Source organism: Scleropages formosus, chromosome 17, assembly GCF_900964775.1.
Source record: "Scleropages formosus chromosome 17, fSclFor1.1, whole genome shotgun sequence".
Classification (NCBI taxonomy): Eukaryota; Metazoa; Chordata; class Actinopteri; order Osteoglossiformes; family Osteoglossidae; genus Scleropages; species Scleropages formosus.
The window spans coordinates 20,530,632-20,674,810 of record NC_041822.1 but is presented as its reverse complement, the minus strand read 5'-3'; the positions used below and the strand labels follow the sequence as shown (position 1 = coordinate 20,674,810).

General features: G+C 41.9%; 3 protein-coding genes across 5 annotated transcripts; all 3 read left to right on the top strand.

The window, feature by feature from the left end:
- Positions 1–54,402: 54,402 nt before the first annotated feature.
- Positions 54,403–102,356, top strand: LOC108938122 (tenascin-like). Its single transcript, XM_018758468.2, has 23 exons — positions 54,403–54,745; positions 69,563–70,131; positions 70,407–71,720; positions 73,123–73,386; positions 73,983–74,098; positions 75,806–75,959; positions 77,730–77,999; positions 78,829–79,014; positions 80,509–80,598; positions 81,305–81,568; positions 86,914–87,189; positions 92,260–92,532; positions 93,760–93,882; positions 94,740–94,883; positions 95,326–95,445; positions 95,675–95,818; positions 96,953–97,083; positions 97,262–97,394; positions 97,563–97,714; positions 98,264–98,360; positions 98,730–98,891; positions 99,034–99,197; positions 100,129–102,356. Exons 2-23 carry the CDS (start codon positions 69,657–69,659, stop codon positions 100,237–100,239), a joined length of 5,163 nt encoding a protein of 1,720 aa, XP_018613984.2. The 5' UTR covers positions 54,403–54,745; positions 69,563–69,656; the 3' UTR covers positions 100,240–102,356.
- Positions 102,357–103,924: 1,568 nt separating this feature from the next.
- b3galt8 (beta-1,3-galactosyltransferase 8) lies at positions 103,925–105,240 on the top strand. The gene has a single exon (XM_018758348.2). It carries the CDS (start codon positions 104,061–104,063, stop codon positions 105,045–105,047), a length of 987 nt encoding a protein of 328 aa, XP_018613864.2. The 5' UTR covers positions 103,925–104,060; the 3' UTR covers positions 105,048–105,240.
- Positions 105,241–110,634: 5,394 nt separating this feature from the next.
- LOC108938031 (dual specificity testis-specific protein kinase 2-like) lies at positions 110,635–138,989 on the top strand. 3 transcript variants are annotated; one of them, XM_018758297.1, is made up of 10 exons: positions 110,635–110,802; positions 112,078–112,185; positions 123,405–123,598; positions 126,620–126,741; positions 131,230–131,278; positions 131,466–131,615; positions 134,973–135,146; positions 135,642–135,725; positions 137,298–137,384; positions 138,085–138,989. In XM_018758297.1, exons 2-10 carry the CDS (start codon positions 112,155–112,157, stop codon positions 138,184–138,186), a joined length of 993 nt encoding a protein of 330 aa, XP_018613813.1. In that variant the 5' UTR covers positions 110,635–110,802; positions 112,078–112,154; the 3' UTR covers positions 138,187–138,989. The 3 variants fall into 3 exon arrangements, with proteins under 3 accessions (XP_018613813.1, XP_018613814.1, XP_018613815.1); XM_018758298.1 differs by lacking the exon at positions 112,078–112,185; XM_018758299.1 differs by lacking the exons at positions 110,635–110,802; positions 112,078–112,185 and adding an exon at positions 116,553–116,608.
- Positions 138,990–144,179: the final 5,190 nt, after the last annotated feature.

Sequence of the window (144,179 nt, the reverse complement as noted above, 5' to 3'; positions counted from 1 at the left end):
CAGTGTTTTTCTGTCAATTCCATAAAACAATTCCTTTACAAGCACTTTCAAATGCAAACTGATGCTTCCTTTAGATTCCAATTTATTGGAAAGACAGTCAGCTAAGAAACAGAAGGTACCATAGTGGGTAGTGTTCAACCACTGGGGGGACTTGCGGGGAATATAATGGGGTGACCACATTGATTAGTGTGAGAGAAAGAGAGCTTTGGGGCTGCTAAGCAGGCTGGGAAGGCTGGATTATTTATTTATTATGTTCAGTGTAGTGTAGATTAGTTTCTTGTGTGGGTACATGTTGTCTTCTAATTCTGTATATGTATTTTATCATTCACCTATCCCACTAAAACATCAATAGGGGAGATGTTGTAAAAAGGGAAATGCCCAAAAACGGTAGGTAAGGTGTATGGTAACACCCTGGGAACAGGCCAGGGGACCACTTGTCTTGAGCAGCGAATGTAAGTTTCCTTTTAATTATTTATTATCTATGGTTTTAAGCCTTGGGGTATGTTTTTAATGTTTTAAAGGTTCTGCCATGTGGTCTTTATATTAGTTGGTCTTATTGATTTTATTGTTTTCTTTTAAATTTTATTATTGGCATGGCAGTTTTAGGATTAATTTTATTTATTGAATAAAGATTTAAAGTACCGGAAATGATAAATGGAGAAATATATTCCTGTTGAGTTAATGTGTGGAACCAGACACCTTTGTGGGCTGGTGATCCATTCTGATCCGTAATAGGGAGATGAAAAAAAAAAAAAGAAAGGTCATTGAGGAAAAGGGGTCCTCTGACCGAGAGCATCATTTTCCTGCGTTCCGATAAACATTTGTAATGAACGCTGCCTGTGCATCCTTCTTCGCCCTGTCTGAACCCATAGCCCTGTGCACAATACTTCTCCTGAATTGATCTTTTAGAAACTACCCAGCTATATACATGAGAAAATATAAGAAGCTTTGTATGCAAAGCTGAAAAAGTAAGACCGTAAGCAACGGATGACCTTGAACATTTACCGCACTGAATTGCAACGCTAAGAACAACGTTCATCAATAGTGGCCAGATTTCTACCAAAGTCTCGAAGTAGCAGTGTTACAGCAGGGGTCAAATTTGCATGAATTAGTTGGAAAAGGAGAACAGTGAAGCAAATTGCTGAAGGGAATATTCTTTTTTTGTTTCCAAAGAGCCATTTCCTGGAATGTGTCAGATTAGCTATGCCCACCAAGGCAGGCGTATATTGTTTGAGGCAGGCAATTCCAGCACCTCTACACTTTCAAGACATTTGTCAGCTTATTGACTACTATTATTTAACACCTGTTCTTGTGCTGCTTCTCCACTAATTGCTATTCAGCAAAAAAGCACTGCTTCAGGTAGAATTTCTGTTCAACAGACAGTGCAACTGGGCGCCATAAAGATGTAGAGGCTTCCAGAAAAGTACTGAACAGGATCATTTTGTGTCTGCAGAGCTGCCAGAACTTTACAAGCTTTTGCTAGTGCTGCTGAGAATGTAGAAAAGAGAAAAATCTACAGATGGAATACTCATTGGCCAGCTTGACCTCACCCTCTTTCCTCTACCTTAACATGGGCTCCCTCAGCGCTATCCTTTTAGCTGTTTTCTCGACTGAATCCTTTCATTGATATGTTGAGCACGAATCCGTTTCTCCAAAACGCGTAAACATGACACATTTCATTTAAAAAAAAAAAAAAAAAAAAAAAAATTACACCTTTCATGAGTGATAATCTGGTCAATATTTTATGGATGTTTACCAGCGATGCTTTTTAGAGGGTAATTGGAAAATACAATACTTCTTCTGGTGACTGATACTGATGGAACAATTGAGTCATTGATAACTAATTGATGGTAATTTCATCCATAGAAGTGAAAGATATCCGCTTCTTCAAAAGTGCCACACAGCCATGTGTCGGAAACTGTTTGAAAATCGAATGTCGGGTTGCCGAGATGCTCATGAAACCATCCAGCCGCTAAAAGCATTCGCACAATTTGAACATGTACAAGGGTCAGTGACAGGAGGTGAAATCCACATTATTGTGTTCTTGTAGTAAATAATGTAAACTAAATGGGTGCAACAAGGTCACACGCACAATGCAGCCTTAATCTCAATAGGTAAAATGGTGCACATATGTAAGGCACTAGCTGCATCATCTTAGACACAGCTGCCTTTAGTAATGTATTCACATATTCATGGAATGATGTAGAGTGGCATTTAAATGAACACAATGGGTGAGCAATTGAATTACCTGAGACCCTTTCATTATGCTGGGACAATGACAGGTCAACAAAGCTGTAAATATCAGCGCTCTAAAATCTCATTCCAGCCAGCAAAACCACCACCGTTTATGCCCTTCGCAGGCAGTCTGTGTCGTTTTTCTCAATTTTTTTTTTTCCCCTGCCGTTTTTTTAATCACACTTAATCATTTCAGGGGTCCCACAGGCCGCAGATAAACACGTTAATCCCTATGTAGCAGATCTCATTAATTTTACATGAGTTTCAAAAGTGAATCTCATTCAAAGCAGCTGCTGTTGGTTTTGTCCTCACGCATTGCTACTGTGTCGGAAAAAGGAGGGCCCGACGTTGTGAGCGTGTTTCCTTCCGAGGGCCCGTTATCTGGCATTATCAGGGACGGTCGTCTTAATCTACCGCTAGGCAGGAGCAAATATTGCCACAGCGTGACTAGCGGCCGTTCTGACAAAGCCAAGAGCATCGGATTGCCAAGACGCTTCCTTCTCCGTTTCCTGCTACCTCTCAACCTCTAACAGCACTCTGTATCTCGCGTTACCTTGGCAACCAAATATTTAATCCTATGTTATGGGGGGGGAGGGGGGGGGAGGACAGCAGCGGCCCTCTGTTGAGGCCACTTTATGAGTTTTGGATGGGCACAGTTAAAGAGAGATGCAAATGCGTGGCCTTTGCAGTCCGCAGAGAAGAAGGAGCTCCTGGCTGGAGCCCAAGCTCTGCTTATTCAGATAACACACCGTCCTACTAGCTCACCAGTAGACTGCTATTAGTGTGAGGGGTTCAGGGGAATGGGCAGCTGGAGGTGGGGGTAATCTTTTAGAGGACACTACATGCCACATTTTCACTGAAAGTCTTGGCGGTATCCTCCCGATTCTAAAGGATGCTGTTAGTATTTGTCTGTTGCTTAGCTGGCAAATTTTTTGCAAAGCAAATATTAACTTCAATCATCCATATAGCTGAAGACTTCTGGAGTGACCAGAACATTCAGACCCTCCTGGGGCTTAAAGAAGGAATCTTCATATTGCCAGCCTGCTTCTCCAACCTCAGTGCTATCCTTGTTAATCATCTTGCTGTAGAAGCAGATGATTGGAGATCATGTCACCACCGTTCTGGTCTGCCATGCCCACCGCTTCTTCAAGTGATAAGGGTCAGGTGCGGCCAAAGTTTAAACAAACCATCACTGGAGGGTAAACTTAATCTCTCTGTGGAGCTCCAACTAGTGTTGATGCAGGTGCTGCCCCAAACTCCTGTTTCGTGTTTTTTTTTTTTTTTTTTTTTTTTGCACTCGTTGCTTTGTTTTTTCCGAAATCTTGCCTAATGCCACTCTATACCTTCTCACGTCTGATGATTCCTCATACATGGATGCACAGCATTTAATGTTTGAGGCCATTTGCTATTCTCACAAGACGTTTCTTGTCCTTTCCATACGGCCAGCACAAATGATTAATTTTTTAGTCATTTGTTCTGAAACAAATTCGGCTGGAACAACTCTTTTTTTTTTTCCCAATTAAAATAAGGCCTTCTATTTATTTTGGATGGACTGATATGAAATGAGTTGCACAGGGAGGTGAGCAGTGTTTGGTTGTGTAGTACAGCGCGTTTCCTCATTGCCTTAAAATCTTAGGTACTTAACGGTTTTTTGTTGAGCCACAGTTTGTGTGGAGGGACATAAATTATGTAACCCCTTGATTAAGCCACTTTTGAGCATAGCTTCCCCCTAAAATGGGGGGCTGGAGGCCGATTACTTGCCTGAACATGTTTGCCATCTGCTGTGACAGATTGAGCAATGCCGGCATCCAAGCCGACATACCTGAATGGAATCCTAAACAGCTCCGCATCCAGCCACTTGCAGCAGGGGTGACGATCTCTCCAAAATAAATTTCCTCCCATGACACCCCTTTGCCCAAATCCTCCTCCCCCCCCATGCTGTTGTAGTGCTGATAGAGGAGGTAGAAATCTCATAAAACAGATTTCCACCTTTTTCGATCTCCCACTTCTAGATTTAAAGGAGAACTTTTGCAGTCTTCAGAGTAAAAGAAAGTTTGTTGTTCAATATACATCACTCACAGATGGGGTGACAACATATCAGCTTTGTTCATTAAGTATTTTTTTCTCTGAAAATAATTTTTATGGTTTATACCAAAAACATCCAAACCTCCAGCCATTTATGATACATTCTGAGGGTTATTGTATATTTCATTATTGTTGTACAATTATAACCTTTCTATGTGCAGATTGTAATTTTTAATTATTTTTATAAATTGGACTGTCCTGATGTAATGCAAGTATGTCCTGTGTGCTAGAATAATGTATAAGAAGTCATCTGTGAATTACATGCAGTAAGTTTGCTTACTATGGTAATCACAGTTCCCAAAAAACAGATAAATTAACGGATGCCTATTGGTTATCACTTTTTTGGTTTGATTCTTTGCCAACAACCTTTTATAACCTATCATACATTTAAATTTATATTTTTTTCTGGAACAATGCATAAGCTAAGTCATTATTTGGGGCTATTGCAGCAGGCCCCCTCCTGAGATTTAAACCAGTAAACATCAGGTTATTATTTCATATCTTTAATCAGTACACCACCTATTTCCCTATGCGGTCATTTTTGTCTATGATATTAAAATGAGGCCCACATTTCCAAGACAGGAACACTGCCATATGAGTCGATGTTCCAGCTGCAGTGCGGATAGTCCATTTCCCAAACTCAGGATGACAACCTCAGGCAAAATCTGCGGTCTTCAAACATCAGCAAGCCACAGGTGACTACTCATTATCTCCTGTAGAAAAGCAGGTGCACCTTGTTTGTCCAGTGCCAGAAATAACACCACCTATCAACTCCATGACACAGAAATAGTATATTTTTGATTATATGACCAACATACTGCTGTTTCAATATAATTATACCATGTTACAGATATAAAATAAATAAAAGCTTTCCATACGTTACAATACGTAGCAATGCATTTAAAGATTTCCTCCAGTCCTTCTCGCGTTGTTCTGTTTCGGCGTGTCATGGTATTTCAGAATATATTGTAAAATATGTGAAAGTTGCATGGCTGTCTGTTTCTCAGAATGCAGACTTTTCGTCTCTACAGTTCAGTCCGGATGAAAGTTATGTGCCAGATAAATAAATGAGATGTCTCTAGAGGTGGCAGATCTGCTAGGCCATATGCTGGAGATGTACTGAGGTTCTGCACTTATGTATCACCGTGCAGGCTTTTGTTTGTCTTATCAGGCACAAGAAAGATTTTTCCCTTGCCGGGGATATGTCTCAGGGCACATTCATAGCATGCGGTATAACTTAGTTGCAGCTTGTCATTTTCCGCCCTTGTTAGGGGAACAAAGAACCAGCTGGTCCTGAGAAGTTTTGGGACACCCTGTCATAGGTGAGAACACTCAAATTGTTGATGAAGGTGGCTTGTCTGGAGAAGGAACGTTATGGAAATGCTGCAGGGCATGGTCAGGGGTTTCAAAAATCTATTGAGCTGGGGGGGGCGCTTGTCGAACCTAAGCAAAAGGGTTTGCAATGAAAACACATACACACACGTTTGCTGAAACCGCTTGTCTCATTCAGGGTTGCGGGGAGCCGGAGCCTAACCCAGCAACACAGGGCGTAAGGCTGGAGGGGGAGGGGACACACCCAGGACGGGACACCAATCCATCACAAGGCACCCCAAGCGAGACTCGAACCCCAGACCAGCCAGCGAGCAGAACCCAGCCAAGCCTGCTGCAGCACCATGCCCCCATGTAATGAAAGCATCCATCCGTTATTAATAACTTCTTCAGTGAAGAGTCATGGTGGTTCATAGCCTTTTCTGAAAGCATAGGCCGTGAGGCAGGGTATAGCCTAGACTGGACACCAGTTCATCACAGGGAAGTCACATTCCCACAAATACACACTCTTTGAACTATTTAGAATCAGCATTTCACATGAAGGATGTATTTAGACTGTCGGAGGAAATCAGAGGAGATGATACAAACTCTACTCAGTCTGAATCACATTTGAACCCATATTCAAACCCAAAGCCTGGGAAATGTGAGGCACCGGCGTTACTCCCTTTACCAATGTATGGCAAAACAAGTAAGGCTATATTTAATATTAAAGCTAAAGAAAGCGTCTACATTACTATTCATTTTTAAGGTTACACTAACTCAACTTAGCGAGGGTCAAACTACCCAGTGTCCTTTATGGGAACCAAGAGGGATACAGGGGAATAGAATTGAATTGAAAGCAAGAGGTGTCTACATGAAATTTATATTTTAAACTGAGGGATAAGAAATCCTAAAACAATTTTTTCCAGACTGATTGATGTAGTATCAAGCACTTCAAAATTCTATTGCTGAAAATCACCTTATTTTCCCACGCATAACTCCAGACAGGGGGTGAAGGATGAGCTTCTCATTTTAATGACACCTATCGTCAGGAGGTCTTTTCTCTCCGCCTCAAGCTGCAGGGACTGGATTGCACAGGTGTCGCTCGGTGCTCGAGGTGATAATGTGAGCCCTCGTCGATGACTCCAAACAGATGGCCCGTGAAACGCTCTGAAGGTTCGAGCTCTGCAAACATGCCTCGCGCACAAGACATCTCCCCTTAAATAAGCGTAATGACACACTAACAGAGTTAAGGCCCTCGCTACCTGACATGGATTTTGATGGCTGATTTGTGTGGCCCTTGGTGTCCTTCAACAATGATCTACTATTTGCTTTAACTTTTAATAGTTTTTTTTATCAGATTTTTATTTTTTTAATTTTGATTTATTTCAAGAAATATTTAAGAACTTATTGAAAATCAGTAATGGAAACAAACAATGAAGACAGGCCAAAAATAAGAAAAAACCTTGAAGCCTCATCAAGGATAAATGGATGAAAAGCAAGTGTTTAGCCATCCATTACAAATGCATATTTAAAGTATTCAATATTGGGTTGAATGGAGTACTATGCTAATACTGGGAGCCGGTGTAGTTGTGGATTCTGAGATCTTTCCTGTGATGCTAAATTATTGATCAGAGTGATTGCAGGGTGTGTGTCCTGAATTGAGCTGACAGCTTGTCAGGAAATGCTGGGATATAATCTGCAGACTGTGGCAGGGTGGTGTGAGCTCATCGGTGGGGATCTGGCATGTTTCTGCTCCGTGACCTTTTCTGTCCTTACAGCGATGGCGGCGGGGAGAGCCGGGGTCGGACTCTGTGATGGGTGAAGGACCTCACAAGCACAGGGACCACAGGCTGGTTGGTTGGCTGTGGTTTCTCGAATCCCGGCATCCCGAGGGTTGCCCTGTAACCCCTTTGGTCTATTCTGGGTGCGGTTGAGGATTCTCGTGAATAATGACAGCTGAAAAGGGAATGCTGGCCCAGAATAGGGGGTTGCCCTACACTCAGCAGAGACACCTACCCCCACCAGCTGATGGAAAGCTCTTCTTCAACCTTGCATGTGGCAGCACTGGCGAGGTTAGCTTGTGGACAGGAAAGATACGACTTTTTGCTTTTTGGAAGAACATGAAGGGGAGCATACCAGGGTTAAATCCCAGACCATGTGCAATTTCTGTTTGGTGCCATTCATGCAACACACCCAGATGGTCCTGTAGCAATTTCTGTCTTTGTGTTGTCAATGCACTTGTGTACCGTGACAATTTTCTCCAAAGTGACTTCCAACGAACTCTATGCAGTGTTGTCAGCCCACACCTTATTCACCGCGGTGACTTACGCTGATAGATACACTGCTTACACTGGGTCACGTATCCATACACACTCTCTCTGTCAAACACGCTATGGGGAACCTGAACAGTATGTCTTTGGACAGTGGGCGGAAACCCACGCAGTTGTTACTGTATTTGATTATTACAGTATAAAATTTAGAAAGAAAGTGAAATGGTGACATGGGTGTGTTTCGGCCACAGGTCTTCATCAGTGTGTGCACACATTAGTAAAACACGTAAGCGGAATGCAAAGAATGAGTTACTGAAATGCTTTGGCAAAAGCAATTCACTGCAGATGTTTGCAGGACAAGGACAAATCTGGTCATAACACCAAGTGAAAGCAGACATCCTTGTAAATAAATCAGATGAAGAAATAAAGCAGATGAGTCAGGAGTGAGTCATGAATTTAAAATCCTGTCATCAATTTGAATAGAATTGTCATTGAAAAGCATGACTCTTATTTGCACTAAAGCTTCTGAATGTCCATGGAGAGAAATTATGCCAGGAAAAATCTGAATATTCTTCTTAATCATAATAATACAAGGTGATTTTCCTTGTTAAATAGTTAAAATTACTGATTGCTAACAAAATTAACCCCATTGTTTCGAGAGCAAACAACTGCATAGAACCATCGAAGGGCCAGTTTTTGCTAAACTTGCTTATATTTCTGCTGTCCAAGCAATTTTAAGGTGACAATAGCAGGTCTCCATCACTCTGTATTAATTTCAACAAGATTCTCAAAAACAATTACATATTCCAATTACCTGACTATTTTCTCCAAAGCAACGCATCATGTTAAGCAACCAGTTACAGTATTTTTACCCATTTTTACAGCTGGGTAATTTACTGGAATGATGTAGGGTAAGTAAGTTTCTCAAGAGTACTGGAGAGTTGAACCTGCAACCTTTGCATTCAAACGCAGCAGCTTTAACAAACTCTTAACATGATGCTACTGCCTTCCTCTGAAAGAACACAAATTCCAGCTTTATCTGATATTAGATGTAGTTTCTTTCTTTCTCCTAGTATGTAATTTATGCATCTTCATAATCAGCCAGATAAGTTAATGGTGCATATTAACAAATTACCCTCTAGTGAGTGTAACATCTACTTTCTACTGTTGTGAAATACGTATGCTCTTTTCAATGAAGCTATTTCCTAATTTTAAAGTTACTTAAGGTGAGTTAAGAGACAATGAGGGTTATTTTCAGAGTTATTTGTGAGTTACCCCCCTACTTGCAATCACCCCCCCCCCCCAACCGCCCTCACTACTGTTTGGTATTCTGGATTACATTGCATTACCTCTCCATGGATATCCACTTCATGAATTTATTGTTCCGTTGCCTGCGTAGCCATGGAGACCAAAACCCCATACGGTGTTCGGACACCAGCCGCATACTGGAGCCTTCCCATAAAGGACACTGGGTAGTTTGACCCTCGCTAAGTTGAGTTACTGTAACCTTTGACCCATTTAATCCTTACTGATGCCAAAATCTTTTTTTCCCCTTTTCTTCTTTCTTTTTGGATTCAGTGTTTGGTACCTTACTTAGTTAACGGGTACACAAAGAGTCGAGTTAATTGCGTGTCCATCAAGCGAGATGACGGGCCTCCATTGTTTTAAACTTTTAAGAAATGCCTTTAAACCAAAACGGTTTTTATTCAATGACATAAATCAGTTGCAAACTGCCTTAATTGCCGTCTCTGGCCACGGAGAAGAAAACCAATGACTAGACCTTTCAACAATATCCCACTGCCCACGGCTATGGATAGCTCACAAAAGTAAAGCGGTTGCCATGGCAACGCTAATTGACACTATAGGAGAGGTCCTTTGTCAGTACGCCGTCAAAAGATCCCCTTATAAACTCGGGAAGACAGTTTTGTGGAAAAGTGATTCATTTACACGAAGGTTTCCTCAAACCTGCGGACAGCAGCTTTCACTAAATACGAGTGCGATCAAACGTAAAAATGAATTCATGAATTTTACATCGGGCTTCATGAGGTAGAAATTATAATTACCAGCATTACATTTAACGGAGCAGTTAATGACTAATTATTAATTCAGAAACCTATAATTTATCTATGGACAAATAAAAGTTATAACCTCTCAGTCTGCCATAAACAAAGGAAAACGTAGTTTACACCAGTATAAGAAGAAATATTTACTGCAGTCAAATAATTACTGCAGTTCTACCGCAGTTCACTAGTGGCATGTTAATGCGAGACAAAATAGGATCTTTATGTGTAAGGGTTACAATTAGTCCTGTTTTAATAATTCTGTTATTACTTTCTGGTAATTTAACAAATTAATTAAAGTATGAAAAATCACATTATTTAGTTAATATGATTTTTTGTTATTGAAATGCAATCTTCAAAATGTCAATTTGACATATTGAATAATCAGTCTTTAAAAAACCGAAAACACTGAAACCACAGTTAATAACATATTCGTGCATAACATGCGTACCTCTCCGTATAGCCTTGTGTTCATTTATTTCAGGAGCCCAAGGACAGGCAGTTAATGAAGATGGATGGATGGATGGATGGATTGATGGATTGATTTAAAATCAATATATTGATTTTTAAATTTCCTGTCCTACACAGAAATTCTGACAGATGATTAAGTTTCATGTTTTATTTCAGTTGAGATTGGGTTGGAGGGGGTCAGTGAGTGATACTGCTGTGCTGTGATTTACGGCTGAAATGTTTATCACTTAAACGAGCAAATATTGGTTTCCATATGACCATGTTTCAACGAGGAGCAGGGGTTGTTGGAGGGTGGGTTTGGAGACTTTGGGTTGCGGGGGTCTCTGCCGGTGCTCGCTGACTCTTCAACAGAAATGAAATTTGGCAAAGATTCAGATTTTAATACTTAATGAGCTTAACATAAATATGTGGGGAGGTGGGCTGAGATTGGCTGAGGAAACCCTGAGATGGTGACTGACTCTTGGGTTGCCAAAGATAACAGGCAGCGCATTGCCTCCAGGGGGGCTGCTGTGACAAGAAAGGGGGGATGGGCTGGTTCAATTGGGAGAAGGCATTTGAAAGTGTGCGATGCTAAATGGCCTGTGGGTAGCGCTCTGTGAATGGCAAAAGTCAGGGTCTTCAGGTTAGATGATGGTGTCGTACTGCATCATCTGTGCTGCATTTGCAGATGTTCCCAAATCTGCATGGTCTCCCATCTTCAGCCAGATTTTGGCTATTCTCTGTTTCGTTAAACAGGCTGAGCAAACACACAAGAGATTGTCTTTCTAACTTCTTCTTTGCTATGTTTCTTCAACGACCCAACCAAGGTTTTGTGGAGTGATACATGGTATGTGCCATCTCACCAGTACCACACTTGGTGAGAACGCAAAATAAATGTAATGTAAGCAAGTTTAGTTTCATAATTCTTTCAAAGGGATGCCGCATACAAAAATGGTCTCACATGGTGTCTGTTTCAAAAAGGCTGGGTTTTTGTAGGAAAGACAGTGCAAGGGAATTTGAATGATGGGTAAAATAACCTCTTAAGCAGTTTTTGTAACTTAAAACCTTTAGGAATAGTATTGCTGAGACCACCTCCTGCAAGTACATAAATATTTTACATCTCAACAGTAAATTAGTATAAAAAGCCTCAATGAATTCACAGCTCACAATGGACTCCCATATGCCATCCTTTAAATTAATTCATTCACCTAAATATTTCACTGAAATCTTACACACAGGTGAGCAGCTTACCTGCAAAATCTGAAATATGGAAATATCTGCTGTTCATATCAACCTTAAACTGTTTTATCATCAGTGGCTCACAATATTTCTGGTCTCCATGGTCCTTGATGAGCAAGAATTATAACTGCAAGCTCCAGTAAACCAATGAAACATACTGAGTCAATAAGGCTTATTGTGTAATAATGAACAACCATTAAGCCTTTTGATGCCTTGTAAGGGTTATTTTATGCTTCCGCTTATTCTTTGCAGAAGAATATCACTCGCAAACAAAAAAAATTGAACTGACATTGATGCTTTCTTTTCTAAGTTTTTATCTCAAAGACAACAAAGAGAAAGGATTATAACTTTTTATTACTAAGTGCAGGGTTTTAAAGAAGACAATTTTTCTATGTAGAGAATAAAGTGGTGTCATATCCTTCAAACCAAGTAAGGTGAAACAAAATGGCACAAAAGCATTTTTAAATGAGTTCTCGCCAGTTTTGCAATTTGTTCTGTCTGTGGCACAGCCTACCTCTTTTATAGCCAGTGGATCAAATGAAGCAGACTGATGGACAACTAAGCACCAGCTTCTAAGAGAAATGAAGTGGACTTCTTGTTCAGGCTAGCATCCAAGGTAACTTGATACCAGCAAAGCAGTGACACGGTAGAAAAGGGTTTAAAGCCAAAAAGAAGGCAACGGAGTAGCTTGTGTTGGTAAAAGATATACTATATAGCTGTGGTATCCACTGGTATTCAATGCACAACATGACTCAACTTGGATTGGTCTGCAGGGCAAAGTTCATAGACTCGGTTGACTTCCACCCTATTTGTTGACAGTTTAAGTCTTAGAAGCAGCCTCTACTTGGGTCTAACACAGTATTGAATCTCAGCTTCAAAAGGTATGCAGCTTTGTTATTGCTTAGTATACCTAAATCACTTTATATAAAACCATTTTCTTAGCAAGTAATATATTGTAGTGCAGACAGTGCTACAATGATGGATTTTAAAACAAAGAATGCACACTGACTGAAATCATGGAAGCTTTTTCTGCTGAAATGAACCTTTGAAACTAATTTTATGACACTCTGCTCAAACAACTGCCGCCTTTTGAGTCTTCCTCTGTACCTATGATTTGTTTTCTGAAAAACAAAGTAATTGCACTCGTGGGGGCTTTTTTGTTTTAGCCTTTGGAGGAAACAAATAAATGGATACTGAGAATATGGACAATTGAGATTCTGGTCAGATCAAGTGTGACACTTATTAAACTCCTCCAAAGAATCGATATCTGTCCATCACCAGAGAAATTTCCTATTGTTGAATGTTTGCTGGACAGAACCTTATAATCTGAGGATGTGTAATACACTAGACCTTTCAGTAGCAGTTGTCAGAAGGCTACCTGGCAATAATGACACCAGGGTCTCTCAAAAAATCTAGAAGTGGCTGGCAGAACTCACTGTTTTCAGTGATCTTACATTAAAAGCCTCTTTCTTGAGACAAAAAATGAAACCTCATTTCAAACAGTGCTAGTCAACCAGGGCAACTCGGCATTTGTGAATATAATGGAACACAAGTGCACACACTTCCAGTCTCGATAGACAGACGTTGTCGAGTAATGTCAAAGATCCTGTCCATTTGATAAATCTAAGGGGGATTGTCTCTTTTGAGGGTTCCTTTTCAGTTATAGCTCATTGAAGGACAAGGAGCCACAAGTCTGGGCATGTGTGGCACAAAGCAGTCTTTCTACACTGCCATTATGCTCATCTCTCTGTGCTGAATTCAACAGATCGTCCAGGGAATAAACTGCCTCTGTTGACCAGTCCTGGCACCCCTTTAGAAGGAAGAGGAAAGGGAATAATTGAAAGGCGGGGGGGGGTATACTGTGCAGTTGATAAACAGGATTACAAATGTTGGAGTTCAGCAGGTATCATATGAGCAATGAGTGACAAAAAACCAAAGTCAGGTGAAGGCCAGATGGACAGACTGGAATGGGCACCTCTGCAGTCTTCTTTTGTGTCCAATTAACAATTTGTTCATCATCATTGCTTATTCTTCAGACCTGATGAATGTCAGCACATGATTTCTGTACTCCCTCAACTTTGGTTGGTAGCTTTCAGCCTGCAGCTTTAGGAAAGCCCCTATTTCTGTCTGAGATGGGAGGCATTCGGCTTGGGCGTCCAGAGCCAGAAGGAGGGTTTCTCTTTCAGCTTCTTTAGAAACCTTTGGACAAAAGGTACAAAAAGCGATTATTCTGACAACCACCAAAATCTATGCGAGGAGAGAAAGACTTGGCATCATGGCCTGAAGAGTTGCTGCCTCTTCTTGGGTGAGCAGGAAGTACTATTCCTTGATGACACAAAGACCACTAAGATTTAACCAACTACTGATGCTCACTTGGACACAGCAATTAACTTTGGACTTTTTTTTGAGGTGAAGCCTTGGAACCAAATCAGTTTGTGCAAGTGATAGGCAGGTTTCAAGTTCTTGTAAGGTCCAGCCTCAAATTAACTTCCAAGGCATAATGGTCAAGACAGATGATAGACAGAATGATTCTTATGCTACTGTGTAGTCAAGTCACCAGCAAATCTTCACGTCTCTGTTAACATCAAACTTTTCTGATAAAGTGAATGTTTACATTTAAAGACCACCATTATAAAGCAACTAAAATGAGCTTCCCAAAATATGACTTTAGGTGGCAGAATTAGTTATTCTTAAACTTCATGTAAACCAAAGGATTTGATTCTCCAGAACACATGGAAGTTGGGTTAGACCTTGAGGGTTTGAGGGAAGGAAGAGGAGGCTTTGCCTATTAAGCCTCATGTCTACCTGATAAATCGAATTATCTCAGTGATAACAGAATTTTAAAAGTTCTTCATCTTGAAAGTGCAACTGACATTAACTGAAAGACCAGTCGCACTTTATAATATTTGAGACAAGTCTGAAGTCACCGAATTTGCAGCATGAGCTGCACTTGAGTACAACTCAAACTATAGAACTTCATTATACTTGTTGGGTGATGTACCATTCCACAGAATCTGGTGGGTTTGAGGATAAGATTGCTTTGAGGAACACTCTGCGGTCGGATTTAGAAACCCAGACATTTATGAGAGGTGGAGGGATGTGTGAAAAAGTAATAATTACAACCCCAGTTTGAGGTGTTAAGACTGACAGCTCCTTGAAGAACATCGGAGAGCAGCCAGAGCCTGGGTGAGAAGAAATGCCTTTTCAGGGTGTTAATTGGGTCCGTCGAGGTCATTGGAATCGTAGGGCTTTCAATGTGCAGAAGGTGGCGGCTAGCTTGAACGTCACTTATTCTCCAACCTGAGTGTGTCTTCCTCCGGGAACGAGCCATTGATGTAAATGGCTGAACAATGTTATCTGGAAGTCAGAGCAGTTCTGGTATCTGTACGTCGACACTTCTTTGGCCTTGGTCTCTGCCTCCCTTAAGCCACCTCCTGATTTTTCAACAAAGCAGTCATCCCAATATACCATTAGTGGCACTGGTACCAGCCAAAGGGTGGAGCAGGGATGTAACTTCCAAAGTCTGTTGGCTCTGGTGGCCATGAAAAGATTTTCTGGGATATGGATATGTGTCCCTGCTGTCGTTTCAAAGAGCCTGTGGTTTCCTTGGCCTGGACTTGCCGAGGTTTTCAAGTGGCGAGGCCACTCTTTCAAATGGGCTGCACATTCTTACAGGAGAACCTGGGGGTATTAAGGTTATACATCAAACACTTGGGCTCTATTGTGCTTTTAAGTGAACTCAGTCTGTCCTCCATTTCTCTGGATTTTAATTGCACCCATATAAAAGCCCTTCAAAAGCTATAAGAACGTTTATAACTGGACCTTATTTATCTGTGAAGCCAGTATTTTTGCCACTGCAGGATTTGTCCTCACAGTGTAAGACTGAAAATTTTTAAACAAAATAAATGGCTGAGTGATTTATTTTAATGTATCAATTAAATAGCACAGTAGTAGTGACTTCCTTCCTTCCTTCCTTCCTTTATCAATGCCCACATGTATAATGTAATGTTGCTGTTGTCCATAGTCCATCACACAGCCCTACAACTTTCCTTCACATATTTTATTTACTAGATAGGTGCTGATGTCAGTCAGTAATACAAAATGACAAAACGCTAAAATGAATAGAAAAGCATGTATTATATGATCCGTTATGTAGGTTTTTGTTTGTTCCATATTCATCCAGATTATTTTATGATTTTGAAAATTGCAAATATTTAATTAAAGAAGGATTCTGAAGTCTGAAGAAGTCTGTGCAACCACTGCAGACAGGTTGAAAGCAGCATTTCAGAAAAAAATAAACATAAAAGCACACCAGGTGGACAAAATCTACACTCCGATGAAACAGTTCTGTAAAATTTTAAATAAATCCGCCTGCTTAATCCATGGATAACGTCGTCATTAGATGATGGTGAAAATGGAAAAAACAATGGAAAAATGTGTCTGACAGATTGCGGGTAACGGGTATTCTGTGATTCCAATCAATTTCATGTTGCAGGGTGGCAAACTGCAGAGAAAGGTGAAATTATCTGTGGAAAATGTGTGCCCTGTAGATAAGGGCAGAGGATCCAGGGCTACACACTGAGCACACAAACTGCAAACTCTACAGACGGTATGTGTACAGGGGTGTCAGAGACCAAAGGGGGACCCATTTGACTCTACATGTCTAAAACATCATATATATATATATATATATATGGTATGTATATATATGTAACTGTATACGGTTACATATTTGCAGACTGTAAGACAAAGTAATATAATAATAAAAGCAATACAGTAGAAGTACTTGTGTGTGTTCATGAATTTGATCTTTAAATGACTACTGTACAGTAATAATTACGTATTTTGTCATGTAATTTTACACTTATGTATGGAGCAGGCGGTATATGTCAAATCCATTCCCCTGCAAAGGACCTGGGTGTGAATCTCCACTCCTACTGTAGCACCCTTCATCAAGGTACTTGCCCTGACTTTATATGGGTAAAAAAAAAGAGTAATCAGTGTATAAAATGGGAAAACAGTGTAAGAAGCTTATTACACAAATCTGAAATCCTAGGTTGCTTTGGGAGAAGGAGCTAGCAAAATGAATAAAAAAATAAGAATTAAATATGTCTTTTATTTCAGACCTCTTCTGTGAAACACTTTCTGAAATCCTGGAAACCAAGTCGTGCAACAACTTCAAGAACAGCAAACAAAAAAGGTTCTTTCCTCAAATCACATCAGTCACACCATCTGCTTCTTCACTGTAGTACTCTCAGGAAATAAATCACACTTAAGTGCCACTTCACTGCGCTAAATCATGCAAAGTAGTTTTCTTGTAAACCATATGCGGTTTGACTACTGATAATTGTGTTTTTGTTTGGTAACTAACTTGTGAGAATGAAGGGAAACACATTCAGATGTGGTCCTGCAAGGATCTCGATCAGAGGACTCCAGTTTAATGAGGGACAGAAGTGGCTAAGGAAATGTAGAGCAACCACATAACAGGCAAACATACCATAGTACTGAATCAATATGACCAGGTACAGTATATTTTAATAAGTCACTTGCAATTTATCCCCATTATGTGAGAATTGACAACAATAGTTAATACTTATTGTAGGTAGGTTTTGAGAAAACGGTCTGCAAAATGAATAAATGTTAAAAAAAAAAAAAAAATAATAATTTTAATCTGTTTGCAGTGGGATACAGCTACTATTCACATGGAAAATAATTTTTGGACAAGTCTGTGTTTCGGTGGCCTGTTGATGTGCACTTGCAGATGCCTAAGGCAGCGTAATCTTGATTTCCATGTCTTCATAGCTCCGTCTAAGCAATTTCTTCCCATTCTGCTATCTCTCCCCGAGGAAATATCTTGGGAATAAATGATATGGTATGGAGTGAAATGTGTCCATGGCCTTTGGGAAGTTTCCCTTTGACTGTGTGGTGTCTCGAAACTGTTTGACCTGAAAACCCTTGACGTTGGCATTTCAGTAAAATGTAACAGATGCCATGACTATCGCCAAGACTAAAAAACTTACGAAATGCGGTGTTGACTTGCTGTGCGCTTCGTACCAGATCCCACGTGAGCCCTGCTGTAAATCTATAGCACTGCTTCTGAGCTCACCCGAGGAAACAAGTGGCCCCAAGGGAAATCCGGACTGTCACTCCAATCACACCTGGGGGGAATGGGAAATGTTCACTGTGGCTCGATTATAGCATGTGACTGAAAAATAGCAGGGTAGACCCTAGAGGGCTATGTTGTCGGTGTTAGCAGCAATCCTTCGCAGAACTGCGGATGCCTTAAACGTTGTGTAATTGTAATTGTAAAGCCTTTGTGGCGCCAACATGTATGACTGTGATCCTGCTCATGGTTAGGTAGCACATGACTGTCATGTGGGACAGACAAGCCAGCCATTCATTCACGTTTTCTTCCAAATATGGTGAAGAAAAAAATGTTTTGGCGGAATTGAGGGAGGGAGCAGTCATTGGAAGGAGTGGGAGGCAGAGGATGATATTTCATGGTTTACAATTCACTGCAGACAGCAAAGCTCATATAAATTTCTTCACTATGCAGCCAATTGTTTGGAGTGGAAATAATTGAGTCCCCATGGAGTGGTTGGGAAGGGGCTGAAAAAAAGACAATGAGACAACACTGAAAACCATTTCGATCCATGTTAGATATTGTGTTCAATAAAGTCGACTGGAGTTCAGCCTCTGTTAGTTAGATGATGCTTCTAGTCAACCCAGATCACTAATTGCAGGTTAAAACCACAATAAAAACCCAAGAAGGGTGACGATATGAAAAAATACAAAAGGCCATCATTGTCTTCCAGCAGTACCATACTTCCAACCTCGTTTAACCAATTATTTATTTGATAGATCACTTCCAAATATACCAATATGGGTGTCCAGCCATGTCCTTCAAGGACTGAAGTTTATATGGGTCATCGCTATGGCTTCTTGACCCCAATAAAGTTGGACTGTGTGGATTAATGTATGAGCTACAGGAAAAGCCCTTGTATTATTTAAAAAGTACAGGGTAAAAGTGAAGGTACTCAATGAGAAGTGCTGGTACTGCATACCGCTGAGTCCTGACCCAATTCAAACGGTGGTGTGGACAGAAAATAACATTGCTTGGTCTTTTTTGCTGACTGAGTTGTCTTTTAGACATCTGCTGTTTTTTTTCTTATGTTCAAAAGCCAGGTGGTGTTGCTTTTTATGAGCAAGATGAATCATTTGAAAGTTGGAAAATCACATAAACCCACAGGCGGCGTAGCTGTCAGTGGAATGATTGGACATCATTGCTTTGAGTGATGCTTCACCTTTGTCCAAGTAGGTCCAGATCAGAGCTTCGAGAGCTGGGATTTGCCTACGGAGCAGGATTCTAAAGAGCAGTACAATGTTTAATCATTGCATTTTCTGCCATGGTTCCAAATCACAAACACAGCAGCATCAGCAGATCTCCGTACTGGTGGTCAAGGGTGGGCTTGGATTGAGTTGTACATGTTTGGTCTACCTGCTCAGCCAATGCTTTACCCAGAGTAATTTACACCTCATAGTTCATCCATTTGTTCAGCAGAATTTTTACTGAAGGAATTTAAGCAAACAACCTCAGGGTACAATAGTTTGGTTACTCCTGGGATTTAAACCTGGATTAGTATTGGTTTTAGTGTTGCCGAGCAGATCTGAGCTTCACTGCACCACAGAAAATATATGTGACAGACAGGGTGGGCCTCGTGTCCATGTTTGTGTACATGTGTGAAGCTCCTGGCAGATGTTACAGGCACCACTCTTCTAACATGTTAGCGGATAGATTGAGCAGCAGTCTCATTTCCACTTTCCTTTTGGGTACTTATGCCTCCATGTCACCTAGTTCTTTTTGTGCAAGTGCTGCGATCGGGGAGTAAATCGTGTGTCGGTGACAAATGCATCGAAGACGTCTCCAAGGGATTAAACTTATTGTCACACCTTCTTACCTTGTTTGTCAAAAATCTGCCGTCCTTAATGAATTAATGAAGCCTGCCTTTTCATTCCTATGTGTCCACAGCATCAACACCTCCCAGGAGCAAAGACAAGGGTTTGATTAGGTCCCTTAGCTTAAACATTGGATCTGAAGATCACTGAGGCTGATCTTATTTCAGGGGATTGTGCCGTTCGAGAGTGTTGAGGACACAGTATCTGTAGTAGCTGAGCCGGAGGTGTCGCACAAGCCCCGTTATTTTGAGCTTGCCGATGCAGGGCAATCATGCAATGCAGGCCTGAATCATCCTCATGTTTATCCATCCAAAAGCTACAGAGATCTAGAGTGGCCACAGCTGCCACATTTCTGTGCAACAACACAGACATCCGCTCTCCCGTTAGTTCCCGTGGTGGGTCTTTTCAGGGGTTTGGAGAGGATGCGGTTTTGTTCTCTTGCTCGCACACGGTTGCGCCGAAGAAGCATCCACAAAGTCGTATCGATCGGCGGCTTCGTATTTGGTGCACAGGGATGCTGGAGGATTTAAGGCCATGTAAGCGCCAGTGATGAGGGGCTAGCAGGCTGACTTGGGACCAGCGTGTGTAGCTGTCAGACAAGAGCCCCTCAGACTTTGATTCATCCCCCGTGAATTTCCATCAGCCACTTTCAGTGCTGCTGCTTTTATCGTAGGGTATGGAGGAAACTGCACCTCGTAGTAAAAGCACGTACTGAAGGACCTCACGGAAAGTACAGCATAGACAGGTGACACGCTGGCACTGTAATAAATGAAAATTGCAATCATCAAAGAGGTACTTGCTCCATGTCAGGAGACAAAGCTTTGGGTTTCGGGCTTCGTTCACTGGCACGGTATTTCCTCTCAAAGTCTAAGGATGCACTGAGTGGTTGAATAAACTTTTCCCTTTATAATTTCTGTTTGTTGTTTTTTTTAAGATGCTGAGTCATTTTTTAAAACTGTTTATATTGGCTATACCTAATTTTTCATTTGTTTGTTTTTATCCCCTCCTGCAAACCATTCACCAACCGCACAAACATCAAAGCACAAGAAGAATTTAAAAATGGGCTAAATTAATAAACACAAATGAAGCAATGAAGGTGTTTCTCCTGGGTTTTATTTAATTTGAACCCATGTGTCTAAAGGGTATTAGCAATAATAAGATTATACATAATTCCAATTTAATACTCCTCTTAAAGCTCAGATATGAAGCATTCCAGTTTCATAAGCTAACATTTGGCTGCTTTTAAAATTGCCTTGAAATTTAATGTGAAATTCCACCCATACATTTTTAGAAAATAAATCAGCTTGAAGGCATTGCATTTGTCACACGTTTTTCTTAGATCAGAAGGTAAGTGTGAATATCCATAAACAGCCATATATACACCGCACATAAGTCTATGACTTTGGGGCAGTATTGAAATTGTCTCTTCTTATTCTTCTTCTCCTCATCATTATTATTATTATATGTCAGCTGGACCTCATGTGGTTCCTCCAGTCAATTTCCACTCATTGTTCCATAACTTCCTCTGTTGGGTATCTAGAGTTTCTGCATAACACACATCTGTTTACCCCAAAACATTAGTTCTGACACTTCAAACACACTTAAAATGCAATGCACACAAAATTGCTTGCAGTGGATAATGTAAATACCACCACATGAAAGGGGATTTACTCAACAGAATCTTCCTTTGCATTGCACAAACACACCTGCGATTTCTCAACACTGCTGACACAAGATGCTGCTCGCCCTTTTGGAGACACTGAAATATAAAAATGATGGATAGTCGTTTGAAGTGACTATGCTTTGCCTTGTTATGAGAAGTTTTAAAGACTGGGCCAGAGCAGAAAGAACAGGATTTAAGGACATGGACTTGATACCATTAGGTTGTCAGTTCAGTTCAGTTCACCAAACCACAGCTGCGGAGCTGCTGCTTTTCAGCCAGGTGTGGTTCCTTCAAGGGCAACCGTGGTACTCTGTTGGACCATGAATGGATTTTACACTGAAAACTAGAGTAGAGTAAGATCAGTGGTTTGAGCTTCAGTCATTGCTCATAGAGCTCGCTGCCAGACTGCTTGGAAGGAAAGTCCTCACCTGAACTAATGGAGGCTGAAAACCATCAAAAACAGTGTGCTGGGTAGGAGAGAGAGCAAATAGATGTTTCAGTCCTGCTACCCTTGTTTTATCCCAGTATCATCTGTCTTTTCTTTATATGCTTGGTGCTCTCCTTGTATTCAGTTTACATAACCATTCCTACTTGGGTTAAAGAAATGATTGCAGTTTTTTGTTGTGTTTTGTGATCCAATGAATGAACAATCCCTCGTTCCAAGATGTTTCTTGAATTGGGCTATTCTTTCCAGTATTAACCCAGCACGGGATAACATTAACACATCTTACTGTGTAGTATTTAATGAGAAGAGCATTCTCTAACTCATACTAACCCTCTGGGGCTGCTTATTTTCCTATTATTTCTAGAGCATTCCTTATCTTAGTACGTAAGAAAGTCGGTCTGCAGTGTAGATATTGCGCTTATTATTTTCATAAAAGCCATGCGAGACCATGTGGATTCTGAACGTTTATTGTTTTTATGGTCCTGCCGGGTACACCTCTGAAGGTCAGCTCTCCTTTGAAAGGTTTCTAATGTTTCTTCTCTTTATGGTGCTTGGAGACGTTTATCGCTCCATTAGCAGAGAGTGCCACTTTCTCACATTTTCAGCAGCGTTGCAAAGAAGGAATTGATCGCGTGGATGTCAGATGAAACGGGCAAGAGTGAACATGAAATGGACAAAAAGTGCATTTCCTGTGTTTGAGAGCAGTTTTTCCTCCATTTTTTTTTTGACAGTCAACATTTTCTCATACATGTCAATGACATTTGCCCTGAAACACTCAGGCTGCTGACCTCAGCTAAATAAAATGATGAATTAAGAGCTCTGCTGGGAAGTTAACACTGATGCAACATACAAGGAGTATTATCCCCAACATCTGTTCCCATAAACACAACTCATTTCCTAGAATTTCAGTTTTTCAAGATGTATTTTTAAAGTGCATCTCATCTATGGTTGTGCCCGGTGGGCGTATATTCACGACTCGTCTGGGATGTGTTGACCATCTTGTCCTGCTGTGATTGTACTGTAATCGGTGCAGAAAAAATAAAGGAGTAAAACATCTTTCAAGGTGTTGAGAACAAACCCTGCAAATCAAACAAATGCATTGACTGAAAAATGAAACCGAATTCTCAAGTCAAATGCTAATCAAAGCTCAGAATACAGATAGAGATGACAATTTATGATTGGCAAAATAGATCATGTTTCAGACTCTGCAAAGTAGCACTTGGAACAAGACTAACACATGATGGTCTGTAGTTAAAATGTGAACCTATGGTAACGTACTGCACTCTGAGTTCGGATGAGGCAAAGAAGAATGCACAGGTAGCATTCATTACAAATATTTATTGGAACACCGGCACCCAGGAGATGATGCTTTCAGTCTAAGAACCCCTTTTCCTCAAGGACCTTTACCTCAAGCCAGCCTTCCCAGCTTGTTTAGCCCCCCTCAGGCTTTTTTCTCTTTCTTGCTCGCAAACACAGTCACCCCCTTATATTCCCCATAAGCCCCCCTAGCGGTTGAACACTTTATTCGCATCTTACCCACAATCCAACTATTTACAATAGACCCATTTTCCCGCCCAAACTCTCGGTAACTCAGGTTGTTACACTATTAAACTTTATCAAGCTATAATAACTGCAAAGAGCATAGCTAACAAGAAAACAACATAAAAACCACAATTGTATCATTGTAAAATGAAAGTATAAGAGCTCAGTACTATATTGTATGCAGTAGAGTACTGGGACAGCCAGTAATGTAGTGGTTAGAGTTGCTCCCTTTGGACCCATAGGTCACAGATTCAATTCCCACCTCTGGCTGTAGTACCCTTGAGAAAGGTATTTACCCTAAATTGCTCCAGTACAAAAAAAAGAAAAATTGCCCAGCTGTTTAAACTGGTAAATAATTGTAATCTCAACGCTGTAAGTCACTCTGAAGAAAAGTGTCAGGTAAATTAATAAATGTACAGTAGAAAAAGGTTGAGTAACACGATTGAAGTGAGGTCATGGGTGCAGGTGAGACCCCACCTGGCACTGTCTCAATTGTTTGAGGCAATATTTCTTATTGTGTCGAGTTAAGTGGTGGGAACATTATTCTACACATTGCTTGAAGCATGTAGAAAGAGATCTTTCTTCTACATCATTTTTATGTTCAGAGACACTATGAGTTGAATGGAACAAATTAATTTCAAATTGCAACTTCTACATCGCCTTTCACATCACAGCCCCAACTTCTCCATGTTTCAGCTGACATGTAGAAGAGTGTTCCCTCATCCTTAAGGCTGTGTATATTTTTTTTGGATTATTTCAGATCTAGTGGGTACATTGGGTTTTGATCAAACCATTCGGAAGGGTCTTCACTGCGGGCAAAAATACATTTTTCGACCAGAGACAAATCCGAATGCCCTTCAAACATTTCACATGGCTTGACGTTCCTGGTTCTAAACTTATATGGAGAACCTTTAACTCTTGTATGTACTTTTGAAAATGAATATTTATTCATCCCTGTCCTCAGTGATGCCTGTGACTGTATATGAATATTACAGTGCACATAATCAGATGGGAAATTGCACATACTGTCAGCTGCCGTTTGTTTTAGGAAATCCTGGCTGCCTCTACTACAGTTGAATCTCATTTAAGGTTTGCATTCTGCAAAGCATAATGGTCTTCACAGCATGTCAGAATTTTTCAGATTTTCTGCTGGAGTTTTTGTTCTCTTTTTGAAAGTTAGCGTTACAGTGAGAGGTCATGGATTTTACTTTCAGTAGCTCTGTGGGCTGTTATTTGTGAATACCAGTACCGACACACAGGACAAAGAAAGCTGAGAGCCACCCCCCGCCCCCCCCCAACCACCACCACCAATACACACACAACCACATCCACTAAAGATTTCATGAGGTCAAGGTAAGACAAGATTTTAATCAGCAGCATCTTCACCAACTTTCCAGACAATGTTACAGACCCAGATACATATTTAATCGAACCATTATTGTCAAACTATTCAATATATCTAATTCTATATTCTACATTTTAATTGGGATGGTGAAAATGAATCCCTTAGAGGATCTGATTCTAAGTTAATGAAGATGTGTTTTTAGAATTTCAAATACACAGCAAATATGTGTAATGCATTAACATTTAGGGTAAAAATTTCACATATACAGTAAAATTTTTCAAATTTCATCCCAGCAACAGAACTGAAGCTATATCTCCAGCTGCTTGTTTGGTGTAAATTTTCTACCCAAAATATCTGATCCTGAGAGAAATGTTGGCTGTGGAACTATACGCTTTGTCTCATGAGCGATGAAAATGGATTTGTGTTGTACAAAAGCAAGGTCCTTTGAGTCTATGGTCTGTAATGAGTGCAGGCAAAAGTGATTCATTTTTGTGCTGTTATGGCAACCGTTGCAGGACTGAAAAAAGTGGTCTGCGGCTCAAGTGAAATATTTTAGGGGTCACCATGTACCAAGTGCAGAGATGATTCTGCTGGGTTCTTATCTGCATTTAATAATACATTCACAAAATTTAGGCTGAATTTATGTGCTTCTTTTTTTTTTACGATCAATTATTTACTATTTTCCCTAGATCCAGAAATTACTGTATTGCAGGGATTTAAACTAATATAAAAGACCACTGTGTTTTGAATAAGAAACATACTTTGGGGCTTATATGGGGTTTTATAATTTATGTGTTTGTGGTGTATTTATGAAGTGATGTGTTCCATTTCTAAAGTAAACTGCACATCACTGTAAGTTCTAAAAGTATAAGAGAAGGTTTGGATTTATTGGTTCTTTATGCTCACCTGCTGTTATACGTTTTAAGTACTATTTTAAGTACTAACTGGACGTGTCAGTTTTTATGAAAATAATGTTCAGCTTTCCAAGAGTTTTGGTGTCTTATCAGGTTTTCCAAAATGGCCTGATGTTCTCCTTATGCTTAAGTACAAGAAAAAAATGGGCATGCTTTAATAAGACATGTTGAATTTCTCATCGCTTCAACTGTCAGTCAATCCTGCTATTGATGGAATTACATTGTGCCGTGGATTGACACTATAGCCAAAAACAGCTGGATAGAAACGTGACATATGTGCTGTTGAGCCTCTGTTCCTCCGGAGGCATGCTGAAATTTTCCTTTTTAATTTCCAAGGGGAATAAAGACTGTGGTGTTATATGAATGGATGACCTTCTAGAATAATCCTTCTGGTCACTTTGTTCATATCGGTCCAAAGCTTAGCCGGTTCACTATCGATTGACAGTAAGATAATACAACAGGCCTCATCTTTCCATCTCCTTCCTTTGACAGTGGGCAAAGTATATTTGGAATTTAGTGGATAAATAATATTGTTAAGGTAACCTTGGGCGAGCATCAGCTGCATAGATTTCAACAGGTGCTGGAATGTTGCGTTTATGGTGAATTATTTTCTATTCTGTTTTAAAACTGAGTTGAATGAACAGGTTTGAACTTCATGCTTTGGCGACATATTAACCTGTGTCTAGATATCAGTTGGCAAACAATTCCTGTTTTCCAGGACAGGAGGTAAAGTTTTACTGTTCAAGGCCTTCGGGGAACTGGCATCTACCTCACCTGTGGGTTGGGTGTGAAGTCCATAGCAGGTAGTACCATTTCATTATTGTTATACTCTGTTTTGCAGTTTGAAGCACTTTAAAGCTATGGACAATTACTGTCTGTATCAATTTTTTTTTTTTTTAAATTGAAAGAAAGGTATTTATGAAGCAGGTAAAATCCTCCTTCAATTTATTCAAGGAGAATTATCAGTTTTATTCCACGATGTGAAGGAAATGGCATGAAACCTTGGTTTTTTTTTTTAACTGGAAAACTTTAAGAGCCTAATTAAAGACCATAATTTTTTCCCCCTTTTTATCAGAAAAATCATAATTTGTATGAATAAGAAAAAAAAAATCCTATTAATTTCTACCATTAAAACAATAGTGTTAGAACCCACCGATATAATTAATGGTTTTCTTTTCTTACTTTGTACTATTTGGTAGCCGGAGTTTTTGTAGCCATTATATTTTCTGAAGACTTATACGTATGTATTGAAAGATGCTGGAATAAGGAGCCCACTGTTACTATAGTAACTTTTCAGGAGCTAGTTCTGTGATTAAAGGGTGCCGTTCCGGGCCTATGCTTTCTGTCACCGGGACAGATTTCCAGCGTCTCGCAGACACATCGGACCCTGAGGTCAAGGGAACTCACGCAGCGAGGTGCGCGGGGAGGGCTGAAGGATAAGTGCTCTCGCAGCGCATGCTGCTCAAAGGCACCATTGTTCTCCTGCATCTCAAGAAAGAGCGGCAGATGTAGGAACACACAGATACCATCGCATATTCGTTTCTCGAGAACGGCTGTGTGTGGTTAACCCAGCGTGATCTTTCTCGGGAGCGGAAGTCTGACTCGAGACGGCGGTCCTTAGGGGCCAGGTATGGAGGAGCCAATTAACACAGAGATGTATGACATATCAGCAGTTATGAGGCTGTGGATTTTAATATTTTCATGTTTGTTCCCACTGCCTGTGATATTAAAAGAGCAGGGTAAGCAAATATACTGTATCTGCTTAGCTGTGTCTTTTAATGATATTATGCCGCAGAAAAGATGTATATATTTTCCCCAGATAATCCTGTCTTGCTGTTCCCCAGCAATCTGCGCTCTCTGGCGATGTAATACAAATAATATCTGGCGGAGGCAATTGCTAAATGGCTCGCAATTTATCTCGGTTCCACTTTAGAGTTTTAATTAAAGGATGCTTTGGGGACTCGGCGATACGCTGAATTTAATTAATGGCTCATTTCATGTCACTGAGCCGCTCCATTCTGCATCCGTCCCCCCGTCGATGTCTTGGATCTGGGTTCGAAAGCTGGTTGGGAGGGGGAGGGGAAAATAAGGGCCACAACTGAGGAGCACTGTGCATTTTTTCCCCCCAGCGAATGTGGCGGAGACATTCAGAGAATTACAAGAAATTATTCTTAAAGAATGGTGATTGAATTTCAAAGGGGTGCATACTGGACCCATCCCATCATAAAGGATGACAGTTACATTCGTCTTTGTAATGCACTAGCCGTTAGAAATCACCATGCTTTATTAAACCAGTAGCTCAAAACAAGTAATTTGAGAACAAAAAATTATAAAGGAATAAAAAAACTACAAATACGAGCTGATGGGCTTAAATAAAAAAAATTGCAATTACTTATTCCATCTTAAATGTAGCTTTTTTAAATAAAAAAAATTAATATACTAGGTGACTCAAATTGTACTCTTATTTAAAATATTTATTTATCAAAATTTAATATTTCAACATTTTTTCACCATTTCATTTTTTTTTTTTTTTTTGAGGACAATAACATCTCCTTTAAAGCCAGAGTGGATAAAATGAAAGCACTGGTTTTTCTATCAATGGATTTTAAACGCTGTCAATTATTTATTTTTTTTTTTTAACAGGGCGTATCATATGCTCAATTCTTTCTTCAAGTTATTTGTTTTGAACTGTTAATGCAGTGTATCTTAATCTTTCCTTGTTCAATACACATTTGGTGCCCATATGAATCATTCCTTTTTGAATGCATCAACTGAACCGTGAACCTGCGCTCGACCTGTCACACCTGAGACATGGACCCAACAGAATGCTGGTTCTGTAAAGAAGGTAAAGAAGCACCATTTTTAACCCCTGTCATGAGAACACTGGGGGAAGTGTGTGCTTTTCTTGCACCAACCCCCCCAGAACGCATATACAACACACACACACACACACACACACACCCTACCAGCAGACAGTACCTTCCGCCTTCTGAAATACCACTAGGCTTTACAGATGTGAAGCAGCTGTGAAAGAGTCTGTCGGTACTGGAGTGGGGGGATAAACACCGGATGTCTGCTTATCTGGAGCGTCTGATACCCTCAGATGGAGTTCTGATGGTCTTGTAGAACTATACTATTAAAGGGCATGAAGGACTGATGTTGCTTGGGGCTACGCCCCTAACCTGGTCAAGGCGATTCTGCACACCTGAACCTTCTGGTGAAAGAAAAATTGCTGCCATTATTAGCCATCATTACCGGACGCCTTGGTCCAAGGAAACTCGCAAAGTGACAGTTTAATGCTAAGTCGTGTACCATGATTTATCCATTTCTACAGCTGTGTAATTTTTTTAATGTGTCAGTTCTGGGTAAGTGCCTTGATCAAATGTGCTACAGCAGGAGTGTGGATTTGAACTCAGGATTTTGAGATATATCCACTATGCCACCTGATGCTCTTTATGTTACAAAGAGATGTTTCATGAAAAACAGACCCTCTTGCCAAAGTGCAGCTGTCAATCCATATCCCTAGCTGTAATCAATATTATTGACAACACCCTCCAAGATCATTCATACATTTAATATTTGGCATAAATCTCGGGGGTGTCATTCTTCATTCCTGCATATTTTTGTTGTCGTTGGTCGTCCCTCATCTGGTCAATGCAATCATGCAATGAAGCTCCACACAAAATGCAATGGAATTTATCTTGTGCTTTTCTCCTGAGTCAGTCAGTGTTATGTTCAGTGAGTTACCCATTTAAACAGCAGGGTATTTTTACTGAATCAGTTCAGGGTACATAACTTGCAGAAGCATACTACAGCAGGTGGTGGGATTCAAACCTAGAACACATGGCAGTGACTCTAAACAACAGTACGCTACCCGCTATCTTAAAATATATATTATGTGTTTATGTATTTCTTGTTATTTATTAAACATGAAAATCATAATTTTAATTTGGATTTATTGTAATCAGATATAATAAATATAGAGTAGATATATATCATAATCACATAATAATTTAGATTATTCTTTTAGTTATTTTAACTTATACCTATTATAAGATTAAGGAGTATCATCATCAAAAAGGATTTATTCAAATATTTATTTTAAACCTTAATGTTCAGCAGAGGGGCATTAATAAAGATGCGGCTGTGTGAGCCACTTTTGGTGTCTATATTCCATTTCTTCCCATCTCTCTCCCTAAAGCACTGAGTCGCTATATAACCTCTAAGGGACTCATTTTTACTGCCCTAATTGACTGAAAAAGCCTGTATAGTTGCCTTTCAATGACCGTGTTAAAATCAAATTTGATAGCTGGGACCGTGAAATTCCAGCGCAAATCATATCTCTTCTCCTTCCAAGGCAGCACTTTTATGAGGCCATGATGGTCTACTGTGATAAAACCGGGTCTGTGTTTCATTCAAATGGTAATCCGTCTGACTAGACAGCTTGACAGCCTTGTAACGTGTGGCTGTGTTCTACCTGCTGGGACTGCGGTACAGCACTGTTTCCTCACACCTGCATCTGGGAAGATTGCCTTCTTAAACAATTTAAAAAAAAAAAAACAACATTAAATAGCATTAATTAGAGGAGTGGGTAGTGGAGCAGCTAGAGATTTTGCTTTATAGTCTGGTTTGAATCCCCCTGTGACTAAGGTACTTACCTTCAATTGATAGTATAATACCCCGCTTTCTACAGTCAATGAGTAAATAATGGTAACTTCTTGTTGTGAAATCTAGAATAAGTTGCCTTGTCCAAAGATATCAGAGAGTAGAAAAATTTTTAAATTTATTTTTGCGTGGGAGACAGAGTGCCTTGCAATAGACAGACACTTCCGGAGTACATTGTTTCTTTGAACTGAGAGAACGTTTTTGGGGGAAAAAAAACCAAACAAAAAAAACATTGTTGGACTTTTTCCCCCCCAGATGTTTCCTTTAAAAAAAAAAAAAAAGAATTATAGTCAGCTTAAGAATTTAAATGTGCACCTAATTATAAGAATATTGCCAAATAATTTTATGCAAAGCAGAGTTAAACGGGATAAATATGGTGAGAATAATGCAATAATGGACATCTGTGCAGAAAGTAGATATTTTTTGAAACCATGACATATGTCTGGAATCTTCATTATGGAATTTTCTTGAATGATTTAAGACTTTATAATGAAACAGTAGAGAATTACTCTACTCTGTACTTTCTTCAACAGACCTGTAGTTATGTGCTCCTGATGCACGGTGTCATAGGAGACCTTGTACTCTTACAAAAATGAACTTGTGGACATGCTATTATTCTCCATTAAATCTTCAGCAGCCACTCATCTGCATGATGTTCTCACCCTATAGAGGTCTGCCGTGCAGGATTATTCCTGTTTTTACTGTAGGATGTGTTTCCATGGAAACAAACTGGGGGTTTTCACAAAGGTGCTGACATTGTAAGGATAAAATATGGCCAATTTTTGTACTACAAAGGGTTTGGATGAGATAGATAGGCATTTTCTGTCATAATGTTTAAAAGGGTTCAGTTGGGGAAGATTTTCCACAGCTCTACTCAGTACATTGCTTCATGCTTACAGTGGTGAAGTCATACATCCAAAACTGGTGAAGACTAACCATCTATTGGAATTTAACATAATTAAATTCCATTTTTTAAATTTCTAAATTTTTAATAATTGATTTTATGACACAAAACTTATTTCATCAGCTGTTTGATTCTTGGTTTTTTAGTTCTTGATACTTTGTGTCAGTTCAGAAAAATTTCCCTTACACAAATCAGAAAAAAGCACATTTTCAAAAAAGTATCATACCATAGAATGTACGAAGGAAAGTTACCCAGTTATCAAAATCGACTTCCAGTTTTTCAGGCCTCTTTTTTTCAGTCTTGGAGTTCTTCAAGCCACCAGCAATGTCTGCCTTCATTCCATTAAAAAACATTAAGAAGAGGAAAAACTGTGTGTAAAGAGTGTGATGTCCTCTCCGGGGGCCGAATCTCTGGAGAGAAGGCAGATGAATAAAATGCTGTAAAGGGGTTGTCACATACTGGGCATCAGTTAACCCCATATTGTCATTGCATGTCTATGAGGTCACCAGGGGCAGGTTATGGTGACCAGGCGTGACGACCCAGACATGCAGTCATGTAATCCACAATGGACATCCCATTATTTTCCACTGCGATAAATGGGAAGAGTGGCTACCAGCCTGAAACTAAATTAAATAAATTCATAAGGCAGCTATAAAATGTCCGCTCAAGATGGATTGTTAAAAGTAGTTTTTTCAATGAAACATTATGTGGTTTAAAGATCTCAATGTGCGAACTGTTGAATAGCTTTTTTTTCCATCCGTATCAAAGACAGATGTTCTGTTACCATTGTACAGATGCTACTCAACTTAAGATGGTTTGACTTATGATTTTTCAGCTCTACAAATGTGAGCTGGTGATAGACATTTGGTAGAAACTGTACTTCAAATTTTGAATTTTGATTTTTCCCAGAGCAAGCGATTTGTAGTGCGATACTCTCTTACAATGCTGGGCAGTGGCAGGGATCCGCATCTCCCAGTCTGTCACGCAGAGGTGTGTATTAGGTGTATTAAATGCATTTTCAACCTATGATATCTTCGACTTATGATGGGTTTTGCGAAACGTAACCCTATCGTAAGTTGGGGACTACATGTACTCAGACTTCAGGCCTAGGCCTTAATTTTAGAGCTCATCTAGCTGTCCACATCATTGAGAATTGTCTAGTTTTATTTTGACTCTCGCTGACCACATAAAGAGTCCTTCCAGATTTTTTTGTCCTCCACCTTGGTTTTGAAAGGGATGTGTACATCATTACGGTGATCAGGTTCAACCATCTGATTGCTGGTCATCCTCCTCTTCTTTTCTATCCAACTTGTCTTTACATCTCATGGCGTGTCCAAAGTATGACAATTTTTTGTGGTTCTGGTGAGAATTCTGCCTGAGTTTGATTAATGGTCCATGTATTTGACCAAATGAAGGCAGACATCATCACCGCAAATATATATCACCAGTCAGAATCCCCAGATTGTCTGTCTTCGTAACAAGGGTGTGTTTTATCACAGCAGCAAGACGCAGAACACTTGAGTAGTGAAAAAAATGGGTGCGGATTGCCTCTATTAAAAACCTCCCAAAGTACAGAATAATTTATTTTTCAGTTACACCTCCCCTCATAAACAATCATTATTCTCATATCAAATTAGCTAAATGCAGCTATATATCTATCTACACATCTTCACAGAAGGCTATTGGTCTAATTACTGACTACTCGGAATCTCTAAAATAAACAAAGAGATACAGTATTCATATAAAGACAGACAAACTAAGAGAACGATACAGCCCATGGAAATGATTAATTATTCATAGTAATGAATAATTATCACTGCACAACTTATCAGCAAAGAGTAAGGTAAAATATGCATCACAGGTATATGAGAGAATCTGTAGAAAAAGTGAGAAGATATCGAAGCAGAAGTCTGGTAACAGTCTGGTGGATGATTTACATACCGATGTTAAGGAAGAGTGATGACAGTGGTTAAGAAAAAGATATAAATAATACCAATTCATTTTTTTGCTGTTATGTGTGGTTTGTAGCTATGTACTGTATGATAGGAATTGACCTTTAAAACTATGAACATGACAGTATCAGGCAAAAATTCTGTTCAGCAGACAATTTTTCTTTGCATCCATATACATCCATCTTAATTGGCTTTCATAAAGATTTTTTTTTTTGCACTGAGCATATCAATAAAACACGCATCGCCACATCCAATCAGGTCCAGCCTTTCAGCATGCTGCCTGAGACTCATATTATACTTTGAGAAAAGTGCTGTTGGTAAATAGTATCCCTTGAAAGGTAAAGTGAGGGGCTTACACAGGAGATACATTATCCAGCCATATTGCCATATGTTTCAGACGTTTCTAAATTAAACCTACTCGGTTTAATGGGAGAGCTGACAGTGTAGAAACCAGAGCTGCTGCCTTTGGATCCAAACGTTGCCGATTTGAATCTTGCCTATTGCTCTAATACCCTTGAGCAAGATGCTTACACTTAATTGCTCCAATAAAATTACCCAACTGTATAAATGGGTAAATAGCTGCAGGCAGCTTTACATTGGGAGTTGCTTTGGAAAAAAGCACCAGCTAAAGGAATAAATGTAATGGAGAAATCCTATTTTGATGCGTGCAGATTACATCATATGGAAACTGTTTTCCCTACTGGCTAAGAAGGATCAGTGGTTGATTTACAACCCATGCCTTCCTCCTTACACTGCTCTGAGCTATTAACCAGTGTTTGATGGACACAAAGTAAAGGGATACTGGAGACAGTTCATGGTGGACAGCACTGGGGGTACTGTGTGTTACTGGGTTCTCAACTCCCCTTCACTCGTGCTTTCACTTGACACATGTGGCAGCAATCAGACTTGTGGAGGAAATACCCACTGCCATAACCAGGATATGTTGGGTTCTCACCTCATGCTTGAGCCCAAACCATGCCCACCCCCTAGATTTTTGGCCCCATCTCAGTTGGAGATGAGGACCAGGTGTAGCTAAGAAAACCCAAAGTAGCTGGGGGTGGGTTGACAAGTAAAGACTGAATCGTAGTGCTACAAGGGGCTAAGTGTTTTTGGTGTTGCAGCTCAAAGTTCCTTTTTTGTGTTCAAGTTGCTGTTGCTGCACTTACACCAGCTCTCTCCTCAGATCAGAGACACATAGGTGTGTCACAGCCATGTTGAAGAACTGGGACAAAAAGTGGCTTTTAACTCAAGTTTCAAGAAACCACAACTAAGTGCACCTCAAAGTTCACACCATGGTCTGTCAACAGTTGTTTTCAGGAGCACTATCACTTGAAAACCAACGAGAAGGAGAACATTCTGTGCAACACTGAGGTTCACTGAGGTTCCACCAGAGTTTTCCAAGGGTTCCCTCATGTTTCCTTCAAGGTTCACGCAACCCCTTCTGCTACATGAGGCCCCTACTAGTTAAACTGCCCAAGGCCAAGTACATGCAAGATCAGCTAAAGAGCAGATGAGTAACAGATGTGTTCTTCACCTCCGATTCCATATAAATGTTCACAAGAGATATATGAGCTGGACCTGTTAAAGGTGAACAACTTGACTTACTGTTATAATTATACCATTTCTTTTCTGAATTCCCTCTATTATGGGATTTTCAGATTGTAACTTTCTAAGAACTGTTGTGTTCTATTGCACAGGCTAGCTATATTTTAACAGAATTGCTCGACTGTGCAAATTCAATGTACTGTAAAAGTTAAAGAGCAATTTGTTAAATCATAATATCTTAATGAACAGTGCATGATGGTTTTTAGCTCTGAGGTGAAATGAGAAATCGACAGAGGGGTCTTATGCTTTATGTATGTGTATTATAATTACGTTCAAGGCAGCTGTACGTTTTCTGCAACCAGAAGTCAAATAATTATCTTACAGAGAAGAAATAATTAGATCAATTAATAATAACACAAATAAACATACATTTGTGTTTTGGCACTTCTCAACACCGGTGTTTGTGTATGAGACGGCAGAGCGGTCTGTGCCTTTTTGAACACACTGTGGCAAAGGGAAACCGGTGTCCTTAGTCACCGTGTCATCTGCTGCGCTGTTACGGTGCAAGGATTTTACTTCCTCTAGCTTATCGTGGATTTTCACAATAAACGTGCTTATTTTGTTTGGAGAAAATTAACATCTTATATGTCAACTTAGCTACAGCAAGACCTCAAAGTCCAGGACCAGCTGGGCACAGATGCTCCTTTTTTCTGTAATTTTATGGTTTGTTCACCCAATACGCGATTAATTAATGTCAGTGAATCTGTGGAGGATTGTAGGAGGAAGAGATCTCTGTTTAAAATATGCTTTCACTATGTCTACCTTCAATAGTTCAGCTTTTATAGAAATATCACTTTTAACTTTTTAAAATACAGGGAATATTTAATCAATTTCAATTTTCTCACCCATTTCATTTTTATGATTTAATCTGTATTAAATTTTTCATGGAACATTTTATTTAACATTTTTAAAAAATAATAATCAAAAGGTGAATGCGTTACCCAGGTCATTTCAATGTAGCATCTTGCGAAAGAGCCGATGCGTAACGATAGGCAGATGGACACAGCACTCGTTTTTCTAATGCAGCATTTAGTTGAAAGTCCCCCTCCGCAGGACCACCGCTTTCATGTTAGAAACTGAATTTTTGACATAACGTCGTGATGCCGGCAAGCGACCCATCCACATAAAAACGTAAGGAGATGCAGTGGTTGTACTTCAAAGAGTCAAAATTTCTCTACCAAAGCCCCCAGACATTAGTATGGAAACATTTGATTAATGTTTCCTCATTAAAGTAGCAGATGTGTTGCTTGCCAGATGAACCTATGAGAGTTTGTTGCTGAATATTTAACGAAAAACGGGGAAAATGTTGGCTCTTTTCGTCATGCCTCAGAAAACATTTTTGAATCTGATGCATGAAAGAAATATAAGACCTTTTCATTTTTAAATTCTACAGGTTTGGCTTGTATTGGATGTGCTGTACCTTTAATGCAATATGCTAATAGAGGGTCCCTTGTGGCTAACAAGATGTTCTTAGTTGTTTATAATGTCTTTGAAGATTTTTCTTCCGTAGCTGAGACTCATTTTAACATATTTTTGATGAGTTTGAAGAAGTCCTCCAGCCTACAGATGAGTCTGTGGATTGACTAATGGTTTGTAACCTAGCTGTCCTTGAAGCTACACCACTGAGGGAGGCTTTGCTTCCCTCGGTATTTTTGTGTGGATTTACTGTTGCCCATAGAAACGGTTAAACATAATTCATCAGCATCCCCTGTCTCTTCTCCTTGCTGAGTTTTAGGAATCTTACTGTACCAGCAGGCTGAGTAACCTAGAGTATTCTGGGGTAGTGCCGGATATGCAGCAGGGGAGAGGTGGAAAGAAGGTCACCGACCTTGTGTTCTCTATAACCGTCTAACCCTTGGGCCTCAACGGACCAATAAACCCTGTCTGCCATGGTGATAACAGCACAGTAAAGTTGTTCTTTAGTAATTATGGCAGAGAAGAACTACATTGGGGTGAGAGGTGCATGAAGGTTGAGGTCAAAGAGCAATCAACTAAAAGCCACAAGTTTCAAAACACGTATTCCAGAACTCCTCCTCATTTTATCCTACATTCAAAATATACAACAAGAGGCTTGGTGTCAACAAAATTTACAACAAAATGATAAATCATTCATTCCAAGGGTCTCTTGACATTTACACCCCATATGCGGTATTAAAAAAACATAATTAGCCCTCCATTATTCATTCTGTTACTAATTATATGTACACTTAAACTCAAACCAACTGCACTCAAATACTACAACACAAGTTGGAATGTTGAACCTTCACCAGTTTTTCTGTTTTTTTTTTGTCATCATTATTATTTTTATTGATCTCTTCACGGGCAGAAGTCTTCTCTGGAATAAAATACAGGCCACTGGAGCGATAAGTACAGAGTGGGGTACAATCTATGAAGAAGAGCTGCTATCATCTATGGATTTTTTGACAAACTGCAATCTGATATATAGCTCTGCATGCTAATAGCAATGAAAATGATGGCTTTTTAAATCTGTTTTGCACCTTCAAATTGGTGTATATTAGGGTAAGGGTTACTAACATCAGGTACGCCTAAAGCTGATTTTAAAGAGTCCCATTGCAGGTCTCTTACATGTTGCTCCTAATATATAATGCTTTGGAGCAGTAAATTCAACTGTTAATGTTTAATTAAGATACAAATTTAAGATATGTGCCCTTGATGGCATAATTGAATCTTTAGAATCTGTGTTGGGTGATCTCTGATACAAGTTGCTGACATAAAAACAACATCAGTCCTTGATGTGCAACATATGTGCCTTAAAGCAAAAAGGACGTACAACAACCAACCCATTAATCTTATATAATTTTCGAGTGCTGATGTTTGGTCGTAACGTCTAACAACGACCCCTTGATGTGAAGTACGGAAACATTAGCTGGCCGTGCTGCCACAAGGCACCATATGTGTTTTTTTAGGTCTCAGTCAGTGTTTAGGTGTCTAGCAGTGAATGTATTTTGTTTACTAAACTTTCCGTTTGTGATTCCCTTCAAATTGTTTTTTGCTTAAAATTTCAAGCTGAACATGTAATTGTTTAAGTGGTGCTGAAAAGAAAAAGCAAAAGACAAAACATTTAGAAATGACAATGAAAATAACAGTGCAGCACAAAAACAAAAGTGCAATACTGTTCTCTATTTAGATTATTATTATTCTAACAAAGAATCTGTGACATCCTACAAAAAATAAGCCCTACTATACAGCATAGAATTCACTTGTTAATTGTTTATATATATCTTGATTTACATAAAATATTATATGTAATATATATAATACACATATAATACAGGGATTTGCGACTTACGATAAGTCAACTTAAGATGACGTTGTTGGAATGGAACTCCATAATAAGCAGAAGACTACCTGTACATGAATTTCAGAGAGGCAGCAAAAGTCATAGGTTCTCAGATTGCTGCAGGTGTTCCTGTTCTTCACTTTGCTCCAGGCGAAAAAGGAACTGACCTCAGTGATTTGCCCTGATGAGGCAGAGAATTAGCAGCAATTCGCCAGAAAACAAGCGATCAATTCAGTCCAACTGGAGGAACAATTTGAATATGCAAATTTTTAATTTGTGCACTGGCAAAATGAATTTGACAGGTCAAGGGATCTTTTCGGAGACTTGTTTACATTACGTCTGCGTTTGTGCCTTTGCCTTCGCAGTTAGAGCCCGGGGGCCCCGCCGAATCACCAGATATGATTCATGGGCCTCAGCGGGAGTCTCGCTCATACTCTGAGGAGTGTCCCTGCACTGGACTAAATAGGCTCATTCATGGCTGGAGTTTGGCTCTGAAAGAGACCTACAATATGCCAGCAAAACAGAAACCTGGGGCTTCGCTCCAGTTTCAATAGCCGAAAGCCTGGAACGCCATAGCTTCTTGGCAGGCGTGAGAATGGCCTGTAGCGGCTGGCCCTCCGCTCAAGTCCCGTGGCTGTGTGTGTCGATGTGTCTGATAACAAGCACTGTTTTGCATTCAGTGGGGTGATCCATTCTGGAGAGATGAAGCCTACACAGCATAGAACCAAGAGCAGAACGAACAGTAGAGTGATCCAGGTCCAACAGCACTTCCATGCACAGCAGTCGATATCAAGTTTTACCTCTTTCTTCACTTCATTGCCACTGGAGCAAATTGCTTTATAATGATATCGATGTGGAGATTTTTAACGATACGCTGGTTTCTAAACGTCTAAACAGAACCAGGGTCATTTAAAAAAACTGCTTTGTCTATGAACTCCAAATTTCTTTTACCCTGAAGTCGCAATCAGATCTTTGTAGTACCTTGATTTCTTTGCGGGTTCAATTCTGTAAAAACCTCAGCTAAATCTGTTATAAATAATAAATTATCTGCAAGACTTCGTTTCATTTTTTTAAATCAACTATAAACAACATTGAAATTACTCTATTTTAATACGGATGGTTGATAAATTAACTCAAAAAGCCTGAGCGCTGTTTGCAGCTTCAGGTGCCGCAGTCCATTGCCATTATGGCACTCAGACCCGATCTTGTACTGTACTCCGAGGGCGCGCAAGTACTATATTTCATCGAGTTAACAGTACCTTTTGAAGACGCAATGGAGGATGCCTTTGAGAGGAAGAAGTTGAAGTACACTGACTTGGCTGCTGAGATGAGAGAGTGAGGCTGGCAGTGCTTAATTAGACCGGTGGGGGTGGGTGCAAGAGGGTTTGTTGCAAAATCAACCACGCCACTGTTGTTGGACTTCGGTTTTAGGGGTCGGGCGTTAAAGGCAGCAAAAAATTTGTCTGAGGCAGCAGAAAGATCTAGCCAGTGGTTGTGGCTCAGGAGGCATTCTTGGGGGAAGCAGACCTAAGCTTGTGGGTATTCGCTTCTGCAGATGTTGAATGTTAGATCTTGTTGTCATCTCCATGCGTTTATGTTGTGGGTTGGATGTGTACTAGTTGGAGGGTGGTCTACGGGTGGTTGGAATAGAAGGCTTTTGGCGGATTGAGTCACCGGGACTGCACCATGAGCGTGGAGGGCGGGGGGGTTGCCAGATCTCACAGTTGACCCTTCTAGAGGCGTCGTGGGCTGAATTCGATGAAACACCAACGAAGGAAGGTGCCCTCCTGACAACCCCAGCAAAGTGCTCACGGTGATCCCCGGTGAGGAGGGTAGTGTCCATGGCTAATATGTGCTGGTCTGCAGGGGGATGGAGATATTCTGGAGAGGTGTGGGTGGTATGGATAGCCAGTTAAAATCAAATAAGATGGTTGGCGGATTGAGGTAGTTGGTATAGGTACTGAGACGGAAATTAGAACTGTTGGCATGGTTTGTTTGTGTCCAGCCGCCATAGCACAAGGGTTTTAACATCTTACCCTGTGTATTATTGTATGTCAGCGTTCACTTGTCTTTATTACACAAACAAAATATAAAAATACAAATTTACTTTTTTTTATAGATTAGGTTCTGTAAAAGTCTCAGAGCTATCACATAAAAAAAACTTCGATTTTTTTAAAACTTCTTCAAACTTTCAACCTCAACGAAATTGAAACTAATATTAAAATAACCGAAAATAATAATAAGTTGTCTTGAAAAACTTCGGTTTAACCTCGCTTGTTGATCTTACTCGTCCGACAGACTTTGTACACCCAGAAACACCAGGCGCAAGCTTTAAACATTGTGGAAAGGAGCTGAATTAAGGTGGTTCCGTATTGTTTTGGTGCATTTCACTTCCAGCTAGCAATTAGGCACAGAAACACAACAGACAGAAATTTTAGAAGATAGATAAGCGTAGGAAATGCACTTAAAAAATACGAAAAATGTTAATATCTTCAAAATTCACATTACATTTATCTCACACTTTTCTTTAAAGCACATTACAGCATTAAGCTACCTTCAACACACACTGGCTGAAGCTGCTTGTCCTAAGTGGGGTTGCAACGAGCCGGAGTCGAACCCAGCAACACAGGGCATAAGGCCGGAGGGGATACACCTCAAGCACCCCAAGCAGGACTCGAACCCTGGACCCGCCAGAGAGTCGGACCCGGCTAAACCCGCTACACCACCGCATCCCCAGAAGCTTATTTATACAGGTGGGTAATTTGACTAGAAGAGCTTAGAATGTCTAAGGGTACTGCAGGGTTAGGTGACATTCAAATCAGCAACCTCTGGATCCAAAGGAAGCAGCATGAAGCACTACGCTGCCCCAGTAAGTTTCTACCTGGGCTATCTGTAACACAAAAAGCCAGTTTCTAGCTAAATTTAACGTTGGGCAGGGTGTTGCAGTGAGCAGCATGTGGTTGATGAGAACTTCGAAGTGTGACTAAAAGGTTGTAGACAAGGAAGCGCCATCCCATCGAACCCTTTGAAACACTAAACAGCACTAACTGAGGGTTTTTTTTTTTTTTTATATATGTTTCAAATTTATTTGGCACCTTTCCCGATATTTTGCTTTGGAGAAACTAACAGATTTATAGAAACCACAGCATGCTCCTTCTACCTTCCGCACATTCGGTAGATAGATTTAGGGTATAGCTGTTTGTGATGTGGAGTCAGGTGATGGGACTGAAATTCTCGGGTTCAGTTTTGGCTCATCTGAGTTGGGTCTCTCTTCTCATTGGAACTCTCTTCTCAATAAAACAAACTTTGGAGTCAACTGGCAGACCTAGGTATGCTCCACGGTAGCTCACTGGCGACAGTATGGCTCCCTCGATGCCTGTTTGGCAGTGGACCTGGTGGCACTGATGATCGGAAGCAAAAATGTCCAAGGTTTAGGATGGGGGGCAGTCTCTGGGGAAAGCGGAGGCTTTAAAAAGAGGAGTTGACAGAGCTTGCTGGGAGTTCCCATGTGTCAGTTGTCCTCTATTTTGGCGCCCTGCTGGATTACTGACATGAGGAAATGAAGCGGGGAGGGGGGGGGCTGTTACACATGAAGGGATGCTCCAGTGAAGGGCAAGGAGGGGGATGGGGTGCCAGCCAAGGTGGGGGTGGCTGGAAGCGACACAAAGAGAGGGCTTTTCAAGGAAAGGAAAGATCATGCAGGAAGCACAGTAGAGGCTGACTTGGAACAGATGACACGTGACATTTCATTTCAGGTGCATCTCAGCATGTTTTCCAGGGTGCGATCTCGGGCAGCTGGCAGCAGAGAAATGCATGGCTCACAGCTGCCTCTTCGGGGTCCAAGAAGTGATCTATCTGGTGTGCAGAGGTGGTAGTTGCAACCACATTGCGCAAATGGAGCGTCTTATTGAAAATGGGTTCATCAAGGCTTCATCCCATTCTTGAGCGAACCCTTGAAACTTGGATGCAGCTGTCACTCCAGCACCTGATGAAATGTGATCCTCAGAGCATTATTGTATTCGTAAATCTAGCCGATTGTTATGTTTATTAGTTAATTTGAAAAAACTGACCTACGGTGTTATGCTTCTTATAATTAATATTCCTGGGTAATTATTACTGTATCAAATTTAAGTCTTAAGGAGTGGCAACTGGAGAAAATTCTTGTCTGCAGGTTCAGTGCGGAGGCTTTTAAGGATGAATTTTGAGCATATCTGAAATATTGCACTCTGTGAATGTATGAGTACATCCTAAGCATAAGGACCATCAGGAGCAAAACTATGAGAACTACGTCCCCCCGAAATCCGGATCTTTCCCAGACTTTTCAGCTGTCCTTGCACGTTCTCCAAGTGTCATCTGCATTCATTTGAAGCTGAGCCGAAGACGAGACTGAGCAGGGTCTGCGCAGGTGCGTCCTGGACACGAGTCTGCGTCCCCCGTGGGAGGAGGTGTCTGTCCACAGCTCCTCTCTTCTGGCCCCTCATCCCACACGCCCTCGTAAATCACCGCAGGGTTTTAATACCGAGCGCTCCCTCTTCTGTGCCGCAGGCCGTGACCTCCACTAAGCCCATTTGTTCCCCATCGAACCCCTGTCCCCGTACTTTTTGTGTTTCCCCTTTGCCCTCCCATTCATGCCCCCCCTCCATGACAGGAGGAGGGGGTGTCAGTGCCGCACTGAGAACCAAGGGAGGAAACAGGACGACAAAAGCTGGTTTTTCTCCATGGGGTTTAAAGGAGATCTCCGTATTGGCAGCTTTCCCCTGGCCGCTCGACTCCACATCGGAGCTGTGACCGCTGAGCGCTTGACAAAGGCGATCTGTCTTCGGCTCATTATTGAAGCCCATCCATTAGTCGTTGAGCCATTTTCTCTCCTAAGCCTTATTTGTATAGTGACCAATCATACCCTTGTATGGGCGGGGCTTCGGTGATGTGAGTGGAATGGTTCATCACAGCCTTGTGCCAAACTGATCAACTGCGACCTATAAATTATTTACAATATGAGTGCTTTTTAAAATAGGATTTAATGCCCACTCCTCCAGCTATCCCCCTCATAACAGATGGCATCATAAAGAATATTTTCCAACAGATTCATATCATTCCGTCATATTTATTAGAACTGTTTCTTATCTGGTTTGCTTCTTCTAAAGCACATTCAATTATTTGCTTTACTTTCTGTTTGTATCGGGCGGGGGACTCACGGTGTTAAATCCTGGTTTGCAGACAGGAAGACTAAACAAATCCGGACCAAGCAATCTTTGCAAGAGACAATGTTGTGAAATCCGCCATTAATAAATCATTTTTCTAGCCTTCAAGGTGACTGCAGAGCCTGCCTTGATTTAATACAAACACCTCTACAAATAAGCTGCCTTTCATTATTAATAACAGCTTGCAGGGTTGTGGCGATCCGGAGCCTATCCCAGAAGCAAAGGGTGCAGCCTGGATGGGACACCAGTCAATCAGAGGGCAATTTCAAATACACACACACACAAAGGGAAATTTAGAGTCACCAGCCCATGGAAAACACACAGCTTTATTCTGTGGGACGAAGCCCATGTGAGCACAGGGAGGACATGTGAACTCCACTCAAACTTCAATGAACTGAAACCCCCATTGAAACCCGCAGAGCTGTGAGACACCACTGCTACCCGCTGTGCCATTGTGCCGCCCTTTGACAGGCTGGCAAATTATGAGTATTATTTCTCAGAAGCTGAACGTTATCACCAAAATCTAATGTGTTTGCACTTGTTCACTTCTGCCGTGCTGCTTATTTCCTTGTTTGCTTCAGTTATGTTTTTTTTTTTTTTCTCCAGCCCCTTTTTTGTCCATTCAGTTATAAGATCCGGCCCAGTGGAGCGTGCTCTCGCTGGTGTAGCAATTTTTTTTTTAATGGTGTATGATTACATAGTTCCAAAGTAACAGGCATATATTGGATTTTTAAAAGAGATGTTTAGAAGGAGAAGCACTGCAATAGCTTTTCCCGTGCATTATTTATGGTTGAGGCAGATGTTAACTGGTTCCTGGAGAAGGTCTGTAGCGAGGGATCATGTGCAACGATCTGCTCCCACATCTCTTGAGTTTGCACAGCTCTGTCGGTGGTGTTCCTGACCCTGTCTGTCTGGACTGTCAAGTGACCACAGGCCTGGACAGTTGTACTCTGATCTGTTTATTACAACCTCTTCTTGTCAGTAATCTGAAGAGTGTGGTATATTAGACTTGAGAGTTTGCGTTACCACTCCGTTTGCCTCCCACTTTTCTGAACACCATTTGGTCGGTGAGGGCCAACAACAAGGTATGACAGCAATTTTAGAAACACCGCTGGGGGCGAGTGGAAAAGATCATGAATAGGAGAGACAGAGAAATAAATGATTAAATAAAATGTGTTGCTCTACTTTCCACATCTGATTTATTTAGAACACAAGGCATTTAGAATCACTGCTAATGACTACAAATTAAAAAATAATCATGGCAAAAAGAGATGCAGGGATAGGTTTGGGATTAAGGAAAATATTCAAAGTTTGAATACATTGCTGAAAGTCATGGTTTTTGTTTTTAGCACATTTCCATTCATACCCACCTTTTCCACCTGTTGTCAGTACTTCCTGTATTTGCATATGCCACGCCCCTCGTGTTTTCATCACCTCCCTGGGTGGTAGCAAATCTGCGCACAGTTTGACTCCGCATGCCGCCCTCATAAAACGCTGTCGAGTGATTAACAGGGCTTTGTGGAGCAGTTTGAAATGTGATTGAGCTGAAAAACATTTCATGAAAAATGAGTTTCTAGTACTGCTGCTGATTGTTTCCCAACTCAAGGGAGGCCTTCTGATTTTGTTTAGTTTTAACACGGTATCGCTGTCTTTTCTTTGCTCGACTGAGACATGTTTCACCGCATTCCTTCTCATACATTTCCCTTTTTTTTCAGCCAGAAACAGAAACAATCTAGAAAGACACACTGCTTGTTTTGGTTTAGCCCTATTGTAATTGGCACCCAACAGAGCCCAAAAATCCTTCTACTATATTCACTTGTATTTCCAAACTGTGGTGGCATTTAATCATGAATTATCTCTCCTAGCTCAAACATGTCTGCATTTTATTCACAATTAAATTGACATGTATTCATTTAGGGTGGCGCGGTGGCGCAGTGGGTTGGACCGGGTCCTGCTCTCCAGTGGGTCTGGGGTTCGAGTCCTGCTTGGGGTACCTTGCGATGGACTGGCATCCCGTCCTGGGTGTGTCCCCTCCCCCTCTGGCCTTACGCCCTGTGCTGCCGGGTATGCTCCGGTTCCCTGCAACCCCGTGTGGGACAAGCGGTTCAGAAAGTGTGTGTGTGTGTGTATGTATTCATTTAGCAGAATACATACATTTTCTCTATAGCAACATACATCTCATCTAAACAAATGCACCCTTTACAACAGACAGAAATCTTGTGACACAGATACCATTGTGGAACAATAGTTTGCCTGAAACCAACATTTTACAAGGATAAATAACTCAAGCAGCTACCTACAGATGTGAGATTGAAGAACCAAATACATGAAAGTAGTTTTTCTGAAGGAGTTTTGAAGTGGTTCTTGAATACTGGGAGGGATTCAGTAGTCCTGAGGGATAGAGGGGACCCTTAGTGGGATCGGAGCCAAAACTATAAACCAGAGGTTTTAGATGCTGGATATCTTGTGAGTGGGATCTCCAAGTGGCTAGAGGTGAAGGAGCACTTTTTTTTTCCCTTGGGTGAAGAAAGTGATCAGGTCCTGTAGGTGATTCATAATGGCCATCAGAGGAGAAAGATTGAGCCTAAGGACTCCAAGAGACTCCAGGTTCAAAGTAATGGATGGTACCTACTAGTGTAGCTACAGTTAAGATCAGTAACTTCAACTGTTTCAGCAAATAAATACTCTAATGTAAATCTAGGTAAAAATGTATTCCAGTGAACAGGCAGTGGTTTCAGCTTGAATTAAACCTGCAGCCTTTTGGTCAAATCTTGATCTCTGAAATTAGCTTATTAGTGAGAAATTCATTCAGCCTGAAATGGTTTAATGAGAAAGAATGAGATAATGAAATGAATGAAGGTATAAAGTTTTAGACTATGAACTATGGGAGCTTTGAATAAATGGCAACTGAATTAAACGAAGCAAACAAAGCACCACACATGTATGCTCAGCAAGAAAGCCCAGATGTACAATGACAGTCAGTGTAAAGTATCACATTCAAAAGTTTTAAATACCCATTGAAACAAGATCCGCATTCCCGAGTAAGACATGAAGATTTATCACCTGCATGAGGGATGCCATTCAATGGTTTTCTTCTAAAGCTCCTTGCTGTAATGACCAAAACAGAACAGTCTCATGTGAGGCTCCAATGATAGTCACATAATACCTTTGGTTTAACAGCAGGATACAATATCTGTATTAATTAGAAGCAGAAAATATACAATTATTCAGAACATATTTGTATGCCATGGATTAGTTCATTTTCTAAAATTCCTAAAGTTGAGAGATCCTTAAAAGGCTTGAGTCTTTGTCCTTGGGTCAGTTTGATCATGTGACCAACGGAGATTGGTGAGCTTTAGGCGTTCCTGCTGAAATGGAGAGCCTCGGGGAAGGAAACAAGAGCTAGTGGCTGTATATGGCCCAATGGGTTATTAATAGAGAAGATGCCAGTCCCAACACCCTTTCAGTTCTCCAGTGAAACTCTCCTGTCTGCTGGGATCATTACAACAACCTCACCTCACTGCTGGTGGTCTATCTGGGGAAAAAAATCTTTACCGTGTTTCACATGCTTCACTGACCACAGTTTGTTTATAGGGAGGCACTGACAGCATATGACAAAACAAATGCAAAATTGTTTGTACCCCAGTGTTTAGGAATGGACTCCAGCTCATTGTGTCCTGGTGGTAGAGTCACAGGTGGTAGAATGACCAAACACACATGCATTTTCCTCCTTATGCCTACAGATCACCCAGTATCAGATCACTGGGGTGTGGGGTAATGGGTTTCTATTTTAATTTTGGTTGTTATGATTGGTTCTTTGTCTAATGTGCTGTAAGAACGCAAGCCTGGGCTGGACGATGAATGGAAATAGTGTTTGACGTCTGAAGGTTTCGTTCTGGGTTTTCCTTCGATCGATGAGAGTGAAGGTCAATAACAGAGTGATGGTTCAGACCCTGGGTTTGTTATCTAAAGGTTCAGATTGCAGGGAGACCCTGCTGTTATATCTAAGCCACCTAAATAAGTTTGGATATAACTCTCTGCCAAGCAACAAAATGATGAGATGTCAAGTTGTGAACGCATACCCCTGATGTGCAGCGTAGTAAAAAGAGCCAGTAATGAGCATGGAAGCTATTGTAGGTGTACAGCATCTGTGACTGGAACAATTTCCATGGGGCAAGAGAGGGTCTTGATGGTTAGGTGCTCATAGTAAAGTCACCAGTTCTGTCACTTTTCTCAGTGTAATGATTTTATTCTCATCTCCTGGAGGACCTGCTGGATGGGAATGTGTTTGCAACGTGGGCCACTGCCCATTTGATTTGCAAAGACATTGCAGGGATTCGACTCTAGGGTCCCAGGCAGTTCGGTCCATAAATGATTTATGCCTTCATGCGCCATTTGTACGTGATGTGAACCCACAAAAATTGAAGAACTGGGTGAATGAGAAAAATGCTAGCAAGAATGCATCTTTTTCCCCAAGAGCTCCTTTTTGCCAGTTATATATTTATTTATTAAGACTCATTAACGCTGACCAACACTGTCCAGTTAATAATGAACACTTGTGAATGCATGAAAAGCTGCGAAGATGCAAAATAAAGAAATAACCGAATGTGCATAATTATCTGTGCTAAATAATGTAACAACAGTCTAAATGTCTTATTAATTTTGCGTTTCATTGCCTTCACCAGTCTTTGTTTAGCAATATTTTGACCACTTTCAAAGCAATTGCCATCAAAATATATACTTTCATTACACTTTTTCTGTAGAAGTGATATATCATGTCAATAAAATTAAGGTATATATCATCATTTTAAACAAAGGCATCTTTACTGCCATAATATACAAACCTATACCGTATTAAACATGGTAAGTGGAATTTACCACAGTGAATGTGACTTTCTTGAGCCTGCTCGAAAACTGAAGACATGGTTCAGAATCTAAATCATATGAGAGTGCTTTCTTTTTTCACACGGACATGTCTTTTTGTCTGCATTAATGAGGTTTTCAAGTGTTTTATGCCTTATAAACTTTTCTGTTCAAGTGCAAAAGGTGCCTTGTTGTAAGTGATGCAGGTGCATATTCTTAGTTATGTAATTCAGCAAACTATACTGCAGATTTTATTCTCTGTTTTTTTTTATGCACCATTCTTACAAGGAAATTAACCTGAGGAAATCGAAAGAGTTGCTAATGAATATTCTCACAGTGGAATTCTCAGAACAACATTCGAAGAAAGTTTCTCCTCTTGGGCTTGATAATCATTGAGCTCTGCATGGGTTCCCCTTCCATACGGCACCCAGCTATTCTACCGTGGGCTGGTGAAGTATGACATTAATGCAGTTTTACTTTATTTTCTCCTGTTACATAAATTCCAGGGTTCAAATTGTTCAGTTTTCATGTAAAAAAAAATGTGAAATGTCGTGAAGTTGATTTTCTAGAATTTCCTTCCCATACACCTTAAACACAAAAGACTAATCTATGACTTTAGCAGTGGCTTGATTAGTCCTTCTAAAATACAGGAAAGTCCAAGGAGATTTATATCAAAGACAATGAGGTGTATCTGCTGAATTAGTATTGGGTTTATGGTCTATGGAAAATAGTCTGAGTCCCAGGATACCATTTGCAAGTACTGATCTGTGAAATACTTTTTATAGCTTTAATTGTACAGAATTTCACTGCTCAAGTCACAGTTTGGTACATTTTCTGTCGCTTTGGATGAAGACTTCAATTACTATATTACCTCAATGATAATAACGTACCTGTAAAAGTTTATTTACAAAAGCCAGTTCGCCGTAATGTATTTCCTATCCTTCCCTGGAAATTATCTTTGCTAAATAAATTTTCCCTGGCATTCAGCCCTTTTCTTTTCCTCCTGTTCACTTCTTCCTCTTTTGCAGAGATTGTTAAGCAAAAATCCTTGCAACTGGCAGATCAGCAAAAAATGGTTTAATAAAACCAATGAGCTGCTCTAATGAGCCTATACTCACAAACTGACAGATAGTAGCAATATTATTTTTGGCCGGCAACCAGATTAACATCTGAGAACGAGAAAGTCAAGTTCTAAAGAAAACATAAATAAGTGTACTCTAGGCCTTGCAGATGTCCAAAGGTTGTTGATTTTTTTTTTATTTTTTTTTTTTATATATGCGTTTCTAACCAGGTCTACCCATGCATATTATATATCCGCTGACCTGCAAACATACATTTTCTTACCCAGGACCACAGAACATTCTTCTCAAAATTGAACTGAGGTGCAGCTTGAACATAAACATGGCTTAACTTCTCAACCTGACTTTCATCAGTACTGGTGCAGCAGATGAGTTCAGAGCGACTGCTTTGATTTTGGAGGTCACAATTTTGAATCCCCCTCCTGCTGTAGTACCCTTGATCAAGGTGCTTACCCTGAATTGTTCCAGTCAAAATGACCCTTAAATGGGGTGGGTAAGTCATTGTTTCTTTGAAGAGAAGCCTCAGCTAAATGAATAAATGTAAATCAATACATTTACTTTATCACTGTCACGCGGAACTGAGGATGCGGGGGCAGCTGGACCCAAGTGCACGATCAGTCATCAGGAACCAAGGTATCAGGCAAGTTCTCGTTATCGGGGACAGGCAAAGAGTCTGTTGTTCGACGGTCAGAGTGAGAGCGAGGATCCAAGGACGTGGTCAGGGGGCGAAGCGAAGGGTCAAAAACTGGGAAACAGATACAGGAAGCAAGGGACGAGGAAGAGCTAGACATAGTGCAGGAGGGACAGTTGTCTCAGCGAGATTCTGCGATTGTACCGGAGCTGAAGAGGGTCTTTTAAAGGCGAGCACTTAGTCAGATGCTTGATTGGTGTCAGGTGCTGTCCATTGTGGTGCAGGCGTGGACATCACAATAGCACCCAGCCAACCTAGTTCATTCAGACTTTGGTTGTTGCCATTGTTTTGCATAGCATTTTGCCCTTTCTTGAAGGAGGATTCCATACAGATTACTGCTGAAGCACCAGGAGTACACCTGCACCCTTTCTCTATCCTGAGTCGTCGACGCCCTTCTCCTGGAGCGCAGATCTCTTTGTACATCCTGAATTATGAATGAGTACTAACAGACCGTTATTCCTTTTCTCAACTTGCCATCGCCACAAGCACACTCATAGATACCTCCTTCAGCAGGCACGCTGATCCCCCCCCGTGGTGCTCCCCATCATGCCCAACTCCCTTTTCTCTATTTACAAATCCCCGTTAAGCAGCATGACTTGCCGATTACCCTGCTTTGGCGGACATTGCCTTTGGGGGTTTGGGGTGGAGAGCTGGGGGAGGGGATTGAGCCCTGGGCAGAATGGGAAAGCATCATGCAAGAATACAGGCAAAAAAGCGGAACAGAATTTGCAAAATGACTCTGTCTCCTACCCCTAAGTGGCTGCCTGTCTATTGTCAACCTCAGCAGGTGGAGCAGTGATTAGAACTGCCAACTCTTACTTGATAGTCCCAGGTTTGAATCCCACCTTCTGCTGTAATACCCTTGATGAAGGTACTTCCTCTGAAAAGATACAATAAACCTAGCTGTATAAACCAATAAATCATTGTATCTAGGTTAACATTGTAAGTCACTTTATGGTTCCATCAACAATGACTTACAGTGATACATGGTAGTGGTGTGAAGCTGAGAAACAAGGTGCAGTTGGGTACAGCACAGCCATGCTTTCATCTTTGCTTCACGTTAATTTTCTTGTGGTTGGCTTGCTTGTCCATGCTGTCTCTTTTCTCGAGGTTCAAGGTGCAACCAGCTTATAGGAAACAGAACAGCTGCATGGTCTTTGCCTCTTCGTTGTGTCTCCCCATCCTGGACACAAACGCCCCATTCTCCTTGCTGCCTGTCATTCTGCAAGTCTTTCACATTTACAGCTAACCAACAAATACCCATCTGCTTATTTTTGTTGTACAAGGCATTTGCCCTTTGTCTCATGAAAAATGTTCCCAATTTTTTTTTTTATTGAGCTGCTGAAAGTATCACTAAATAAGTGAATGAGCACAGCAATACTAATCTGAAACCCATGTTACAAAAAGATGATCGAAGATCGTAGATCATCCAGCTGGAACAATTTATTTCCCTTCTTTTACATGTTTAAGAATAACCAGCAAAAGTCTCTTTGAAAGGTATTCTTAGTGACTAGCCTGAAAATCTAGTATAATTCAGGAAGGCAAATTATTAAATCTTGTATTAAATCTTGAAAAAGAATTAATAGGGAATGAGTCCATATTTCTGCCTGACAGTGCCTTTTTAAATTTCTTTTTGTTTTTTTTTTTTTTTTTCCCAGCGAACAAGCCATTTGAAGTTTGGTTCGATTAGGCTGGGTGTAACACTTGTCAGTGAAATGAAAATATTCATTTGAAGTGGCGTTAGTCTCCAGTGGTATAAGATGGGGCAAAGCGGAAGGAGATGAGAGCAGCTGTCACCAGGGAAATCAAATCTGGTGGTCTCGGACATGTGGAGAGATAGGAGACGTGCCAAACGGCCACATCCCTCTCCCATTCTCCACAAGCCATTGAAATTCCCAGCATCCCGGGGGGGGGTAAAGAACAGGTAGTAAGACACTGCGCACATTCCCATTGACAATGTAGGACTGCATGTACAGGTGTATTGATTACCATGCGGGGCAGAAGGCAGTGTAGTAGTTAAGGGAATAGAAAGAGGAATGGTTCTTCCAGTCCCAGGTGGGGCTATGGTGAAATATTTTATCTAAATTACTGCAGTATAAAATTTGCACTGGAACACTACGACATAAGTCGAGTTCTTCTGAAATATTAATGGTGTATTTCTATTCTATATATATACACACACATGCGTGTGTGTGTGTATATATATATATAGGTATAGAGCATATATATCGGTATTGTGGTACCGTACAAGTATATACCTCACCAGAAGAGTAGCAGGTGGTGTATGGTTTCAACCATTGCTTTCTACTTAGAAGATGTGGGATTGAGACCAGACTGCTACTGTAGTACAACTAATTAAGGTACTTATCCTGAATTACTCCAATAAAAATTAGCCAGCTCAGTCAATAGGCAAATATTTGTATGGAGCTTAATATACAAACCTATTGTGTTCTACCTGAAACAAAGGTATCAGCTAAGTGTGTGTTAATAACATCTTACAGTTTTCCCTTTTTTCCAAAAGTTACTTGCAATCTTTAGGTGTTCATTACTAATTCTTTGCGAGGCTCAAGGTTTTGTAAATCCTCAGAAGAACGGCTCCATTGTGTAGACCTGTCCGTGTCATTAATGCGTGCTAGGGATTATCCCCCAAATAGGATTAGTCTTTGAATATGTCGAGGCGTGATACTCACTTCTGCTCAACTGATCGGTGACTTTAAAAACGCAGTGAGGGCCATTTCCTCCCAAGAGAGCAGGGTGTGGTCCGGACAGTCTGGGCCCCAGGCTCATCATGGTCCATTTCCACCTCATGTTAGGTTTTTCTTGGTCTCACGTTGGTATTCTGTGAGTCTTCTCTCTTTGTCTCGGTGAACAAAAGTCTGTCATTTCATTTCCTCACAGAAACGCCAGATTTTGCTGAGACCAATGCAAAACTGGACAATTATTATTTATCACCTTGCCGAACCCTTTTTCTCCATAGTAACTTGCAATTTTTTATATGAAGCTATTTACAATTATGTACAAATTTAAAAGTAAAGCATTTTTTTTCTCTATAAATTCAGGGTAGATACCTTGATACCTTGAAAGGTACTACAGCAGGGATGCAAACCCACTTCCTCAGCGGAAAGGTGACAGCTCTAACCTTTGAATTTTGATTAAAATCTGCAATACCGATGTCCAGGATGGGCGCTTATCTACCACTTTGGACAGAACACCGCCACAGTTTATTGTTCCTTCCATAAATCCATGGGAGTGAGATTGAAATCCCAAGTTAATGAGAGTCGTGCTGCTCCACATGTCTACTCCTGTGAACTACCTCCAAAACATATCACATCACCTTCTCTGAAAGGAGACACCTCCCTACCGACTCCCCTCTGAGCGCCTGGATTGGCTTTGCTGGTAGACACTGGGCCAAGTTGGGTAACTCCAGCCCTTTGTCTGGGTATTTATTTTAGCCCAAGTCATAGTTTACATGGAAGGAGGGCTGATGATGTGTGCCTGGTAATCACTGCCCAGTGATGCTTAGGGTCTCACTCTACCTGCAGCACCAGCAGAGCTGAAAATGTATTAACATACGGAAATGGGAGTTGGTGGAGGAGGAGGAGGACGACGACTACGACAAGGAAGAGAGGGCCTGTTCAAACACGTAAATCATGAACAGAGGATCATCTTGTTTAAATGAGGGTGTGAGATTCAATATCCTGCCCCAGTATGGTTTTACTCTTGAATGATGATACAACCCGAGATGCTCAATTTAGAGCAATGTCAGTGATCCTAAGAGAAGAAATTATTTTGCCAGTGGGTGACATGGTGATTAGTACCCAGGTTTGAAACCTGCATCACTCCAGTACCTTTAATCATAGTACTTACCTTGAAATGTCTACACACACACACAATATCTATAACCACTTGTCCCAAATGGGGTTGCGGCAAACAGGAGCCTAACCCAGCAACACAGGGTGCAAGGCTGGAGGGGGAGGGGACACACCCCGGACGGGATGCCAGTCTGCTGCAAAGCACCCCAAGCAGGACTCGAACTCCAGACCCACCACACAGTGGGCCCTGGCCAGACCTGCTAAGCCACCGCACTCCCCCCGTACCTTTAAATGATACCGTAAAAATTATCTTACTGTCTAAAAGGGCAAATCACTGTAAGTAGGGTATTGGGCACTAGAGAGAAGAGTCAGCTAAATTATTAAACTATACATTCATCTGTCATTCATCTTTCACAACAATAATGCCCAATATGACAATGTAACATCTGTAAAAATTGCTGTTATCCAGCTATAATTATGTTCGTAAACAACAACAGATTTTTATGTGAAGTTCAGCATTTGATGGTATGGCGGTGAGCTCCTTGATCCTGGGCTTCAACTACTGACACCCTAGAGTCACATTCTCTTCCTGGATGTCCCCCTTTTCCTCTCTTTATCCATTTCCATCTCTTCCTCTCTCTTCCCTTTCCATCGTATCCAGCAGACTTAACCCAGTGGCATCCCATTTCAACCCTGGAGCTCACATCGGGGGGTGGTATTTAAAGCCCTAGGTGGGTGTGTGTGGGGGGTGGTCTGACCACAGGCTGTTAAAGCGAGGGGAATTCTCTCTCACTCCCTCTTTTGCTCACACGCTTGGCTCGGTCGTTCACTCTCAGCCTCTCTCCCTCCCGCTCCCCCTCCTTCTCTCTCTCGCGGCTGCCTTCTTCTCCAGGGCTCCAGCATCAGCAGCCTTCTAGGTATATGGAGTAGACAGACCCCAGAGCAGGAAGGACAGGACTGCCTGGAAGAGCAGTCATTGCCCTAAAGTGGCGTGACACAGGGAGACGCACAGAAGCGACTGCAAACCCCCCCCCAATTGTGACAGCTGATTTTTTTTTTTGGTCCCCCTTCCCAACCCAACTCTTGAGAATCATATCTCTTCAACTTATACTGTGGGATTCTTCAGTGGAGAGAGTGTTAAGAATTTGGCATAGAAGGTAAGTGTGTGTTTTGTGTGTGCATGTGTTTGTGTTTACTTGACATACTGCTTCATACGAAAAAAAATTTAATTGTCATAAAAGAAAATCATGTCTTTAATGTCTTGGACCAGTGAACTGGTTGATCTTAGAAAAAAGAGCTTTGACATTTACTTTAATACTGCAGACAATAGTCCATTCAGTATATTATCCTGTATTAATATCCCAATAAAAAAGTAATTTAGATTTCAACCAGCATTGCACTTTTAAGACACCATCAATGAACTGTGGACTTAATTAAATGAAGCATGCACACTTTGACAGTTTTAAGTTGATTTATTTAATATGCACTGCCCATTGAAACCGGGGACTGGCTCTGTCAGCCAGGCTCTTCTAATAGAATCAGAGACACTCAACACATTCATGTACATTGGCAAGAATCAACACTTTTGTCTGCGGCTCTTGGTTTTGTTTGAATGGGAGAGAGAGAGCGAGAGCAAGAGGGAGTTTTCAGGCCGTCCCCATGCCGCTGCCCCGCAGACTGCCGACGGGTGCCCATTATGGTTTTATGGGGGAACTTGTTAATATTTTGTGCATGCTCCAAACTGCCACTTCTGCATCCATGACTGAACATTTGTGTGGGTTTTCTTACAAGGTGGGCAGTCTGGTGTGTTTTTTGGAAGCTCTACATGTGTGAGAATGTCCGGGAAAGTGATTCACCGGGTTTGTGTTCAGCTGATGTGAGGAGAAAGCCAAGAAGGTCTACCTCATGGTGCCGCAAGTCAGCAGAAAGTGAACCTGGCATCCGGCAGCTGGACCGCATTAAGGCTTCGCTGTGATGGCCAATCCGGTGTTCGGGTCCATAATGAGAACCTGGTGGCATGTGCATATCTCGTCCACTGCCTGAGGTGGGAGAAAAGGGGGGTAGAATCTGCAGGTAGGGGGCAGTCAGGAGCTTCTCTAGATTACTGTGTGAAGAGATTACCCCTACACGCATGAGACAGTAAGATAATCGTTCATCTGGAGGGTCGGAAGAAGGGGATGGAGTCTTGCATTGAACTCATACAATTATAGATTCATTTAATTATTTGCAGTCTAGAAAATTATTAGTGCTGACAAAACTCCAAGGAATCACATCCATGTCCTTCCTCTCACTTGATACCAGTAGATTACCCTCATTTGTCCAACTTCATTGGTGTAAAAATAACTGTAAACACCTTTTCAATTCTTTTCATCTGCTGGTGTCTGGAAAATAAATCTGTGTCAATGTGTTGCTTAGTGGTCATCTTATTAAAAAGTCTTGACACGGGTCTAGAGGCAGTAGGTGGTGTAGTGGTTTGAGCTGCTGCCTTCCATATGAAGGACCTGGATTTCAAGGATCTGCTGTAGTACCATTGATCAAGGAACCTACTTTGAACTGATGCAGGTTAAATTACCCAGCTGTATAAAAGGGGAAATCAGTGTAAGTAGCTTATTACTGCAGCTTGCTTTGGTGAAGTCTTCACTAAATAAATCAGTGTTTTGCCTACCAATTTCTACGAATTGTTGTTGAATTTTGGAGCTGCCATTCATTGTATTCTCCCAGAAATTGTGAGTGTGCATGGATGCTTCATGACACCACTGCCATGTCTAGATGAACTGTTTGCTGAGAGGCTCATCGAAAAGATGAGCGAGAAATGACTCTTTATTTGGACAGCTGTTTTTTTCTGTCTGTCCTGTGCCTGGGGGTGTGAGGGGTGTGAGGGAGGAGTTGTGGAGTCAGGTGCTTGTCAATCTATTTGTTCACTTTGGGACATCTCTCTTGCGGTGAGGTCTTTTGCTCGGGCACAGAACCCAGAAATCCTCTTTGACTCCTTCCACTAAGTGTATGTTTTCTGAAAAATGCCCCTGTAAAAGATGTGTGCACAGAAGAGATGAGAGCAGGAAGTGCTGTTGGCTCAGAAGATCCGACAACTGGAAGTGACCCCTGCATGGCGTATAAAGGTTCATCTCCCCTCAGCAGCCCCAGCCCCACCCTCAGGCCTTTTTGACAATACCCAGACAGCCAGACGCAGCGCTGTGCATCGACCAGACGATTTATGCGCTGGTGAAGGGAGCCGTCAAATTAACAAAGATATCGACTGTGATAGCCAATTACTGAACACATTTTAATTTCTGACATGCTTGATTAGGTCGGAAACGCATTCATTTTGATTTCCAGTCTGGGTCTTTTTGGCTTTGAATGTGAGAGACTAATTTGATTTGAGTAAATGATTTACTTGCCGTGATGAAGTATATTTTCAGGGCTGTTAATAGTTCCATTGTTTAGCCTTACACGCTGTAAAAGTAATTAACATTTGAATACTGAATAAGGCACCCGTCGACAGGTAACAAAACAGGGGTGCCATCTGTCAAAGGAGAAAGTGAGTGCCCTATGGGTATTTACATCATATCCTGTCTGTTCCTGTTTGCCATCTGTTCCCGTTTAGAAATCAACACAAGTTTCCGACGTCTTTGAAACACAGTTGACCTCACCCATGATTGGCTTTGACCTTCAGTGTTTTGGTACGGTTCCGATGGCGGGTTGACTTTATAGCCACGTTTGCTCCCTGAAGGCCAGTCTTTGGTTACTCATCTCATTACTAACGACCATAATGACAAAGAGGTAAAAAAAAATCTCCTGCCATACAGGTAATGGTGAAGATAACTCCAACTGTCGCCAACTTCTGTTTCTCGGGGGGAGGTTTCGGATTTCCTGATGGCCCTTCAGGACCTGGGTGGAGTTTGGGTGACTGGGAGTGGGGAACTCTAGGAATCACTTTTGTGAAGTCAAGCATACATTACAGGATAGAGGGTGAGAATGGGTGGTGGTGGAGATGTGGGTCAGAGCAATCAGCCCATGTGAATGACACTGGATTGACCTTTTGCCATCTCTTCTGACCCCAGCATGTTGGAATGTGCCTTTCCACAACGTGGTCAGGACAAGACTGGCCTTCAGAGAGCTTGGAAAGATTTAAATTTGGAAATGGCAGGAAGGGGAGAAGCATAAACTGAGGGTGCCTGGGGTAGAAAGTAATTTACTCATGCAAATGTGTGAATTCATAGCTTCACCCATTTGGGTGCTGCAGCACACTGTTCGCCTTCATTGTGGAGAAGGCAAAACAGATGTTCTGAAATCAATGCCAAATCCTTCTTTTCACTTCCATGTGAGAACATTCCCCTTTTCTAGCCAGAAGGCATAAAGATGATGTGGGTTAATAACTTTAAAAAATACAGAAGCTTGTCGTGGATGTTGAAAGTTCGAATTCTGCCGTGAACTACATCAACCCCACATAGAGCCCATTATTCTTAATTGTGAGTGGATAAATCAAAAATTCTGACACTGTTTCTTAGAGATGGACACAGCAAGTGAAGTCTTGACAATTTCACATCCTATAACAGTAATTGCCAAGTAACAGAGGTTTTTATTAGAATTGTCTTTACATAATGAGTTATGGCCCAGCAAACCATAGGATTCCATGTCTCTGTTAGAATGTGATGTAGACTGCAGTTGTATCAGCTGCTTCTACAGAGGGATTTGACTTTGTTAGGCCAAGTTCATTGTGACCCTGATTCATTACTCTGGACTTATTCTTGTATTCCCACTCTTCAGTGATCCTTCACGATGCTGAGCCACCCAAGTGAAATTAGGACCAAGGGTAGGAAACCCTTCCAACACTGCTACTGAACAGATGTAAATCACCTGCCAGGGAACTTCCTGAGAACCCTACCTTAATGGGAGCACTATTGTTGACCACCAGGGCCAAATGAGAAAGCTATCTTTTCTCCATCAGTGTCATCAGTGACATGTTCCTCACCTTCCCAAGGGAAGGTGAAAGAAGTAAAAACTATTTCGCACCCCCGGAATGGGAGGAGTACAGTTATTTGACATACAGCCACCGAGAGCCAAACTACTGTTTCTCTCAGAAAAATAGCCCTTCAGTTTTCCAACATTATCCAGTCATTGCGTAGCTTGAATAAAATTTTTTTAATTTAAATCACCAGTACCATTTCCAAATGTATGCTTAAAAAGACTTCAGAAAAACTACTCAAAATAGTCTCCAGTACAATGCAAGTGATCTCTGTCTAATAAGACGTGGTGTACATATGAGTCTGCCTTTGTACTTAACCTTACCGGTGGATAATGTTAAGTCTTGGAGGGAAATTACTTGAAAGATATCATACTTCTTGACTTGTACTTAATCGAACCAAAATCCTAAAGGAGGCTGAGGAAGTGATACCGGTTGCCTGTCAAGTCTCCCACACAGCAAATCTTTAATGACCTTCAGGAAGCTGTTTTGACAAATCAGGTTTTGTGGGTATCCCGGAGAAGACACCTTGGGCTAGGTTAAGGACCAGTGAAACAGAGTCTCAATCTAGCTATCCCCTAAAGAGTACTGTAAAGGTTAGGTGGTGTGGGGATATGGAGTGGCATTTATATATGTTGTATGATCCAAGGAAGGGTGGGAGGCAGGTAGTGGGTGGAAAAGATCAATTTACAGTTCCGCATGCTGGAACGGTGAGATTAATAAGTTAGGAGGTCTCCATTCTTGGAGAAATAATGAAGAGCAGTTCTATCTCCCTATCAGCCCAGGCAATTTTTTTAGACAAACCCCTACATGGGGTTTCAAGTCATCAAGTCCAGAAAAAGTAGGCAGAAAAACTGACGGGTTGCTTATCAAAAAACTGATGGAGCAGCATTATTACAATAAATTCTCCATGTTGTAAATGGAATGTGCTGCGGGTGGAAAATCAAGCTCTTTTTGTCTCCATCTGGTCATCAGAATCTCTTAAATCTCCTTATCCCCTCTCAAATCAGGAGTGCTCACCTTTGGCATTGTCAGCATGTGAAATACCATCTCTCTGAGAGGTCGTCAGACCTTAACCACCCTTATCAGATGTGAACACACTAGGAGACTTGTCAGAGCACACTCATTCTCCAGTCACTAAATATCAACGAAGGACATTTATGCTCATGAAACCTATCCTTTCTGGAAAGTGCTGGAAAAAAAACCCTAATAGGCCTCTATCGCTGCCGTACAAGAAATGGTGTGTTTCTCTATAGAAGAAAGAAAATTCCTGTTCAAGTTTTAATCTGGCATTGAAAAAATAGACACCTTTCTACTTATTACATTTGTTTGAATTGTGTTTTAATGTACTTTATACCATTGTTTAATTCACAAAATAGATCAAAAGACCTAATATTAAAGACCTGCTTTTTTTATTCAGAACATGAACCAGAGCCATGTTCCTGCCATGCATTTTATTCTATATTCATTATTACAAAAATAAATAAGCAAAATATGAACATAAGACATAAGAGTAAACAGTCTTTTTGAATTTGCTTCGTGTGATTCTGGCTGCGGTTGCATGTTGAATGTATAAATGAAAAACATTCTTTAAACATGTATGATGTTTACTTTCTTGAGCTACCACAGCTGGGATTTACAGCTGAATTTTCTTCAAAAAGAAACAACGCCTAGGGAAACTGGAGGCCTTTGGTGTTTACAGCTGAGGCTTGGTTTTTCATAGCATTTTGGAACTTTTTAATCTTGCAGACATTGGAAGGTCTGCTTTTACCTCATTTCGGCTCCCAATCAATGGGGTGAACAATGGTTGTGCAGGTTAGACAAGGCACCCCGTGGAACTCCATCATGGGCCATCAGCCTATACTTACAGCAATTTGAACAGCGGCAGTCATTTAAGTTGTGATTCTGGGCCCTTGCTGCTCTGCTGGTATTCATTGCCATGCCCCCTTGCACCTCCTACCTGTCCAACCACCTTTGTGATTCTTTGACCAACATTGCATGCAACACACGGAATAATTCAATGGCCACTTCTTCCAGCGATGCTTTTAAAATCCAATTTAAAGGCATCCTCAGTCACCCCGGGAGTGCTGGATGAGCTTTCTCCCCACCGAGGGCACAAGTGAGCGATGAAGAGAGCGTCGCACAGAGAGTATTATGCAGGAACCAGCCAGTCACGGCGATAACCCAGAAACCCATTTGTGAGCCGAGATGCATGACCAAAGCACACAGCAGCCCATCGATCCCCCCTTCCTGCAGCGGGAGCATCTCAGAAGTCACCCAGGAAATACATTTCTGCATTTGATGATTATATAGGTTACACCTATTGGCTGCGTCTTGACAGTTCACTCACTTGCTATCTCCCCCTCACTTAATGACCTTGCATATGCACAGATCAATACACAGCGCCAAGGAGAGCAAGATATGAAACATCCATTAAGATTTATATATAGGTTAATAAATATACAGTTTTTCTCTCAGAATCAATGTAGAATTTAGATTATTTATTTATTTTTTTTTTACTCTGAGGGAATTACTGTACCAGAAGAAGACAGACAAAAGATTTTCCACCCTTTGTTCTACATCACTTTTGAAGAAAGCTGATAGGGCTCATTCTGCATCCAGCTTTGAGAGAAGCCATAAGGGACTGGACATCTCCTTTTTTCTGGAACACTTGATGGTGAAAGGATCCTCCAAATGATTCCAAACCCAGAACCCAATTGCTTAGCGGTAAGATACTTGAAGGCGACCGATATTAGTCAAAGAAGTCGATTACGTTTTTACAGTGAGTGACCTACAAAGCTAAGTACTCTGTGTGATTCCACAGAGGACACACCCAAATGGACTCCTCCTCTCCTCTTTAATATGCCAGCCTGGGATGCTCCAGTCACTGACTAGTTATTGCTTTTCCAAATCAAACAGGGCAGCGCAATCCATTTCTCATCTTATTTGTCTAACTGTTACTCAACAGGCAGAGCTGTGGCCCCATCTTGTCCTCATGACCTCAATCTTGAACAATCCTCTTAAATTTCAATTTCAAATGTAACCTTTATTTAACCAGGAAAGGTCAATTCTAATTTAGAGAGATAACCTTTGGTGAAAATGTGTTTGGTCACAAAGTTGAACATTAACAGCATGCCACTGACACAGCTATTTTCATTCGTACGGTCCTGGGCGATTGAGAACGCTTGATGCTTTTCTTGATTCATCATCGGTCTTGTCTGTGTTCAAAGCCAGAAAAATTGATTTGAATCCACTGAGGTCAGTTTTCACACTCTGAACGTTAGCATTTAACTCTGCGTTTGCAATAAACACCTTTATGCTTCATCATGTGCTGTCTAGACAGATGTCCAAAAACAATGACTTCACTCAGCACAATGCGAGACCCACTTAATATATATAGAGGGACTCCTAAGACATGAGCTCATGCTGAAAATATAGCCTTGTCATCAATCATGAAATGACCATTCAAAGGAGCGCTGGTTTTGCAGAGCCGCAGTGGAAAAGAAGAGCTGGGAAAGCCATCAAGGGCACGCAGGGTTCTAACTCCCCAGTTTCCGGTGAAACTTAAGCCTTCCCACACCAGAAGGGCCAGACGGTGCACCGAGCCACGGTCAGACTCCAAAAAAGCCGATAGAGCAGATCTTTTTTCTCCAACCCAGTAAATCCACGCTGGGACCGTCTTCTACGTGCTCCTGTCATCTTAAGGAATGAACAAATTTTCAAGAATGTGATAGAGACATAAGTTTGGGGTTGGTCATGGCCAGAGCTGGGACACAGCTACTCTGCCAACAGTCTGTCACCACTTTATCTCCAGTGAGCGCTCTCTCTCGGTGCAGTTCTTTCATACTGTTATTTTTTGCTCACCTAACACCTGCTTCCAAAACGACGTGCAGTTCTACCGCTTTAATTAACTGGATATGTAACTGGAGCAGTCTAGGGTAAGCACCTTGCTCAAAGATCTTATAGCAGAGCCCGTGCACCAGTAACCTTCATATTGGAAGTCTGTGCCCTCAACCACCAAGAGTCAAATTGAGGCAGGAGAACAAAAGCACAGTTCATTTTCTGCATCTTATTCTCGCTACTACAGATGATACGTGTTTTAACAAGTGCTCAGCCTTTATGTGGAACCCCATGTATCGGTTTAGCACCCATTTTTGAGTTTTCTTCTCTACTCTTCATGTTCTGACACATGGTTCTCATGAACAGTAGATTGACAAGAAAATAAATAAAACTGCCTCAACATTCAAGACCTCCACTGAATAAATCTATTCAAGGAATGGGGTACTTCCCCAACAAGCTTATTCAGGTGAAACTCAGTGCTCTCATCTTATGAAGTACCTTCTGCCTCTTTACTGCGAAAATTCTATTCTAGAGCTCCATATCCCCCACCTGTCAATCATCTTCAAAGATCTGACAAGTAATGCAGGACAAACACACCTCGTGCCGTGGGACACAGTACGGAACACAAGGTATAAATGGCAGCTACCACAGCATCTCTCATGAAAATTTGATTTCTCTTCAATGCGTGCAGCAAATTTTACAACTCCAGGTTGCAATTACTCCAGAGTGTACTGATGGCCTCTCTGCTGAAACCATGTCCACAATCCCATACCGATGGCCTGTCAATCAGAAGAAATAACACACAACAGGGTTCAGATTGCACCTTATAAAATGTAAGCACTTTTACTTGTCGTACTGTAACCATAAGCTCTAACGAAGAAAGCAAAGATTTAAAAAGGAGCACAGCTGCTTTTATTAAAATGCCAGAGATGCACTAGTTAAAAAAATACCCTAGCTTTTAATATATCTTCCCTTTAAGAAAGGAAGCAAGTTAAATAATGAATTATTTGTTACAGCAACTAATATACATCTATGCCATTGTTATAAATTTTCTGTAGAACTGAGAGCGTCATATCCACTTCGTGTAGCGTCCAGACAAAAGTTTGACACGGAAGCGTGTTACTGTTACGTCCGAACAAGGATGAAAAGTAAAATGATCCCATGTGCGGAGTGTATTGATAAGTGCAGTGTGAAAACTGTAAAGTACCGGGTAGAGGTGAAACAATGAACGCGGTACAAGGAGACACACAGTTTATTTTCAGACAGGTGAAAAGTGAAACACAAATCTGTGAGTAGGACTTGAACATGAAGCTGTGACGAAATACTGGATTGGAACCATGGGCCTAGACAGGAGCACGAAAGGCAGGAGTAGACAGGACAGGTGCTCGGGACTGGAACATAAACACCTCTGGGACAAGATTTGGGAAACAGGTAATTAAAGTTTGCCAAGAGATCACAATGAAATGCTGATTAAGAATCTATAATCTATCCAGGGCTGCTTGCTCCTTTTATACCTCACTAACCACCAGATTACGCACAGGTGCTTGGGTCTGGGGTAGTGGCACTGAGTGGCGCCTCCTCTGGCCCATAGGGGTATTGTCCCTGTGGATCATGACGATTAGTTAAAACGGGAGATTTTGAGTAAAGTTTAAAATGTAGTATTTCTGTTCACCTGGTTGCTTTTTCTTGGAGATGTTCTTGATTTAACGGTATGAAAAAGAACAAGACAGAATGAATGTGCATTTATGAGTGTGTGTGGGAATGGGGGTCCAGCAGAAGATACTATTTCTTTATTTATGAGCCTTATAAAACAATAATTATATAGTGTATCTTTCTCGACTACTGACAGTAAATTTTTAACATAGATCACTTTTTGACATGAAAATTGGAAAAAAATTGGACAAAGTAAAGAAATATGTATTTGTTTAGAGAAAATGCTCACTGTGGACTGGCTAGTATTTCAGTGTAAGAAAGAATGCAGAGATGGAGTGAGTGGTGCTTATTACAAGCTCTGTTTGGACGTGCCAGATATAATGAGGAGAGAAGCTGTTTATATGTCACAGAGAAAAAATAATCACCATTTCTTCTGACTCTGAAATAGTCCTGGAGGGGTGGAATTGTCACTTTGTGGAAAATCTTCTACTAAACGAATAAGTGCAAATGCGAAAACGAACAACCGCATTTTGCCGGCCCACATTTTAAAGCCTTTATTGTGAGCTGTAACTTCATGTTGTTCCACTCATATAACTCGGGAAATTGACTGAACTTAGTTTCAAAGTAAATATTGAGTAGAACAAAGCATTAGTTACATAACAGCAATTAGCGAGGTACAGTATAAAATAAAACCAAAAAAAACAAGAAAGTTTTGTGATGTGGATGGATTAATGGATAAATCCTGGACCTAAAATGAGAATTTCTGAAATTTAAACCTCACAAGAGGCACTATGGCTGTACAGTCTAGCCAGGAGCTCAACCTGGATAGTACCTATAAATATTTTAATTTATAAAGGAATAAGATCGAGATGGCCCAGTGAAACGTGATATGGAGCTGACTGGATGCTAAACAGGTCAATGGTGTAATAACTAAAGAATGAGGTTATATTCAGGAAGATCATCTTTTTTTCTCTAAAGGTCAAAATTGGAAATGCTAGGAAACAGACTGTAAAATCATCCTAAGGAAAGACCTTATAAGTACCCCAGAGTGAATTTCACAATGCCAGTTTTGCTTTGTGTATTTCTCAAAACTACATCTCACCAAGCTATTATATTATGAAGCCATATATAGCATTTGATGTGTTTTCATTTGAACTGATATCTTGTGATATGTGAAAGTGTGTGTCTAACCTGAGCATAGTCAGTCAGTGTAGAATATTCACTGTTTCCACTGAGAGAGTACAATGTTTTGTTTTGTGTCATTGTGGGATGAAGGTTATTATTATTATTATTATTATTATTATTATTATTGTTGTTGTTGAGTATGTCAGTGATGAATACCAGATGGTTTAGGGGTCAGAGCTGCTGCCTTTTACTCAAAGGACCCAGGTTTGAAATCAACCTTCTGCCGTAGTACCCTCAATAAAAGAACTTACAATGATTTATTCCACTAAGATATACCTTGCTGCATACGTAGGTGAATCACTGTAAGTCTCTTTAGATGAAAATGTTATCTCAACAACTCATGATAGTTAATAAATCAACTCAGGGCTTCAACAGAGATTCAAACCTAAGTCTTTCAATAGCAAGGCAAAGGCCCAAACCACTAAGCCACCAGCTGAACCACTGATGTAATTTCTATCTCAGAATTCATCATTTATTACTAGGCCAAAACATGACAAATGCGCACACTGGTGAGCTGAGCATTCGTGCCGTTTCCTTGCTAGGCGCTGCTGGATAAACCAAATTTGCGCAAGTCGTCTTGTTACTTGAAGCTTTTAGAAGCTTGAAACGTTGAAGCTTCTATATCAAGCAAATAGCAAATAAACTCCAGTGGGGCACATCAGAAAACTGGCCTCGTGTTTTCGGGCAGGTGTTTGTGTCGGCTGCCAACTGCCTTATTCGCAGTCTGATAGGTTGGAGCGAGTTGTGAAAACGTATATATACAGCGCTGTCAGACTATGGCTTGTTTTCTTGCAAACACGGGTGACGGGCATTACCTTCGTAAAAAGCTCCCGACAAGTCGTTTGGAAGCCAACAGCAGGAGGAGTCAGCTTTTTTTCAGTTTCCCACGCTGAAAACGAGCTTCTTTCCCAGTGTTTTAATTATTCGATTGTCTAGTCTATCTGAACGTTGGTCCCGCCTCCAAGAGCCTCAGTGTGTTCGAGACGCTGCGCTAAGTTCTTTCTGGATTCTTCCGTTTACACCTCTTGGCCGTTGGTGCTTTATAAATTCTGCTGCGGGACCCGTATTATTTTTCTTTTTAATTATTACTGCTCCCATCGTGCTCACAAAGAGCTGCTCTCTGCCCCTCAGAAGCCCCTCTCCTTAGGAGGGGAGCCAGCCTTCCCGAGTGGAAAAGCCGGCCATCCATCCAGAACTAAATCCTAGTAGCGATTCAATGCAATTTTCCGGTTATTTTGTTGATTCAATCCCTGGTCTGTGATGCTGGGGCTCCGAGGGGGAGTGGGTTGGGGGTCTAGGGTGATCATTTTCAGGCCCCCTTCATTTCGTTCCACCCTGGGGGGTACAGGACCCAGTGCTCCCCTAACAGGGGCGACTCCAGGCTCCCACATGGCATCCATCACGGGTCCACTCATCCCTGGCTGTCTAATCGGGGCCGTGGGATCCAGTTCACCGGGGGCTCATCTGCCTGGTTGGACATGGGGGGGCTGTCACCGTCTGCTAATCACACATAGGATGAGGGTCAGGAGACAGAGCAGCTCCCTAGAGAAAAGCACCTGTAAGCAGCCACGCAAAGCCGCAGTCTGTCACCCCAGTGGGGTGGGAGTCACAGCAACTGCCCTCTCCTGCCTCTTTGTTCTATAGGCTCACCCAGGCCCCATCTGCCTCTGGCCAGACCCTAGATCTCCCTCCAGGCCTGGGGCAATTTCCGTGCATGCAAGCGCTTATGGCACCAGTGCATCAGAGCCCTTTCCAGGTGATATCCTGGGTCACTGCATCACAGCAGAAAGCTAAAAGGGCCCCTCTTTTCCTGCTTATATCTCAAATAATTTCCATCTACTCTGAGTTTCTGTTTGTGTACGTCACTACAAATGTGGGAGCCTCGCGAGTCGATCTTTTCTAACAGTAAGGTTTGTGTGTTCAGTTATTGCGAAATAAAAAGTGAACAGAAATTAATTTAAAACACATTACATTTATACATTTGTACCCAAGTGTACCACCCTTTGTTTTGGCATGAGCTGTTTACAGTGTCTCATGAGGAAACATTCAAATATAATAGCTGTCATTCACTTCATTCCTCCTAGCAGCAGTAAAAGAGGGGTAGCTGGTAGCCTAGTGGTTAAAGCTGCTGTATTTGGACCCACAGGTTCAAATCTCACCTCCAGTTGTAGTAGCCTTGAGCAAGATACTTACCCTGAATGCTCCAGTATAATTATCCATCTGTATAAATGGGTAAATAATTGTAAGTTGCTTTATAGAAAAGTGTCTGGCAACTGAATAGATGTAAAGAAATTTGACTGTGAAAATAATATGTGCATATGGAACTTCCATGCAAATGGTACTGCGAGTAGTGCTGCTGTCTCACAGCGCCTGAGTGGTGTGAGAGGACATGGGTTCGATCCCTGTTCAGTCTGTGTGGGGTTTGCATCTTTTCCCGTGTCTGTGTGGGTTTCCTCTGGGTGCTCTGGTTTCCTCCCACACTCAAAAGACATGCTGTTCAAGTTCACCCATAGTGTGTGGGTGACAGAGAGAGTGTGTTCCACTGATGTATGGATGAGTGACCCAGTGTAAGTGGTGTATCTAGCAGAGTAAGTCAATGTGGTGAATAAGGTGTGTGGGCTGATGACACTACACAGAGTTCATTGGAAGTTGCTTTGGAAAAAAGCATCTGCTAAATAAATAAATGTAAATAAACCTTGGCTAGGATGCAACAGGGCAGTAGGTAGTGCAGTGGTTAGAACCACTGCCTTGAAGCAGAGCACTTGGGTTTCAATCCCTACTACTGTTGTACCCTTGAATTGGACTGATGCAGTTAAGAAAAATGAATCAAGCAGCCACTGTCTTGGGTAAACCACTGTACATAGTTTAGTATAGAAAACCTGTTTGGTTTGGGTGAATGTCTCAGTTAAAGAATAGTTGATCATGTAATATGAGTCCTTCACAAAGACATGAGAAGATATATTAAAGTCAGGACAAGGAAAACAATAGATTAGTCTCCCTGTTTGTCCTCATACTCGGTGGAAGGGAGACATTTCATGCGTAGGTTCAAGGCAAACGTGCATCCTGTTTGTTAGCGGAAAACCTGCATCAGAGAGGACGGCATGTAGAGAAGGTGCTGAAAAATGCATTGGGCGGATCTGCAGTGGAGTTCAAAGCCAGGCGCTTTTAATTGTGTGCTTCTTACAAGGCAAAGCGCTGGTGTGCTTGCAATTAGCCAAAAAGTGCCAATTTAACTGTCAGAAAACCAGGTTGCCCCTGCTGTTCCAGTCTCGTGGAAAGAAAAAAAAAAAATCTTCTATCTTTACGATCTCATGCCTTTATTGTTCCTGGTCAGGCGCTCTCATAAAAATAAGGGAAACAGAACTCCTTCTCTTTGTTTTATGCCATTGTAATATTGCATCTTACCAAATAATTATAGTTAAAGGATGTGTGGACAAAACGAATTAAGAGGTTCATTGATGAAGTCATTTCTGATGTCTAGGAACCCTCTTGAGAGGGAGATCAAAGACAAGATGGTATTTTTTACAGCTACTTTCATCTGTAACATCTAATTTCAGGTCCTTTTTTTAAACTCACCAGAATCCCTGGGAAAAGTGTGTTTCCTGAGTTTTATGAAGGTTGAAGTTACTAAATGACATAGAGACCAGACCAACAAACACCACTCAAAGACAGCAGACTTATTTATCCACAGTAGGGGGATCCCATGGATGTCAACAGTCTGCAGAAGTAGCATGAATGTCCTCCTTGTAGCACCATCAGTGTCATTTTAAACTACTACTAAGGGTTTCTGGCTTTCCAGAACTGCACGAGTTACACATACCCTACAATGGCTACTTCTCATGAAAGGAATCAGCAAAACTTGAGCTCCAATACATGATGCCACACTTTTATTTCCACAACATATCTTTTGAGAAATGGAGAGTTGGACTTTCATCTTCAGAGAATCCATGTTCGAACCAGCTCCCAGATCTAACCAGGTTGCCACAAGACAACTTGAAACTTAATATGTCACAAGCTATAGAAGGTGTTTTCCTTTGACTGACAAGTCCTAGCATTGCTTGTTCTCTATACAGGAAATGATTTCACCTCCCCAACCAATATGTTTTTTTTCCTTCGCTTTATAGACACTGAAGAATGTGGAAAATTATGCTGTCATTGGTCCGCAACTTATCCTTGTCTTGTGTAGACTTGTACATTAATTACATGAATAAATGTTCTGAGCAATACATTAAACAAATGTTTTTGAAATGAACCTTTTCCTCTCTGCCTGTTATGGCCATATATTTATATTTTTTCCTTCCTCTAATTCATATGATGAATCTTCTCTTAACAGGAAACAAAAGACTCCCCCCATCTCTGTTAGGTTTAATTTGAATTCCTCTTAGCCTGCACATCACACAAGCAGGAACCAGTGAGAAGTGGTCAATATGGGGAAGGGGATTCTACTCCTGAGCCTGGTGGCTACAGCTCTACTGCTCCAGCTCTCCACCGCCGGTCTTGTGAAGAGGGTGATCCGTCACCGGCGGGAGACCCTGGCATCCCAGACTGCGGAGAATGTCACTCTCCCCAGTCCAGATCAGCCAGTGGTGTTCAACCATGTCTACAACATTAATGTCCCCTCTGGATCTGCATGCTCTGTGGACCTTGACTCTCCTGGTGGGGCAGAGCTAAAGTCCAAGACAATGCCGTCAGACCTGCATGCCACTGAGCACACCTTGGATGGTGAGAATCAGATTGTCTTTACCCACCGCATAAACATCCCACGGCAAGCCTGTGGCTGCAAGAATGACCTCCCAGAGCTGAAGGAGCTCCTGAACCGGATAGAGATGCTGGAGGCAGAGGTGTCCAACCTGAGGGAGCACTGTACCAATGGAGCCGGATGCTGCGGAGCTCCAGCTATAGGTAGGCAAAGGACATGCTTGGGCTTCAAATCATGTACTTTCACTCAATTCACATGGAAAACATGTGTGATGTCACATTGAGTTCATTTGCTGTTGTAATCCAGTGTGAACAGACACATTTGGTTGCCATTTTTGACTCCAAGTGCAATTAGCTGTGTCATCTGCACTGTGAACATTAAGAGGCTCTCTTTGCAGGTGCAGTTCTTCTCTGTTTTTTGCATTCATGAATGAAAGCAGTTCCCTGAGCATTCACTGATGAATTTTGTCCTTTCCAAGGTGAGATTGGGACCAAGCCCTACTGTAATGGCCATGGTAACTACAGCACAGACACCTGTAGCTGCCTCTGTGAGTCAGGTTGGAAGGGGCCAAACTGTACAGAGCCTGAGTGCCCCAATGACTGCCAGGACCAGGGTCGCTGCGTGGATGGCCAATGCATCTGCTTCGAGGGCTTTGCAGGCGAAGACTGCAGTATCGAGGTGTGCCCCGTGGACTGCGGTGAGAACGGCCAGTGCATTGATGGAGTCTGCATTTGCGCCGATGGCTTCACCGGGGACGACTGCTCCCAAACCAGCTGCCTGAACAACTGCCTCGGCCGAGGCCGCTGCGTGGATGATGACTGCATCTGTGAGGAGCCCTGGACAGGATTTGACTGCTCTGAGCTCATCTGCCCCAATGACTGCTACGATCGCGGCCGTTGCGTCAATGGCACCTGTTATTGTGATGATGGCTTCACTGGCGAGGACTGCGGTGAGCTCACCTGCCCGAGCAACTGCAACAATCGTGGCATCTGTGTAGATGGCAAGTGTGTCTGCAGTGCAGGCTACACTGGTGAAGACTGCTCTAAACTGACCTGTCCCAACAACTGCAACGAGAGGGGCCACTGCTTCAACGGGATGTGCGTCTGTGACCCAGGCTACCAGGGTGATGACTGTGGAGAGTTATCGTGCCCAGAAAACTGCAACAACCGGGGGCGTTGCGTGGATGGCCAGTGCGTCTGCGATATTGGGTTCCAAGGTGAGGACTGTGGAGAGCTCTCTTGCCCCAACAACTGCCTCAACCGAGGCCGTTGTGTCAATGGACAATGTGTGTGCGAGGAGGGCTTCGCCGGAGAAGACTGCAGCATCCGAACCTGCCCCAATGACTGCTACGGCCGGGGAGAGTGCATGGAGGGGAAATGTGTGTGCTATGCCGGCTTCACGGGCCACGACTGCAGTGAGCTGACTTGTCCCAATGACTGCATGAACCGGGGCCGGTGCGTTGATGGCCAGTGTGTCTGCGATGAGGGCTTCACAGGGGATGATTGCAGCGAGAAGACCTGCCCCAACAATTGCCTCAACCGGGGTGACTGTGTAGATGGTACGTGTGTCTGCTGGGAGAGCTATGCTGGAGAGGACTGCTCCGAGCTCACGTGCCCAGGAAACTGCAACGACAGGGGACGCTGCCTCAATGGGATCTGTATCTGCGATGAGGGCTTTGTGGGAGATGACTGCGGAGAGCTGGGATGCCCCAACAATTGCCATGAGCGTGGACACTGTGTGGCTGGCCAGTGCGTGTGTGATGAAGGCTACATCAGCGAGGACTGTTCTGAAGGTAAGAGTGAGAGAAAGGTTTTCCAAGCATTACCTGAGCATGGTAAAACCTGCTTCTCCAAAGCAGGGCCCAGGTGGTCAAAAGCCTATCCTGGAAGTATAGATGAGACAGAGAACACCTCAGACAGGATGTCAGTTCATCCCAGGGCACTAGCATGCATGCTCATTCACTCACATTGAAGAAAATTTGGAGTAAACTATTCACCTGAAACAGGTGTCTTTCCATTGTGCCGCGAAACCCATGAAAACATGGGGGAACATGCAAACTCCATGCAGACTGAACCCAATTTGATTCCACGCCTGAACCCACAGCCTAGGAGTAATGAGACATCAGTGATACCCAGAGGGCCATCATGCCACAACATGCGTAAAATGAAACTTCTAAAAGTTTATGTTCCAAACTAATCCAAACCAGTCATTTCCACCCCTCAAATTTCAACCCCCCTGGACAGTTTCAGATTTCACCCTTACTGATTGAGATGAACTGCTGAGATAACTTTCTTTCTGAGTTTGGATAAAATGTACCCATGAAAAGTGGTGTCATAAATGCTTATAACCAGCAGAATTCTTTTTCAGCCATTACTTCTTGAAAACTCGTTGAGTTCATTAATCCTGGGGGGAAAGACTGTGTTGGCAGAAATGATGGGTGAATTATAAAAAATGCTGCAGCATGTGCTACTGAACTGAACTTGTTCCTCAGCTCTGCGAATATCATTATAGCATCTGCCTCCTTTAGCTCTCAGTCCTAAAAGAAGGACTTTTACCAGTCAGGTGAAAAAGTCTAAAAGATAGGATTCAGCACATACATTGTAGCAAAGGCTCCCAGAAGACTCAGCTTCATCATAAATCAAGTACTTTCAAATCAGCAATCAGTATTATTAATACTTATTATGAATAGTTTTGTTTCTTCAGAAAACATTGCATATGATGTATAATGATGCTGAGTTGCAATTCAGAAAAGTTTTTTTTTTGTTTTTTTAATTTTTCCTTCAAATCCATAGCTTAAAATAGATTTTGAAATGGCCTCTAAAAAAAAGACACCTAAGTATATAATGTATTTTATCTTCGCTGTGGAGATCATAAGTCATTTGGAAGATCATTTACATTCATTCATTTAGCTGACACTTTTCTTCAAAGCAACTTACAGTGTTAGTCTACTTATAATTATGTACCCCTTTATAGATGGGTAACGTTACTGGAGTAATTTTACAGTAAGTACTTTGCTCAGGGGTAGTACAGCCGGAGATCAAGCCTCCGGCCTTTCTTTCTAAAGCCAACAGCTCTAACCACTATGCTACCAGCTGTCCCCTAGCTCATAACATAAAACACATTGTATCCATAAATTAATATGTCATAAATGTTACTTCCCATAGTCTAAGTGTCGTAATCGCTTGTGTGGATAGTTTCCCCACCAAAGGACCTGACCGTGACGGAGGTGACTCCAGAGACAGTGAACCTCACCTGGATTAATGAGATGGTGGTGACGGAGTACCTAATCACTTATGTGCCCACGGCCCCCGGTGGACTGGAACTAGACATGCATGTGCCAGGGGACCAGAAGTCTGCCACCATCAGAGAGCTGGAACCTGGAGTGGAATACCTGATCAGCGTGTACGCCGTGCTCAACAACCAGAGGAGCGTGCCCGTCAGTGCTCGCGTGGCCACACGTAGGTCTGGGCGCCACGGGCGATAGATAGATAGATAGATAGATAGATAGATAGATAGATAGATAGATAGATTCTGTGGCATCATGATTTTTGTTCAGAACTATGTTCATATGTACAATGATATAAATGTGAACCGTCATACAGCCCCAGTCAAGAGGATAAATTGGACAGAATAGTGAAAGTAAATTAACTCACAAGTGTCCTACATCCCTGGGAACTGCTGTAGAAGAACTGAGAAGACATGTCAACTGATTTCCCGCTGAATTTTGTCAACCAAATGCTTTGTGAGCCAAATCTAGTTTCCCACAAATGGACCCAAATTTTTGGATTGGTCCAGTATCATGCATTGTAATACTCCTTGCCAACAATGGGCTACAGCAAAACAACTTCATTAAGTAATATAGGAGCATCCAAATTTTTTAAGTAAGAGATCATTCACCAGCACTCTACACATTCGGAGATTTAATATTGCTAGAAATCCTGGAGAAACATTGGCTTTTAGTGTTGAGCTCTTTGTGGTTTTTCATTGTGAGTGCCCAGGGACATCCACTGAACAGAAAATCAAATGTAAACTGGTTTAATTATCATCCCGTTAGATCTCCCTGAGCCCGAAGGCTTGAAGTTCAAATCCGTGAGGGAGACTTCCGTGGAGGTGCAGTGGGACCCCCTGGACATCGTGTTTGATGGCTGGAATCTCGTTTTCAGAAACACGGTGAGTCTGTTAACCTCTCTAAGTGGCTCCTGCAGTCAAGCCATACATGTTGTACTTCATGGTGCAAGACAGTGTAAAATTTCACTCCTAGGCTTTGCCCATGGCAGTTGCAGCAGTGGTATACGTGTGGTATGAACTGCTCATATTATTAAGCATTATTTAGCTGATGCCTTTGTCAGTGACGACGTACTGTACAGCGTTAAGTTTGTATACTAAGCTACTTAGAGTGATTTACTCATTTATACTGCTGGGTACATTTTAATGTTTCAGTTCAGGATAAGTACATTAATGAAGGGTACTACAGCAGGAGGAGCAGTTTGAAGCAAGGTCCTTCAATCTTAGGGTGTAGCTTGTATACACAACACCACCACTGTCCGATCCTACCATCCTGCACTACACACACAACAAACATTAACTTCTGTTTATTAGAATTGCTTTGCTGAGGAGGTGGTTCAAACCTACTACAAAAACATTTTGGGAGAGTCACTGTAAGTTGTCACCAGATAAACCAACTCTTGCGAACATGGAACTGCGATCAGAAGCTACCGTAGGAAACCCTTCCCAGAAGATGTTTTCAGTTATCCCGAGTTATCCATTACGGAAGCCTTCGTTGTTTCCACACGGTGATCGCTGAAGGTGCTGCAAACATTAACAGAACACATCCAAAGTCAAAGGAATATGTTATGACACACTTGCACATAGGAGCATTTATTTGTTTAATAGTTCTTGGATTCGGCTTTTCACCACTCTCTCATGATTTGGCTTTGTGCAAAGCTTCGAAAAGGCTGAGCTAAAAAACAAATCAGTGCTATACTTTAATGTAAATGCAATAAATTGGATGGCTAAATGCAGCCATGGATAAGATATTCAATAAGCACTATTATTAATGAAGCGTTCACATCAAAGCAAGGCTTTCATTTGGCAAGAAGCCTTCAGGAAGCCTAAAGATTCTGAGCGGCACTAAATTTCCCCACAAATAATCATTCTGGCTTTCTGTTAGCCATCATTCAACTAGTTTCTGTTGACTTATTTTAGTTAATTTAGTTATTTGCTAAATCCATAAATAATAATTATATACTTATCCTTTCTGTCAAACATTCAACCAACACACAGATTAAGAAAGGTCTTCAATGATCCTCAATGGCTTTGGTATCTGTTTCTGTTTTATACTATATATTATACTCTATAATAGTGAATCTAGTGTGAAGTACAGTTAAATATTAGTTTTATATATATGCAGTACTATGTATACATACCATACTGTATATTATACACAGGAAGAGAGCAGTGGGGTCAGTGAATTGACATCCCCTCCCCATACAGATTCGCAACTTCCTTCTTTTCTAAGGTCATGATGTATCCTGTAATTCAAGCTGTCATCCCACTGTAGATCTTTGACAAACCAGTAAAATGCCAAGTGTCCTATGTGTTGACCCAAGTTCAGGCTCTGGGTTTGAATCTCCTTTGTGCCACCTTAACTGTCTGTGAGGGGTTGCCCGGAGAATTCAGCAGATCTTCCCTCCTCTTTTGTCACAGCTAGGTGTGCTACTTTACTCCAAGTGTGTTACGCTGCTGTATGAAGCTAATCGTGAAAACCAGAGGGTGACTCAAAGAGAATATGTTCACAATCCTTCCTTTCTCATTCTCATCATATTGCACAGTTAAAATATTTTTCCTCTGTCCCACTGAAACTGTTTTGACTTCCAGAAGGAGGAAGGTGGGGAGATTGAACACATGCTGGGCCGCCCAGAGACCAGCTTCGACCAGTCTGGACTGGGTCCAGGTCAGGAGTATGAGGTCAAGCTGCAGGTGGTGAAGAACAACACTCGAGGACCAGCTACCAGCAGGAACGTTGTCACTAGTAAGAGCGTTCTGTACCATGCTCACTCATGCTCCTTATTCGAAGCTGCCATTTGGACCACTTTGGACTTCTGTGTATCTTCTTTCTTCTCCTTTATGTAAAGAAAGTGTTCAATTAGACCATCAGTGCAAACAGAACATTAAGTTGTCACTGCTCCTAGAACAGTACTAGAAGGCTGCAATATATTCAAGTATGATGTATGTACAGTAGGTTCAGTTGATGAAATGAGCTCAACTGATGGTTTAAATCATTCAGTAAACTGTGGACCTGTTCATCAGGGATCCAGAATCATAGGTTGCCAATTTTAGCTCCAAAGTGAGTCAGTTCCCTCTCCAACTCAGAACTGCTGAATCCCACTCAATATTTAAGTAGGCTGTCAAAATGCATATCTTTTGGATCCATGTCACTCCTGAACTCCTCATGAATTTTGGTTGTAATCCCCATCATATTTTCCATAAGACTCAGTTTTATAGGCTGTTACTGATGTTATGTGCCTGGGCAAAAACAATGATATCAGATAAACTAGTTGTCCTTTGTTAGTGGCATGTCTGTCTGGATCCAGAGCCCAGGAGCTGTGAGGCACCAGCACTACCTGCTGTGTCACTTTTCCTCCCATGATGAAGTTTTCTAGAAAAGACAACAGGTATTTAGTGGGTCTTTCGGTTATGTAACTTGCGTATACTCTTTTAGAAATGGACGGTTCATCTTCAAAACGGAGGACATGAAGGCTGGTTAGGAAGGGTGTAGCAACACGGGGAAGTGGAAATCTGTCGACTCCACCGCCAGCGCGCAGTTAATCGCCCTGAGAAGCACTGTTAGCTCTCTCCCCAGGGAGAGCCACTGTAAAAAATAATTGATTCCAGACAGCCAAGGAAAACTGCTTGTCAAAAAGGTTTAACTCTCACTGCCTGCCTGCCACACTCTCCATGGGTTGGGTTCACTGGGTTTAGTACCGCAGAGGACCACAAAGTACCTCCGCATCCCATCATGGGAGTCCCAGCCAATCTCCTCTGCCTTTGGCTCTCTGCCAGCCAGGGGGTCCTCTGTTCCCCCCATTTGCGAGTGGCGCAATGCATTGCGAGCTCCCCATGTGTTAGTGTGTGAACAGCCCCCCCCCCCCCCCCCCCCCCCCCTTAGGGGGCAATTAGAGCACTGGGACATTAAACACTAAGCTCTAATGCAGGCTAGGGTGTTATCAGTTGCCTACAGAAGGTGACTTTCCCAGCTCTGTATGTGACACACAGACTCTGCCATCTGCAGTATCACACCGACTGGTACGCCATCGACAGCCAAGAGATCACCGATCATGTACGATTTCTATTAATAATGTTATTGATCACACACCTGTTTTCACTGACTAGTTCAAATATACTGTGAGATGTCAGGAGCAGCTCATGCTGTTGATATGATAACTGTACGCCTCTACATACACCCGCAGTGTTCGGCACACTTTAACTTTTTTACTGTTTTTTTGGTAAATCTGTAAATTTATATTGACCCCTGGAAAACTGCCGCCCACTGCTGCCGTTCAGTCCGTGCAGACTCTGGCACAGTGTGTGCAGACTTTCCAGAAATGTTTGAACAGTTATTGACCCCAAACCTAAGGAAGGTGATTTAATCAGTTCAACTAGGTAAATATTATCTTGAATTAGGTGCTAATGCGTGCAAGTAGATTAAAAATCTGCACACAGCGAAGCTCTTTTGAAGCGCGAAGTTCAAGACCACAGACTAATGCCATTTTTTTTTACTCCTTACTGCGGTCTTCCACAGAGATCGACGCGCCCAGCCAGGTGGAGGTGCGAGACGTGTCGGACTCCACAGCGCTGATAACCTGGTTCCACCCCGTGGCTCATGTAGATGGTGTCACCATCTCCTATGGGCCTCTGTCAGATCACTCGCACCGGAAGGCTGTCAACCTGCCCCCAATTGACACCCAGTACCATGTGGATGGCCTGGAGCCGGACACCGAGTACAAGGTCACTCTGACATCACGAAAGGACCAGACCCACAGCGAGCCGGTGCATGAGACCTTCCTCACAGGTAATAGAAGGAGGGACCCTTCAGCCATCCAATCCAATGTCATCCAGCAAATCCTCCTGTCCAACCAGGGGTCCTCTTAATAACATGATACCAATCATTCATTGGATAACAATATACATGAGTCATGGAATAGTTGTCAAGGTGATGTAGTGGCTTTAAAAAAAAATTATTTCACTTCAAAATCACTTATGCAGTGCCTAATAACTTGTTTGGAAAAATCTGCTGAATTAATTAGGTTTTCATTGATAAAGTCAGAAATTGAGGTTAAGAACTGAAAGTCTGTGGGGTGTCAGCTTTGGCTCCAATGCAGTGGAAAGAGTTCCCTCTATCCCTCAATGATGCTGAATTCCTTTCAGCTTTTAACAAGTATCTTAAGACACATCTCTTTCATAACCACTTCTTTGTTGATCTTCTAGCAGCTCCAAAAATTTGCATCACGCCATGTCTCTCCGTGATCATTAAAGTTCCTTTCAGGCTCAATCCTATAGGAGACTACGACGAAAACGGCGGTGCACTGCCAATCTTGTGACTGCCTCTAAAACTCTTCATCCTTTCTGAAGGGCATTTTGGAGCAAATAAATAAAAGTTAATTTAAATTCAATATGTATATTTTAAAAATTTATATCCATTAAATGAGTGGCTGGTTCTTATTTATGGCATTTTGAAAGATGTGCTTCCAAGTCCAAAGTTATTCTTACACTCATAATTCAGACTGTATATGCAGTTCTTTCCCCGATAATAAATTGTACCCTTAGAGTCAAGTGAGTGATATGGAACCACGTGTACCATCTGCTCCAAACAAACACAGTTCTGTCCCCGCTACTTACAGACCTGGATGCCCCCCAGGACCTGCAGACGACAAACAGGACAGATGCCAGCATCACACTGGAGTGGAGGAACAGCCGAGCTGGTGTAGAGAGCTACCGCATAAAGTACGGCCCCATCTCGGGTGGGACCCATGGCGAGCTCCTGTTCCCCAGCTCATCTGAGGGATTCACGGAAGCTACAATTACAGGTGAGGTCTATTACAGGTGAGGTGAGGTCCACATGCAGCTCACAGAGCCCACCACAGAACACAGCCAGTACACGTAGCTATGTATGTAGAGCAGGTGGTTGGGATTAAAGAATCAGAAGGCTACTAGTTCAAAATCCCTATAGGATAACTCCTGTTACTCTGGACAAATTGTTTTAATAACGACCCAGCTGTATGTAAATCAAAATCTAAGTCAATGTAGACAAAAGCATCTGCAAAGAGAAAGAACAATTATCCATGAATACAAGTACACATACATAATAATTTAATGTTGACTTAAGAAATTGTTCAAAGATTTCAGTTACTGTATTGTGTTGTACTGTTTCACTTGAAAGTATTTTTTTCCTTTTAAAGAGATTTTTCAGCTCATTCAACCATTCAATGACTATGCTGGCTTTGTTAAACAAATACAAAATTATTTTGTCTAAAAGCCTCTTTTGCCTAATATTTGTCCAAGTGGTCGCAGCGCTGTTTCCAAATTATTGCCATTAAACTAAATGCGGTTATTTTTGAAAAGGGTGGCTTTGTTTCTGCACCGTGAAACGCTTTCGCTCAACCACAAAGGCTCCACTTCATGTGAAAGGAGATGAAGGACCTTTGTACGGAGCCTTTAAAAGGAACGTACCTCCTCTCAGCATAAAAAGCCAAACCGGACTGGTTTTAAAGGTGGGGAGCCCTTTTCCCGCTCTTCTGGTCAGGTTTCCAGAATAGACCACGTACAGTTGTGTGCGGGGATTGCAAAGCAAGATGAAACAGAAAACCCACATACATCCTTTGTCTCTAATACTCCTTTATCACCAGAAACCATGTCCCTTGCAAAGATGTCTGGTTTTTACATCCGGTTTGTGTTGTGAACTGAAAAATTCTCAGCACTGGCCCTTTTTCCCCCTCCCACAGTTATCATCCATAATAGGTGTCACACGTGTGATTTTATTGATAATGATTCTTCTCCTGCACTCAGTGTAATTTCACGCTGGGAGGCTTCTGTGCAGGATGCTTGGTTAATAAAGGTACTAAACTATGCAAGTGAGGTGGGGGGATGGGCACGGGGGGGGAGCTCAAAGTCTCCTGAGTGACTGCAAATATTGTGGTGGGCTCCCGCTGCGCTCGTTTCTATACCAACACCATCCCCCCATGTGCCGTCAACATTTTCCAGTCCAGGCTCATGCACATCTGAAAGGAAAAAGGTAGTAAAAGCAAGCTTTAAATGTGGAGTGAGTATTTAAGATATACTTTTATTAAAAACCCACAACTCGGGGGGGTATTTATTATGGTTTTGACAAAAAAAGTAATTATGGAAGTAAAAAAAAACATTAAGTCCTGTTTTTTTTTTTTTTTTTTTCTCAAAAACTGAATGCATACCACTTAAAAACAACTGAGTCTGAAAGAATTTGGTTTCAGAGGGTCAGCCACATATCAGAAAGCTCACGCCTGCCAAACTAAATTGAGTATTACCCGTATTCTCCTGTGGTTCAGGTCTGAGGCCGGGCACAGAGTACGGGATGGGGGTTACGGCCATGAAGGAAGAGCGTGAGAGCTCCCCTGCCACAACCAACGCAGCCACCCGTGAGAACCGATACGCTAGAACATTCTTCTCTGTGCCTACACTTCACCTCCTGGAAGAAACCTCCTCCCTATACCCCTACTGCGTCATTTTATACAATTCCAATCAAAAGTCCGAGTACACCTCCTGGAAACTAGTATTTTTCACAAGCCATTTAGTTCAAGAGAAAGGAGTTGGCATCTTCCAAACTCTACATCTCTTCAGAGATGGTGAACACTTGTAGGTTGCTTTGCTTTCACTCTTCTGTCCAGCTCCTCGGACAGAAGTATTGCCCAAGTTGCATACATGTACTCAAACTTATGACTGGTACTATGAACCCTTCAGCCTTCATTCCAAAAGTCAGAATGTCCGTTTAACTTCGTTTGCTATTTCCGAGACTGCTCTTCCTTCACCAATAGCCTGGAAAACCTGGAGAATTGTCGTTCTCCAAGAATTCTTGGTTTCTTGGTAAAGATGTCACTTAATACTGATTTACAGCAGAGTTTGCAAGCATAGATTTGTTACACCTGTGTTACATCTGTGTTTCATGAGACTTACCTTCAGGAAGCCTCTTGAGTAAGGACACACACCTGTAAGTTTCCAGTTTCAGGACATCCCAAAACCAGAGACACAATGTGAATTGTTCCAGTTAAATGTCGTGTAAAATCAGCATGAGTAATGAACCCAAATGGATACGGTGTACTAACAACCTTGCCTACCTTTCCTCAGTGCTGGATGCCCCCAAGGACCTGGAGGTGAGGGGTGCAACTGAGACAACTCTTGTCCTCGGCTGGAGGAAACCCGTAGCCAAAATCAGCATCTACCGGATGACTTACACTTCCGCTGACGGCAGGAAGGTAGACATAGAGATCCCCGGTGATGTCACCACGGTGACCCTGAAAAACCTGGTCCCCGGTATGCTGTACACCATCTCCATGAGATCAGAGAGAGGCCAACAGAGGAGCATGTCTGTCGAACTTCTGGCCGCCACAGGTGAGAGCAGATGCCAGGGTCCATTGCCCAAAGTCTCTCCACAGTGTGTTCTCTTGTTATCTGCTAACTGTGCCAATACCTTTCAGCAAATCTCTTTTAGCCTGGGTAAAATCCATGCACGCTTCGGAAAGTACCTGGTACTGGAGCAGCTAATCATGGAACTTTGCCTTGATGCTGTATTATGGTAAAGCCTCCGGTGTGGAAAGAAACATTTTAAACATGATAGACTGTGTTTTAATTGGATAGTTTGATAAGACCCACCAATTAAATTTACCACATTGGCACTAAGGCTAGACTTAAATAATAAAGGCTGCTTGTTCCTTTGCCTTTTCTTTGTGCCTCCCTATTTACCCCTAAAATTTTGATTTCAACCTGGGGGCATTATGTTACGGAAGGCGGCTGTAGATGTGTGAGGCGCAGGCAGATATCCAACTAAAACACACGTCTAAGAAATGGATCGAGAGTTACGGAGCAGGAGACCCCTAAAATGCATGGCCGTTGCCTAATTGACAGGATGTGGGGGACAAGCTGGTAGGGTTTCAGAATAAAAGAGCTTTATTGAATTTCAATCCCAGTGTAGCTGTAGGTGCTGAACGGAGAAGATCTGTTCCCCACGCGAAGCCCATTCATGTGATAATGACCACATCCCTCTGTTTATGTGTGATTCTACCAGGATGAACCCGGGGGCTTTTCGGATAAAGAGACCCCCTGTAGGCTTCCCTGAAGGGAAAACATTGTCTCCATCACCATCTCTCCGATAATCCACCCAGTTCGACACACCCCTCGTGTGCATCATTGTCCAGGCCATTGGATGGGCAGAGCCAGACGTCACATGAGTCTGCAGGCAGACAAACTTGTACAGGCAGGACTGGAAACATGGGGGAGAACATGTCTCAGACCTTTCTTCTTCAACCCTTGGGTTGTTTGGTCACATTCACAACTTTTACCTATCATAAATATGGCTTCTTTCATTTGATTGCCATAAGGCTTCATGACATCCTCCATATGCGGCATCTGAAAGAACATTACAGTTATATTCTATTGTCATACAATTACACAATTATAATGGGCCACCCAGTTTTGCATGAGAACACCAAAGGTAGAAAACTCAACTCAGGGCTTGAAATGTGAGAAGCGACAGCATTGAGAAGTGCATGAATTCCCAAAATAGCACAAAATGTTTCATTGTCATTCCAAAAATCTTACAGTAACATTGAGATTATACAACATGAAGCCACAGTGTTACTGCAGTGTTGCCAGTACTACATGTTAATATCCCCAAAGATTTTGCCACATTTTTAAAAAAAATTCTTAAAACTTTTTTTCTGGCATTAAAGAACAGTGACAATGTAATTTGTCTAGTTGGGTTTGACTTCAGTGCTCTGAGAGAATATGACAGTCTGGTGTTGCAAGCTTCACTACAACTAGAATATTCCCCTGAATGATCAGAAAACAAATTTTTCAATGAAACATTAAAAAAGAGTTAATATATAAATCCTTGTAAATAGCGATCAGTATTCGAAAGTGTTTATGAATTTAACATTTACCGTTTAGCTAATGCTGTTCCCCAAAGCAATTTACAACTAATAAGTTAACTACAACTATTTACCCATTTATACAGCTGGGTAATTTTTACCTAGGCAGTTTAGTTTAAGTACCGTGCTCAAGGGTACTGCAGTTCTAACCACTACACTATCATCTGAAAATTGGCACATCTGTCGAAGAATGATGTGTATGTCAAAAAATTACATGAAACACATTATCAGATTGTGTGTGACAAACGTTAGCAATTCACACATCCTGACAAAACTCAGATAAACGTAATAACAAAAGGCTTGGTTGGAGCAGCAGTTGTTTACTTCCCAGAGTCAATAAAACAGGAATTATTTTATCAGGGATTACCATACCATTGGCTAATCTGTAAATTCAACACCTGAAATAACTGCAAAGCCCTTAAACAAATTGCAGACTGACATGCTAAAGCTCTGTAAATAAGGCAGCTTTAAATGAAGATAAAGCATTATTGGAATAAATTGGAAAAAATCACCTAAACCACTCGTATATCTGTACTGAAAGGAAACAAATTAAAACATGTAAACAAACGAACGATTTACACATTGCTTCTCACATCTCTATGTTAATAACTGTCTTACAATCTAAGGAATGTCATTTACTCAATGTTCCTGTTTTCAGGGACCAAAATATCTATTATATGAGATATAAATTGTGTATTGTGGGGGCAAAGTGTATGTGTGTGTGTGTGCATGCTCACACAAAGGAGCATAGGGGCTCTTTAAAGTGAACCTTACACCTTGATCTGGACTCTCAATCTTCTACGTCATCGTGCCTCTGGCCAAGAACTGATTTTTTTAGTTATCAGATTTTCATTAGTATTTAATATACTACTTCCTTTGGTTAATAGCAAAAATGAAGATGCTGCATGACAGGTTTGGCCTTTCATAGTTACATGGATATGAAATCACATCCTAAGTAGCAGCCATGTAATGTAACTTGTATATATCAGTGGTAACTTTCATTGCATACAGCCTACAGCAAGACTTGGGCCTGAAATTGCTTGGACCAGTTTTGCAAAGCTCAAAAACGGGAAGAGACTCGGCATTTAACAAGGGCATAAGGAAATGGAGCAATTAACAAATTTTCAGAAACCAAAGATTTGCCCATGTAATGTATGGACCAATATCAACCAAAGATTTGTCCATGTAATGTATGGACCAATATCAACCAAAGATTTGTTCATGTAACGTATGGACCAATATCAACCAAAGATTTGCTTGACACTTCTTGGAAACAAGATTTTTTTTCCCCACAATATGTCCAGGTCATTCATTTTGAGTTGTTCTTCACTCTCCTTCTTCAGCAGATAATTCTTGCCCACTTTGAGCTGTCTTTTGAGGTATGGTTGAGATCACCATTGACTTGGTAAAGATCCCCAACTCTCGGAACAGCAAGGCAACCCCACACCATTACACTGTCCCCTCCATGGTTGACAGTGGGAACCACGCAGGCACAACTCACCTCTGTATCTTGCAAATGCCTGGCAGTTAGGTCAGATATTTTAAAATGTAAATGTAACATGTATATCCATGAGACTAACTTCCACTCCTCAGACATCCAGAATCCTTTTTTTTCTGGTTTCCAGGAGGTGAATTCAAACTTTTGACTCATATTAAGTCTTTACCACTTCATCATTGCTCATTGTTTAGAACAGCAGAAATACTAGATTTCTATTTTCTTCTCTTATATTTGGTTTCTGGTCACAGCTCTCAGGGACCAGCAGAACTGCTAATAACTAACTAGTGCCCTGACATCTGAAGGGTACTTTTAATTTTGTACCTTTCCTCTTACATACATATCCTATTACAATAATTCAGTTAAGGGAAATTAGCCCAACAAAACAGTGCCCTGTGTGAAAAAAATAATATGCTGCCTGCATTGCCATCTTCCCTCTTCTGAGCTTTTATGAGTGATGATAAGCTCTGTCAGGCTGGTTGCAGCAAAGGTCACTTAATTCATCCGCTCTTCTTACTCTTTTCGCCCCTAATTCCATCCCACTTTCCTGCTCAAACGAGCTTTGGAAGAGGATAATGGTGAGCCACTCGGCTGCACCTGGTGGCCACGTGCCGCCTGTCTGCCTGCCACCGCATGGCTTCCGGCCCGCTTTTTTGATGTGAGCCGCGTACTTCTGCTCCTGCAGACTACGTGGCACCTCCAAAAAAAATGGGGACATTAATGGCTTGTTCAGAGCCATTAATACAGAGGCTGCTGCATGATGACTAAGGTGCATGTGGATGTTAATGGGCCCTGAAATGAAAGCCAGAGGAAGTGAAGCTGCTGCTGAGTGGGGTGGGATGGTGGTGTCTGGGGGGGAGGGGGGGGGTCAGTTCCTTTTGCTTTAAACTTCACATACTTTTCTCAGCATTTGCAAACAAAGTGATTGACTCTACTGTGTAGCAAAGTAACCTCATTTGGTCATTATGGCTGTTTCTTACATGAAGGTCCAGGTATGGAAATCTCTGAAATTGTCAATAAACTAAACATCCGGGGATTTTTTTCCCATCATTCTCATCTTTAATCAGATTGGTCAGATATACAGCATGAGGGCTTTGTCCAAACAAGCTCACAAAAAAGCCTTAGGTGAGCAATAGGTGATCCAATATATATTTACATTTATCTAACGTGTTCCTCCAAAGCAACTTACAAAATTAATCTACCTACAATTATTTACCCACTGGTACCGCAGAGCAGTTTTCACCCAAGCAGTTTAGGATTAGTACCTTGTTCAAAGGCATTACGGCTGGACGTAAGACCTGAAGCTGCAACCTTTGGGTCCAAAGGCAGTAGCTGTAACCACTACACTATAAACCTCATATTCTATATACCAGGACCATATATATGTATGTATGTATTGTATATATATGTTATTTATATAACGGCACAATTTAACTTCATACAGAAATCCTGTTATTTAAATGCAAACAGGGTTAATATCATTAATTCTACAGTAACCAACGCGTTACTATGAACACACTGAGGTTCGGAAAGAAAATTTCTTCTTTTTTTTTCCAGTAATTTTCTGTTCTGTTCTGTTCCCCTCTATGCCCTCATGTTATGCCAGTTGGGACTTTTCAGGTTGTAGCATTGACCTTTAAAGAATAATGACCACCAAGGCTCGATAGAAAGGACTAGACTGAATCAATGCATCTACTACAGAATCAATATCAAGCGCCAAAGACCCTCTAATAGAGATATTTACAAGGGTATTGCAGTGCACACATTATGCTTTTAAGGAAAACAAAGAGAGTCATGCATGAAGACAAAACGGTGAATAAATGTGTGTACAGTGCAGAGGAAATTTACAAAAATAACATAACTTTTTATATTTTCTTTCCTGTTATGATAAAGTAATATGTCTTATTTTCATTTTCGCATCATGTCTTCGCATCTTCAAATATTTGCACTCCCTGAAAATTGCCAAAACCTGCCATGCAGCATCAAAGCTGAGCATTATCTGTTTTCCACATGTGTTATTCTTGAACTACCTTTTGGCCATATTTTTTTTCCTTTTACTGAGAAATAAAAAGTGGTTTTGACTATCACCACTGCTGTTTGTGTTCAGGAAGATAGATTTAATCCCTTGGAATTGTATGGGGTGTATGTGTATTTATCTGAAATCCAGTACGTTTTGTACAAAACTAAGACTTTCAAAGCTCAGATCCCTGTGTGTGTGTGTGTGTGTGTGTGTGTGTGTGTGTGTGTGTGTGTTGGACATCCCTGTTTACATTGACCTCATTTCGATATAATTTTGATTTTTGCTTGTCACCCAGAGGAAGAGAAACCCCAAGTAGGGGGTCTCACCATCTCAGAAGTGTCGTGGGATAGCTTCAATGTGTCCTGGCTGTCAGAGCATGGGTCATTCGAAGGCTTTCTGGTCGAAGTGACCGATTCGGAGGGTGGGGACGAGGGGCAGAACCACACCCTACCTGCGGAAGCCCAGAGTGTGGGCATCACCCAGCTGTCCCCCAGCACCCTGTACACAGTCAGCCTCTATGGGGTGTATCGGGGCTCCCTCTCAGAGCCCGTCCTCACAAAGGCCCTCACAGGTATTCCGATGGCGCCCCCTGGTCATCTTCCTCCTTCCTCACGCTTTTCTCCTGCCTCAAGTTTACCATCCTCCAGTTTGCCAACCTCTTTTTAGAATATTTACATCATCGAGTCCTAAGACTGTGGCACATCCTTCCCGTCATCCTGCACCTCTGTTTGTCCTACACGTGATGAGTTTCGACATTATATTAACTGAGTCAACCAGTGTGCAGTGCAAGTCAAAAGTTTGAGTACACAAATACTGAAAACATTTTTTCATAACTGACAGTGTTATTACATTCATTTCATTCGTTTCAGTGGTCCTTCAATTTTATTCTTTGTCAAATAGATCTTACACAATTTTGAGGTACTGTATGTTTTGGGTTGATATCTTGGTGTTGAATGAAGGACTGCCCAACTAGCTGTAACCCTAATGTAAAACTATGGCCCTGAGGTGTCCCATGGCTCTGGTTGAGATCACCTTGGACCTGCTAAAGCTCACCAACTGATCTACAAAGCAACCCGAGACCATGACATTGTCTTGCCCGTGGGAAGCACACTGACCCAACTCATGCATCCAGTTCCTTTGTCTTTATAGCAGAGGTTGGCGTGGTTTGAAGCAGGTGTACTCAAAAGCTTGACTGGTACTGTGCACCTCATGGTGACTCATCTCTTTTGTGCAGCAGTGATTGCAAAATAATCAACATCTTCAACAGCCATTGATTCCATGTGGTCTTTTCAGTTTAGCTGCCTTCTTTTGCTTTTCCATAAATGTCCATCCAAATGAGCTAACTTGAACACTTTCCATTCGTCACAGTGCATTCATGTCTGTACATAAGTTGACACCTCGGTTTATGACACAAAGAGCCCATCTACTTATTGACTTATTAACAGAATAAGGCCTCTTCATTTTGAAACTCGGTTCACAAATTAAAGTCTAATGTTGAAATACATTATACAATTGATACAATCTTATCAATTTTTAAATATATTCTGTTTTGCCCTAAGTGCATTCAGCCATGTGAGGGCATGAAGGAGGGGACAGTAAAACATCAAATTCTATGGAAGTGTTACTGATGAGTAAATAGCAACATAGCTGCAGTAAAAATGCAGTCCTTTTGTTCATTTATAAACTTCCTGCACTTACAGTCCCGCATTTCTTTACGTCCCCCCAAGAGCCTTGGATCTTGATCATCTTTGCAGTCAAGTACCTTTTTTTCCATTGTTTCCACCTTAAGTTGTTTAAAGTATGTTAGAAAAGCTCAAATAGCAAAACTGCCATAGCTTTTAATAAAAATACGTAATGTATAGCACCAGTCAAAAGTTTGAGTACATATAGACAACCTGTGAAATACTGGTATGGGACAGAAGAGTAAAAACAACTCAACCCACAAATGTTTTTGGGAATTGCAGCTGAAGAGCGGTGAAGACATGTTGTCTTGATTCCGAATCCTATTAACTGAATCCCTGATGAATATAAACTAGTTTCCTGCAAGTGGACTCAGACTTTTGACTGGCACTGGATAAACAGTGTAAAACAATCTCTACTGTTACAAGAATAGTGACAACAGTCCAGTTTCCATTTTGTCCAAGTGCCGAGTCTCTGTTTCTAGAAGACAGAAAACAACCACAGTGTAATATTATGACACTATTATGGTATCTGGCATTCCAAAACATTTGCAAATTAAGTAATTCCCATAAGCTGTGCATCCTGCATTCCATGCCAGAATCATCACACTTGCTGCACAGCATCTTCAGTGTCTCCCTTAAAGCTGAAGACAACCCACGTTCTGTTCACTGTTGCTTCATATAGGTTTCCCAATGACCAACGCATCCATGGGTGCATTTTTCATATGCCTGGTTACATATGATGGCTAGATTTATAGAAGAGTGGCAGCTTGTCACAGTGACATCTCAAATGATGCAAGGGCTGCTTCTATCTGCATATTTTGAAGCTACTTGGGAGGGCTCTGCTCAGTATGCACTCCCAGTGCCAGACCCCAGACATCCCTCATTCTCATGCTCGCCTTTACCCATTTTCAGGGGGCCGGACAGCCCAGAGACCACCGACACCCCTACTGAATGTGGTGGGCACTCAACCCTGCATGCTAATGTGCAAAAGGCAGAAATCGCTGAATGGTGACATTTGCTTAATCCTAATCCATAAAAAAACTAGTCACTTCCTCCAGTTGTTGATAGCATTCTGGGACATGTGCCGAGCTGATCGGACTGTAAAAGGGGCACCCCTGGAAAACGATCCTTTGTGTGTATACAGAGCATGCTGAAAATAATGGAAAGTCAGAGCTGGCAAACACCATCAACCATACACAAAACTTAAGATCTTCAGTTCTTGGTTTTGGGCTGATTCAACGTCCTAGTCAACAGTTTTTACAACATGGGGAATATTGTATGGGATGAACAGAACCAAAGAGTGAAAGCAAAGCAACTCATAGATGTGCTACACTTCTGGGAACTGCTGCGGAAGAGCTGAGAAGGCGTGTCAGGCCAGTTCTCAAAGTATATTTGTTTAGTCTTCTGAAACAGTTTTGCCGGCATTTTTTTTAACAGATAATGTTGTCCAAGTTCATGGAACAGAGAGAAGATCAGAAGAAGAGTGGGTTCGAAAAAAATGCGTTTTGAAACCCTTCTTGAATGCTGAGAACAATTTAGCAGTTCTGGGTGAGAGAGTGTTCATTCCATCACCTGGGAGCCAGAACCGAGAACCTTTCGGCTTTTGATTATGAAATCTTTTGAGTGTGGGACCACCGAGTGGCCAGAGGTAGAAGGCTGTAGCAGTTTGGCTGAAGCATGGCATGCTATCAGGTCCTGTAGGTGATGGGGAGCAGATCTATTGATGCTCTTATAGGCAGAAACCAGAGCGTTGAACTTGGGATGAGTAGCTTTAGGAAGCCAATGGAGAGAGATGGGGAGAGGAGATACATGGGAATGCTCTGGCAGGTCAAACACAGCTTCCGCTGAGATATTCTGGATCAGAAAGAAAGGCTTGCTGGCAGAGGCCCAAAGAACAGACAGGGGAAAGTTGCATTAGTCCAGGTGGTATTTCACTGTGACCTGGACCTGAAGCTGCGTAAAGTGTGTTATGAGGTAAGGGAACATCCTGCAGATGTTATGCAGGACATCTCTTCAGGATCAGGTTATGACTTTGATGAGTATTTTTCCACCTCTTTATCACAAGAAGGTGGGTATAAAATAGAAACGAGCTTCATGTGTAGCTGAGAGCTGAGCCTCCTTTGAGCCAGTTTGCCCATGACTACATTTCACTGAGTTATAACGGGGTTAGTAGAGCACAGTTCCCCCTGGGGTTTCTTCATCTTTTACAAACAAGTCGGCCATTTTGCCCCATGATTAATGTATCTACTCTTTTTGAATTATGCAATTTTAATATCCACCCTTAGAGTATAAGTCATTGACCCTCCTCTGAAACTACTTGACTAGCCAGCAGTAGATCTTCATATTTTTTCCAGGAAGTGTTCTTGGCATAGTTATTAGAATGCATAGAAGAACTCATGCCATATACTCTTGAGGTCCTCCTCCAGCATCTGCAGGTGTTTAATGTTAGTTATGATCAGCAGTAGCTCGTGACCTGTCCAGAAAATACATACATATCTGGGCATAGCATAACTCAGTGGGTCCTGAAAACAAGCACCTGTGTTCATCACCTATCCATAAAGTGAAATGTTCATCAAATTATTTTTAAAGGATTTTCTCTCACTTTTATTCTTGGTACCATGGCACTGAATATTAAAGATGTGACAAATAGGAAGCATGACCACGCAGTACATTTATTAAGTGAAAGATTGAGTGGCACTAAGCTGGAAGTGGCAGACTTCCTTCTCAAGTGTTCCAGGCGTCAAGCTTTTAAGGTAAAACCTCAGCACAGGTGATTTTATGTGCTATACTGTTATATCAGAATATTAGTTTTTAAATACAGGCCACTGGCTTTCATTCTGAGATGTCTAAATATTTAAATGGAAATACTTCCCTCTTTACACTTGAGCCATTTTTTAAATATTACCATTTTACAAAGCAAAAATAATAGAGAGGAAAGATGCTTTTGAAAAAGTTTGTACAGCATTTGATGGTCTTTTTTGAGAATTACCACTGATTTTTTTTTTTTTTTTTTCCCGGAATAAAATTTGGGGAGAAACATTGTTCTTCTTATATTAAAATATTCAACAGCCATTATAAACAAAGAGGCTGGTCTCAAAGAATTAAATATATTGTTCTAATTAGTGATGTATCCCTCGTGGGATAGCGAGGACATGTCCTGATCCACATGTTCCATCACTGTGCTACCAATGCTAAGAACATTCTTTTACATTTTGCAATCACTGTTTGTATTTACAGTGTCATTCCTCCCCCACGTTACCCCTTCCAAAGAAATTATTATTTTTTTTGCATAGTTTATTTTGGGATGCTTGCATGCTTTCAGTAAAATAGAACAAATATTTTCAACATAAAACCCTAGATTCTAAGAGTCTAGGGCTTCACAGACTGGGGCAGGTGGGAGGGAAGGATGAAATAGCCACAGAAATAGGTAATAATGCTGAAAAAGGAGTATTTATGGAGGTGAAAGGAAATAAAAGAGGTGTATACCTGACATAACGTGTATAGTAAAACAATGCTTCAATGCAGCCTAACAATTGATTTCCCTTTTCTGTCCATTTGCTTTTGCTGCATTTTCTTCTCCTCGTTTCTCTGGGTTATTAAACATGGTTGTTTTCTTGAGACACCATTAAAACTACTAATGCCAATAGTACCATAAATTCTACTGTAGTGCTGTTCTAAATTAAGGTTTTACTTAAAATTTCAAAAGTCTTTCATTTAAGAAAATGTTGAAAGTTGGAATGATGACAGCTTTTAAATTCTGCACGATTTCACATGTCAAATTTACGCCCCTTTGTTTTCCAACTGTATATTTAATACTCTCTAACCAATTTCAAGCATTATGCAGAAATGTAATAAAAACTGCCACCTTTGGCATAACCTTGACAACTGTTTGCCAGAAAAAATGCAACCTGAGGAGTGAAAAAGCTAAGACAAACAGCATATATTCCCTTGTCACCCAGAAGCCGAACCAGAAGTGGATAACCTTTTCATTTCGGACGTCACCCCAGAAAGCTTCCGCCTCTCCTGGACCGCAGATGAGAATGTCTTCGATAGATTTGTCATTAAAATTAGGGATTCCGAAAGACCCATGGACATGCAGGAGTTTGAAGCATCTGGCCAAGAAAGAACCTTGGTCCTAACGGGTCTCGCCGAAGGCATCAAGTACGAAATTGAACTCTTCGGGGTGATTCTGGGACGCCGCTCCCGGTCCGTAGCTGGTGTAGCTCGAACAGGTATTCTCTCCCACCAGCACTGGTGCTCATCGCTGGTGACTGCAAAAGATGTCTTAATAACTCCTACATCTGCCTTTTCTCATTAACTATGCTTTTCTTCTCCTGTCTTTAAACCAGTGTGGTGTGGAGATGAGCTTCATTAGCTATCTGTCTTATTAATACAAATTTTTCTTTCATGTCTACCCTTTCAGTTTTGTTTTGTGTCTTGTCTACTAACTGTGTTATGATGTAAAAAATATGTACTGTTTTTAATTAATTCACAACAGGTTACCCATTCTGGGAAAAGGTTGAAAGGAACACTTAAACCTGCTTTTGTCCAAATGCTTCGCTCAAGACCACCACAAAAGAGGACCTTATGGAACCTGAATCAGTATACTACACTACAAGTCCACTACACTAACTGCTGCCCTTATGTTGGTTAAAGGAAAATTTCCTCAGTTAGAAAGATGATATTTTTGCTTGTTGAAATATTTCATAAGACTGATACATTGATAAAGGCGAGGTAGGGCAGCTTTCGCAGTGTCATTTCCGAATTTTTGTCTCTGACCATCTGTCCTTGCATTTTCTGCTCGGCTTGGATGGCAGATTCGGTGACAGATCGCTCATCACCTTCTCTGAGCTGTGTGATTTCTGTCATCAGCTGCTGAGTCAGGGCCCAAAGTGGAAAGTGTAGTTGAGCCATGTTTTCAACATGACCCAGAGTACTACTCTTGAAGTTCTGCACTCATTCTGCTGAGGATGACTTTATTTGGTTGCCTTTGTTTTAAAAAGAGCAAAGGAACCCTTTCCTTCGGAGGATAAATATTTTCTGGCAACTTTCCTAGAACTCATCCTTGGATGTGGTTGCCTTCATCTTGGGATTTACCAGTCGCTTGGTTATTAACCTAAAGCCTGTCATGATAATGTGTTTGAGCTTCTTTGTCTGCCATACAAGATATTATTTGACTATTTTAGTCCTATTGCATTCTTACACTGTGTTTTTCTTGCTTATTCTTCAACAAAATATAACTTCTGCATCAGTAATCAAACATTCAGTGGATTATGGAACTTGCTTTCTCCTGGATGACTGAAGATGCTTTGGTTTGTTAGTCTCTAACCCACTAGATCAGTGCCCCCAGATGAAGGAACGGTGGATGGGACCAGTTCCAGGTTGTTTGCTGATTGGATACCGACGCAGTCCGTAATTTTGTCTGCCTTTTTCCTGTTTTTCTTTTTTGCCACGAAAAGCTCTGGGCTCTCCCCAGGGCATCCGGTTCTCCGATGTCACCGACACCTCGGCCACAGTCCACTGGTCCATGCCTCGCGCCCGCGTGGACAGCTACAGGGTCACCTACGTGCCAGTCAGAGGAGGTGGGTGGATATAAGCTGATAACAAGCAAAGACCACCACTTGAGGGTTCATGGGTAGATATGGGCAAGTGCTTAATGATGAAAGCTAGATGTGAAAACCCCACAACTGCACAACAGTTAAGGGCATTTTGGTTTGGATGTCCTTCACTAGGCGTCTTTACTGTGCTGAAACCCTACAGCTTTAGTGTGGTTTGAAGCAGTTTAATGTTGCGGTAACAGTTTCCATTCGAATGGCACACAGGACAAAAAATAACCTCAAGCATGGCTTTCCGTAAATGCTACCCACAGAGAATAACCTAAAAATGATCATTATATGTCAGGCCTTTGGGAGTTGGCAAAGACAGGGAAAAAGCACACTAATGCGTTCCCACTTAGTGAGACGAATGAGGACATGCCATCAGGCCGGTTGCGCGTCTGCGATGCTGTACTTAGTTTGTCTTTGCCACTCGATGCGCTGCGTGGCGGTGAGCATCAGTGCAGTACTGCCCCCCAGTGATCCTGCATGGAAATCTTCATTTGAGTCTCCAAGAATACTTATGGTTTCAGATTCTGCCACTTGCGTAGGATGTATTTAAGGTATTGGGGTGCCATACGAGCAGGAGGAGGCTTCATACAGGAGCAGAATAGTCTTTTAGATGCTTGCAGTGTGTTTATGTACAATTGCTTATGTCACAATTAAGATATTTTCAAAGCTAAGTTGGGGGGGATCTAAATGTGTATGAAAAAAGATTCAAATATGTATTTTGCATCATGGAGACAATTTAAGTTTTGAATTTTCTGCCAAAAAAATTATTATTGCTTTGATGCACATTAAGGGCATATGACTGGTCTTGCACCTGTGTTTACACCTGTCCACAGGTAGTCAAAGGGCAATCACTGTAGATGGTGGGGATTCACACACCGTGCTGGCCAGCCTGATCCCCGGTGTGACCTACCAGGTGTCCGTCATTGCTCTCAAGGGTCAGGAAGAGAGCCAGCCAGGGATAGATTTGGTCACCACGGGTGAGTCCCACGGATATGGTCTGGCAGGCATGTGCCCACAACATACATGCAAGCGCTCCCACAAACACACACACACAGAAATATATAGATACATTCACACCGACCTGCACGTACACTTACAAGATGCATACAGCTGAAAATGGGAATACACATCCATTTATCATGACCTTTGGAGATTAATTTTAGGAAATCAACTGAATGTGCTAAACAGTGTAACCGTAGTACAACGAGAGTAACTATGCAAAGCTCCCTGTGCTGAGTGGAATGCTTTGAAATTTAACTTTTAGCAGCATTTTTATTATTGCAGAAAAAGACACTTAGAAAATCAATACTTCAAATAAAGCCCAGTGCTGTTTTTAATGCGTGGATGTATTATGCATGTATTATGCATGTATTATTATTATTATTATTATTATTATTGCATGTCTTTGTTCCATGCCAGCTCTGGATAAGCCTCGGAGCCTCACCGCCATCAACATCACAGACACAGAGGCTCTGTTGCTCTGGCAGCCAACCATCGCCACCGTGGACGGTTATGTCATCACATATAGCGCCGACACAGGTATGAAACATGGACCACTGAAAGCACCTGCACTCTCCATGTTTAGGAAGAGAACCTCAGTGCAATTTAACTTCCAGTGTCAGTAGATCTTGCATTTGCTTGGATGTCAAGGTGGATACCATAAGGGCTGCACAGGGGTGTGGTGTAGTATGGTATCTAGCCCTGTCCACACATTCTATGATATTAATGGCACAGAGAAAGAGATAAAAAGCTCCTCTTGTGTCTGCAGTGTCACCGATGATGGAACGAGTGTCTGGCAACACTGTGGAGTTTGAGATGAGCAATCTCATTCCTGCCACACAGTACAGAGTCAAAGTGTACGCTGTGAGAGAGGCCCACAAGAGTGCCGTCACCACCACCGAATTCACCACCGGTGAGTTTCCTCTGCTTCATTTTGCACACAAACACAGATCAAGTTCAGGTTCTTCCAGAGCTCAGAGCCAAAAATATCGATCTCCAACAACCTCACTTCAAGAAATGGGTTCTCATAAAAACTTAAACTTAACTTTTTGCCTTTGCATATATCCCAACTTCAGATCCACCAATCATATAGGATCATTGCTATTTAAACGCCACTATTTTACTATTACTATTACTATTACAACTGAGTACTAAAAGGCACGTGGGGGCATGGTGGCGCAGTGGGTCGGACCTGGTCTTGCTCTCCGGTTGGTCTGGGGTTCGAGTCCTGCTTGGGGTGCCTTGCGGGGGACTGGCGTCCCGTCCTGGGTGTGTCCCCTTCCCCTCCAGCCTTACGCCCTGTGTTGCCAGGTTAGGCTCCAGCTCCCCGCGACCCCATATGGGACAAGCGGTTCAGACTGTGTGTGTGTGTGTGTGTGTATACTAAAAGGTTCATTATTAAAGCATGAGTTTGCTAGGGGGGGTGCAGTGGGTTGGACTGGGTCCTGCTCTCCAGTGGGTCTGGGGTTCGGGTCCTGCTTGGGGTGCCTTGCGACGGACTGGCGTCCCATCCTGGGTGTGTCCCCTCCCCCTCTGGCCTTATGCCCTGTGTTGCCAGGTAGGCTCCGGTTCCCTGCGACCCCGTATGGGACAGGCGGGTCAGGAAATGTGTGCGTGTGTGTGTGTGTGAGTTTGCTAGAGGTCCATGCACAAGAACTCTAAAATCAAAAACCTAGATGTTCTTGGTTCTGGCTCCAATGTGGTGAAAAGATCACCCCCTATTCCTCAGAACTGCTGAATAGCTCTCAACATATAAAGAATGGTCTCAAAACCCATCTGTTTTTGACCCACTTCTCTCTGATCCCTTATCCACTCCATGAACTTGCTCTAGATGATCTATTTAATTTTTTTAAGTATAATCTACCAGTTTCAATGGTGTAATTGTAATCACATTTTGTCATTATACTGTAATGGTAACCATTTAATAGGATTCTACCAATGAATGAATTCATGACAACTTTACTAATCCCTGAGGACAACTGACCATCTCCGTTGCCCTAGCCTGCCTCTAACGTACATACTAACTTGGTTGTGCTCTCTGACTTAGATGTGGATGCCCCCCAAGACCTCGCAGTCAGTAACATCCAGGCAGAGAGCGCACTGCTGACCTGGAGGCCTCCACGGGCTGAAATCACTGGCTATGTCCTGAGCTTTGAGTCGGCTGATGGAATCACCAGGGTAGGGGTGCTGCAGGGTGATCATCTTGGTTCCTTGCGAATGTCATACGTGTATAGCAAGGTTTTAGCCCTCTGCCAGGTTTTATCTTACATGCCTCCTAAAGACTCATTAATGTTATAAAATCAGTGCTGCGATTAGCCATCACCTCCTGACAGCCCAACCTGGTATTTCTATCCAGGAAGTTGTGCTGAGCCCCACAGCTACCTCCTACAGCATGACTCAGCTCAGCAGCTCTACCAAGTACAAAGTTCAGCTTTTGGCCCTCGCTGGTCCAAAGAGGAGCCAGTTCGTCACCACTTTTTTCACCACCAGTGAGTCCAACACCGGTACCCACACGACATCCAACTTCCAGCAAGCTACATGTGTCATGACCTCTGAACTTCATGGAAACCCATATATTTTTATGTGGTTTTATGCAGTAAATAATATGGCAGTTGTAACTGACAAACAACTTTGCATATCTGTGTGTCTCTGTGTAGTCGGTGTGCTATACAAAAACCCGAAGGACTGCTCCCAGGTACTGCTCAACGGTGATGCCACCTCTGGCCTCCACACCATCTACTTGGGTGGAGATGAGAACGAGCCACTCCAGGTGTACTGTGACATGACGACTGACGGTGGCGGCTGGATTGTGAGTCGCCCGCTCTGCCATACAGCACAGCACAGCACAGCACATCACAGCACAGCACTAGGCATCCCATTGCATGCCCCCTATTACCGGTCACATGGTGCAGTCATAAGAGAACCACCTTGCTGCTCAGTTGACAAGTTAACAAGATAGGAGAAATTTTCTGTTGAAGATCCTTTGCTATAACAGTTCAAAGTTTACAGTACAGTTTGAGGCTTATCTTGCTATGCTATACCCCTTTTTACATTCCAGGACACTGGCTCCTCAGCTGTTGAACACAGATAAGTGAAAAGGTGCTATAAAAAGCAAATAAACTGGACAATATTTATATTTTTGAAAATTCATGACTCAGTCATTTGTAATGCCAAGAGCCAGTATGTATAAGCAATTCATTTTAAGTCTATAGCGCCTAAATACAACAGGAGACCACTCTCTACCACTCGTTATTCTTTGGGTCCCAGGTTGGTTTACCAAACCATTCAGTGATCTGCCTTCTTTGTTCTCCTCTTTATGAATTTCACCTTGACTGAGTTTTTGTTTTCACCTCTGTAGGTGTTTGTTAGGCGTCAGAGCGGGAAAGTGGACTTCTTCCGGAACTGGAAGAACTACACTTCCGGGTTTGGGGATATGAACGACGAATTCTGGCTTGGTTGGTTATCTTGTGATCTATTATAAATTTAATGACTTTATCCTAAGAATATGATCCTTACTAACTGACTTCAGCAGTTCTTATTGGCTGCCAGTGGCTCAAAATAAGCTTGTTGGAAACAAACATTCTGTGAAAAAGCTAGGGCTCAGTTCCTCACAGTGCCTGTAAAACTTACTTTTGTAGAGTCCAGCCGTTGTAAAGTGATTTTAACATCTTCTCATGTTGTTGCTTAAAGTCACTGTGTAGGCTGAAATAAGGGGGAAAAATATTGAGAAAATAATCATTACACCATCAAAGGCTGGATTATGGCCAGGGTTCCTTATGTTTTTTGTGTTTGATGATGGGACTATGTCTGCTTTCCTCCTGTAGGGCTCAACAACCTTCACAAAATCACATCCACCAGCCAGTACGAGCTGCGAGTGGATCTTCAGGACAAAGGAGAAACAGCCTATGCGCAGTACGACAGGTTTAGCGTCTCTGAGCCACGCAGCCGCTACAAGGTCTACGTGGGCGGCTACAGTGGCACAGCTGGTATGACTTCCTGTTTTCAGCCAGTTTCAAAGACATCTGTGAAGGCCAGTCAAGTGTGATATAGTGTTATACTGGTATCTTTAGCTTACGCTATGTAGAAGCGGAGTACTTGAAGTAATGACATTCAATGTTCTTCCCTCAGGTGACTCAATGACGTACCACCATGGTCGCCCCTTCTCCACCTACGACCATGATAATGACATTGCTGTCACTAACTGCGCCCTGTCCTACAAGGGCGCCTTCTGGTACAAGAACTGCCACCGCGTCAATATCATGGGCCGATATGGAGATAACAGTCACAGCAAGGTGAGGGTGCAACCAGAAACATCTGACGGCACACAACACTGCGCAAGCTAGATCTACCAATAACAGCAAAAAACTAACCATTCCATGTGGTCTTTCAGAGATCCTTCCAGTGATAAGAAAACAATCGATGCATTCACTTTCAAAGCCATCTTGGTGAGGATCGCAGTGACAAAAGGTCAAACAGGGCAGACCAAACTTCCAACAGTCTCCAACTCCTCTTGGGGGTCCTCAAGCATTCCAGACTAGATAGGCTATAAAATCTCTCTAGCATGTCCTAGATGTGCCTTTGGACCTTGTTTCAGTCCCATGAGAAACACCCATTGAGCATCGTATCCAAATACCGAAGCACCATGTCCTGCTCCTCTTAAACTGGATGAACAGACTATGCACCAAGGACCTTCTTGACCACTAAGTCCTGAACCCTGTCACGGACTTGAGTCCCACCACCTTGCAGAAGACCCCCTGGTATCTTCCTCTTTTGGTCACTCTCAGAAGTTTGCAGCAATACGTGAAGTCAGTGACTTAGGTCAAATGGTAAACTGCAATCTTTGTCCAAGGACTCAGCGTTCGCTTCACTACCACGGTTTTGTACAAAGTTTGCCGTACTGCAGCTGCTGCACCATTGCTGATCTTATGATTTCCTTGCACAGAACAATGAGAGACAAACTGCACCATGTTGGTCACACTGAACAAGTCTAAGAATGCTGAAAAGGCAAAAAAATTCTCTCACTCTGTATGGCATTACAGCTGACAACCACACTCAACCGTGAGGTGGTTCTGGTTAATCTTCTTGGCCTGAAATAAAGAAAACGAAAATAAGAAAACAAAAACATATTTCTGCTGTTTTATCATATTTATGACACGAAGCTTTTCCCAAGCACTGCGAGAGATACTTGGCATGTATGTTTGACATATTCTTCTTTTGTCCCAGGGTGTCAACTGGTTCCACTGGAAAGGCCACGAGCACTCGATTGAGTTTGCTGAAATGAAGATCAGGCCGTCCAACTTTAGGAACTTCGAAGGAAGGAGGAAAAGATCATAGACCTTCAGTAATATCCTTCCACCTCAACACCTTTCCTGCCTCACTTCTGCCCTTGCTGAATCTGCTCACCCATCTGCACCCCACCCCCCGCCACTACCAAAGCCTCTGAAAAGAGCCCTGACCACTCTGTCTGCACCCCTCCGCTGAACTCACATTGCTAGAGGGCCTCACCAGAAAAGGCTGTCCCCCTCTTCTCCAACAAGATCTTTGAGAATCTATAATTGTGGCAATGAGGCAAAACTTGCTGAGATGACTCACAGCCACAAGTTGTGGGTCAAAATATTTTAATTTAGAGGCAGGCAATGCCACCCAAATATAACGAATCAGATTTTATTGTAAGATTCGAAATTTTTCCCTCTGATTGCTAGAATGGGTACAAATCATTTTTCCTTATTTATGGCTGCAATTGAGAAATTTGAATTTCCGCAACTCCCCTTGAGGAGACAAAATAAAATAATGTAAGTGGCTGTCAAAATTTATTTTCACAACGTTCCTGTTTTGGCATAAGTCTTTTCTCTTAACATTATAATTACAGTAAGTCCTGAGCTTCTGGACACGTAAGGGACTGGAGATCTGTTCATATCCCAGTATCTGTCAAATAATGTATTAAATACTGTGGTACCACACTCCTGCATTTGGGCAGGAAAAGTGTTCATGCTGAAAGCAACTTCTGCAACTTGTTCAGCTTCGTTATTTATACTTCTGCAGAGCAGCTGTGCACTTTATTATTTTTCACACAAAAAAGCATGATTACCGATATGCAACGGCAACAACGGCTATGGCAGCAGCTTGTTTGGCGAATGCAGGGACTGCTGGTGAAGACATCTATTTTATGGCTTTTGAACTCGCATCTATAGCTAAGGACAGTAGGTTGGACATACGCGCACATTTGCTCATACATTAGTAATTCAAGGACTTACTGCAATTTGTAAATGTTTAACGCCGGTTTCAAATGGCAGCCATGTTCGCAGCCAGTTAGCGGCTTGTACCATGCAATCGAAAACCAAACTGAAAAATCAACTGAGCTTTTTCTGATGGAGGGGTGCATACTTGAGGGCTGGTGCTTTATTATAAAATAAAGAAATATTGGGTGTTCTCTGTTTTGTGTCGCATCCAGTCACAGTGGTGTATTTCATTTGGTTTTTGTACAAAGGGCAGATTGTTTTGTGGTCTTGTATTTTCAGAGCCTCCTCACAAAGAATTTGGCAAAGCTCACCTTTGCAATTTCAGTCATTTTTTTGTGTTCCCACTATGGCTCCTAACCTATTACTAAATCAATTTTAAAAAATGGACTGAAACAAAAACAAGAAGAAAGGTGTTTTTTTTTTTTTTTTTTTTTTTAACTGATGCCTTGCAGGCAGCCTGCATTGTGAAGTATTGTTCCAACCTAACAGTCTTTAGTGAGGAGGCCTGAAGGAGTTCGTCTGTGTCCACCCTAGTTCTCCTTTCTCTATCAGTTTGTGTGCCCCACCCCCTCTCTCCAGATCTGGTTATAGACTATCACGAAAAAAGTACATGAACAAAATTCTGTGGTATGCAAATTCAATGCAGATACTCAGATTATTGAGGACATGTTGAAGACCAGATGGATGGGCTATGTGTCAAAGACCATGCAAGCACTGAATGATGATCCAACTCATTTATCTGGGCTACTATTTTTCACCTTTCAATCTATTAACTTCAGCACAAAGAGAGAAATGCATGTCTGGATTTAATCGGTGTACGAAATTTAAAGCAGGACATATTACTCATTGCAATATAAAATGAGCAATTTTTTCTAAATGTAAAATCATAACATAAGGAATACAAAAAAAAAGGGTATGTGTATGTTCCATGAAAAATGGCCAGTTCTTTCAACATCATGAAGTCATTTCCAATGAAGATGGAGGACATCTTTCGAACTACATTAATAAGATGTCTATAAATTACCATCCAGCACGAGCTGGCGAAATTCTGTTTACAAAATTTTTTGCTTATAAAGCAAAGATTTTGATGGAATTGCTCCTGCTCTTACGAAAAACTTATCGATAGAAAAAGTATTGCCACTAGACTAAATCCACTGACACTATTGAAAACTGTGTAAATTAAGCTACATTACAGTGTGTTTTTCCTTTTCTGGGGGTTTGTTTGCTTTGTTTGTGTTTTGGGTTTGTTTTTAACAGTGAAGAAACAGACATTTCTCTGTAACCCTTATTACAATAAAAAACAAATTTGTTTAAAAAAAAAAAAAGATGTCTGATTGGTGAAATCACAGATATACTGTTTAGACTTCTCTTTGGAGATGAGACCAACAAACAAGTTTTGCTCTGGACTTTATGTATGTAGGAAGAAAACTGAAGCTAGAAACCTTTCAGAGCTGATTACTATGGACAGCAGAGTAAGACTTCACCTTTCACAAGGCAGGCCACTTAACCCAGGTTCAGCACACGTTGGATATAAAACACAGTGCTTGACTTTAAAAGTAATGGATGACCAATAACCCTTGTGTTTGAAATATTTTCTCTACAGTTGTTCTTTTCCTATCTTGCAGTACCACACATAAAATTGCATGTTGTATGTATACTGTTTACCATTACTTATAATTTAAGAGTAAAAAAAAAAAGCTTGTCTTCGATAAATTTTTGAATTTAATGTGCAGCAACAAATCTGCTTGATAAACAATGGTAACGATTGTATTAGTGATTGTGCATCAGTTTTATCGTGAATTTAAGAAACCTCCAACATACAAAAGCTGACGGTGGACTCAAGTGCAGAGTTTAATAAAATGAAAGCACAGAAAGTAAACTGTAATGTCAAAGCTAGACAACGCAGGAGCAAGGAAAATAACTGAAAAACAAAACAACTGAACAGTTAGCAGAACTCAAAAACCAAGCGGGTTATGTTATCTGATGCACTTAAAATCCCCAAAACAAAGGGAGACAAACAGAGTATTTTCTTATTATAATAAGCAAACAATAAGAATGATACATTTTATCATTTAGCTGACACTTTTCGCCAAAGGCACTTAGAGTGTTAATGAGCCTACAATTATTTACCCATTTAATCACTTGGGTAATTTTTACTGGAGCAATTTAGGGTAAGTACCTTGCTGAAGGTACTTACAGCCTGAGGCTGAGGTAAGAGTCAAACCTGTGACCTTTGGGTCCCAAGGCATCAGTTATAACCACTACAATACCAGCTTCCCTGAAGAATACTACTAGTAATAATAATAATGTGAACTGCACCCTATCCTACACCTTGGTGGTATTTTTTGCAGCAAGGGAGGAACGTAAGTGGTTTGAATAATAACAATAATAATAATAAGAAGAAGAAGAAGAAGAATGTATTGAATAATTTATTGAATGTCCGACGCAGACATTATATTATTATTATTATTATTATTATTATTATTATTATTGTTGTTGTTGTTGTTGCATTAATAATAATTTTCAGTGGAATCGTATATTACATGTGAAAGCGTACAAACGACTCACAGACAGAGCAAAGTGAGACGTACGCGAAACGCGCGTGTCGATGGATATCAAAAGTGAAAGCGGCTCTCCGTTCCCTCGGCCCTCCCCTCTCCGGGGGGGCCGTCGCGAGCCCCTCCAATAAGAGCGCGCGCTTCTTTACGTGTCGTTCTCAAAATGCGCGGCAGGGAGCGGTTCTTCCGAAACAAAACGGGAAACCAGGTTTACGGCGAGTTCCTCCCACTGTGATGTGTGGGATCCCGTCGATTCTGCGTTCCGCGCAAGATTTACCTCCAGAAGACCCGTGTTTCTGCTGGGAAAAGTAGTGTGTGCTCCTAGAACTTATTCTCTCTTTGAGTTTTTCCCACAGAAATGGTCAAGAATTCGCACAAGTGGTTTGGAGTACTTTTAGCTTCTGCTGTGTTGTTGACATTCTTAGTCACCTGCTTCTGGAGCTATGGAGGAGAGCGTGCCAAGTCTGTCCAAAGGTTAAACCCCATAGCTGCAGAGATTTACAGGATGATCTCACCATCTACGTACAAGTATGTCCTCAACCAGCCACACAAATGCAAGGAGAGGAGGCCGTTCCTGGTGCTGATGGTTCCGGTTTCTCCAGGTGAGCGTGCTTCTAGAGATGCCATCAGGAAAACATGGGGTCAAGAGGATCTGATCCCCGGTGTTCATCTCCTGAGGGTCTTCTTTGTGGGTCTGCCCACTGGAGAACAAGGCCCAACCATCCAGAAGGACCTAGAGAGGGAGAGTCTGGAGCATGAAGACATTGTCCAGATGAGCTTTGAGGATAGCTATCATAACCTTACCATCAAGACCATGATGATGATGAACTGGCTGGCCACCAGTTGCCAGGGAGCATCCTATGCCATGAAGATCGACGCAGACATCTTCCTGAATGTGGACTACCTGGTCAATAAGCTCCTGGTGCCCAACTCCACCAGACGGAATTATATTACCGGCTCGGTCATTAAAGATGGTCATCCAAGAAGGGACAAGAACAGCAAGTGGTACATGCCTGAGGACATCTTCCCGGAAGACTCGTATCCTCCATATGTTTCCGGGGCCGGGTACCTGTTTTCAGCCGACCTCGGCAAGAAGATTTCCATGGCATCTCGTTTTGTGAGACCCGTTCCCCTTGAGGACATCTACGTGGGTTTATGCCTGCGGGTTTTAGGTGTCCAGCCTGTGTACGCTTTCAGTTTCACCTCAATGCACAACTTGTTTGAAATCTATCATGTGAAGTACCAGAGGTGCGTTTATTACCAACGCGTCATTGTGACCGGCTTTCAGCCTGATGAGCTTCTCTGCATCTGGCACGACTTCCAGAAAGCCAAGTCCACATGTTAACACTTTGAACACTTTTGTGCCATGAGTAGAACACTGTAACTCTGACAGTGCACCTTCAAAGCTTTGAACCTTTAATTTTTTATATGTAATTTTCACTCCCGTGAAAGCGTTACACAAAAAATTCTCTTTTTTTCAGGAAGAGACATGTTACATGTGTTGTGAGAACAATCAAATCTATTAAGTTCTATTTCTATACAGGTGCCACTTTATAAGTTTATAGGTTGTAAGTAGCCATACACTGGGTTGTATGTTCAAATCCCCTTTGTGTTTGTGCTTCTATTGAATCTGTTTTATTTTTCATACAATGTAAAGAAGAAGGTGGGGTGCCGTGGTGCAGTGGGTTGGACCGGGTCCTGCTCTCTGGTGGGTCTGGGGTTCGAGTCCCGCTTGGGGTGCCTTGCGGCGGACTGGCGTCCCGTCCTGGGTGCGTCCCCTCCCCCTCCGGCCTTACGCCCTGTGTTGCCGGGTAGGCTCCGGTTCCCCGCGACCCCGTATGGGACAAGCGGTTCTGAAAATGTGTGTGTGTGTGTGTATAAAGAAGAACGAAATTGCTGTTGCCGTGGCTGTTCGTGAGTGTGACGATATCCTCTGCTGGACCATGGTAAATGCCAGACGATATTACTGTAACTGTATACAATGCAAGTCAAAAGTGTGACTCCACCTGGGCAATCTTTTTCTTGGACGAACTGGACAGGAGAGTGAAAGCGATGCGACACACGGGTGTCCTGCGTCTCTGGAAGCTGCTGCAGAGGAGCTGGGAGGACATGTGGACTGGTGTCCTGCTGAATTATTAGTGAATAGTACTCAAACTTTTGACTGAATACGTTATGTGTGTGTGTGTGTGTGTGTGTGTGTCCAGAGGCGGCCTGGCATCCCATCCACAGCAGATTCTGCGTTACACCTAATGTTGTAAAGATGACTGGTTAAGATCCGAAGATGAACAAATGACATCATCACCAATATTGCATTCATGCAGTCGCTATTAATAATTGTGAAACTGCTTCCATTCGCTCATCTGTCTCTAAGTGGCCCTGAATTCAGAAAGATGGAGTCACTCTGACGTCTGGAAGCTTCTCTTCAGCGTTTTCCTTCGGATCACAGTTCTCAGGCCAGAGCCTAGAGCAGCTCTCTGTATATTGATTTTCATTCACTATTACTCGCTCACCCAGTTAGTCGGTGTTTTTAAGGATCGGCTTGGAACCAATTACAGGCAGTCCCCGGATTACGACAATTTCCATTCCTAAGTACATTCTTACATATATTTTAAGTCTGTCTTTAAGTCGGATTTTGACGTGAGTTGGGACAGTTAGGTATGGCGGGTATCTAAATTCAGTTGGTTGTCATAGTATATAGTATATCATGTACCTTTCTGTGAATAAAAAAATATTAAAGAAACACTTCGGCATACATTAAAAACATATTTAATATAACAATACAGTAACAATAATGAAACAATGTAATAATAATAATAAATGTAACTGGACAGTATTTATAATAGAGAGAGATAAATGTTACTACAGTACGTGGGGGGGGGTGGGTATGAAAAGCATTAAAGAAACTTTAATGTTCGCTTTTCCAATGTTTGTTGGCGTTTCACCTTTTTTTCCGATCGCTTTATTATTTCCACTTCAGTTTCAGTCGTGATCATTTTCCTTTTCTTGGATGCATAGCCATCATCTGCATCACATTTACGCTTCGGTGCCATGGTTAGGAGGGTTAAAACAAAAATTAAAGTCAAATACAGTAGCACACGAGACACTGTTAACAGCAACGTGGTCCGACTGAAAACAACGAAGTCTTTGTCCTACCTCGGGATCACGCGCCCCACCGATGAACCGCTGTAGACACGCAACGTTTTGATGTACGTCACAAATTAGCACCCGTTGTTATTATGAATTATTTATGTAACTCGAATTCTGAATATAGTAGTAGGACTATGGGAGTTGTGGTTCGTATCTACGGGTTGTATGTAAGTCGAACGTTCGTAACCCGGGGACTGCCTGTAAAATTTTCCCCATGAGGAATAATGGGAAATGGGCTTTCGCTATCTATCTTTTCGTTATCCATCCCTTTTTCAGGAACAGATTGAGGGCGGACAGTGGGGTACAACTTCATGGCAGGACCAGGAGTGAGAAACATTGGCCTTTATGATTCTGTTGAAATGCTGTATCCGCACTATTTTTTATTTAATGTAGCACTAAATCCTCTTTTATAGAACTGAGACAAAAGGTTCTGGTGTTACCACTCATAGTTAAAGTGGTTTTCAAAAGCCGGTTTCACAGTAACAGCTCAGTTGCCTGCCTGTCGGCTACTTCATGTCCTGTTTCTAGAAATATCCTGTTCCTAGAAATATCCTGTTCTGCCAGCTGTTTTTAAGAACCGCTATAAACTTATGATTATATGAATTAAAATCACCTTTAACAAGTTAACTTTCCCTTTAAGTTTTATATTCCATAAAACACACACACACATTTTCTTTGTCATTAATATGTGAAATTTATATTTTTGTGTAATTTTTGCCTATTTAAATAGCCTTTTGCTGTATGCATTTTGTTTTATAGAATGTATTATGCACATGTGCATTTAAATAATGTTTTCTTAACACTGATTTCTCTGCCTGACTTATTTAACAAGTATGTTGGGATATTTATGTGGGAAGAGGGTTTTACATTAGTCATTAACTAAGGAATCTACAAATTAACCTTAATAGAAGGAGGACAGTCTGTGTGCAGAATGAGAACACAATTCTGAAAAATGTTAAGTTTTGCTTGTCATTTATTTGCATTTGCACTAATTGTAATTTTGTAATTTAGGCCTTGTGTTTTCTTTATGTCCTTATAATTTATGTCTTAGTCTGCTGGGAGGATTCACAGAGTAGGAATTATATTGTATAGTGTAACAGACTTTACTGTACATATGATAAACACTTGACTTTTGAATCTTATTGCCATTATAAAAGTTTAGATTAGAGGGCTGTTGGTAATGTATGGGCTATGGCTGCTGCCTTTGGACCCAAAGGTTGCAGGTTCAAGTCTCACCTCCAGCTGTAGAACCCTTGCGTAAGGTAATTACTTAAAATTACCTAACTCTATAAATGGGTAAATAACTGTAAGTACCTTAACTTTATAAGTCACTTTGGGGAAAAGCATCAGCAAAATGAATAAATGGAAACTTGCATTTAATATTGTTCTCAAAGCGAGGTAGAAAATCGTATATAGATATATCAAAGCACACTTTTTAAACTGCTGATGCCAAGTTAAAAGACGGGTGTAGCAACGTATCTGCGAGGCTGAAGTGTGTGATAACGAGACACCGTATAGCGGGGTATACGCCCGTACTGCGGGGACCGTCGCTGCTTTTCAAAACAGACTGTATCGCTCCCTGTTCGCCGCTAGATGGCAACATTTCACCCCATATTCCAAGTCCACGTCTCTGATTTTGTGTCACATTCCCTCTCATAATAATGCTTTTATTTTACCTATTATTCCACCCTGGCAGTGGTGTTCCGAACCAAAGCGTTGACAGATAGTTAACAGAAATAAAGCTCCATCACGTTCTTCTTTGCGCTTGTGATGCACACTTTTTTTGACTTTTTTTCGTAAAACTAAGAGAGAAAATATACAAAATTACGAAGTAACTCACAAAATATCACAAACAACATACAACTTTCACGTTTATAAACATCCGCTAACAGATTCAAACAGCTAAATAAACAATCAAGGCGCATTATCCAGATATATATGAGCCGCAGCAGCAGCATGTTAACCACAAATCGCGAAGAATTTCAGGACAGAACATCATCCTTCATCAAACTAGCACGAAAGAAATATTACAAATGTTTCAGAATAAAATTAGTAACTTACGGTCGCATCTACCACAAGGATTGAAAGCAAACAACAACGCGACTCTGGATGCCGATCAAGTCTCTTCTATAACCTTTTAAACTTCCGGTCACGTTCTAAAGAGTAGTGCAATTGCATTTTTCCACCGCTAGGTGTCAAAAACGAACTTCTCAAACAAATCAAAAATCAGCTTATAATGAGAAATAAACACCGCACGGAATATTACGAATTTGTTAAAAAGTTTGGAACTGCTCCTTTTTTTAAAACACCGGGATTACCGAGCGAGTCATCGTTTCCGATCGTTCCCTGTTTCAAAGGAACCAGTCCCTGGATGCCGTCAATTCATCATCGATTAAGCGCGGCAGGGTATTGGTTTATAATGGCAAAATCAGTGTAAAGAGGCACATCTAGAGTTAACATCTGAGATACTCCCTGGTGCTGTTTCCACCACATTGACCAGATGTCATCTCCACCCACTGCAGCCAGCGGCTGGTTTTAGGCCTTCGGTGATCCATCCTCCGGCCTTGGCCCAGCCGGACGCTCTGCCCACACGCTGCCGCCCACCCTTCGTTTCCACGGCAAAGTGCAGCGTTCCATCACGCATCCGACAGCAACCGTCGGAAAACCAGCATCCACCGTCCTTCAGCAACTGTCTCGGGGTTCACCTCCTTACGTTTATTCATTCGTCTGATGCTTTTCTCCAAAGCAATACCCCTATTTACATGGCTGGGTAACTAGACTACATTAGGATAAGTACTTTGCAACTCTTGGATCCAAAGGCAGCAGCTGTAACCACTACAATACCGGCTGTCCCCTCCTAAGCGCACGCACACACACACGGGCTGAAGGTGCTCGTCCCGAGTGGGGTTGCGGCAAGCCAGAGCCTAACCTGGCAACAGAGGGCGCAAGGCTGGAGGGCAAGGCGACACACCACGGGCAGGACGCCGGTCCATCACAAGGCACCCCAAGCAGGACTCAAACCTTGGACCCGCTGGAGAGCGGGACCCAGCCAAACCCACTGCGCCACCACGCCTCCTTCCTCCTAGGCAACCGTTCCTGTGTTATTATACAATTCAGATATGTTGTTAGTTTCTAAGATACTGTGGGTACTAGTGCAGGGGATGGTGGGGGTGGTGAGTGGTGAGGGGAGGGGGGTGTATCACTTCAGTGTTTTGGTAACCTTAATTTGACCCCATTAAACTACAAAAAATTATTTAAATTTATTAAAAATTAAGTATTATTGATGATTATACAGCATATGTTATATGGTCTTATAATATTTTATATGCAGGAGCCTATTGTAATGTTGTCCTGTAAATCCTCTCCTGTATTTTAGTTTATTTAAAACATTGAAAAGTTATTGATCTCTGCGTTCTCCTCGCTCTGTGCACTACTTTCGCTTTTTATCTTTTTTGTTTTAATATTCACGGATAAAGGCTTCCGGTCGCGGATGCGCGCACACGTTGTTTGCACGGCCGGCACGGGCGAGCGCACTGAAGCGAAGATGAACATGGCGACGTTTCGAACGGACTAGTAAGGATGGGGTTAAGTTATAAAAAGAATAAAAGAACATAAATAATAACAATAATAATCGTTATCATTATGAAAAGAAAACCCCCTCGAACCTCACACGAAACCGGTTAACCTCTGCGCGCGCGAGCGAGAGAGAGAGAGAGAGAGAGAGAGAGAGAGAGAGAGAGCGAGAGCAAGAGAGAGGAGGCGGAGGGGGTGGGGGAGCGTCGCGAGCCCGGTGCAGATAGGACCTCGCGAATAGTGGCGCGCCGCACGCGCAATGACGGCCCCGCACGAGGAGCCAACGGTCGGTATTGAAAAATCATTTTATTTGTCATAACGCTCTTCGGGCATAACGAGTACAAACAAGCGAGGAGCCACCGTTTCTGAAACGTTTCCATGTAAGTCCTTGTGTAATGTGTTGTCTGTTTTAATCGTTATCACCGCTTCGAATCCTGCCAGTGGGGAACAGTGACGAGTGGTTTCTGAACTCTCGAGTCATAAAAACTCTTGTGTAGAACTGATGTACACGTTAATTATTTACAAGTTTTTTTGTTTTTTTTTTTTTTCTCTTTTTAAAATTTTCCGTCGTATCTCTTATCGCGGCCGTTTTGTGAAGAACGTGAGTGACACGGCAGAAACATTTCTGTCAGAATTTGATGTCACACGAAGCCTGTTAACATGATAATGATACCCGCCTTCAGAATATTTGCACGTTTTTGCCTTTTCTTCCCATTATTATTCTTATTAGCGGAAGCTAACGTTCAGATTTATTTGGACGAGTTATGTGACATTATTATTATTATCATTATTATTATTAGTAGTAGTAGAAGTAGTTGTTGTAGTAGCAGTAGTGTGGCAGTATTACTATTAGCAAGCAGTAGTATTAGTATTAAAAATAATATTATAATGTGTCATTCATTGGTTTTTATTCTGGCCAAGTGATGTTGTATATAGGAAACTTAATCATGTGCCTCTCTTAGTGTATAACTCAGTGCAACAGGGTTATTATTTTGTTAGTTCAGGTAAGTACCTTGATCAAGGAAACTATAGCAAGAGTTTGGAGTCAAACAACCACTATGCCACCTGCTGCTGTCCTTTTTATACGTGTGCTTGGTGAAATTTTCTCCTGCGTTGGATTTAATGTTTGTAGACAGTATTTTGAGATTCAGTATGAAATCAGTGTTATTTGATATGTCATTCTCTGTGTTCTAGAGAGTTGTAGGTATGAAGGGCAGGTAGGACAGAAGGGACGGGCTTATGGAGAGCTGAGTTACCTGTTACCTGATCTCCACCTTACCTCAGGTGTGAAAGGTGCCAGTTCTCCAATTTGCCTTCCACGCTTCACTTTGTTGTTTTCCCTGCAGACGTGCATAGATTTCTGCAGATCACCTGAAATATCATGTTCAGTTTTCACCGCGCGCACACCTGGCCGAACGACATACTCCTTGAGAGAACTCACGATTTTGGAACTCGGTGTAAATAGTTATTGATCACCTTCCGCTGTCCAGCAGGATCTACACGTGCCCAGGAGGTCCCCATCCATGTCTGTGAATGTCATCACTTGTGTGCAAATGTAAACGGCCGTGTGTCAACGTGTGCTGATGTGTTGCTCGCCATGTTGTCTCGTGTGTATTACCTCACTGTCGCATGTGTATGTGTGTGGTTCTCCCCAGCTGCTGGACGTTAACCCCTGCCCGTCTCGGCTGGGTTGTGTGTGGGGACGGATTGCGTGTTCCCGCCCGCAGTCAGGATGCACATGAGTAACTTATTAAATCAATGGAGTAAGTAGTGCGCCTCTATCCTTCCTGCCTGCCTCTGTGGCACAAAATCACGCGTTCGCTGTCCCTTCTCCGAGCTTCAGAACTAGCATGCAGCCCCACTTCCTACACTTCCCATGCATCCACTTGTGCCTCTTTCCTAACACTAGTTTTCCAAAAATAGATTTATCTTGTGTTTATTGCTTTGACTACCTTTTCCTTTCCAAACAATCTGTTGAAAAGCACCTTTGTGGTTGCCTTTCAACTTAAACATGTCTACATGTTTTCAAAATGCAAAGGTTGAAAATGCCCTCATGTCTGTTCATTTATTTTTCTTAGAGGAAGCTATGTTGTACAGTGGCAACAAGTTTGTATTTAATTTTGCTTGTGATTAAGTGTCTTCAGCAAAGAAATCTCTCCACGTGTTATGGAATTGCTTAACTGTGCTAGTAAAATGCTTATTTCAGTACTTTGTAGAAATTTTAAGTTAGGAGCCTGAGATATCCTTTCTTAACAGGAATCTGGTGAATATTATCATGTACTGTAGTTTTTTTCTGGTTCTGTTATATCTTCACAAAATGACTTGTCATTATCATGTAAAGTATAACAGGTGCTCATTGTACATGTTGTGAAACAGTACCTTGCTTGTACAAGGAGTTTTCCAGAAAATGTCTTATGAAAGACAACAGGAGAATGCACTTCTTATAACAGCTTATTTACACGCAGTTATTGTGTAATTGTCCAAAGCAAGCAATTTCATGCATAACAAAACAATGTGGACCTCTAAAAGGTTATATTGGCAGAAACCAAGCTTTAAAGTTCTTAATCTTAAAATAAGAAAAAAGTAACTTGTAATGTGTCAAGGGTGCCATGAATACATACAAAACATACAAACTGAAGACAGCGCTACATGTGGTCAAAGTAAAAACAGGGTATGGCTGTGCCACCCTATCTTGTACATAAGAGCTTTTACACAATATAAAGAGTAAAAGTTGATATTTTGTTTCCAAATTCCATCTTTTTTTTGGTCTGAAGTAGCTATTAGGAATCACTGTCATTGGTACGAACATCAGAGTGGCCAGCTGGAACGTGTGGTTTTCTAGGCGGGTAGCCGATGTGCTTACAGTGTCTTCTGTGCAGACTGGTTGCTGGAAGGTGAGGGGACTGTGCATTAATCAGTTATTTATATCATACAAGGAAACAGGTCTTAGAGTCCCCACAAGCTGCAGTGCTTTTAATAGTTTTTCTAGACATGGCAGGGGGCGGAGTGTTGGCTTGAGGTACGTGGGATATGGGGTAAAGAGCCAGCCTGGTGTTCAGCTCCAGTTACAGCAAGAGGTTCCGATCAATTCTTCAGACGTCATGACAGTGAGAAAATGTGCTTTCCCTCCTGGGACAGAGCGAGGTTGTCTGACCACCCTCCATAAATGCCAACATCACCTTGGATTGTGTTACACAAGGGATTCTGAGATGAGGAAAAGTGTTAAAGTAAATACTACAACTATTAATTACAAAAAAGTAGAATGATGTAAACAAACTGAAGTGCCTTCTTAGGTAAAAAAGTCATAAATATACAAAAATAATACATTGAACTATTTATACACACACACAGGCTGAAACCACTTGTCCTGAGTGGGGTTGCTGCGAGCCAGAGCCTTACCCGGCAACACAGGGCTTAAGACTGAATGAGCAGGGGAAACGCTCAGGACAGGATTCCAGTCCATCACAAGGCACCCCAAGTCTGCCGCGCCACTTTGCCACCGCGCCCCCCACTGTTTATACAGCTGGGTAATTTTTTTTTATTGTATCAATTCAGGTCAGACACATTGATCAGAGGTACTAAAGCAAAAGCAGGAACTCAGACCTGGGTCACTGGAGTCAAGGCAGTAACACAAAGCACTCTACTGCCCTATTATGGTTTTAGGGAAAAACAGCTACTTTCAAATCATGGCCTATTTCATGATTCTTTGTCTCGCACACTGAAAATGTTGTACTGCACAGGAGCACTTCTGTATGCCCTGTGCTGCTATTCTTTTGTCTGTAGTGGGGTATCTTTGAGTGTTTGTTGTTAATGTGCTTTTGAGAATCAAGTGGTGAAAGGATATTGCTGTGCCTGTTTTGCAGGGGGTGTAACTCTGCAAATGACTTCAAAGGTGCTGATGAACTGAAATAATGCAGTTTATAGATGACATAACCACCTCCACCTGATATGAGCGCTTTTGTAACTTTTCAGTTTGTTCCTTTAATTTTTGCACATTTTGGTCCAGTGTTAAAGGGCTTGACTTTGCTGAGCTGCTAAATTTCAGTATGAATTGTGTTTGAGATGATCCCTGGTGCCCTGAGTTGTTAACAGCTACAATTGAATCCTTTCCGTTTTACTCTTCCCATGTCGCTTCAGCCTTGCCAGGGTCACAGCTTTGCCCCGTTTTATAAGTGTCCACATTTCCGTGCCCGGGGTGTACCTTCCCTTGCCGGCTGCCAAGCGCTGACAGACAATTTAAGCCCATCCCTTCCTATCGCTCCTCTCCGAGGGAGCACTCTGTCCCGATCTCTCCTCTTCCAGCATCAGCTCCTCTGACTCTGCCATTACAGGAACTTCAGCTTTACCCCTACACCCTAACCTCTGTGAAAATAGTACCTCCCTGCAGTAGAGTGAGAGCTGCTTCTGTTAATGAGTCTTGTTTTGGATTTAGTGCTTTGCAGAGTGCTTTCAACTTTGCTGCTAGGGCATCTTTTCATTTATTCAGTTATCTGAGGCTCCTCCCCAAAATGACTTACAGTATAGCTGGGTAGTTTCACTGGAGCAGTGTAGGGTAAGTGATTTGTTTTATACTAACACCTGGAATTTAAATCTTCAGGTCATTAAATGCAAGGTGAAAGCTTTAAACACCACTCATGTCCACTACCCAGTGTTGTTTTCAGTTGCTATATTAGATTGTCACAAACCACTTTCGATAAATTGCTGTCACTGCTGTAGTCATTATAATACCCAGCACCTGCAAGTCCACAGGTTGATTAGGAGCTCACAGAAAGGTCTACAGGAAGTGAAAGTATCTCGGTGTATTCTTTCACCATCCTGTATCACCTCTCTCAGAGCCCTATGCTGCCCTCCATTCCACAAGTTGCTCACTGTCTCATAAAGTCATTGTGTTAACAGAAAAGCCTCAAGTGCACAGTTTGTTGAGGAAAGATTGTTGGGCTGCCAGCAGTGCCCAAACAGAGTCTGTACCACCCATTCTCTCTGATTGTACTCTTAACACCACAGGGTTGACAACTGTGTGTTGCCGTGAGAGGAAAGGGCTGATGTCTTGCAATAATAGCACTGTTCTCAAACCAAAGGAGTAAAAATGATGGTGCTCTTCTTTTGGGCTTCAGACTGGTATTGCAGAAGTCTGTATGACTAAGTGGTTACATCTCTTTCATATCTCATGCAATTGTCAGGAACTTCTGAAAAATAAACAAGCTAATTCTGACATTTGCATTTATTCATCTAGCAGACGCTTTTTTCCAAAGCAATGTACATCTTAGCAAAAATACAATTTGCGCATTACATTAAGAGAAAGTTACATGGCTGCAGACATGTGATTCTTAAGTAAACCTAGTTTGTTACTTTTCACTTGATGCACCGATGTTCATCGCTCAAGTAGGTGCATAAAACACAGGATGGACAAATCCTGATCACCTTCCTACAATTTACACTACTTGTAATAATATTATACACCATAATTATTCTTATATCATTAGTAATAATGTTGTAATTCTTATTTGGTTGCTATAGATTGACTGTAATATATGTATGCATGTGTGAATGAGTGTGTGCGATTGCTCAGCAGAACACTCGCAACCCATCCAGCGTGTACCCTGCCATATAAGGGCTATGCTTCTAGGCTAGACTCTGGGCTAGTGCAACCCTGCCTTGGTCAAGCAGTTACTGAGAATGGATGCGCATGAATAATAACATAATTATCACTCATTACTATTCATAAGCTGTGTATTACATAAAATCTGGATAGTTAGGTTTGCATTATGACAGGATGCAAAGTTGAGGTTATGAGATGCTAGTTACTCAGCCTTTCATGCCAAAGCTGACTCTGTAAAGTATTCTTCGTAACATGACTTTACCATTAATGTGTGCTGGTGTTCAACAGAACCCCTGTGTGGCACATGGTCTGACCATGACCTGTGACACCTGGACTGCTATGAAACAAGATACAACTCGGCAGGGTTACAGTAGCACAGCAGACACTGAGAGTTCCATGGTTGGCTACATGAATTATTTATGTGTGTTAATAGGCAAATGGTTTACAGAAGAGCTGCACCTTGGGGGGGCATTGGGGGAGACCATACTGTGACTGATATACCTGTCCTATAGGCCTGGCCTTGGCAAACCACTTCAAGACCTGCATGTGTTATTGGGGGAGTTCAGGCTAAATACCTTTGCTCAAAGGTAAGCAGTGGACTTGAACCCACCAGTCTTCAGGTCCTTAAACGCATTGATTGAAGCCATTGTTTAAGTGCTAAGTTAGTTGTACATCGGCTACTGTGTGAGGTGTAAAAAGGGATGTTCCTAGAAACTCTGTTTGGGGTTATTGCTTTCTCAGACTGGATTTGGCCACTCCTGGTCCATAGTTCTGATTTCTGTGGAGACTAAGAAAAATTTTCTGACCCTGTGGTCCTTCTACTTCATAAACCCTAAACCCAAAATCCTCTCTGATGATGCTCCACTGTCATCACAGCCTAACAGTCTGCAGTTTATTTTTTTGCATACATGTATTTGCTTCATTGTATTCCCAGGCAGCGTATGTCTTTGATATTTTTCTCTTTGATCTTAAAATATATATATATATATATATATATATATATATATATATATTCTCCCCCCCCCCCCAGTTTTCTTGTTATGGCATCCATGAGTGGTTCTGTTTGCCTGTGCAAACTGGAGGGATTTTGTTGTGTTTAAACCTGAGCTGCTCAATGACCTATCTCACATGCAAGTGCTACAATCCATCCACCCACACACATTGTGTGTGCACCTAGGGACAGGGGGGCTATGGGGGTGGTAATGACACAACGCTCCACTTGTCCAGTATTCGGTGTTCACTTGCAAACTGATTAGTCAGCAAAAAAGACATCTGTAGAAGCAGTTGGTCGGGTTTTTTCAGTTGCTTTTAGATGTCATAATCACATGGACTGGAAAGAACATTAGTGACATTACACACATTAGAAAAGATGTGGTGAACATATTTATAATGATTTGTGTGGGGATGAAGATAATGAAAGTCTTGAAGGAATTTTCCTTATGATCATGGTTCAAGTTTATGAAGGTTAATTCTCTTTTGTGCTGAGCTGTTTCAGTATAAATGGGTAAGTGCAAGTAATCGTAAGCTAAATTGGTTCCTCTTTTTATTAAATGGCCTGCTCAGAACTTGTGTTCTGATCACACTAATATATGGCTTGTTTTCTGGTTTTCCTGTACTGTTTTTTTTTTTTTTTGATTGGTGACACCACTGTACTGACAGCTATTTTCATGCCAAAACCATCAAAAAAAATTGCCACAGCTTCTTTCAGTAGCTCTTTTAGCATTCTCCACAGTCTCCCTTTGAAAAACAGAATATACATGCAAAGTAAGCTTCCAACTCGCTATAAATAGTATTTTTCTGTGCAGGAATACTATGTGTACTTAGCCTTACATATTGGTCATTTTCATTGGCCTTTATGAAGCTGGCTATTTTATGTGATGTGTCTCTCCACATATTTCTGTAACATTAGTTTTTAGAAAATCAATACAAGTACATTCTTCTGTTTTTTCACCAATATAGAGTAGTGGTCAGTTAAACAGATTAGGCATCTCATACATCTTTTTACTCTGGTTTCAGATAGCAGGATGTGAGAAGAGCTCTGAAAAACGACATCCCATATAAAGTCTACCTTCTCCCATGTGTGCAAAGGGCATTGTGTGAGCTGGTTATCTAATGTGCCAAAAGACTAATTGTGAATGTGAGTTTGATGTGATCGAGTTTGCTTTTGCGTCATTTGTTATCAGAAATCTCTCCTCAGTGCCGCACCCCCTTCTCAAATTTGTATTGGGTAGTGACCAGAATGCATTGTGAGATATAGATGTCCCACGTGCCCATGAAGGCTTTAACATCAGTGCGCAGGAAAGGAGAGCTGCAGCCAGGCCCTGTCATAGTGATGTTATAAAGGGTAGATAGATACCAGAGCAGTTGTACCACAGATGGATCGATGAGTAGCAGCCTGCTCACATTGGAGCCCCCAGCTGATGGGTGCCAGCACTCAATGGGCTGTGTGAGACAATGACTTCCATTGGATACCTGAAAACTTATAACCTTCCAGAGTCAGCATCAATTTTTTCCTCTCTAGAGGACATATATTTTTAAGTGCATCGTCCAAGCTGTACATGCTAAAATACTGAGTACTGTTGTAAGAATGATTTAAATGATGCAGTATAGTTCACATTTGGTCATTTAACTGAGACCTTTCTCCAAAGCAATTTACATCGTTAAGCTACCTACAATTTTTTTTACCCATTTATGCAGCTGGGTAATTTTACTGGAGCAATTTCAGTGTAAAAAAAAATGCTCAGGGGTACTACAGCAGTAGGTGGGATTTGAACCTACGATTTTGTTTATCTAAAGGCAGTGGTATTAACCACTACGAGTGAGCATTGAATTAATTTTTTTTTTTTTTTTAATTGTTGTTGTTGCATCCTCTTCTCTATCAGTCTTTTTTTATTACTGTCATACATAAGTTCATAATAGTGAACTTACAGATGTCTACATTGTTAAATTATGGCAGTAAAATGACTTGATTTTAAGACTCTGCTGAGCCAGTAGGAATCATGTTACATGATACAGTTCTCCTGGACCTCGTGGTAGAGCTGTTGCTGGTATTTTATCTGTATTTGTGTTTCGTTGCTGTTATGATGCAACATTATTCTCTACTGGATTATTAAGCCTCCCAATATTGAATGACCAGAGTTCATTCCTCTTTCTCATAATAAATCTCCTGTGAAATCAGTGGGAGTAACTTGCATCCTGCATTTTCCGTGATTTCAACTGTTTTCCTCCATTAAATATGTTGACTGATGGTACGTAGAAAGATCTTATTCCATATATTCCATAGATCTGTCTGGAAATCCTGTGCTATCGATCTGCTTTCAGTGCCTGTAAAGCGATGAGCTCTCATGTCCTGATGCTAGCTGTAAAATTGCAGATTCCACAGAATGCCAGAGATCCCATTCTCATAGGCGCCCCAGCCCAATTGCGTCTGTCACCGAAGGCACACCAGGGGCAATCGGATCGTCTGAACGGGAAGTGCTTAATTTGTTGAGGGCTAAAAGCCGTGTGAGGATGAAACCTGATACGTGACGTGAATAGAACAGGCACTTAAAAAAAAAAAAAAAAAAAACATGTTACCATTTAATCTCCAGCAGAGCACTAGCATACAAAGTGGAGTAACCCTCCAGTGAATTTTGCTGACAATTTAGCATTTTCAGCCCTCAGTTTTATGTGTCATTGTTGTCTTTAAAAGTTCTAACCATTTAACAGTACATTTTTTTCCATCATATCACCCATCATTGTCCACCATACTGAATGATTGCAGTGGATTTTGAGCCTTGGTGGTCACAGATCTAAAATGGGGTTCTGTAAAACTTTAGTCACATGACAGATGGACAGCAGGTGTGAGATGCACAGTTCTTCACTGTATGTATAAAGAAGAGGCGACTGCCAGTCCAGAACTGAGTCCGTCGTTTGTGTCCGCTTAACCTGCGTCAGTGAGTAATCTGGGTCAGTTTTATCGCAGCGTTTGACGAGACTCCATTTGTAAGGCAGCTGTGAGATACCTCTGCTGGCTCACGCAAATATTTAGCCTGCATTTTGACAGCATTTGTTATACAGTCACAAAACCTCTGTGGCTTGTGTAGGAAAAAGGCACATTCAGTGTCTGATATGAGGAGAAGGGAATTTTCTCTCATGCCACCATCCACCCCTGACCCCCGGGTAACAGTCGCACCCATATGCGAATTCGGGAAGTCGCTGTGGAGCTTGCAGCTTAGATAGAAGCAATGTCAAATGGGCAGTTCTTTTTGGCAGTTCTGTCCAGTCAACATCATGGGATATGGTCAAGGTTAAAACATTTTGACTTGTAGTGAACACCATTTGCAATTAAACTGCGTCAATAATGCTTTAAGATAAAATATTTTTCCGCTGGAAGTTGCACAAAACTGTGAATTACCTGACCTCTGATACATTGTTGTAGTGTGTATCATGGTGTATATTTGTATAGTTTATTGATTTAGGCATATTTGTACAACTGAAAATGTCAGTAGCTTCAGCTGATATTGCTAATATAATGTTGTAATGCCATAAAGAATTAAGATAATGTTATTTGTTTGCAACAATTGAAAACAGGTCTGTTTAAATTAATTTAGAGCAGACATTTATCACACAGCAAAGAGTGACCACTGTCAGTTGAGTCCATTCAAAGATGGTGACCCTATCAAGGAGCCTGGGTGAAGGGAGCTAGGAGTGTTGTCTTGGGGGAAAAAGTCGGTCTTTTTTCACATCACACTTTCTTAATGTGCAGTGACCTAAAAGTGCGAGGGAACAAAGAGGCATTTGAGCATCAGCACTTTCTGGGGAGACACGAATGCTGTTCAACTTTGGGGGCTGGGGGCCTGGAGACCCCCAATAGCACTGCGCTAGTTGGGTTTTGTGTGATGCAATGAAGTGGTGGGAGCACTGCGGTCATTGTTTCTCCACTGCTGTTAAACAAAGCTGCTGTGTGTGAATGGTATTTTTTGTTTGTTTTTTACCCGCCCCACCTACTGCAGTGAATAACAGAGCTGATTTCCTTTTCGTTGACAAAGCCAATTGTCGACCTATGAGGACACACATTCCACTGATTCTGCTGTCCGGTGACGCAGGATGCTATTTGACAGGATTGCCTGTGAACCTCAGTGTGTCCATTTGACTGTCTGCAGAAGGGAGATCAGGTGTCATAATTGGCAGAGAATGCTTGTATTTATTGGTTTGGTGAAGAGACAAATCAGTGACATCACCTCTTAGTGGCCTAACAGAGGATTCATTGTCATTACTGCTGCAGATGAAAGATTCTGCACTGTACTGTGTTAACAGAGCTGGTGTCTTGAACAACTCATCTGGCCCCAAAGTTGAATCGCTATGCAGAATTAGATACATTTTTGTTATCACTCTACTTAGAAAATAGACTTCAGCAAACTCCTGTGGCTTTTTTGATTTAGTTTTTTTTTTTTTTTTGGAAGGAGTTTGTGGTTTCCTTCTGCACTGCCATTTCCTGTTCAATGTTGTTCTTATCATTTCAGTTTCATGTTTGATCTGTTTCTGGTTGTTTGTTTTGGACATTTAAGGCCATACCAGTCTTATCTTACAGCTTTGGATTGGCTAGTTACCCGATTCTTATTGCTTACTCTGTACGGTTGACACTTGGGGCACTCGAGAGGGGCAAACAGATGCACGCAGCTCCTCCAGCATGCGTTCAGTGAGCACATTGCTGTTTTTCTCCCTCTATGGGCTACAACCACATTGGGTGAAGTAATATGTTTTGGAGGGAGCCCCGTTTGGCCAGTTGCACCTTGTTCTCCCATAGGCACCTTGTCTGTATGAGTTGGAGTTGCTGAAAGTTGCTGTATGAGCAGGAGTTCCTGTAGGTAAAGAGGGGAGAGAAACCCAACCAGTCTGTGTTTCCCTCTGAAAGATGCCTGGATTCAACCCTGATCCACACAATCGCTGTATATTTTTGCAATCTATTAATGGATTATGTGTATCTGTGACCGGTTTCCTGTTTTGTTCTGAGCGCACTCTTTAGTGTACCTTTTTTTTTTTTTTTAATTACACATTACTCATTGTGGTAATTTTGCACAGTGGTTTGAAAACAGATCTACTCCTTTATAACACATTTTGGTATTCATTCATGATCAGTTACTGCTTGTCCAATGCAGGGTCACATTGCTGCCACATAGACTTCTTGGTGCCTGTCCTGGATGAGTATGGTAACAGGTAGGGTACACCCTAAATGGGATGCCAGTCTGTTGTGGGGCAATTAACTCTTGCACATTCAGACACACAAAGGGCAATTTACAGTCAATAGTCCATATGTGACACCCCTTTAGACTGGGGGGAGAAGCTGAAAATACTTCCAGCTCTATAGAGACTGATCCAGGTTCAGGCTCACTTCCAAACCTACAGCCTAGGAGCTGTGAGGAAACCAGTTCTAGCAGCTATACCATTGTGTCATAAATTTTTAAAATTTCATTTACTCTTATGCATTTCTTTATTTACATATTTGCCTCTTCTTAAACCCGCATACCTCAGCCCCAGCTGGTTGACCAATTGGAAGCTTGGTGTGAAACCTGCAAGAGTGAAGCAAAGTGGAACAAAGCAAGCTATGTTTGGACACTTTAGAACGCTGACATAATAGGCAGATGACTTTACTTTGGTACAGACCATGCCCTGACGTGTGGGACGGAAGGGGATTTCTTCTGCTGGCTGAATCCTTTGTGTGTATTTCCTACAGAGAAGATGTGTTTATTCCTTTCTCATTTGCATTTGTGTGAATTGAGAAGGTACCTTCTCTGTACTGCCTAACGAAGGAGCCAATTTTACAGTCAAATGAAACTCTTGCCATGTTGCTTGAGTGTCACCTTAAAAGAGCCTCTTTTTTCTATCTACAATAAGCATTAAAATGGGCATTTTGGTTGATGTGTTTGGGGTTAATCTGAAGAGCAGGCACTGTCTGTGCTCCTCTTTCTGTCATTGCTGGAACACTCACTTCTGTGATTCCTCACATGCATTGTCTGAATTCAGTGTACCCCTTTTTTTAGTTTAGATTAATTTAATTTTCCTTACTTGCTTTTTTTTTTTTTTTTTTTTTTTAAACCAGAGAAAACCTTTTCTTTGTTTTCTGTTTGAGTTTCATGACCATCAGGTTGAAGTCATTAAGTTTTACTGCACTCTTACGAAGGGTGCTAACACTGATTTGTAAATATATGGCTTTTAATAAATTAGGACTAATGAAACTTGTGCAATAAGAATTTATCTTTGTCAACAATGCAAGCAAGTTATGAAATAATATTGTAATAGTAGTGTAAAGTAGAGTAAATTGGAGTAGGTAGGACCAGTACCTTGGTTGCTTTTTGGTTGTGTCAAACCAGTCACAGCTAACTGACCCCTTGTGTCCCCCAGCTGAGATCCCGAGGATGTGTGAGGTGGACGTCCCCTCAGAGCCCACCAGCCCCACGCTGTATGGCGAGTCCTCAGACACGTACTACCAAGTGGACCGCTGGCAGAGGCTACGCACAGCCGTGCGCAAGCTGGAGTTCTGGGAGAACTTCACCACAGAGCTCATTGGCAGCGGTTTCTTCTCTAAGGTCTACAAGGTATGCTTGAGACTGCCAGTCACCAGAGGTCAAGCAGATACCTGCACAATCTGACGTCTGGCGTAGGAAAAGGGTTTTTTTGGGCCTTCTGATAACGGCATTTAATTACTGCTCATTGCTCTTTTACTGATATCCAGTCCATGTGTATTACTTTGGATTAAAATTATTGCTAACTTCATTAAATGTAACTGAAGAAAACGGGTCTTTTAGCTGTTTAGGAAGTGTATCTTTGATCAAAAGGTTACAGGTTTAAGTCGCACTGAAAAAGAGAACTTCAGCTGATAGGTTGTAAACTATAGGTTGTAGATTATAGAAATAGCATCCTGTGCACGTTTCCCCACAGAAAAGCAGCTACTGGGTGTGTTTGGGGTAGCACAGAGGCGGTGGCGGACATGAGTGGGAGCCTGAGTGGTCACAGATTTCTAAGGAATTCTTTCAGGGTTTGATTTTCAGCAGATTGTGGACACATACTTGCTGTGCTTGTGTTGTAACACTCGGAGAAAGCAGCAGAGAGGACAAGGGCGGCTTTTGTACTTGTGCTTTCAGAAGAAGATTTGGCACCAGCTTAACGTCAAGGAAATCACTCTGGTGGTAGCCTAATATAAATGGAAAGAAATTAGTCTGTTATAGCAGTGTGAAGACTTCTTTGGAGACAGGACAACGATCTGTGACTAAATTACTAAAAGAAAAACCCTACTGTATACTTGACTTGGGTTTTGGCCCTTTGGAGCCACAGCCACACACTAATGCTTTTGTTGACATAGTTGCAATGGGATGGAATTTACCATAGATGATGTGCTAGAACAGCGATGAGCAGGGTGTTGACAAATCTCTGATTGCCAGTATGGGCTCTGCGTGACAGCCCCCCCCCCCCCGCCTCAAGTCAAGGTGGGAGTTCTTTGTGCAGCTTGTCAGAGGCGGCCGCAATTATTTTTGCAAGAGGAATTCTCAAGTGCAACGTGAGCATGACATCCACGAAAGACCCTTGTGAACTTCCTGGCAGCTCCATTTCAGAAGGATCTCGGGAAAGCATCCATGTGATAGAGCTGTATGTTTCTCTTTGTTTGCATTTTGGAAAGCCCGGCATTTATGCGCTATTTCGGCCCTAATTGAGACATCTTTGGCATTCCTCACGCAGACGGACAGCCAACCTCTGTGGCTGGATATAAAGGCAGGACAGAACATAATAACACCCCTGCTGGGTCTCTTATGTAACTGGCCAGTATGCGATCTGGCAACATATGCACCTCTCCAAGACACAACAGGCATTCTCCAATAATTTTTGTGCTTCTTTTTCTTCCTTCTTTAAGGGCCGCACATGAATGGTGCAGTGGATTTCTCTCATTCTGTACCATGTTGTTATATATTGTGCTCAGAGCATCGGTTTTATTACCACCTTAAAACTTTGGGGCGAATGATGAACAGTTTTAATTCTCATCCAATTGATGGATTTTGCTTATGTCTGCAATGGCTTCTAATAAAAAAGACAAAAGGTGAGGATACTGGTCTTTAGAGCATTGGTAATGTGGTATTTCAAGGTAACAGGTTACAGGTTCAAAAGTAGATCAAGCACGGTAATTAGGTTAAACTTACAGAATTTTTTGACATTAACTGTAAGTAAAATGTAGTATCACAGGCTAACCAAGTTACTTTGGGTAAAAATATCAGCTCAGAGCCCACAGTGTTTAAAAAGCAATGTCTGAGATAATGATGAGAGAACCTCAGAGACAGTGCCCTTCCATTATGAGTTCTGGTTTCACTCTCTGGACATTGATTTACATTGATCATTGGCTAGTTTGTGGTTCCATTGACACTGGTTATTCTTTTCCAGCATCCAACCCCTGCTGGGAATGACAACAAGCCCACTGCTAGGCACGGTTAAAGTGGCTGAACTCGGCACAACCATGTTCTCACATCCCACCAGCACCTGTTCCCATGGATGCATCCTTAGCTTGACCCAGACACCCCCTAGAGAGGCAAATATGCTTCACAATTTCTTTGCAAAGATGAAGTGAAACACACAAATTAAATGGATGGACACTATAGTGAGGATTCCTTAAACAAGTGTACTGTAGACAAAATACTGGAAATGTCAAACAATATATAAATTTAAAGGAAGTAATAAGGGTTAGGGTTGTCCTGTGCCTTGAGTACAGTCTGTCTGTTTTAGAATGCTGTTATGAAACTCTTGTGCTGTGTATAATAGGAACTTGGATCATTCTTCACAAAGTATTGCAGTACTTTGCTGCTGTATGCTGTAGGATATTTCCAATATTTCTTCTCTCCCGGTAAGCTCTGGCTCAGAGTGACTTAAACCTTGAAAACAGTGGTCGCCCATCACTCATCCTGGCAATACATTATTGGGTAGCACCAGCCATTGTTTCAAAATTCAGAAAGTGATAAATTGTCCGTAATTATGGGGATAATTGTTTTTTCCACCAAATAAATTGATAAATAATATTTTGTGAGTGATACAAACACCATGTAAAAGCCTCAAAAGTGTCATTTCATTGATAAAAATACATAGTCAACCCATTTTACCATACATATATGATTGTACCTAATGATGCAAAGTCTAGAAAGAAAGCTTGTCTAGACTGCTTAAGTTTTCTGAAGTTTTCCCTTGTACATAAGTAGACTTGTACTGTTGAGACTCGTACATAATTACAGTCCCTTAAACTAACATTCTGGATAAACCTAACAGTTGTCAATGTAAATTTAATTCCATGTTATGTCAGCAACATTCTGTTCATTATGTTGATATACATTGAGATTCATCAATATTGATATTAATGAATATTGTTAGTATTCCAATGTGTTTGTCCACAGTTGTGTTTTTGGTCGGATGTGTTATAGCAGCAGCTTGACTGAAAAGACCCACATCATTTTAAATTATATCAAATGTAAATGGACGCTAGATTTATAAACTTTGACAAAAAGGATTTGTGTCTGCTGAGGGTCTTTAGTAACCCAGTAGATCTTTCATCATGGCTACATCATGTCATGGTCTTGTGTCTACAGGCGATACACACAACAACTCGAAAGGTGATGGTGGTGAAGATCTACAAGAACGATGTAGACCAGGACAGCATTGTGCGGGAGATCAGCCTTCTGCAGAAGCTCTCTCACCCCAACATAGTCAGGTGAGAGTGGCTTTGGAATTCTGCAGGCATCTACTAAGATGTGCCAGCAAAAAATAGTGTTGGACATGCTATTTGATAATTGTGTGTCTGTATCTAAAGCTCTTTGTTGTTAAAAGCTGTTTTTAGACCGTGAATTGTACAGCACTTTGGAGAAAAGCATGTGCTAAATGAATAAATGTAAATAAATATGAAGGGTACCTTTTGACTGCACAAGCCAACACAGTTTCCATTGGTACCTTAATCATTATATTTGAATCAATTTGGTCATATTTTTCTAATGTCTTTAACTGAGACGCAGTCAGTTATTTAACTGTGGAGCACACATGGAAAATGTATCATAATGCAGTAGTAGCCAGTTGCTTTGTGCTTATTCTGATTTTTCCACAGCCAGATGCAGGTCTGCTGAATATCCAGACATGAGCTTAGCATGAGCACTTATTAAAAATTATTTGGAGGCAATAGTTGCCACATACAGTCAATATAACGCCATCATGCTTTGCCAGGTCTCGTCTCATCTCATCTTCTCATCTCATCTCATTTTCTGTCCCGCTTGTCCTAAACGGGTCAGCAGGGAGAGCAGAGAGGCCCAGCCGCCCCTGTCCCCCACAACTTTCTCCAGCTCAGCCTGGGGGATCCCCAGCCATTCCCAGGCCAACTGTGAGATATAATCCCTCCAGCGGGTCCTGGGCCGACCTCGCGGCCTCGTCCCAGTTGGCCATGCCTGGTATACCTCCAAAGGGGGGGCGTCCAGGGGGCATCCTTATCAGATGCCCGAACCACCTCAGCTGGCTCCTCTCAATGTGGAGGAGTAGCGGCTCTACTCTGAGCTTTTCCCAGATGTCTGAACTCCTCACCCTGTCATGGAGAGTGAGTCACAACACCCTGCAGAGAAAACTCATTTCGGCCGCTTGTATCCGCAGTCTTATTCTTTCGGTCATCACCCAGAGTTGATGACCATAGGTGAGGGTAGGGACGTAGATCGACCGGTAAATGGAGAGCTTCCCCTTATGGCTCAGCTCCCCCTTCACCACTACAGTCCGGTACAGCGACTGCATTACTGCTGCCGCTGCTCCTAGCCTGTGGCCAATCTCACGCTCCCTTCTTCCCTCACTCGTAAACAAGACCCCAAGATACTTGAACTCCTTCACCTGGAGCAAAAACTCTCCCTTTCCGTGAGAGAACCATGGACTCACACTTTGAGGTGCTGATCCTCATCCCCATCGCTTCACACTCGGCTGCAAACCGTTCCAGTGCATGCTGGAGGCAACCATGTGACGGTGCGAAAAGGACAACATCATCCGCAAAAAGCAGAGGCGTCACCTTCCGACTCCCACACAGGATGCCCTCCTGACCTTGATATCCTGTCCGTGAAAACCACAAACTGTAATGGAGACAAGGCACAACCTTGGCGGAGTCCAACACCCACACTGAACAGGCTCAACTTAATGCCGAGTATGCGGACACAGCTTTCGCTCCATATGTACAAGGACCGAATGGCCCGCAGTAGTGGCCCCGGTACCGCATACTCACTGAAACACCTCCCACAGAATTTTCTGAGGAACAGTCATAGGCCTTCTCCAAGTCCACAAAACACATGTAGACTGGATTAGCAAATTCCCATGCCCCTTCAATTATCTGTGAGAGGGTAAAAAGCTGGTCCGCTGTTCTACGGCCAGAATGGAATCCACGTTGTTTCTCTTCAATCCGAGGTTCAACTATCAGCCGGAGCCTCCTCTCCAGCACTCCGGCATAGACTTTCCCAGGGAGACTGAGAAGTGTGATGCCCCAATAGTTGGCACACACTCTCCGGTCCCCTTTGGTAAAGGTAGGGACCACCACCCCAGTTTGCCAGTCCAAGGGCACTGTCCCCGAGGTCCATGCAACATTGCAGAGGCGTGTCAACCATGACAGCCCTGCAACATCCAGGGCCTTAAGCATTTCTGGGCAGATCTCATCCACCCCTGGTGCTTTGCCACTGTGGAGCTTACCAAGTACCTCAGTGACTTTCATCAGGGAAATGGACTCTGACAGCCCGAAAGCCTCTGGCCCTGACTCCTGTAAGGGAGGCATATCACTCGGGTTTAAGAGTTCTTCAAAGTGGTCCTTCCACCTCCCGACAACGTCCTCATCAGAGGTCAGAGTTTCTCCACTCCTGCTAAACACAGCCTGAGCGAAACTCCTCCGACCCCTTCTGAGCTGCCGGATGGTTCTCCAGATCCTCTTTGAAGCTGACCGATAGTCATTTTCCATGGCCTCTCCAAACTCCTCCCATGCCTGGAATTTTCCGTCTGCAACCGCAGCCACTGCTGCCTTTTTCGCTTCCGGTACCTGTCTGCTGAGTCAGGAGTCCCCAGAGCCAGCCAGGCCCTAAAGGCCTCCTTCTTCAGCTTGACGGCTTCCCTCACCACCGGTGTCCACCAGCAGGTTCTCGGGTTGCCACCCTGGCTGGCACCAACAAGTTTTTGGCCACAGTTGTGCCTGGCTGCTTCCACAATTGAAGTTTTGAACAGGGTCCATTCAGACTCCATGTCCCCTACCTCCTCTGGGACATGGGAGAAGCTCTCCTGAAGGGGCGAGTTAAAATCATTCCGGACAAGGTCCTCTGACAGTCGTTCCCAGCACACCCTAATTAAACGCCTGGGCCTACCTGGTCTGTCCATCAGTTTTCCCTGCCATCTGATCCAACTCACCACCAGATGGTGATCGGTTGACAGCTCAACACCTCTCTTCACCCGAGTGTCCAGAACATGTGGCGTCAAGTCAGAAGAAATGACTACAAAGTCGATCATTGACCTTTGGCCCAAGGAGCTCTGGTACCAAGTACACTTAGGAGCATCCTTGTGTTCAAACATGGTGTTTGTTATGGACAAACCATGGCTAGCACAGAAGTCCAGTAACATTTCACCATTCGGGTTCAGATTGGGCAAGCCGTTCTTCCCAATCACCCCCCGCCAGATTTCCCAGTCATTGCTAACGTGAGCGTTGAAGTCCCCCAGCAGGACTATGGAGTCTGTAGGTGGGGCCCTGTCCAGAACCCCACCCACCTTCTCCAAGAAGGCCGAATACTCTGAACTGCTGTTTGGTGCATAAGCACACACAACAGTCAAAGTTTTCCTCTCTGCGGCACTAAGTTGCATTGAGGCGACCCTCTCGTCCACTGGGACAAACCCCAGCTGTATGGCAGCCAGCCGGGGGCTTGTGAGTATCCCCACACCCGCCCGGCGCCTCTCACCTCGTGCAACTCCTGAGTAGGAGAGGGACCACCCCCTATCGAGGAGTTTGGTTCCAGAGCCAACACTGTGAGTGGAGGTGAGCCCAACTATATCTAGTTGGTATTTCTCAACCTCCTGCACCAGTTCCGGCTCCTTCCCCCCAAGTGAGGTGATATTCCACGTACCAAGAGCTAGTTTCTGTCGCGAGGGGCTACGACGCCATGCACCACCCCGCCCCCTGCCGCCGCCAGGTATACATTGCACCCGACCCCCATGCTGGACCTTGCAGGTGGTGGGCCTACATGGCTCCCCCACAATGCCTTTTCAGGCTGAGCCCGGCCGGGCTACGTGGGCTGCCCAGCCACCAGGAGCTCGCCTAGGAACACTACCCCCAGGCCTCATGCATGCAAACATAGCACGGGTAAAGTAGTTGCACGAGGTGTTCTTTGTAGAGGCTGTCTTCTATTAGCAATTTTGTGCCCGTTTCGCTTGGTCAAAGATCTTATGAAACAATGCACAAAGCATTATGAGCAGACAAGCACCTCACAGAGGTATCCCGTCAAAGCAGTGGGCTTTGGCTGTCCTGGTGTGATTCACAGTTCTACATTTATTTATTTAGTTAATGCTCTACTCCAAAGTGACTGACAATTATTTTCCAATTTATACTGCTGGGCAGGTTTACTAGAGTAATTTCAGTGTAAGTACCTTGCTCAAGGGTACTACAGCAGTAGGTGAGATTTGAAATGGCAATCTTCACATCCAAAGGCAGCCAACTTCTATTCAAAGCACAAGCATTTCGCCTCATGTACATTTATGTGTGAGCAGGAAGTACTGCCATGACAATACTATCCAAAATAACTGCCAAACCGCATTCTAGATGGAGCCAATCTGTTCAGAAATGTTAGTCATGATGTAACTAAACGGACAAAAAGAGAAACTGGCTTAAAGCTTTTTCTGAGCTCTGAATTTTTATGTGGAACATGGATTTTTCAGAAGTCTGAAAGTAACATTAGATTAGGGATGTATAGAAGGTGGGTTTCCTTGGAGAAGCTCAGGATCTAAATAACTAACCACCCAGAATCCATTAAATTGTTTCATGATCTCCTAAGCGCTCTTGTAATTTCCTTAATGCTTTAAAATATTAAAATTTTCTAGTTGTGTGTTTGAGTCAGTGTTTAAGCAAGACATAGCCTATAGATTCCCTGTGAAGCAATGCCAGTTTTGTACAGAGAAAAGACTGTATCCACAGTGACACCCACATTGTCGTTGATTTTAGGTATCTCGGAATATGTGTGAAAGAAGATAAGCTGTACCCAATTCTGGAGGTGAGTTTTTTTCTGTATCTGTCGTTGGCGTAATGCTGAATTAGATGAGGTTCATGCATGAGTCAAGCATGTAGTTTGTGAAGCGCTAAGAGCCAAAGAGATCATTGTGACATGGGAGGGATTGACCAGGATGAGGTGCGAAGAACCCCTCTGTCCATGGCATCTGATGGACCCCTCTTTCCTTCAGTATGTAAGCGGGGGTTGCCTAGAGGAGCTTCTGGCCAGGAAGGATGTGTCCCTAAGCTGGAAGGAGAAGGTGGAGCTGGCTTGTGACATCTCTAGGGGAATGGTCTACCTGCACTACAAGAACATCTACCACAGGGACCTCAATTCCAAGGTACACCTATGAACAACAGTGTCAGTTAGTCACCTTGCAGTCAAAAAAGCAAATCCCCACTCCTGCTGTAATACCCTTGATCAAGGTACTTACTTTGAATTGATTCATTGATACAGTAAAAAATAACTCAGCCATATAAATAGGTGAAACATTGCAAGTAGCCTGGAATACAGATCTAACATGGTAAGTAATCTTGGACATAAGTATAAACTAAATAAAAAAAAATATAATAATAAACAATGAGGGCAAACAGGTGGCACAGTGGCACTGCAAATATCTTGGTGCCTCACGGCACAGGAGCTTTGAGATTTGACCTGGGATTGAATCTGGCTCAGTATGTGTTGAGTTTACATGTTCTCCCGATGTTCCTGCGGGTGTCTTCCGGTTGCTCTGCTTTCCCCAGTCCAAATGGTGTGTGACTGGTGAACTGCTCACTCTGAATTGCCTGTAGAGCCTGTGACTGTGTGGGTGTGTTGTTGAACTGAGATGGACTGTTGTACCATTGGGGTTGGACCCTGGTTAGCGTAGCACCTTATCCTCCTGAGACAGGCTCCAGAGCACCGCAACCCTGCCTTTGGATAAGCGGTTATGGATATTATGACTGAAAAAAGGCAAGGAGTCGGCCACTTGACAGTGAAATTTAGCCTTCCGGCAATTTAACAAGATTTCCTTAAACCATTTACCCCTTAACAGTTTAGCACTGTTAAACACATGACAAAATTATGAATGTGAATGACTGCCTGTTTATTTGAGATGCACGTCCTGTGTAGTTTTCCTTTATGCTTCATTTATTTAAAGCTTTTCTAACATTGTCTTTGAGATTTGGCCGAATCAGAAGGCTTCTGTACATCCCAAAAGAAGTCTGTAATGAATGGAAAGTGCTTCCTCCTCTGGCTTTTTTCACTCGGCTCTGTCCACAAAAGAACAGTTCTTAGTTCTTTTCAGCTATTTGTGCTCAAGTTTTGAAAGTTTATTTCCAACGTGTACCTTTTTTTGCGTGATGTTTATTCTAAATCTTACATTGAATTCTTTGAAAGCAACACCCTTTTGAACATGAGTGTTTGAGATTGACTTCCTTTGCGGCATTACGCAGCCTGGCAGTGAAAAAGCACAGTTCCAGAAGTGGCAGCTTAGCAGCACTTTGTTTGTTGGATGAAAAGGTGAAGAGCTGGCCAGGCGTTTTGAAAAAACTACCCAGTGCAGTGTGACGTGTGTGATGTGAGGCTGCCGCCAGCTCACCTCCATTCTGCAAGCACCAGCTTTGTGTGCCAGGCTCGGAATAAATGCTCACTTTGGAATGCTAATGTCCCTCTGTGCTAAAGGGCAACAAGCACACACACATACACACTCAGGCACAGATCTGTCCTGCTTCGCTCAGGAACACAAAGTCAGTGTATAGAGTCCCCACCACCATTTCTTACGCACTCCTTCTCAGAGCGAAAGCCAAAGGAGGCATCCCACTCACTGTCTATATAAAAGCAGTTTCAGGACCCAAATGCTAGAGACCACAGTAACGGGGTAACCAGTCTGGTATGTTTTTGGTGCGCTTCATGCCTGGATTTTAGAAAGAGCACCTCAAGCTTCTGTGGACTGTGTCTTTTTCTCTTCCTGGAGCTCATCCTGGAAAATCCTCAGATGTATTTGTCACAATGTCATTGCGTGCAAGGTGCTACGCAGAGGGCAAAAGCCTGTGTGCGTTCACAGTGCTCCAGCAGCATAGTCGGTACTGGACTTGGTAATGGAGCTAGTATGGGATTTCTTATTTTGCTGATAAGGGTAAGGTTTTTTTTTTTCTTTTTTTTTTTTTTCTTTTTTTTAATGAACAAAAACTTAATACGAGAAAAGCATCCATCATACTAAGTGCTTTAGTAACTGCTGAATCTGACAGATGGAGTTAGTAAATATTCTCAGTACAGAAATACTTCTTTCCAACTTCTGCAGTGTTTTTTGTTCCTTTCTATGCTTTTCATCCCAGATCCAACCTGCGGCTCTTTGCCTCACCACTGCTGCAGTTTTTGGCGGGAAGCCCAGTGTGTTGGCTGAGTTTTCTGGGCGGCAGGGAGCTGGATGGATCCTTGGATGCTGCTGTAATGAGAGCCTAATTCCTGGTATGATGGGAGGAGGCCCTTCCCAGTCTGATGTGAGGCAGACATAGAAACCTCAAGCTGCTGGTGCCTATCTCTCTCACACACACACACACACACACACACACACACACACACACACACACACACACACACATTAGGGTCGCGGCGAGCCAGAGCCTAACCCGGCAATGTAGGGTGCAAGGCTCGAGGGAGAGGAGACACACCCAGGACAGGACCCCAGTCCGTCGCAGGGCACCCCAAGCGGGACTCAAACCCCAGACCCACCAGAGAGCAGGACCTGGTCAAACCCGCTGTGCCACCACACCCCCCTCTGGTGCCCATCAGTATTTTCAATTTTCCTTTCCAAGGCAGCACCAGACAGCCGGTCTGTTATAATGGCCTCTGTGTCCAAGGTTGTCCTAGTGATGTTCTGCTCTGAATGTCGAATCTGCTCCAGGGTCGCAAACCCTTTGGCTTCCTTTTGTATCCATGCTTATGGACTCAGATTAGGCTGGTGGCCAGCTGGTGTTGTTGCGTGTTAGCAGGAATCACTGTGTATGGGTAGTGGACCGTGGGTATTGATTGCAAAACGTTCAGAGTTCAAAAGAGGCACAGGGGCACATAATGTCGATTATGCAACAATATCTTTGACTATTGTGTCCATAATTGTTTTGAATTTAATGAGTGGGGTTAATTGAGAGTTTTCAACTGCCAGCCTCTGTTGCTAATTTTCAGGGATTTTCTTTTCTGCACCTCTTCTTTATGTGGGCAAAATATCCTTTTTTGCAGCTTATCCTGTTATAATTTTAGCTCACAGTGAGGTTTTGTTATGGTTAACGGGCAATTTAGTAATCATCTGTCAGGAATGACTCAGGAGTTGTCAACTGCCTCTGGGTGCTCCATCTGTTTCACTTCAGCACATCTTTAATGGGAACCAACTGATCACTTGTGGCTTTTATTTATATAGGCTGCCCTCTGCTGGAAAGTTGGTCTCATTATCGTGCAGGCAGCCTAAATCGGTTATCTGCGATTTGAGTGTCCAGTAGGAAAGGCTCTTCAACATGCAGTGCTAATGAGATGGTGCTTCTTTGCTCGAGTCCAGCACTTAGTTAACGATCAAATGTGGTCGTATTTGCAGGAGGATTTTTGTGCCAGAACTATCCCCCTCGTGTAATTGTCTGTAGTTTTCATTCTGGACAAGCAGCCTGGGGTTGTTATACTGACGCCTGCAGGGCAGAACTAAGATCCCATGTCTTCACATGCCCCGCAGAACTGCCTGATCAGATTGACAGCAAGAGGCCGAGAAGCTGTAGTGACCGACTTCGGCTTGGCCAGAGAGGTGGTGGAGCTGCCGGTCAAAGATCCCAGTAGGAAGCTGTCCTTGGTGGGCTCGGCTTTCTGGATGGCCCCCGAGATGCTGAGAGGGGAGCCGTACGACCGCAAGGTACCCAAACTTAACTGCAACTGAGTAAAATGTGAAAAAGTGGGGAAATAGTTGAAAAAAATCTCTTGATTCTTTTTGATCCTAACAGTAAGTTGTTCATTTATCTGTGTTATGTTTTAAAATACAGTGAAAGCAGATTTCACAGTTTTTTCCCAATAATTATAGTCTTTTCTCTAGTTTGGAAAACTTCTATTTATGCAGTAAGTGTTTGTGTCGCGGGTGTGTGGGTGGAGCTGAGTAGTGGCAGCATTTTAAAGTAATAGCAGAGAGCCCAGATCTGAAGGAGAAGTGGTTGTAAAGACACTACTGTTCATATGAGACCAGCAATAGGGAACAGCTCTGCAGTTCTGCTATTTTGGCACCTTTTTTGTTGATAGGGGGTCATGGAGGAAAATTTAGGAAATTCCATTAAAATAGGAGCACTTTGTGCACCGATGTTGTGTAACTCCCAGCAGATCTCAATTGCTCTTTTCCTGCTCTTTGTGTTGCCTTCAGGTGGACGTGTTCTCCTTCGGCATTGTGTTGTGTGAAATTCTGGGCAGAATTCCAGCAGATCCAGAAATCCTTCCCAGAACCCAGGTAAAGCTTGACTTTCACACATAAGAGGGTAGCTGTGGCGAGTTTGTTGCAGTGGTCTGGTAGCACTCAAACACGGGAAGGTATAAAAGTGCAGCAACTGATTAAGCTGAACCACCACAAGTTCAATAACAGTCATGTACACTGAAGTGTGTTGCTTTTGAAAGGATCAAGGCAGCATGAGTCAGGGTTGTGGCAGAGGTTCTGATTATTACACAGTATTCCCAGAGTAAGCGTTATTAATTTTCCTGACCCATTGGCCTGAATATTTTCCAAGTAATCTTTTTTTTTTTTTTTAAATAAATGGAAATGTTAGTGGAACAGATTGAGGTCGACCTCAGCTCCTCTGAGGGAACATGGGGATAACACAGGATTTGGTCAGACAGTTAGATACCAGTAAGTCTCTTGCAATACATTTGATGATGGTTGTGAAGTGACTTGGTCATATTTGAATTGATCCTTTTAGTGTTTGTTATAAAACTGACAGCCATGGTGGGTTTTGGAAGAAAAATGTGTTTTTTTTTCCCACTGTAATAATTTGAAACAAAAAGCATTTCAGTTTGGGGAAAATTACATAAAGGTAAAAGATGCATTGTGACTTTTGACACACTCTTACCTAACTGTATAAAGATAATTGTAGAATGATGTGACCCATATACTGTATGTACAGGTGTGAGAGAGCATTGTTTTTGTTCAGTATTCAGCATGATGATGGATGTGTCAAAGCTGACTCATAGCAAGCACTCACGTGGTTTTCATGGCAAAGGAAGGAACAGAAGTAGTTTGCTATTGCCTTCTTCCGTGCATATTTTTGGGGTGCAAAAATACGGAGAACACACAAACACTACACGCTCTGAGCTGGATTCAAACCGCACTCTCTCCAAGCTGCTCAGGGACTGTGAAGCACCAGAATTACCTGCTGTACCACCATGTCCCAATTCTTTTACATAACACTGATAGAATATGACAGTTTTAGATATTCAAAAAACTGTAATGTCATGTGGTATAGAAAGGATACCAATTAATATTTAAAAATGACAATTTATTTTATAAAAATGTGATGCAATATTCAATAATCATTTTAATAATAGTATATTTGATTCAGTTGTATTTGAGTGATTGATTTAGCTGTATTTCAGTCTGCAGTTTCTATGTGGGTTGCATTATTTTGTGAGATCAGACTGGGAGGTTCAGACTGCAAGGGCAGAATTAAATCAGTCAGAGGGTCCTGATCTGGCTGATGAATGAGCATTCTTCTCAGATCTGTGTGATGGTGGCTAAAAAGTGGATCAGGTGGACTACAAATCAGACGAGATCACATCATCAGTTGTGTGTTGCTGGAAGCAATCAATGCATAAAAGAAAATAGGTAAATCTATATTGGAGTTTAAAAATTAGGGAGATTACAGTATATCATGGCAGATGGCAAGAGTCAGTGTACCTGCCTGCGTAATATTGTGATTTTACTGCCTTTCGCAGTATAATCTGTGAGCTTTTCTGAGTTTTCAGGATGATTCCCAGTGCTGCTGTTCCACGTGGTATAGTTCTGATGTGTCAAACGCTTTAATTCTCGCAGGATTATGGCCTGGATGTGACTGCATTCCGGGAGATAGTGAGCGGGTGTCCTGCACGAGTACTGGAGCTAGCATCCAGCTGCTGCCTGGTGAGTACAGCAGACCATTGAAGACGAAGCCTGTATCGTATGTCCAGCTTTTAATGAAACCTCCAACATCAACCCATCACCATGGTATAGCTACAAAAAACACCATGGACACACCTGTACAGTACAGCTGGAAACACCTAGACACTACAGGGAAGGTAGAATGTGGACCATGTAGGTTTCATGGTCAGGAGCTGCTAAAGGAATCCATAGGCTGAATAGTTTTGAGGCAGTTAAGGAATCAGTGATAGCACTGCATGGACTTGAACTTCTGAAAGAAATGGTACACTGCGTATTGTTTAATTGTGGGTCTACGTTTACATTTATTAAAGTGCTTGACACTTTTATCCAATGCTACTTACAGTGTTAATGATTTACTCATTAGTACAGCTGTACAGTGTTTACTGTATGAGCTCAGGGTGAGCCCTTTACTCAAGGGTACTACAGCAGGATGTGGAATTCAAATCTTGGTCCTTCAAGTCAAAAACAACAGTTCTGGTCATTACACCCACCTTCTGCTGGCCTAATGGTCTTATTATGTTACATATTTTGGCTTTATTAGGAACTTACACCATGTCTGCCTTCTGGCTGCCTGGTGCTATAGTGATTCAGGTTGCCCCCTGGGGTTGACTAGGTCTGTAAATGCTTCCCTCTTGTTATGTTCTCTTGCTGTGCCGTCACTCCCTTGTCCTCTGTTGCTCAGATGGAAGCTTTCCGGAGGCCATCCTTCACAGAGATCCTTGACCAGTTGGAGGAAGTTGCAGAGAGCCTTGAGCCGCCAAGCTCAGAGTTAACGACTGGATGAAGGTGTTGGAGTTTTCTATAGCCCCATCCTCCCCTCTGTGGTGACATCATGGACTTTGCAACCTCTCCATGGTTACTGTGGTCACACGTGTAGATGGCAGCACAGCACAGCTTGGGTCCCATCCCAAAAGGACACAGTGCCAGCGGTGCTGCCCTGCAGCAGAAATTGCTGATGGATGCATAACTTCCACTTTCTGGGAAAGCACTCTGGTAGAGAGTGTGAGTGCGTTTGAGTTTGTGAGTGTGCATTCATGTTTTTGAACTGGACCCTTAATGGTTAACGAATCCCAGGAGATTTTTTTTCCATAAACTTTTTTTGTAAAAAATATCACACTGTGGATGCTTCAAAGAATGACCAAACTTTCCATTCCCTCTAAGAAGTATCAACGAGGGTAACACAATCTCAGAAAGTACTGCAAGCACAGACTGTCAGCGGTGGAACAGAGTCTTAGTCCACTCAGCTTCTTCATCTGTGTAGCTTATTATATGTGCTTTTTGGAAAGGTGTAAAACTAACTGCTTTGTGTAATTACTGAGTTTACAGAGGCTTAACTTGCTGAGAATTTCCTTTTTTGTTGGTTTTTTATGATGCCTTGAAGGGTAGAGAAGGATGCATCTTAATGACGCACAGTGTGATTTCAGTCTTACCTGGATGACTACTGAATGAATTAAGTATTGAAATGACAGAAATCCCCAGCTTTGGCTATTCTGACTTAATGTGATTCTTATTTTTTATCCATTCTTTGGTTAGTCATAAAATACTTGATATATTACCCCTGTAGTATTAATGTTTTTTAGAGAATGACCAGCAAAATATTTACGTTTTTAAGTTGTAAGGTTTTTTTTAATCATTCTAGTTTTTACTGAATTGCTCAGTTTCATAGTGAATCCTTTTAGTCATCTTAAAACCGGTTTTCAACATAGACCTTTTCAGACTGAGCTATTAAAAAAAGGTTGTTAGAATTTTGTGCTATGAAATCACCTTTAGCATTAAAAACCTCTGCAGGTTCAGGGAAACAAAAGAAGCAAAGGGAATGTTAACCATGACACGGGGTTGGTGTACTGTACTTGATAATGATAAGAGGAAGTTATTTAGCAGAGAATATCTGATTAGTATTTGCTGACTTTTCTGTGTGTGTGTGTGTGTGTGTGTGTGTGTGTGTGTGTGTTCACAGATAAGAGGGAAAAAAAGCTTTATGGACTCACTTAACATTGCGGTGTAATCGGTTTTCTCAGGATTTATAAATGAAACAACTCAACAGAGCACTCATCATTGTTCACTGATTCTTACTTTCACACTGGCTTCCTATACATTTATGTGACAAAATAATACATATGTAAATACAAAGAAAAATCAAACAAACTGAATTATAGATGCCCTTTAATACAAGATAAAGTTTCAGGTTAAATGTCATTAGCATCATCTTTAAGGGTGTGTGTTATGTGGAGAACACACTCTGGGAAGATAACTATGAACTATAAAGTGAATATCATTCAGTTTTTTTAGTTATTTCATAACACTTGGTATATTGCTCTGATTCAATATACAGAACTATATACTGGAAGAAAGTACTTGGGTGTATTTTACTTGTACACACTTTTTTTTATTCCAGTTGAGTTATGAAAACTGTGACCTGTCAATACCCATGCATTTCAGCAGTTTGTTTGGACTTTTTTTCTGTTTCTTTTACTTCATGTACTAGGTGTTGATTTATTTGATAAACAACAATGCAGTCTTATTGGACAGTCATGTACATAACAGAAATATATTTAAAGTGTGTGTTTTGTAAATAAATTTGTTTTAAGTCATTAAGCATTCTGCCAATGGGTTATTGTCTGTCAAAGTACACAATATATTAATATACATCCTCTCGTAAAGATATGCATATACGTATTCTTTACAGTCTCATTGAAAATTAAGTCCTGAAAAGCAAATTAAATTACCCAGTTTTAGATGCAACTCAGAGATTTTAATGAATATTTGCATGTGGCCGGAAATTGGACTATGTTTTTAACTCACTTATCCAGTTTCTAGTCTGATTTGCTATCTACTATTACATATTAATCAGTTACTTTTTATAATATGCTAGTAGATAACAAATGTGAGCACAAAATTTTGCACCCAAACACCTGAAATATTAATTGTTCTTTCACTTTTACTTTTAAAGGGCACTAAGATTTACTCAACATCAAACTTAGCAGCTAAAACAACAATGAAATGGAAACACAAGTATCCTTAACCAAGTAATCTCAGTTGAAAACTAGCTTTGTAATTTTTCTTGCTATCAAAATTTTGCTTTCAAGGGTAATTTTGTACTGTAATTTTACTATTATGTTCAGTACTGAAGAAAACTATTCTGTATATATTGAGTCACATTCATCCCCCTTTTTTTTTTAGAAACTGAAATTTAACAGCAGTGCCAATTTGTGAGCAGCGTAATGTGTGACTGCAGCCTCTTGTTGCGAGATGCAGTACAGGTATGGTACAAGTCCTTGTCCAATATGCCACTTAATACAGAGACAACAGTAACCACTTGCTCCTCTTTCCTACACCTGTTACCTGCAAATAGCTACTCTCCCTTGAGAGCACTTGACCTTATAGTTAAAAATTAAAACAAACATTCTGACTTCCACCCACAGTCCTTCCAAATTAACCCTTACTGTGTGTGATTGTTCTGAGATGGACTGGAATCATCCTGTCTAGGGTGTACCCTGCCTCACACTCTGAGTTACCACAATAGACTCTGGAGCTCTGCAGCCATGACCTGGATAATGAGTGGATAGATGTTTTTTTTTGCTGATTTTGTATATGATCGTTGTTTCACCAATGAAGGATTGTATGAGTTTGTCAGGTTTCCATTCGGGTTTAATGGTGCACACCTCCGTGGTGTACTGGACCCCCAAGCAGGTGCATTAATGATGTCAGAGATGCAGGTAAATGGACCCAGACCAACCTGTGCTCTATCCATTTTTATGGGCAGCATCCCTGTAGGACATCAAAGCACACAGGAGACATCAAAAGACCATACAAGATGCAGGAGTGTGCTTTTTTTATTTACTCAGTGTTTTTTAGTTCCCATTTCTCCATTTCCTACGAAAAAAAATAATGAGCGTATTCTGATGAGTTTATGCTAATTCTGTTGTATAGCTTCATAGCTCTTTGTCAGAGAAAGCCTTTTTTAACAACTCCCATTTCCAGCAGTGCGCAGCTCTTGAGATGAAAGGCCTTTGTTGACTGGCCTAAGTTATTTTTTCCGTGTCACATTAATTATCGGGCTTCTGGCGACCACCTACGTGAACACAAACATTTATTGACCGAGAACAGCATCGTTAAAACTGCAGCTCCATGTTGCACCCAGACTGGAGCAATGGCCTACTGACACACGGAGCATGTGGTGTGATTGACAGGTGATTAAATCCGACTGGATTTATGTCACTCGACCCATGGTGCCTGCAGCAGGCCTACTGAAAACAGGAAATATTACAGAATTATATGTTTCAGGCCTTTTTAATACATTTACAACTGCATCAACTGAAATATGAGTCATGATTATTAATAAACTGAATCATAAATTCTTTAGATCCTTATAAATAAAATTGTAATAAACAAAAAATGACTATGCATTATGTTATTTAAGAATGAATTAATAAATGCATTTTTCAGCTAAATGTAAAGTTAAAAGTTTCAGCTTAAAGTTACCACATATAACTGGCACCTCACTTTGAAGAACTTAGATTAAGCAGTACAAAATTAATTTTTATCAGAGTTGAAAAGCCTTGTGAATTTCTTCACAGAAATATGTAAATCTGTATGAATTTGCAAAAAAAAAAAAAAAAAAAAAAAAATCCTTGGCATATCCTTTTTGTCAAATCTCTTCTCCCTTTCATTTATTTATTTTTTCAAGCTAAAATCATGAACGACTTTAAAAATTTCAGTACAATAAACAGTAGTTGTAATATTAATCCTTTGACAGCTGGCAAAATTCTTTTAAAAAATTTTCTATTTTTTTTTTCTTATTGCTGTGATTGCCATCCTGTTGTAGGTACCAGTAATATTCACCATTTTATGTGACATGTGGGATGCAAAACATGTTATAAATTACTTCAGTGAGCCTGTATACATAAAAACATACAGTGCAAACTAAAGAATAAATGAACATTTTGTGCAAATGGATATTGTGAAAGCCCTTAAAATAACAGATGGCATCCACAAGATGGAGATGTTGTCTAAAATATGTTTTTAAGCCCCAAGCCCAAGAACCAAGTTTTCACAAGTCTTCAACACTGTGTGTATATATATATATATATATATATAAATATATATGTACTGTATACATATGCATGTATATAGTCATGTTGTCTTAAAAAGCACATCACATGAAACAGGGTTTGGCAACATAATTGCTTATTATCACCATGTGAAGCACTGATTTTTAAACCAGGCATGATTTACACACACAAAACACACCCATACACACACACACAAAGATGTATAAAACCTATTTACATATCTTCCATGTATCAATTATTGTTACACAGCAGAACAATGTAATACACAATCATTTACTCACAAATACAGACGCCAGGAGCAATTTACTGCCACCAAATCTCTTATGCATATGAGCCGCAAGAGGAAACCCACGTGAGCCCAGGGAGAACGTCACACACACCCATCATCTGAAACCGTTTGTCCCGTATGGGGTCACGGAGAGCCGGAGCCTAACCCGGCCACACAGGGTGCAAGGCTGGAGGGGGAGGGGACACACCCAGGACAGGACTCCAGTCTATCGCAGGGCACCCCAAGCGGGACTCGAACCCCAGACCCACCAGAAAGTAGGACCTGGTCAAACCCGCTGTGCCACCATGCCCCCCTAGGAGAATGTAAACTCTTCAAAGGCTGAATTGCACCCGTGTCCAAATGCACAGCCCAGGGCTTCCCGCTGCGCCAACGTGCTCGCCGCACACAGAAGGCATCACAGCTGGGTGGTGTTTAATTTGCTCATATGTGACCTGTCTCACTAACATTTGTGTTCTGCAGGATAACATCAGCTACTGGATGGTGCTACGGTTTAAGGAGCAGGATTTTGAACTAGCAGGTTACGGGTAGAAGGGGCTGATTTTGTGGGTTCGGTGAAAGGAAACGTTTGCATTCCAGCTGTTACTGTGCAAATGGGGTAGAAGTTGAGAAACAAGACTGCGGAAGTTCCGGAAACATGCTGTGCAAAAACAGCCTGTCGGATAGTGGTGGAACGCAGCGGATCCAAGACAAACTCCAAGCATCACCCAGATGTCTTGTGTTATTGCAGCCACATTCATCTCGGTGACATTTTTCTCCCGAGCAACTTATAGTGTTACACTGCCTACAAATTGTTCACTCATTTAGACCACAGGGTCTTTTACTACTGAAATTTAAGGTAAGTAACCTGCTCAAGGCTACAACATTTACATGTATTCATTTAACAGATGCTTTTCTCCAAAGTGACGTACATCTCATAGAAAATACAATCTGTTCATTATGTTAGGAGAAAAAGACATAGTTGCAGAAGTGTGATTCTTAGGTACAGTTAGTTTCGTTCTGCCATAGGAACCAATGTTCATCACACGAGTAGCTGAATAAAACTTTATTCAAATATCCACGATTCCTGATCACCTTCCTAGTAAAACTTTTTTTTTGGGCGATACATATAAATATTTCCGTTACATTACAGGAAGAGCTGCTTAAAGGTTTATCCGGGCATGATCTTGAAGTTATAGTACATGAACATTTACACCTTACATGAGCTTTAGAGATTGTGGGCAAAGTGTGTCTGGAAAAGGTGAATTTTCAGACCCTTTTTAAATGTGGTCAGAGATTCAGCAGTTCTGAGTGAGAGGGGGAAATCGTTCCACCACAACGGAGCCAGGACAACAACAGAAGATGGGATCTGAACCTGCAACCACCGAGCCTAACCACTCTAACCACTGCACCACCTGCTGCCAGCTACATGAACTACAC

Bases quoted from the DNA above. Each gene is read 5' to 3' on its own strand.
- LOC108938122 (XM_018758468.2), top strand. From the start codon at position 69,657: ATGGGGAAGGGGATTCTACTCCTGAGCCTGGTGGCTACAGCTCTACTG. The intron at 75,960-77,729 runs GTAAGAGCGTTC...GGTCTTCCACAG, and splicing joins CAGCAGGAACGTTGTCACTA to AGATCGACGCGCCCAGCCAG. The intron at 93,883-94,739 runs GTGGGTGGATAT...ACCTGTCCACAG, and splicing joins CTACGTGCCAGTCAGAGGAG to GTAGTCAAAGGGCAATCACT.
- b3galt8 (XM_018758348.2), top strand. From the start codon at position 104,061: ATGGTCAAGAATTCGCACAAGTGGTTTGGAGTACTTTTAGCTTCTGCT.
- LOC108938031 (XM_018758297.1), top strand. From the start codon at position 112,155: ATGCACATGAGTAACTTATTAAATCAATGGA. The intron at 126,742-131,229 runs GTGAGAGTGGCT...CGTTGATTTTAG, and splicing joins TCTCACCCCAACATAGTCAG to GTATCTCGGAATATGTGTGA. The intron at 137,385-138,084 runs GTGAGTACAGCA...TCTGTTGCTCAG, and splicing joins TAGCATCCAGCTGCTGCCTG to ATGGAAGCTTTCCGGAGGCC.